The 143,752-nt window shown below is 56.1% G+C and overlaps 3 protein-coding genes across 3 annotated transcripts in view; all 3 read right to left on the bottom strand.

Moving 5' to 3' along the window:
• LOC119090928 (eukaryotic elongation factor 2 kinase) overlaps positions 1-4,568 on the bottom strand; it is a gene marked incomplete at its 3' end in the record, with an annotated part of 26,626 nt that extends 22,058 nt beyond the window's left edge. Inside the window, 3 exon segments of the mRNA XM_037213659.1 lie at positions 1,068-1,182; positions 2,027-2,178; positions 4,352-4,568. Of these exon segments, the coding sequence (XP_037069554.1) occupies positions 1,068-1,182; positions 2,027-2,157 (246 nt within the window).
• Positions 4,569-29,251: 24,683 nt separating this feature from the next.
• LOC119090969 (protein winged eye) lies at positions 29,252-35,599 on the bottom strand. Its single transcript, XM_037213694.1, has 7 exons — positions 35,538-35,599; positions 34,729-34,919; positions 34,041-34,257; positions 32,286-33,136; positions 31,792-31,944; positions 31,239-31,406; positions 29,252-30,748 (listed from the first exon to the last, which is right to left on the bottom strand). The coding sequence occupies exons 3-7, from the start codon at positions 34,126-34,128 to the stop codon at positions 30,557-30,559; spliced, it is 1,452 nt and encodes a 483-aa protein (XP_037069589.1). The 5' UTR covers positions 34,129-34,257; positions 34,729-34,919; positions 35,538-35,599; the 3' UTR covers positions 29,252-30,556.
• A 2,536-nt stretch (positions 35,600-38,135) lies between these two features.
• On the bottom strand, positions 38,136-138,422 carry LOC119091005 (leucine-rich repeat extensin-like protein 5). Its single transcript, XM_037213727.1, has 15 exons — positions 138,410-138,422; positions 137,028-137,138; positions 135,549-135,638; positions 125,033-125,536; positions 92,448-92,492; positions 71,829-72,003; positions 68,766-68,962; positions 61,627-61,737; positions 47,173-47,316; positions 40,908-40,997; positions 40,397-40,557; positions 39,842-39,970; positions 39,428-39,586; positions 38,810-38,856; positions 38,136-38,142 (listed from the first exon to the last, which is right to left on the bottom strand). Exons 1-15 carry the CDS (start codon positions 138,420-138,422, stop codon positions 38,136-38,138), a joined length of 1,983 nt encoding a protein of 660 aa, XP_037069622.1.
• Positions 138,423-143,752: the final 5,330 nt, after the last annotated feature.

The raw sequence follows: 143,752 nt of genomic DNA, 5'->3' as shown, positions 1-143,752 counted from the left end.
CCCCCCCCCCCCTCCCCACGACCGCCGCCACCGGACGTCTCCCCTCCCCGTCGTCACAGAGTAGTGTCCGCAATACAGAGTCGCCGAGTAACGTCCGCAGTATACAGGACGCCGCCGATGATCGGCCGCTCGCCGACGCACCTACGGTTTTGGAAGGTTTGTAATGCCCACGTCGGAGGGCGACACGCGCTGCGAACCGGCTTGTTGCACAGGCGGACCGTCGTCGCGAATGTTTCAGGAGATGTGATGCGCTAGAGGTAAGAAGTACGGTGGACACAGCACGGCGTGCCGAATAGCCCGGGCAGACGTGTCGGTCAGTTCAAAGTGCAGCGGAATAACCATACTAACGCAAGACTCTGCTGCACGACGGCAGCGTTGCATATTGCCATGCGTCGTCGTACAAGCCACATTGGAAGCCTTCGAGCTCCATGCAAATAGGTAGCCCGAGCGAAGTAACTACAGTCGATCCCAATGTTCGGGCCCATAACCAACTTCACGAGGCTCGGCAGCGGAGAGCCTGGCCGCTAGCAGTGTGTGATGTTCGGAGAAACTTTTTCTAACAATATCTATAAGTTTAGCAAACGAACTTGAAGTTCTTTACTACTGAAAGCAGAAATTGCCTCTAAGAGACACATATACCACATGTATCAATGCACGACGTAAAACTTCCCAATAATGAGTTACGCTGTCCAGGTCTCCATAGTGTCATGGCCACAGTGCTGCCAGATTTGAGAGAGCATCATCAGAAATGATGTGATGTTTGACGGTGTCACTGCTTTTCCATCGAGGTCCGTCTGCAGGCCTAATCTTCGAAGGGTTCGCGCGGCGTAAGCATCAAAAGCGCAACAAAAAGAACACGAATATCAGAAATCATGCTAAAATGAAGCAACTGCGACTGCTTTCCGTTGCAGAAAATCGCTAAACGCGAGCTTTTCTTCTCACGGACTTCCACTCCCGCCCACTACACTCCCAGAGCCCGGGGCTGAAAGCGGCTCCTCCTCCCCGCCCCCCCCCCCCCCCCCTCACCCCGCCCTGCACCAGCGTCTCCGTCGGCGAGCCGCACTGACCTTGGACAGCGCCCTGTTCCACAGATTGTGGTCTGAGCGGAGCTTGGTAACTCTCTTGCGCTTGCCGAACGCCGCCGACAGGAAGTGGTTCCGCTTCTTCCACTCGACGATCTCACTGGAGGGGCAGGGGCGGAACGGGTGAGCGACAGAGGCCCTGGCCAGCCGAGCCGGGCGGGCCGAGCTCGCCGCCGAGCAGCGCAGCAGGGCGCGGTGAGCGGCGCCCAGCCGGCGCGCGCAACTGACCACAGCGGCTGACACCACGCCTGGCCGCGGCCGAACAGGCCTTCATCACATGCATCAGTACTCGGCGAGCCGTGGCAGTGGCGAACCACCGTCATACACGGGATGCCCCGCTATTGTTGACCTCAAAGATGCCAGGCGGTACTGGTTAGCCTCCTTTTCAGCTAGCTATCTTGACAAAGTTGAAGAATGTTGTGAGCATTGCACAGCCCCTCGTTTTAAAAACGTGCGCTTCTGTAGTCTTAAGTTACGTGCATGTTCCCCATTTCCTGGGGTCTTGGAACATTCACATTTGACAACGTCTAGATCGCCAATCCCATGGGCAAAGACAAGTAAACCACCAGACAGTTGAGAATTCCAAGATGTCAGCCCTCTGACATCTGCAACTTAGTGGTCATAAACCAAGCCTGGTCAATGTCATAGAGCAACCCAATACTCTCATGCACTATCACTGGGGCCCTATGCCGAAGCAGTCAAAGCCGATCAATACCTTTTTGTGGTGCGAGTACATGCTTTGACGCCGTATTCCAAGTGGGGTGACCTCCTGCGCGCTCAAACAAGAACTTTATACAATTCCTGTTGGCCGCGCCTAACATTATAGACACCTTCCAGAATGGGGATCGTGTGCTGCTTACAAGCACTCGTGGTTCAAACACACCACACTAGCACGAGCAGCTGCGTTTGGCAACACCCAAAGCGTACGGTGCGAGTCAACCGACCTGTCGTCCAGCTGTTTCCTGTCCGGGTCCACCCTGATGTCATCCAGGGTGATGGGACGCAGGTCCAGCTGGTCCAGCTCCCCTTCTGCGTGGCCGTTTCTGCTGTCGGGCAGGTCCTGGGATTCAGGCATGGCGGCACTTCGTCTCGCTACCTGAAACAACGGCCCAGTGCAGCTTCATCTACAGCATGCCATGGTCAGGGGCTCGCGAGTTTGTAGGAAATCTCATGTTCAGGCAAACCCTTAACCAATTTCCTTGTCAACTTCGCCGCCGTTTTAGACCCGTGATCACAGAGGTACGGTGCGTTGCTAGCTGGCAGGCGCAAGATGGCGCCGGTAATCCACACAGACCGTCCCCGCACTGTGTAAAAGACTAGTCTTCAAAACATGAGTGCTCCAGAAGCAGCGGAATTCATCTGGAGTGGTAGAAAAGAAGAGCAAAGATGCTAATGCTGCCAGCCAGCAGAAGACCATCCTCGGCTTAGAAAATCATCATTCAGCTGCAACATGCCCACTGAGATATTTTGAGGCATGTCAACATCCTGACACTCCCCAGTCTTTTTCTCCCCCACCCCACTCTATACACACCTTCTCCCTTGGATCCCTCAATTATAAGCTGACTTCCTGCATTAGTTTCCCTTCAATGACAGTTCCAAGTTTTGAAAGCCTGATGTCTATAGCTTGGACAACACAGGTTGCCTCTGCTCACAAATGCAGTTGCCAGCAGAGGTAAGCTGAGCACCAAACTGGTGAGCACAACATCCGGGCAATCCCCAGCAAAACAGCAGAGGCAAGTATGAGCAACAAAAAGTGAGTACAACATCCTGGCAATCCCCAGCAAAACAGCAGAGGCAAGCATGAGCAACAAACAGTGAGTACAACATCCTGGCAATCCCCAGCAAAACAGCAGAGGCAAGTATGAGCAACAAACAGTGAGTACAACATCCTGGCAATCCCCAGCAAAACAGCAGAGGCAAGTATGAGCAACAAACAGTGAGCACAACATCCTGGCAATCCCCAGCAAAACAGCACAGGCAAGTATGAGCAACAAACAGTGAGTACAACATCCTGGCAATCCCCAGCAAAACAGCACAGGCAAGTATGAGCAACAAACTGGTGAGCACAACATCCTGGCAATCCCCAGCAAAACAGCACAGGCAAGTATGAGCAACAAACTGGTGAGTGCAACATCCTGGCAATCCCCAGCAAAACAGCACAGGCAAGTATGAGCAACAAACTGGTGAGCACAACATCCTGGCAATCCCCAGCAAAACAGCACAGGCAAGTATGAGCAACAAACTGGTGAGTGCAACATCCTGGCAAACCCCAGCAAAACAGAGTAATCATAGTGCAGTGCATGGTTGTTTCTGTCAATTTATGCTATTGGTTAGCTTCTTACAGAACATCTGTGAAACATGGTGTGCCCTCCCCGACAAAAAGGTGCACTTTTATATCAATTTTCACTGACTGATCATGAAGAGATGTTGTTGCAGCTTCACTTTCCAAGCACTTTTTTGTTCATACAGCTTGTTCTTAGCTTTGAGAGCTCTGCTCCCAGAAATTCATCAATCCAAAATGTTTTGATTGTGTTTTAAACACCTGAAAACACTACACCATTTAGATCTGAGCACTGGGCAGTCATGGAGCATGTCAATTATTAATATATCGTTTGATGTTTGAAGAGTATTGTGAATGTTCCTATACTATGTTTGAAAAGTTTCTGACCTGGGAGGTATTTGGTGATAAAAACAACAATGTGCAATTTTGCTGCAAATGGTGTATTCTAAGATATACATCATATGTTATTAGACAATAGTTATTTTCCAAATGTCGTCCAAACTAAAACAATTTTTTCTTCTTAACATACACAAGTCTTAAATTAAAGCTTACCAATTCATAATATTGTCATGCACCCCATCAGCAAATTATGATAGGCTACAAAAAGGGCCTGCTGATGAAATGGCAGAGCATAAGTATTAGGCATTCCCATTCATGCTGGTGTCGATGGCAATGCCAGTGGCCGGGACTTCCAGTTAGTGCGCTGTCTGCCCCCACATATCATAAGAACATACCAATATTGTGACACACAAAGCGTCAGCTTTGTTGAAAACTAGCCACGCAGATAACTGTGTGGATAAAATACCTTACCCTACACAGAATGTACGGATCACAAAAGCAAGCAACAATAAAAAACAAACAACATGCCTTGAAATGAGAGGTCATTCTTAAACTACATATACAAGAGCTCCGTTTACGAGGATAACTACAATGTTACGGTCTGCACTCTGTTGTGCTCGCCATGAAACGCCTCAAAACAACATCTCACCTCTCCTCCGTAATGCTGTCTGTTGTTGATCCGCGAATATCGCACAACTCGTTACTGCCTAGAACACAACGCAAAAGCAAATCGCAAAGTACTTCCCAGAGGATCTGCTCACTGACCACTGCACCCTCCAAGCGCCCCACGCACCGGGACAATGACCGCACCACTCCGCACGACCCGGCCCGCAAGCGCGCCTTACAGCCCTCGTGCTCGCTAAAAAGATGGTTCTCCCGCAGACATGTAGATTTTAACAAACAGGAGCCAGCTTTTGCCCGTAAATAAACGACCACTGTCATCTGACTTCTGAAATGGATACCAAATCTCTCAAATCACGTTTTGGCACATTATCTACAAGTTGACTCGAAATGCAGGCCATTTTTAATCAGCTGGGGAGTTTTATCCCGATTCACCATCGGTGTTCCACCGGAACTCCAACAGCTGTCTAAACCTGCAGCTCTATTTTGCCGTCTCAACTGATCATGCTATGGCCGCCGCCCCCAATGATATCAAGGTCATGCAGAAGGTAAATATTGTATATAGCGCCATCTCTTGACAGAAGTTAATACTAAAGCATGAATTCAGCACCATAGGGTTTCATGCCGATCAATGATCATCCGGGGCGCGAATCTCGAATGGTCAAACCGGATCTTGACGGCGACGGCAACGTCCAGCATTCCAGAAATAAATGGGACTTTCATGTTGAAATGGTTTCAGGGTTCAGGTGCATCGCTGTGCGCAGCAGATAATGAAGCCGTTCATATTCACCGACAAAATTTGGAAAGCCTGAATTGTCACCTGGACCCATATCTATAAGAAACCGTCGCAATATCACTACAAACGCGATAAACCACACAAAACAAAGATGGGTGAAATGCAATGAGTCATGAACATCATCAACTATCTCGTTTTGGAAGATTTATTTGTACTTAAATATAATTTCCTGGCCATGCCAAAGCTCCGGCGGTTATGGCGTGTTATAGTGGGTGACCCGCTGGGGTAAAGGGCCTGAGGCTGGTGAGCATATCGGTTCGGTTCAAACCTAATACTTTGCATGAACGGGGAAAGATGAGAACTTGTTTGGTCATCGGCCGCATCACAGGCAGAAATGGCACGTAACAAACCCCGTGCACCACCTCACGTTACACTGGGGTAATACCGGTGTTGAAGAATGAGCTCTTACGGGCTCAAATCCATCCATACAAATTACTCTCCACAGTTTTGCTATCAGCTGTACACTCTTTTTGATGTTACACAGTGCGTTACCTTCGGAATGTTCATCACGTTCAGAATTGTTATGTCGTTTCATATACAGCTATGGCCCGTGCCTCTAACTGCAGTGTCTGAAATCAAATTTCATAGTTATCCACAATATCCAAACTTCAAATATCTATAATTAACTATCCGTCACAAAGTTTTGCAGCTGACCCGAAATTTGACGGCTGGATGGTGGAGTCAGTGCCCACACTCAGCACTGCCGCTCATCTTCAACATTCTTGCAGTCAAAAGGATCGATCCAAATTTTAAATAAAGGTTTTGGCCGACCCTCCAATAGCGCATCACGATGGTACAGACAATGACTACTTAGAAAGTAGTCCTCATATCACAAATGCGAAAGACGGTATATGTATCGTTCGATCCCTGGTCATGCGCACGTAGTGGTCCTAAGAAGCCCCTCCTTCCTGTAAAAACATGTACCAGGAACACTGAAAGAGGTCTCCTGATTGTGTTGTGAGTGCTCGGTTTAACAATACACAAACAGGTTCGTAAAGAAAGGGTAAAAAGGCGAAACAAACGGGCTGTGTGAAATTACCGCTTATTCAGTGTGCATGCTGATCTCTCTCTAGATAAAAGTTAGCCCATGTTCTACTCAACGACGCATTTTTGTGCATTTTCTCACAATCAGGAATGCAGTGGCATTCTAATGGCCATACAATGGCGAAACAGGATAAAAAAAAACGACGGTAGTCATCAGTGATATCACATTCGCCAAATCGTGACTTTTACAGCAGGTGCTTCTTTGAGAACGAAACAGGATCCTGTCAATACCACCTCAGAATGTTACATCGCTACGGCTCTGATATCCTTCTGACCTGACCTGGGGTGATTTGACGGGGCCGGGCGGGACGGGGAGCGGCCCCAGCAGGATGGCGCGATACCGCACATGCATGGTGTGCCGTGTCACTCGATCGTGTTTTCTGGATTACTTGATGACCTTTTCCCTGGCATGTGCAGCAGCTTAAGTCTGCCGGAAAGTGGCCTCCCACACGTCCGACCTGTCGTCCCTGAGCTGTCGCCCCCGACCACAAGAGCCGCGTCCACATGGACAACCCAGCTGACCGTTAAGACCTCCAGGCCGCCTTTAGGCTTGAAATGGGGGGGGGGGGGCATCAACGTCGACAAGAGTGACCGGACAATCGACCGCCTGCAGCGGGTTCAGATGGTGTGCACCTTGGACCGGGTGGGGGGGGGGCCGCGTGAGGCACTTTTTGTGGTCACTATTTAAAGGATGTGGAATCTCTGATGACCACCACTGCTGCCGTACGTGTGTTGCTGTTGAAGTTGCGGTTGTTGTTGACGCCTTGCAGCGTCAGTGTAACGTCTGGCATCGCCTCTGCCATGCGGACCATCCGACCCCTATGGCAGGTTCGGCCGAGAGTGTGCTCGGGCTTCGCGCTCGCCGTGGCTGGCATCCATTTCTATCTGTCGATGCCGGACAATATAACCCGCATCTCGGCAGTAGTCGAATGCTACCACATTCACGACTGCGCGAGCTTTCCACTGATCAGGAAAACACTCGTTAACTTTTATCTGGGCCACCCAGCATTTTAAAAAGCTGGCGTACATTGCTGCCCGATCCACCTGCGTTATGTGGTGAAAACCTTCCAGCATTAGCACACTGGCCAAGTGTATACTGGAGTGGCGTGGCAAAAACATGGCAAACTGGCCTAACAAGCCGACGCGCTACGTGATGCTGATCAATGACAAAACATGAAGCACCTACAGGATACTATCGGGTACAAAATTAACATGATGCTATTAGCTTGAATTTTCAGCTTAAATTAACGTGATTAACGTGATGCATGTTGCGCGGCAGACTGATCGCGTTCGCTGCAAGGAGTTGGCGCCAGGGACGATTCTTACTAATAGCGATAAGCCTAGTTATTTTTGCATTTTATACTGCTTAGTATGTGAAGTGAATTTTGGCTGGAAACATATGTGAAAAGCCTTGATCTGAGGATAGTTGGAAGAGCACTGTGTCGCCACTGATCTTTGACGTCAGCCCTGGCATGGCATTGCTTGTAATATATTTCTTGCAAACTCCAAAGGCTCTAACCTGATTTCTTGAAAACTTTCCTGATTAACGCTACTGTTTGGCATCAGTTTGTTGCTCAACCTGCCCATACAGTGAAACGTCGATGCTTCCATGTGTGCTCTACATAAGCCTACGCTGCAAACTTTGGCAAGTAAAAAAACAACACTATGTAAGCTTTGAGTGTGGTCTAACCGGGATGACCACTGTAATTTGTTACCATTTTCGGAAATTTGTCACCACATATCTCATAGAAGCTTCCACTTCTGCCACCGATCACATTCAGAAGTTCGGTAGCACTCACCTCTGAAACCACGTAATATTGTGCCATATTATACATTCCAACAGTACTTATTTTGTAGGCTGGCCACTTAGCACTTTTTTATGCTGATCAGGAGCTAGCCCACATGAAATCAACATGGCTTCCATAATATCGTGCATCCATCTAACGGAATTTGACCGCACCTCATGTAGCGAAACAGCCATTTAATGATAAGCATGCATGTGGCAATCCCAGGCGCGCAGCTAAAGCATTGCCAGGGTGGGGACACAGGTTGACAGAGGGCCCCTGAGAGTAAAAGGGCCCCTAAAAGATTGCTGGATTAGGCACATTTTTAACTGGGGGCATGCTTTTCTTTGACGTTTTTATCCCTTTTGGCCTTCTTTTTGCTGCAGTAAATGCTAGACGTTACCGTGAGATCGATTCTGCCTGAATTTTGAAATCAATAAACTGAAGAAATCATGCGTTAAGCGACTGCAAGACATAAATTGCCGTAGCTCTTCATCCACGATGATCAAAGGAATTCCTTGTTAAACCGATAGAGCTCAGAAGTTTTGTCAGAATTTGTATATGTGTTGTTCAGAGATGCTAATTCTGGACCCGCGAATGTAGACTGCGGATCGGAATGAGTCAACAACATGTATCATCAAAGCCAAGTATGCTGCCTTGGAAATGTTCAACATTCAGTCAGAATCGATAAATGATACACATCATGTAATGTAGTTTTAAGCGTGCGCGCTCGCAGATTTTAGCAACAAAAAACAAGACGCCAGGCGTTGCAGTCTCCGCAAACCGTGCGGTCCACTTCGGTGTCACGGCGTCAAGCCCGCGGTTAATACTAAGCCGTGGCTAACGGGGGGACAAAATGGTGACGCATCTGGAAAGTGTCTCTCAGCGTTTTATGATATCAAATCGTACATTTAGAAGGCATACAGGGCGTATATTTCAACTGTGCGATTTTTTATTGATGATAAGAACGGATTGGCCTTTACAGCACCGCGAAGTGGTGCTGGAATCTGTTGGCGGAGCTAGTAGAGTAAAGAAAGAACATTTATTTTCGCGCTGCTGTGGCTGTTAATCTGTCCTGAGTATAAGCTCGAAGTTGTAAAAATGACACGCCCTGTACCTACTTTGAACGGTGCAGATTATTTTGAAAGACATTTGGAGCCATCATTTCATAGCCATCGTTCTTTCGCGCATGGCGCCTGTCGCCTGGTGCTTCATGTAGCAGCGCTCCTCGGTTTTACGGAAACTGCAACGCAGGGCATCGCTCCCATTGCTCGCGTGATTGCATGCGGGTGGGCTCAAACTTGTTGATATTATTTGTTTCGGGAGTCGGTTCTGCGAAGGAATGGACACTTTCAGGCAAACAGGGGATGGTCCTGTTTATGTTTATCCTAGAACTCATGTCTACTCACTACATTCAACACTAGTGATATCCCCTATTTCTTTCCGAGGAAGTAGCCCCTCTGGGTAGACCATCATGGGACACATTATCCTTTTCGGTCAGGGACTGAAGGTGCCATTCGGTCCCATCGCAGGATGTCTTCCGTCTGTCATTCTAGAGACGGGGGGGCGGGAACCCCTGCTGAATCCGGAGGCCCTTAGACGAATACGTCATATCGCATTTATCTCCTCGCTGACGCGGGAGGCCTTCTGACCCGCGCAGTTGATCCCGGATCGACGCAGGGACCCTTATTGACACAACAGCATCCCTGATCGCCGCAGGTGATCCAATAATCGGCACATAGACTCCAGTTGGGCTTAACGTGCCATTTTGAAACTAGCACAGGATCCTTCCGGTGCCTCAGTGTAAATACTCACCATAAGTTGTAATGTTTCTTTTTCATTGCCATAGAGCCCCAACCAACACCAGAGGTCCTCTGTCATCCGGACTCCCGTTCTCGTCCCTGTTGAGCAAACGTTTCCCTGACCGACTCGAGCACCCTTCTGATACCGAACACCCTGTTAGGCACTATCGGCTCCTGAACGATACAGGAGCTCGCATTGTTGCAGGGGCTCCGACCAATGTAAATCGCGGTCCTGGCTTTGTCCCTGCTTAGGGAAATGGGTCCCGGTGGTTCAGGCTGACACGGAGTCGACTATTCGGTGTTGGTGATCTCTAGGCAAAATAGAGGAACACTCTGTCTTAGGGGTCTCCAATCAGTGGAAGAGGCCCTTTAACTGACATTTGAGGTCACGGCCCTACGGGCGGCGGTCCTTCATGGACAGTGCCGACACAGTGGCCCCCTGTCGGCACTGTAGGTCCCTGACCTACACAGGGGTCCCATCCACCGTTTCAGGAGCCCGGACCAGAAGCCCGTTTCAGGAGCCCGTTTCAGGAGCCCGTTTCAGGAGCCCGTTTCAGGAGCCCGTTTCAGGAGCCCGTCTCAGGAGCCCGTTTCAGGAGCCCGTTTCAGGAGCCAATCAGGACCAATGGCAATGGTGACGCCCGGCCCTGTACGTGCTGGAGAAATGGGCGCTCAGGGTTCAGATTCACACCGAGCCAACTGTTCGGCAGCTCGTGGCCTCTGGCCGACTTAGACATCCGCATTGTCTCAGGGGTCCTCAAGAGATGCAAGAGAGCCTCTGACTGACAGTCACGACCCTACACGCCGCGACTCGTTATGTGACCTACAGATGGTCCTTCGGGTCGCTATGCCCTCCAACCGGACTTTTGATCGTCAGTTCCGGTGGACCGCCCGGGGCCCTCTTCAAGTCTCATCAAACAATGTCCGTGGTCGGCTCGGGGGCCCTTGCGAGCAAAGGATCTTCTGTTAGACAATGCGGACCTCCGACAGATACAGTGGACCGGCCAGTGTAAATCACTGACCCCGGCTTTGCAGCTGTTTGAAAAATGGATCCTCGGGCCCATACCGACACAAAGCCGCCTATATGGTACTGACGGGCCTGCCCGAAATACAGCCCCATATAGAGTCAGCGACTCCCGATCGGCAGCCGCAGGCAGGGCCCCTGAAAAAGACTCCGGCCAGCCTTTCGTGTCCTTAAACCCTCCAATAGGCCCCTTGATTGTCGTACTCAGTGGACCCTCCAGGCTCTTCGAAACTCTTCAAACACTGCACCTGGCCGAATCGGCCCCCTTGCCAAAAGAGGCCCCCTGTAAGCGTTGTATGGCTCTGACAGACGCTGGCTCCCCGACCAATGTAAATCGGCGGCTCCAACTTTATCCCTGCTTGGGAAATGAACTCTCAGGCCCATGCCGCCACGGAGCCGACTGTGCGGTGCTGGTGGTGCCTGAGGCCCTTGTCGACTCAGGAGGTCCCTGATCAGTACGCAGGGGTCTCTGACTGCCATTGGAGTGACCGGCCCTGCTGGCTGGGGCTCCTTAATGCAGCCCCAGCCGGTCTCTCTGGCCCGTAAGCTCCGAGGAGTCCGAAGGGCCCCTCGAAACCTGAGGCGGGGGGGACACTTGTGCCCTGTATCGCCTGCCTGCGCTACTGGCACGGTCCTTTTGAGAGTGCATGCACGTCCTAAGCCAGTACTGCAACAAACTCATCCTCACCGTCGTGTTTACAGCGCATGTTTTATATATCCCATTGAAGCAGTTTGCTTTTATCCCCAGGCACACATATTTATTGGTTGATGTACGTTGCTTGTTATGAGTTGTTGAACACCGTTGAGTATTGCTGAACATTGTCGTTTACGGTTATGCTGTTGATTACAACTGTTCATGCCTTAACACAATTGAATTGAAAAATGCGGTACGACGCCAAATTCAGACACGAACCTACCCGTTACGGTTCCATGGCATTACTACTACAGCAAAAACTTTGACCGATAAGAGTGCTACGGCATTGCCTCTACAGTCAATATTTGTACACAACGTGAGTGCTATGCGACAAAACTTATGCTTCAAAAACTTAAACCTGACATCACTGCTACTGCACACACTTAAAGAGGCATTTCTTACACATGTTGTTTCTTCTACGGCAAATTATTTTGCGTGGCATTTGTGCTACACGGCAAAAAAGACGCTTTAAAGTTGCTATCATGTTTTTTGGTTCAAACATTACAGCCTCGTTACTTGTGTTTTAGTATTTGTTCTGCCCCGCTGCACATACTTATGTGCAACGTTGGCGGCACACGACAAACTTAACGCTTTGCAAGTTATACGTGTTATTTCTTCTGTTACAAAAACTTATACACCCCAAAGTCGTGTCACTCATGCATGACATTTATCCTACTCTAAAGACTTGGCTCATGTCTGCATAGTTAGTGATTAAGTTATCGATCTATTTAGCGGCAAGTCCCGATTTCCCTGAAAACACCTCACATGTTCAATTATGCCACGATAGCACAAGGTCTCACATCATTTGCAATATCTGCACGTGGTCTCAAAGATCAAATTAAAGGTCAAAGAACAGGAAGCGTGATATCACACAACAGCTATCGGCCGATTTTATATTTTTAAGCATCATTGTAATCAGCAGCGCATGAACCAACTTCCGTCAAATAGTCTTAAACTCTTAAGGTCACCCACCATGGTCAAATGACGCGAAATTTACACAATCTACAGGTAGCCTGCAGATTTAGATGTTTAAGCACCAGAATCGTCAACACCACATAAGATAACGTATGTCGAGAGTTCCTGAACTTCTAAGGTCGTCCTTCATGGGCAAGTTTATGCTCAAATGAAGTGGAACTCCATAACGCACGAACTTTATGTACATATTTCAAATAGTCAAGAATCAGAACATTCGTTAGCGCATGAATTAGCGTCCGGCAAATAGCCACGGCTTCTCACGATCATTATTGAAGATCAAATTCGAGCCCATAGGACAGGAAACATCCATACCACCCACATATTACAACCAATTTTAGGCACTATAATGATTATCAGCGCATGAACTAGCAACCATCAAAGAGTCCTGAGATCTTGAGGTCAGCTTTTTAGGTTTTTAGGTCAGGGTTAATCCACCAGCGATTATTTTGATTTTTTATTTAGGTCGGGTGGTAACTTTTGGTTGATATGGAGTTCCCGTCCCTTCGTCTTTGAACTTTAATTTCTCCTTGATGAAGGACAATGAGGGGACAGGACTTTTTAGAGGTCGCTAATTACTGTGCTATTGAAATTTTGATGGTTGAAAGTTTGAAATCGACAGATTGCTTTTGGATGTTTTTTGGTTCCGTCGGACACTAGTTCTTTCCCTGGTGAGTATCCTTATGCATAAAAATATGAAGTCGGCCGCTTATTTTTGAGAGATATGGAGTCATTCGAGCCATGACTTTGAATTTGACCTTGATGTTGAGGTGATGTTGAAAACTAGGCGTTTTCTAACTAGAACTAGATTTCTTAACTTAAAACTAGATTTCGTGTTCCCGAGCCATAACTGGCCATCAAACGCGTTTTCAGCGAAATTGGAACGCGTCTCTAAAAAATCGTGATACTAATCGCGAGGGGTCACGGCGGCACCGATTAAACAAGAATGAGGAGTGTTGAGAGGGGGACTGTGGGATCGCGGGTGGTGGTAGCGAGCGGGTGGGACGAGAAGTTGGAGCTCATGCACCAGCAGAGTCCGTAGTTCCTGAAGTGGGAAGTTTGTGCCGTCTACCCGTTACCGGTGCTGGAACCCGAGGGGGTGCTATCGGTCTACAACGGCCGAAGCCGGTGACCCTGCCTGGGAAAGCAGTCAGTAACACACGCATTGCAAAATGATTATTCATGGTGACGGTTGAAAAAACACTATTTTGTTGAAAATTTATAACTGCGTGGACGCCAGTGCCGGTGTGATAGCACGCAGAGACAGATCACAGTGCTAGCAAATGTTAACGCCTCACTTTCATCGGTTCGCTGACAAGTGCGTGCCACTGCACATTTACATCATATAATCGGTGTGTACAGTCACGCTTACCATACTATGACTCCATGTCAACTGTTTCAACATTTCAACTGCTGATGTGACTGTCTGCCACATCTATGACTGCAGTTCAAATCTGAGTGAGACACATGAGAGATCTGGATTAATCAAAGCACAAAAATTGTTTTCCCTAGGATGTGCGACTGTAAACAGGAAACGTGCTGGAAATACATAATTTAAGCATCGTTCATGTTTTGAAGGGAGGCCCATCGTTTAGACTTTGTTCTTTTGCACGTGAACAACATGTATTGCCTTGCCTGCTTCCCTTTAGTTTACAACTTCTGCCAGCCAGATCAGGGCCATTTGAGGTACGAGGATCACAAAGGCAATAAGTCCCAGTTTACTACGTATATATGCCCGGATCTTCCAGCGGCATGGTCGACCCCTTGAGGTGACCCTAATGTGGTGTCTATGGTACATTCAGGTTTGCTTGAAAGACGCAAGAATGAAAGAGCATGCGCTATGAAAACTATGCTTCCTGGTCATTGCAATTTGGTCCAGATCTCTGACAGACAAGGCTCTAGTACACCGATTAATTCCATTTCTCTGAGATGTTTGAGGTGTCCGGTTCCTCTAATTTCGGCGTTAGTATCACCTGCATCATGATAGTTGATAACATCCACGTCTGTTACCTGCTGTCTGTTACGTCTGCTACCACGCTGCTTCTCCAAAATCGTACGAGCACGTCACGCAAGGTATCTGACAAGGCATCTGGTGCTACAACTTAGACTTGCAAGTCACTTAGGCTACGTTTGTAGTGTACCACTGAGAACATTTAAATGCTATATAGAATATTGTCAAAGAGAAATTCGACAACCCTTGGATTTTACAATAATGTCAAACCCACGTCGTCATACGACGTGTCACTGGCGCCCGACGTTAGCCCTTCCCCAAAGCTCGAGCCTCCCCCCCCCCTCCCCCCCCCCCCCGCTCGGCTCTCGGCGGACCCGGTGTGTCACCGAGCCAGCCATCGATTGAGTGGTGCTGGAGCGGCCGTCCGCGGCGTCCCGGCCGGCCGGTCAGTCGGTGGGGCAGGGCCGGCCTGGTGGGTTCTGACCGTCACCAGTGGTCTGCTCTGGTCTCAGCTGGTCAGGTCTGGTCTGGTCTGGTCCGGTCTGGTGTGGCATGCTCTGATCTGGTCTGGTATAGACTGATTTGGTCTGCACTGGTCTCAACTGGTTTGACCCGGTCTGGTTTAGTCTGGTCTCGTTTGGTCTGGTCTGATCTAGTCTGACGACACACGACAGGAGACGACAGGAGACTGGTGTCGGGAGTCCGCCTGACCGTTTCCGATCACACGCGAGGCTGAGCGTGGAGCGTCGGTTCTCCTGGCTCAGTCTGACGCCGCCATGCGACAAACCAGTCGCGTCCCTGGCCGACTCTGGCTCGGCGCCCGGCTGCCGGTGCGGCTCTGGCTCTGCGCCGCGCTCCTCTGCCGCGGCGAGAGCTGCATGGAGACGGGTTGGTCAAACGGTCAGCTGTCCGGCACTGACGTACTGCTGCGGACCGTCACGCTAAGGCAGGGCGGCTCGTGCGCGTGCTGCGCCCTCTGCCACACCCTGCCGGCCTGCAGCAGCCTGGCCTTCTCCTCAGCCAACCGCAGCTGCCAGCTGTACTCGGCCGTGGCCGGTTACGGCACACTGCGGCCGGACAGCGAGTGGCGCTACCTGGTGATGCCAGGCCGCTCGAAGCGCGGCCAGTTCTGTCGCGTCGACACCGACTGCGTGACGCCGGGCGACGCGTGCCGCGGCCGCGTCTGCACCGACCTGCCGGCCGTCACTTGCCACGTCATCTACGAGCAGTTCGGAGCCGGCTCCCGCTACGGAGACTATGTGCGGAGCATGTTCGGCTGGCTGGACGGTGCGCCGCTGCCGCTCTCCTGTCTGATGAGGGACGCGCGCAGCGGCTACACACTGCTGCTGCTGACCTCGGGTCAGGTGAGGTTTACACGCGACACCCTGCTGACGCTGGTCCCAGATGACCTGAGCTCCGGCTGGCACGACCGCTCGATCCTGGGCCGCGCCGATCAGCTGGCTGCCGCCGGCAGCGGCCCCACCTTCTCCGCCTGTCTGTTCAGCAACAATTGGAACCAGGCCATGATCTTCGAGGTCGAACGTGGCACAAGCCTGTTAAGCCCCGAGCCGCGCACGTCTGGGTTCCGGCTGCAACGGAGCGTGGGCCTGGAGGGCGACTGGACGCCGGTGCTGCCCTGGCTGCCGCCCGCCGGGGACGTGCTGCTCACGGCCAACAACGACGCAGCCGGAGCCGACGGGCGCATCGTCGGCAACAACACGCTGTGGACGTCAGGGATCACCAGATTTTTCTACTTCATCAGGGAGTAGCGGCAAACGCTTTCGATAAATGCTTTCAGTGGTTCTTGAAGCAATAGGCACCTGCGATTGAAATACAGGTCTGCTGCGCACTGAGGCGGTGTGAGCCTGCGGTCGACAGGCTCTTCAACTATACCCTGCTACACTACAACGAGCCGCTGCGCCACCGCCCCAGAGCTGGACAACTAACTTTTCACTCTCCTGGGAGGCAAGCGAACCGCTCTCCATGGATACCTGAATGGTTTGGCAAGAGGATCATGACTGTCCTGCATCCGTGGGATATGTGCTATGACCTGATGCTTTAGACCATCTGGCGGTGTTCATCGATACTACTCACATCAACCCTGCTGGACGCCATCTCACATGTGCGACCCCTCACACATATGAAGCGGGGTACACAGTGTAGAGTTGGTTCCGACTCTGACCAAGATCGCGACCTGAATGAACCGCATTGTTCAAGAGTCCGGCTCTGACATGCACGGATTAACGACGTTGTCCAAGGAACTGGGATTGCTCGCAGTGGAAGCAGCCGAGAATGCTACCCCAAACGCCACATCGCGTGTGCTTGTGCGCGTGTCTGTCGGGCTGGCTGCCGGGTATGTCTGCTGGTCCGGGGTGTGGAACTCAGCCGTCTGAGTTGAAACGTCGCACTGTGGGACGCCGACCCTAATGCAATTCTCCTAAAGGATATGCAGTTTTGATTTGTGACGACTAACGATGCGCTAAACAAATCCGGTCTTTGCTCACGTCATGTTGGCTTCAAAATAACGTAAGTTGTTAAGTACACCTGCGAGGAGCATTACGCACATGGATAAGACAGTAATAATAGCCTTATTCCTCGGAGAAAAAAAAACAAGAGGATGGAGATATAGATGCGTTGATACTTCGGCAACATGTCTTTATCGAAACGTACAGCAGAGGTGAATTCAAAATTGCGCCTTTTGGCAATTGCGAGTTGGAATCGGAAGAAACTGGCAAGTTTGCATTTACGTCTGCCATCCGTTTGTATGAAGGCATGTTGCCGAAATATTAACGCATCTATATGTCCATTTTCCTGGATTTTCTCCGAGGGATAAGGTTATTACCACCGTCTTATTTTAGCCTCATCCCAAAGTGCGCTCTACGCACTCAGCCGTTAGACATCTGAGAACTCATCGACATTGGGACAATGAGAGGTGGTTGCACAAACGACACCCCACGTTTGGAGGAAACTGTTCAAGATGGAGTGCCATCGCTGATTTCGAAGTTGACTGGTTCACTCACAAATTTTCGTTACGCTAGTCCGATATCGATTGCAAAAGAGTTTTCTCAAAGATGGCTGTCGGAGGGCTTGCGTTTTCAGTTTGAAGTCACCTTTGTTTTAGAAATTCATCGTCGGACTCCGTGTTCGTTGTGATAAGAAGTGCGTGTCCAACAAGACTCGTGTTGGTTTTGTCTAGCTGCAGCGGTATTGGCCTTTTCCACCCCGCACTTTTCCAGTAGCGGTTGATAGCTTATAGGATATGTCATCAGAATGAGCAGTGAGGGTTTACAAAATCATCAGAGTGAGCAGTGAGGGGTTACAAGATCATCAGAATGAGCAGTGAGGCGTTACAAAATCATCAGAGTGAGCAGTGAGGGGTTACAAGATCATCAGAGTAAGAAGTGGAGGGGGTACAAGACCATCAGATTGAGCAGTGAGGGATTACAAGATCATCAGAGTGAGCAGTGCCATCACTGCTCACTCTGATGATGACACTTGCAAGATCATCAGAGTGAGCAGTGAGGGGTTACAAGATCATCAGAGTGAGCACTGAGGGATAACAAGATCATCAGAGTGAGCAGTGATGGATTACAAGATCATCAGAGTGAGCAGTGAGGAGTTACAAGATCATCAGAGCGAGCAGTGAGGGGTTACAAGATCATCATATTGAGCAGCGAGGGATTACAAGATCTTATCCCCGTCAAGAATGCCTCGTCCCTGATCGTCGCGATCGTCGCGTCACGTCGCCCCCTGACGATCGTCCCTGATCGTCCCGATGATTCCTGTGTATCGTCATAGTGCATTCACTTTTCCTTTCAATAACAAAGACACCCTGTACCGCTGCCTCAGATGGACTGAAAGCAAAGCAGCCTTTATCAACAGGTGATTGGGAGAGAGGACGAGGGGCAAACTATTTGCTACCTGCTTTGGAAACACCGCCTTCGACTACCACTTTGCCTCCATCTGTCGACAGGTTCATTCTCTTGTTCCAAAACACAAACGTTAGGCCGTGTGCCTTGGCTTTAAGACCGTGCTGGTGATGTGCTACTATAGGTCCAGATGCACGTACTTTTGCATGCTAATATTGTCCCCGTGTAATTGTATTTTGCGTTTGTTGGTATTTGTCCATGGGTTTGACACTTGCCTTTTGTTTCAAATTATCACATTTTTAGGACTTCCGTTTTGACTTCGTGTGTATTTTGTTACTTGACGTCAAGGTGTTGTGAAATATGACGACCTGCAAAAGCCACCCGTGGATGAGCTTCGTACAAATACCAACTGTAAACGTCTTGGTGTAACGTTTCATTTCATTTTAGGGCGACGCGCTGCTCCCCCGACGCGCTCTTCTGTCTGGGCGGCGGCGCCCGGACAGCCCGGCCTCGCCGAACTACCTCCCACCCCCGTCTGCCGCCCGGACAGCCCGGCCTCGCCGAACTACCTCCCACCCCCGTCTGCCGCCCGGACAGCCCGGCCTCGCCGAGCTACCTCCCCCCCCCCCCCCCGTCTGTCGCCCGGACAGCCCGGCCTCGCCGAACTACCTCCCACCCCGTCTGCCGCCCGGACAGCCCGGCCTCGCCGAACTACCTCCCACCCCCGTCTGCCGCCCGGACAGCCCGGCCTCGCCGAGCTACCTCCCCCCCCCCCGTCTGTCGCCCGGACAGCCCGGCCTCGCCGAACTACCTCCCCCCCCCCCGCCCGCCGCCTCTGCAGGGCTGCCACAGATGGACTCTGTTCAGACCGTATCCGGGATATCAGCTGACCGGTCACGGACTACACCTTCTGCACCGGCCAATGGCGGGGCGCCACGTCACGAGGGGCGGCCCTGATGCCGCAGCCCACTGCACCTTCACCGCGGTACCAGCTGCGTGCCTGATACTAATGGACGCAACACATCGAAGCAAACACCAAACAAAAAACATCAGCAGCCGTGACATACGTCACGAACTTACCAACTAACGAGTGGTAGCCGACCTACGAGGTCCTGGTACGGGACCCTTGGGTGGTAACCGACCTATGAGGTCCTGGTACGGGACCCTTGGGTGGTAACCGACCTATGAGGTCCTGGTATGGGACCCTTGGGTGGTAACCGACCCACGAGGTCCCGGTACGGGACCCTTGGATGGTAACCGACCTGTGAGGTCCTGGTATGGGACCCTTGGGTGGTAACCGACCTATGAAGTCCTGGTACGGGACGCTGCCGCAGATTTTAGCGGCTTTCATCCTCGGTCAAAGAGGGGTCCTCCACCCGAAGGCGTACAGACACCGAATCAGCAGCGGACGGCATCGTAAGAGTGCGTGGCACAATCACTGATGCAGCATCAAACAAGTCATGGTTGGCCGCTGCCCTTGCGCCGTACCATGCCGAGCGGGGCCCACGCGCCGCTGCATCGCCTGTCCGTCCTCCAACAGCACAGGCGCTTTGAAGCCATCTATCTCTGATACCACACCTGATAGCCCTGCTTCTCTTTTGCTCCCTGCGGCCAGTTCGGCACCACTTTTGAGACCGCCGTCGGTTGTATACATAGTGTTTCAAGTCTGGCCGCAGCCTATTTAAGGGCAGGCGGTGAGGAAGGCAGCACGGCCTCTCTCGGCTGTCCCCGGCGAGGATGGGGGTCAGCGCCCGGTCCTCTTGCACACTCGAGAAGTCAGGCGACTTCAGCAGCGCCACATATTGCACAGCGGTCATCTGAGGAGCGGCGGTGGGAGGTCAGAGACGAGCCTCGGCTTTTTCGGAATAGGATGTTCGAGGTTTCGAGGTTTGTTCTCTTGTTGAGTGCTCTAGTCGCAAGGAATGCCATACTGAGAAAAGTTTTCATTGAGATGATTTATTTATTTTTCTTCTGAGTTGGGTAGTAACACGTACCGCGGCACACCGAACAGGAGCTGCCATGAGTCGAGAACCTCCAGAGGCGTCGGCCTGCAGCGTGTACGGCTTCAGACCGCCGGCCCCGGTGTCTCCTTTGCGTTCTCCGCGATGGTGACCAAGTCGCCCGCATCCACGGAGACGGCGTGGACTGGGTGGCTCCAGAAACCAGCGACGACGTTGTCCAACGGACGCCGGTACTCCGCGGCGCCGATGTACTTACCACGTACCAGTGTCGTTACTGCCGGTCGGATGTCGCCAGGCTTGTGTGGGGCTTGGGAAGGCGGTGGTAAGCGGTCCGCGGTCCGTGAACAGGGTGGCGTGACGTCCTTGCACCAGATGTCCCAGAGGAGCGCTGCTAGAATTTTGGGATTTAATTCCAATTTTTCTAATGGATGGATTTCTGGGATCGGAGCCCACGTTAAGCAGTGTTTGTTGTGCGAGCTCTCACGTCTATAATCCGATCGCGAAATTCTGGGTCAAAGGCAAAATTTGGTGGCGAAAGCTTAACGCACCGCAGTGCTTGGCATGGTCAGTCCTGGCCTCTGACGCCACCTGACCTTTTAGCGCAGCCACTGATACTTGCCGCAGGCCACATTTTTCCAGGACAAATAGCGAGCATCTAAAGCGACTTGAGCCCACCCCGCCACGGGTGGGCGGATCGAAAGGCAGACGCTCTAACCAACCGAGTCATCGGAACGGACACGTTGGCTGCCAACATCTCTCGGTCATATGTAGAGCTCTTCTTTCGCTGTTTGCTGAACGTCTTGGATCAGGACGTCACGATTACAGGTAGTCCGTCGACCGTCTGTTGGGGGGCGGTACCGGCAGTCACTTGTGAGTAGTCGGCGACCAGCTGGTAGTTGGGTCATTGGTGGTAGTCGCAGTTGGGGAACTGATCACGGATGACAGAGGCATCATGCAGTGCCGCCCTCATGAACGCGAATGGAGACAGCTCTGTTTCTGTCCACGAGAGGTCGCTGCTCTTCGGTGTGTCCGGATTCGCTGTGCCAACGAGCCCACGACCATAGTGAAGTGCGAGATCGTTCTCCGGTGGAACCCGACCATCCTGAGGAAGCAGCGGAGACACGCAGAGTCCGGCGGAGGCGGCAGGTCTGCGATCTCGCTGATCTTGGTATCCGGAAGGCGGAGACCCTCGGCGGAGATGGCGTTCCCAAATCTCCTCGCTGAAGAATCGGAACTTCTCGAGGGAGACTCTGAGGCGGTGTTTGTTTATTATTTATTTATGTAGGACATAAACAATCCGCAGGCTGAAGCCCAATTACGGAAGCAGTCCGGTTAAAAAAAACAATAGATATACGATGCGCACACACACACACACACACACACACACACACACACACACACACACACACACACACACACACACACACACACACACACACACACACACACACACACACACACACACGCACACACACACACACACACACACGCACACACACGCACACACACACACACACACACACACACACACACACACACACACACACACACACACACACACACACACACACACACACACACACACACACACACACACACACACACACACACACACACACACACACACACACACACACACACACACACACACACACATACATACACACATTACACACTCAGACACAGCGGTCATAAAGAGAATGTTTCACGTGTACCAGCGAACCTAAACAATTCACATCGGGATGGTTTTGTTGGGTGGAGAGTCAGCTGAGGGAGAATGCTGCAAAAAGATGATTGCAGATGACAAGTAGTCGTGCGACAAATCCATATTTAACAGTGTTGACCCCTGCAAATGGCTCGTGGAAAAGGCCGGTATGCCGAGAACGCCGGACGGGTGAAGTGATGTCAGGTGAGCGCAGTCAAGCCTGTTATGATATCCGTTGTATAGAAATAAGATGTCAGACCGAGTAAAGCGTGCTTTGATAGATGCCGTTTTGAAGCAAGCGAGAAGATGCTCATAATCCAGTGGAGGACACCGGGACTGGCTACTCGAAGACAGCCACATGAGAAACCGGTGTTGTAGTCTTTCGAACCGGGCGAGATGGGAGACGGCAGCACCGCTCCAAATAACGCTAACGTGCTCTATGAATGATCTTACAAGACAATGGTCTCACATGAGCGTGAAAGGCACAAGCACAAGCACTGAGCAAAACCTTGTGATTGAACCGCGATTGTCGAGGGCACGACGGCATTTGCACGCTTTGCATGGCAAGGCCCAGTATCCTGTTTGCTTTTGAGACAGTTGAAACTATATGATGATTAAAGGTGAGTTTGGTGTCCAGAAAGACGCCAAGATCGCGAATCTGCTGGCAGCTATCCAAACGGTGGCCGTCGTGTGCGTGTGAGTAGTGAACAGGTGACGTGCGGAGGGTCAATGAGATGGCATTGCACTTTTTATTCACTTTATTCACACACTTTTATTTCATTGCTGGCTTAAATTTCAGTCCCAGTTTTTGGACCACTCACAGAGGCGATCCAAATCCGCCTGAAATCTGAGACAATCTGCTACATTGTCGATTCCGGGATAAATGTTCACATCATCAGCGTACATAACGCACCCACTTTCAGTTTGGATAGGAACATCAGCCAAAAAGCAGGCGAGCAGCAACGGTCCTAGGATGCTGCCTTCTGGGACACCAGATCGCACTGGAATCAAGTCAGACTGCTTGCTGTTCAGCACTACGCGTTGTGAATGATTGCTCAAGTACGACTCCAGCCAGCTGTACACGCGGCCAGTGACGCCAAAACAATAGAGAAGCTTGTGTAGCAAAAGAAGGTGATGCACGCTGGTGAATGCTGAAGAGTAATCGGAATAAATTGCTTTTATTTGTTTACTTTTTGAGATAGATGATCAGCAGTGTTCGAAAAAATGTGAAAGGTTTGCGACGCAAGAGCCCTTTGGAAGGAATCCGTGCTGGGGTGAGAAAAGGGCGGGCAGACAAACCTGTAATAGACTTTCGCCCACAATTTTCTTCAAGATTTTTGAGCAGATAGGAAGCCAAGACATAGGCCTGTAATTTTCAGGTAGCCTTTTGGACCCCTTCTTCTGCACTGGTATCACATTCGCTTGCCTCCCCATGGCAGGGAAGACGCCAGAGTTTAGAGAAAGCCTGCACATTATTTCTAACGGAACGACGAACTCCTCGGCACACTCCCTGAGAATCCGGGCGCTGAGCCCGTCGAGACCACAGACCTGGTGTGCACTGAGATCGCGTAACAGGTGGGCTATACGGCCATGTGGTACGACAAGTCTTCAGAATCCGGTTGCCTCGAGCAAACGTGGGTCAGGCAGTATACGAACGTTCGGGTTGCAGAACTTCTGAGCAAAACACATGTTTAGACTGTTGGCACGCACATCATCACCCTTGTACACATTGTCATCACGCTCAAGAACGGGAATATGTGCGCTGATGACTTCAAGTACTTAAGAAATGACCAATAATGTTTGGGGTTGTCCTTAAAGTATCCCACCGGACCCAACAAACACTCGGAATACTTAGCATCAGGTGCTGTTCTGAAGTCGGGTCTAAAAGTACGGAGCCTAGCCATATTTTCGGCGGTCAGAAGCGCTTTCTTACGTCTGTGAGCCATCTCCTTGTCACACACCAAGTCTCGAACAGACCGGTCAGACTATGGACGAAATTTCTTTCGGAGCTTAACAACAGGTATGAAGTCTACAGTGGCAGCGAACACTCTAGATCTCCTAGATCATAGCGCAGGCGGACAGCATTATTAACATTTAAATCACTTAGAATACGCCAAGAGGTCTGCGTGCTTGTAACTGTAAGCCGTGGATCGGGAAGCGCGGGGGGCTGACCCACATTTTACAGAAAACTGAGTCATCACCATGCGTTGGTCTGAGTTGAAAACACCGTCGCTGACCTCAGATGCAGCGGCTCCGCCATAGGAGATGGCGACGTCCAGAGTCTTCTCCCCGCGCGTTGGTGCCGTCACAGATTGCAGCACTGCTTCACACTCAGCGATAGAGGCTACGAATCTGACCGCTCTGACGGTGAGCCTGAGTAGCGTAGCCTCATCACCATTACCCCGCCACCAAATCTCAGGCAAGTTAAAGTCGCCTACGATGAGAACCGGTAGATTGGCGGAGTGGATGCTCTGGAAGGAGGCAGCGATCGAGCAGGAGCTGGAGGACGGTCTCCAAGTCCCGGTGGTGCTGGCCTTTGTCTGCGGAGAGATGAGATGTCGGTGAAATAGGCGAAGACACAGCTGTCCTACCGGAAGATGCTGTCCACAAGCGGCTGAAATACGGCACCACTGTTTTGCATACCTAACGGCACGGAGAGGAGTTTGCAGGGCCCAGGGAGTGGTGACGGCAATCTTCTCAGAGCCCTGGAGGTTCATCGGGATCTGATGGTATGTGCGAAGCAGGGCCCAGAAAGTGGTGACGGCAATCTTCTCGGAGCCCTGGGAGTTCATCGGGATCTGATGCTATGTGCGAAGCGGGGCCCAGGGAGTGGTGACGGCAATCTTCTCGGACCCCTGGGGGTTCATCGGGATATCATGGCATGTGCGAAGCAGGTCAATCCTGCTGAAGGCTGCCCTCCCATGCAGCCTGATAGAGAGGCTCTGAATGTTGAGCAGAGTGTGCCGGTCTGGCTTGGTGGTGGCGCTCAGCGCGCAGCGGTCGTCGTTTACCGACAGCAGTTCAGTGGCAGCAGTTCAGTGGCAGCAGTTCAGTGGCAGCACTTAAGCGGCCCGCCACTCACCTGGTTTCTTCTTTAGCATCACGTGCAGAGGTGAGGCCCAAGGTGAACTTGACGGACAGACCACACCATCCTCCAGGAGAACATGGAAGGACTCCTCTTGTCTCGTGGCGGGCGTGTGGAACTCGTCAGCGTTGGTGGCAATCTGTCAGTGTCCACGCTGCGGACGCCTGGGATTGGGGACATGCAGAGGCATCTCCTGATTGATAAGGCTTTGGGACAGAAAGGTGCTGGCGCAGGAAACCCGGACCTTAAGAGTTTGATCCAGGGCCTTGTTGACCACAAAGTCTCCTGGGACGAGTCAAGGGGACGGTTGGGGCCTGAGATCCACAGGTCATAAGATGGTGCTGCAACAGGGAATCATTGCCAGGAAGGGGGATAACATCAGCGACAACGGAGGTCCATGGGAAAGAGCGTCGGAGCGCCAGGAAAGTCACGGACAAGAAAGCTCGCCACAGGTATGGTGGGGCACACCAATGGCAGCGAAGCAGCAGCAGGTGGCAGCAATGCACTGGAGTGTCAAGCCGTTGGTGATGCCACGAGAGAGAAGAGATAACCGTGCACCTGTGTTAACAACGAGCCTTAGCTTCTGGACTTCGACCGGGCTGCGACTTCACGAAGTGTCAGAACATGTCAAAGAAACATGCACCTGCCCTTCTTGCTTCCCGCTGAGGATGGTTCCTTAGATGTAGTTTGATATTGGCATCCTTGGGCTGGTCTGGTGGTCAAAGCGCCGGCTGAGCTCTGCACACCAGTGACCTCTGACCCCCATGGAACGGCTAGAGCCCTTACGGTTCTGACCTGCACTGCTGGCCTGCGCTGTTACTCGTCGGACATAAACTCTTCTGCTCTCACTGCAGGCTTGCTGCTGCTGGACTGCAGCGACCGCGCAGATGGTCTGTATGCGAGGAACCAGCTCAGCTGCCAGCTCGTGCGGGGTTATATCACGCGGGGCGACGAGCACAGCACCCACGGGGGCGGACAGGGACTGGGTAAGCTTGTGCCTGACGAGTAACGTCCCACTCCGACTTCGTTGGCTACGTCCTGCAGTTTTTTTGACAGATATGCAGTGGCAGCCAATCAGCTTCGCTTCAAAACACTTGATTTTTGCATCAACTGACAGTGAGACAAACGTAGTGTATCAGGATGGCAAACAACTAAAAGGATCGCTGCAAGCAGGTTACAGAGCTGCTGATGCGGCACCACAGTTCCTCCGCCCTTCGGGGGTCGGGTGTTTTTTCGTCAGCTGATGCCTTGCAAGCTGGTTAGATCTTGGCGCCGTCGCTCCCACCACCTCGGAGCCCGGGACGGCTCAGCACTGCCCAGAAATGTGGTCGCCGCTGGGGCTACCCCAGTGCTGAAGGGGGGGGGGGGCCTTTCTTCCACACGGCCAGGTGTAACCGGGAACCCCTCCTCGTCCCGACCGTGCTTCAGCGCCGCTGCCCCTTGAGCCCCTTGGGCCGCCGCGCGCGGCCAGGCGCCCCTGGCGGAGATCCATAGGCGGTGCCCGGACACAGGGCGGGCGGCAGGCCCGCTGGACCTGTGTGGGATCCCACGGGTCCCCGGGCCCCCAGAAATCCTGGCACAGAGGTGGAGTATTGAGGCCTCCCCCCTCCCCTCAGCCACCAGGAGCGATCCACCCGAGGCCGCGGGCGAGGCGGCACGGCGACGATAGCGCGAGGACGAGGAGTGTTGGCAGGGCGCGCGCGATGCGGTAGTGCGGGCGATGGGAGCGGGTGGGACAGCGAGCTGGAGCTCACGCACCGCAGAGTCACTAAGATTTGAAGTGGACAGCTCGCGCCGTCCACCCGTTACCGGAGCTGGGATCCGAGGGGGCGCTAGTTCCCTACCTCGGCCGAGGTCGGCGCCCCCTGCGGGGACGGCTGTGCTCCTACGTGTGCTTGCGGCCGTTGCTTCAGCGACATACCAAACAACCTATCCATGAGGGCCTCCAATTCACGTCACGTCCTCGCCCTCCAAGCTGTATCTTTTCACGGAGGTGAATAGCTTCTTCTAATGCTCCATGAACTACCACGCGAATGAAGTGGCATCGATCAGAAATGGCGCGCGCGTCCATCCTGTGCGAGTAACGGCCCAGTGATTGCCTCGGCTGACGGTTCAGCGTCCATTGAGCGCCTTACATTCAACACCGCTCAAAGGCATCCCCCCCCCCCCCTTGTACGCAGCAATCCGCCGCCTCAGCCGGGTGCGCGTGGTGCCGCGCTTACCGCCAAGCGAACACACAAGGGACGAATACCTGGGGCCTGTGACGGTCACGGGCCAAGCATGGGGCCTGTGACCTAGGCTTCGGCGATCGCACGGCCGCCAGCTTGGTTACAGAGAAATAGCCATATGGGCTTTTGCACTTCCATTTGGTGGCATTCGTGATGTGGGATTGATGTGCGTCGTTTTCTATTCAGCGCAGGAAAAAGCACCACATTGTAGACCTCAGTTTTTCATCGCTCGTGTGGTGGTTTCCCAATCCCCTCCATCAGCGGTAGCGCGGGATTCACGTCCACGTGTTTTGTGGTTTCCCAAACCCTTCCATCCGCGGTAGGGTGGGATTCCCGTCCACGCGTTTTGTGCTTCCCTAATCTCCTCTATCGGCGGTGGGGCGGGATTCACGTCCACGTGTTTTGTGGTTTTCCGATCTCCTCCACCAGCGGTAGGGCGGGATTCACGTCCATGTGTTTTGTGGTTTTCCGATCTCCTCCACCAGCGGTAGGGCGGGAATCGCGTCCACGTGTTTTGTGGTTTTCCGGTCTCCTCCACCAGCGTAGGGCGAAATTCACGTCCACGTGTTTTGTGGTTTTCCGATCTTCTCCACCAGCGTAGGGCGGGATTCACGTCCACGTGTTTTGTGGTTTTCCTATCTCTTCCACCAGCGGTAGGGCGGGATTCACGTCCACGTGTTTTGTGGTTTTCCCATCTCCTCCGCCAGCGTAGGGCGGGATTCACGTCCACGCGTTCTGTGGTTTTCCGATCTCCTCCACCAGCGTAGGGCGGGATTCATGTCCACGCGTTTTGTGGTTTTCCGATCTCTTCCACCAGCGTAGGGCGGGATTCACGTCCACGCGTTTTGTGGTTTCCCAATTCCCTTTTCCAGCGTAGGGCGGGATTCACGTCTACGCGCTAACGGAAGAGCTATGCGCGCTCATTGCTTATGGGATCAATCACTGCCCTGGCTATGGACGTTGCATGGCCAACACCAAACGTGTCGTGCACGGAGGGCCGACCGTGTCGAATTCTGCTGCGGTCCCGTAAACGTTCTCCGGGACACACGGCCTACTTGCGTTGGTTGTTGTTCATTGGAGTTTTCGGGCGCGTCGACTGCAGTGGTCATTTTGCGCCCATTGCGTTGGCGTATCCCTGCAAAAGTGCTTTCGTGATTGCTGAGTAGGTGTAGCAAGCATTGTAGAGATGTTGTTTTATGTTTAGTCTATAGGCAATTTATTTTCTAAGAAACCCTTATGCCTTGGAATGTGCAGCAAATTCACTGATCGTTTCGCTCGTAAGCCTGCGCTGCTGAGTTCCAGTTCTGTCAAATTTAAGCGAAAAGTTGGAACAGACTGGGATGGGTTGCATTATATCTAACTTATATCACAGCAATTTAACCTACACATATACCGGAATGGCATTCTTGACTCACTCAGCTGAAGGGAGACAGAATCATCACTGATGACGTAGGCGTTTACGGGTGACGGGATCGGTACCAACGACGAGAAGACATTTAGGGTGAGGAAGATCGGCGTTAACGACGGAAAGGAACTCATGGGCGACAGGATCGTCGCGGACGCCGAGACAACACCAACTCGTCTGTAGTGTCGAGTGGGTCGCTAACTGGGCACGCACCAGCTCGGCTGTGGTGTCGAGCGCGTCTTTAACTGCGTAGGCACCAGCTCGGCTGTGGTGTCAAGCGCGTCTTTAACTGCGCAGGCACCAGCTCGGCTGTGGTGTCGAGCGCGTCTTTAACTGCGTAGGCACCAGCTCGGCTGTGGTGTCAATCGCGTCTTTAACTGCGCAGGCACGAGGTCGGCTGTGGTGTCGAGCGCGTCTTTAACTGCGCAGACACCAGCTCGGCTGTGGCGTCGAGCGCGTCTTTAACTGCGTAGGCACCAGCTCGGCTGTGGCGTCAAAATACAATTCAGTAGGGTCAGTGGCTCTGCGCGGCGGCGTTCGTGACACCCACGAGTGATGCGACTCTAGCTGGTCACGCGGATCACTCCAACCATCAATCCACTGCGAAAGACGTTCAGAGATAAATTTATTACAAATCTAGGCATAGCGTGTAGCATATAGTCACAATAACAAAAGCGCACATATGTACAGGGTCAACTCTGAAATGAAGGCCGGGATATGGGCTGGACGATGTCTATAAAACGAGCGAGCAAATCGAGCACGGCCAACGGCAGACTCTGCCACGTCGCCAGCATCGGCTCCTTCCCAGGCACTGCAGTGGGAGCTGCTTTTGATGACGTCACTCGGCCATTTGAGAACGAGCCACCATCAATAACGTGGCAGTGCACAAACACACGTGCACAGAAGCCCGTCCCGTGGGAGACGGACTAGTCAGGTACTTACACGCGGCCCGCACATGAGCCACTGCTCCGGACCCATTTCACCAACCCCTTCCGCCCGGTCCTCCCCGCACCACTGGTTCCAAATGACAAGCAAAATTCCGTCAAACGAAACGAGTAAAGACAATAGCAGAGAATTCCGAACTGAAGAGTTCCGCGTCAATATTTACCAGTTAATTACAAGCATGATGCAAAGACCGCAGCACGTCGTCGGTCAGTGGTTCAGACACGATCTTAGAAAAAGGGGAAAAATAACACTTTCCTCCGCACAGCCTTCTTACCCTCAAAGATCCTTCTCCAACGCTCTCCATCGGCGCCGGGCACCGCTCCTGGGCCGCTGGCACATGCCTGGCTTTAGTCTGAGACCGCTCCCGCTAGCTGACGCCTCTGGCGACACCCGAAAACATCCCACGCTCGTGCCGTCGCCCGCGCTCGCCACGCGCCAGCCACGCCGCCACCGACACCACCACAGTAAATGCATCGTCTCCTGCAACGTCGTGCATCGCGCACCTCGGCGACCTGTCACGTGACTAGAGGGGTGGGGTCACACACAGAGCCGGCGCGGCGCAGGCCTCCGAGCCGGGCCCACATCGCTCTCTCGCTCTCTCGCTCTCTCCTCCGAACGCGGCGGCCTGGCGCGGCGGGCGCCACAAACCGCGCGCGACAAACGCCCACAAGGCGGCGCGTCAGTCGCTCAAAATACCGACTCGGGTTAACAAAATAGCCAAGCCGAGCTGCCCCCGCGGAGGCCCGGCACCTGAAACACCACCTGATATTTGTCTTCGGCTACGTCCGCCCGCAGCCGGCCGGCCGCCGCCTGCGGCCGCGGCAGCGTCACAAAAATACTACGGCACTCCGACTCGCGTCACAAAAATACTACGGCGCTGCGTCACGCGTCACAAAAATACGATTCTGGCGCGTGCGGCGAGCGCTGAGCAGGCACGTGTCGGCGGCGCGCGCGGGCGCCAGCGCCGCTCAGTCCACCACCTGCGGCTCGAACGTCAGCTTCTGGCTGCGTGGCTCGTAGAAGCCGGCCTGGTAGAACGTCTCGTTGTCGGCGGCGGCGTGCGCCAGCCGTCGGTAATCGGCCAGGCTCACCACCCGGCACCGGTGGCTGATTGTCTGTACGTCGTTCTCGTCCATGTGCGGCGATTCGAAGAGGCCGCCCTGCGCAGAGGGGGGCGCGCCGTCAGGGGCGATCGCGATGGCGGCGGGAGAGCGAGGCCGTGCGGCGGTCGGCACCGGTGGCCGGCGGAAAGCGGGGCGTGACAGGCGTCATCGTCACGTCACGTCACGAACCAGGGCCTCGTGTGTTCCACGGCCGCAGTAGGCGACACATCAGATGTACGGGGCTCAAGCCGCGGTACTGGCCAATCTTTTAATGGAATTTGTGGCACTGGATGGGGCTGAGAGGGAAGCAGAGCCGCGCGGGGCCCGCACGAACCACTGCCCACATCCGCGGTCTTAGGTCAGTGCTGCTCCCAGACTGAGCACTGACAGTGGCAGTTTCTACACAAGCACGCACACAGTCACTGACCAGTGAAGAGGATTAAGCGAGTCCCGTTCACCTTCTCATTGCTCGCATCCGCGCGCAGCCCCACAAAGGGTGACGCCAGAGCACCTCCCCTCCTCCCCTCCTTCCCTCCTCCTCCGCTACCTTGGGCTCGTTGAGAGGCCGGTCCAGACCGCACGTCTCCTCCGGGTGGTAGAACCAGGCGACCTGGACCAGCATCTGGCCAGAGGTGGCCTCCCAGAGCGCGTGGATGCGGCCCACGTACGGCCGGTCCGGCAGGCCGGCCGACAGGAACACGGCACAGTCGCCCACCTGTTGGCCAGACCGTAAACTTATGTATCGTGCGGCTTTCGTCTGGCGGCCGCCAAAGGCACATCGTCCACCGCAAAGCGCTCTCAGGACCAGGCGGCATCTGACGACGGCTGGAGACAGACCTGGTCGACGCTTGCGAGCAAAAGTTCACAGCAGACGTAGGTAACGCGTCCATAATTCAGTCAGTCAGAAAATCAGCCAAAATAATTCCCATCTGTACCAAACACTTATATGTACAAGACTGTGAATGACTGGGACTTCACGTTACCCCGGGCACGTGACATGCGTGTTTCACTTGATGCAACAGGCACCAGCTATCTAAAACAATACAGAACACCAGCTGAGCAGTCGATGTCCGAGGTCCGACCGCGCTCGCCAAACTTACGCTGATCTCCTCCGGGCCTCGGGCGATGCCCTTGTACACCTCGCGCTTAGCCTTGCCCTTGCTGGCCGGCCGCTTCACGCCCTTGCCGGACCAGTGCCAGAGCTGACGCTCGGGCAGGAAGGCTGCCATGCCGGACGGGTGCCGCTGACGCCCCTACGGGTAGGTCGCTGTCAGCCAGCCGCCGGCTCTGCCCTGCCGTCAGTGGGCGGTAGCTCGGGCGTCATCGGAAGATCGCGGGTTCAAGCCTCTTCGCCGGCTGTTTTCCAATTTCGGAGGGTGGAGTGGCGATGACTGACCAAAGCAGGACCATGCATCCCAACGCAGCCCTGTTTCAAAATAAGATAGCTTTAACGCTTAGCACACGAACAAGAAAGATAACAGCTCGGACTACCAACGGCCCAACAATGGCGCAAAGAAGCTAGGCAGAACGCTCTGCAGAGCCCACTACCTTCACCAGCCTGCTCTGCGCCGCCGCGGGCCACCGGTCGTCTTACCTCGGACTTTTTCCTTTTCTTGGCGTCGGCGGCCGGCTGTCGCTTGAGCTGCGCATCCTCGCTCTGGCGTCGACCGGGACTCGGTGACTTGATACGGATCTTCAGCTCCGACTCCTGCTCCACCACGTAGCTCTCTCCGGCCGAGAGGCGCCGCTTGGCCGACTTCTTCTTCTCCGCTCGCCGCTCCCCACGGGCGTCTGACCCGACCTCGCGCTCGTGTCCCACGCCGTTGGAGGCGGGCTCCGGAGGTTCTTTGCTTCGCTTTTGCTTGCGCTGCTTTGCCGGTTTGGTTGCACTCGTATTGAGCCCTTCTGACTTGCCATTCTCCGCCGGGTGCTGGCTTGTTTTGGAGCGCGCAGTTTGTTTGGATTGCTCTTTCTTCTGCGACTTGGTGGGTTCCGTCCTTGCCTGCTTCGCCTGCGCCGTCTTCTTCTGCTTAGGCGCTTCTTTTCGCTTTTGCCCATGCTCCTCAAGTCGTCGCTTTTTCGAACTGTCGGCTCGTTTTTGTTTCGTCCCACCCTTCTGCTCCGACTCCTCCCTGCGTCTGTGCAGCGGCTCGTCTTTCTTCTCCACTTCGCACTCCGCTTTCGCCCGCTTCTTGGACTCGTCCCGCCAGACGGCGTCGGCGTCCTCCCCCCTGGCGGGCGTGGACTCGTCCGTTCGGGGCGGCTTGGACGAGTCCATGTGGCGCGGCCTGGCCAGCTCGGCGCCGGCCAGCGGCGGCGGCGGCTCCCAGCGTTCGTCACTGACGCTCAGCCGGCTGGCAGCCCGCTGACTGGAGGTGGCCGACGTGCCCGACGATGCTCGCCGCCGACGCCTGCTCAGCGTGTCCAGCGGGTCCTGGTCGTGCTCTGAGGGGGGGGGGGGGGTCGCCGCGTCAGACGGCCGGCCCGCTGGCACACACGCGCCGCTCCCGACACAGGCGCGTACATCAAGGACCTGCTCCAACCTGCCCCTGCCCCGTGGGGGGAGGTCACGTGCGGAACACGGCGTTTAGTGCCCCCTCCCCCCCCCCCCCCTCCTGTCCGACCGTGGCTCACACGCTGTATCAATGAGATATGGACAAAGGGCAGCATACTGGTCAGCACCCAAAGTCGGTGTAGGAAACTCTCCCTCAGCCTGCGTGTGTTCGGTGTCGCAGCTATGCTTTAACAGCAAGTATAGCTACATTATCAGTGCGCCGTTTTCACTGTTATGCAGTGATAGCACAGTATTTATTTCGACACTGGACCTATCCACATGCATGGAAACGCCAATATTTCAACAAAATAGCAACAAACCAAGCAAAAACCAGCCAATCAGCCAACCAACTACCCAACCAACCAACCAACCAACTAACCGATCCCCCACTAAGCCAACAAGCGGTGGTTACAAGCCTGAGGTCCCAGGGGCAACGGAGCCGCGGGGACTGGGTTCCTATCCCAAACCAGCTTATTTCTGAGAATGGACTTCTTTCTTTTCTAGTTTTAGTTCTAGTTATATTTTTACACTCCTCCTTGGGAACAACATAACCACAAATGCCGTGGGTGCCGGTAGTGTAGTGGCTAGGGCGTCTGCGTTAACCACTGCGCGTCTGGGAAACCAGAGGTACGGGGTTCGATTCCCCGCGGTGTCCGCCCTTCCTGCCAGGGTGAGAGGCAGGCGACGCCATAAAGCCTCAGCGGGCTGAGTGCGTTGTAAAGCCCCAATGACACCTACAACCACAACTGACACTGGACCCGTCCACCCACCCAGCACATGCGCTCACGAACTGACCGACAGGCGGGTAGTCCTTCGGCAGCATACGGATGCCCTCCAGCCTCATGTAGCCGCTGTCGCCGTCGTCGAACTCGACGTACATCATGCCCGGCTCTGGCGAGGCGCCCTCCGTCACCGTCCCCGGGAACAGGCCACGCAGCTTCGGCGACCAGTTGGCCAGCACGCGCGTGCCCGGCCGCAGCGACGAGAACGAGACGGGCCGCACCTCGCGCACCTGCCGACCCCGGCCGCCCGGTCAGCAGGGGGGGGGGGGGGGGGGGGGCACGTCTGGGAGGGCGGCGGAGGGGCGGAAGGCAGCTGGTTTGCTGAGTGGTGACCTGGAAACACATCGGGCTTCGAAGACCATAATCCGTGGTCTGCGTTATCATTCCGCCAATAATGGCGGCTGACGTCTGACAGGCAACAGCTTTTGCTGAGCCCGGGAGCCCTACAAACAAGCAGGCACTGTAGCAGCGGCAGCCATGTGGCATACGACCGCACCGTGGAAAAGGTGCACGCTAAAATGACCACCTGGGTTTTGGCACTGCTCATGTACAGCTAACTTCGAAACGTCCCGTTGTGATCATTTTGCGCCAACAGGTAATCTAATGACCATTTCGCTGCCAGCAAAAAGTATGCTGTCGGCCCCCTCGTTCTGCGGCGCCGCCCGGGCGTCACAGCTGGGCCGTCGCTGTGGCCGCCGTACCGCCTGGTTGAGCAGGTCCTCCTGGGTGTAGATGGTGGGCCGGTGGCAGCGCTCGCCCTCCACCGTGACGCCGTACAGGTCCGGCGGCTGGATGGGCCGCACTTGGCTCCGGTAGAAGAGGCCGTCGATCAGCACCAGCAGGCGGGCTTCCTCGGCCAGGTCGGCGGCGGTCAGCGCCGGCTCCAGGCGAGCTGAGCAGAGACACGGGCACCGTCAGCGACACCGACAGCGGCGGCGGCGGCGCACGCCGCAGCGTCACCTCCGAGGCCGGCACGGCCACTGGGACCGCACACGTCACGAGCTGTGACGTCGTCACGCGTCATGACGTCGGTGTGACGTCGGTGGGCCTCTCGAGAAGAGCCGGCGCCTTCACAAGAGTTCGGGCACCAGTTGCCGAGTGATTGGGTCAGTCGTCCCATGACCCGGCCTGACCTGGTACGGCAGCTGTAGGGGCGCTGCGGGGCGCGGGACACTGTACCTCCCCGGGAACTACCGTAGCAGGCGACCACCATCAGTAGGGCTTCAGACGGACCGTGAGTGTGACTGCACGCCTCGAATGCCATCGGCAACCACGACCACCGATGCCGGTGAAGACCAAACCGGAAACGTCCAACCGCACATCGGTCCTCAAGTTGGGACATCAGGTCACAATCAAGGTCACATAGTCAGCCACGAAGTCAGCCAAAAGCCGCATGCAATCAGCCAGCCTTAACTGGCAAATAAGTGTCAATGCAGCAGGTAGACGGGCCTCACAGGTCGCCTCCCACTGCCTAAGAGCTCGAGTCTGACCTGCCCGGCCTGTGACCTACCGGTCTGTGCCTCGCCGTTAGTGGGGGCGGCGGCCGGCTCCGGCTGGGCGGCGCTCGACGTGGCTGCCGACGCCGCCGGCGCCGCCGGGTCGCCGGCGGCCGGGTCCGCCGGCTCCGCCGTCTTTTCGGCGGCGCCGGCGGCGTCAGCGCTGCTGCTGCGCCGCTGCGGAGGCGCCGGCGCCTCCCGGCTGGCGGAGCGCCGCCGGATGACGGCCGGAGGCGCCGCTGGCGCCGGCGGAGGCGGCGCCGGCGTCAGCTCCTCACTGTCGCTCAGCCGGTCCTTGAGGATCACCTCCGCCTTCAGCTTGGGCTTCAGCTTGGGCTTGAGCAGCGGGAAACACTTCTTCTTGGCCACGATGGTCTCGGTGTCGTCGGGCGAGAAGGAGTGCTTCTTGGGCGGGCACAGCTTGCGCTTCTTGCGGCTGGACACGAGCTCCGGATCAGAGGCGGCTGTGTCCGGGTCGGCCGTCTGAGGCACCTTGCGCTTCTTGCACTCAGCCAGCGCCTGCAGACAGCAGCAGGCATCGTCAGAGGGATTCACGGCACACCCACCACGTGGGCCGGTGTGTGGAGCGCACCGGTTGTGCCCAGCGGAGCAACAGGGAAGCTCAGCACTCCATACTACAACAGCCATCAAGTGAACGGTAAGTGCACAGAGCACACTGGTAGCCGAAAAACAATCAATGGTTAGATTCTGAAAGCATGGAAACAGAGTTTACCAACAAACAGACATCAATGGGAGTAATTTCTTATCGTGGCCTATCACATCCACTGTTGAGCTGAGTGCGCCAAGTAAGCCATGCCGCGTGGGGGACCCGTATCCGCGTATCCCGCCTCGAGGCCTAGTGCACTGCAGATCGCCGAAGAACTAATATTCTGATTACAACTGGCCGCGTAGAGCAGATAGCACACCTTCTCACCCCAGCGGCATGATTCGCTGCCGAAATACACCTCGGGCGAAGCCCTGTCACCCCTGCACCAACCAACCAAAACCGAGCTGGCCCATCGTTCCCAAGTCCCCGCCGCCCGCCGGCCGGGCCGTACGCACCCGAATGCCGTTGGTGTATTTATCGTGCTGTCGGCTGGAGAACGAGTAGCTGACGGTGTCGGCGCACGCCGTGTCCTCCCAGACGAAAAGGCGGCCGCCGTCCTCGCTCTCCGTGTCCGACCCGCCGGCCGACACGGCGGCAGCGGCTCCGGCGGCGGCGGCGGCGGCTCCGGCGGCGGCGGCGGCGGCGGCGGCGGCGGTGGAAGCAGTAGCGGGAGCCGTCACAGGGGTCGCGGCGGTGGCGGCCGCGTTGGCGGCGGCGGCGGTGGCGGCCGCGTTGGCGGCGGCGGCGGCGGCGTTGGCGGTGGCGGTGGCGGCGGCAGCAGCGGCGGCAGCGGCGGTGGCGGCGGCGGCGGTAGGCACGGACGCGCTGGGCGGCCCTGCGGCCGGCGAGGCGGCGCGCGGCGGCGTGCGCGCCGAGTCGGAGCGGCGCCGGCCGGCCAGCGAGCGGCGCGCGCCGCGGCCGGCCGCGCGCCGCTTGCTCGGCGAGTCGGCGCTCTTGCGCGGCGAGAGTCGCTGCCGCTTCAGCGCCGCCTTGTACAGCCGCTGGATGTCGGCCAGCTGGGTGCGAATCTGCCGGATACGTGGCGAGTCCTCCCAAAACGGCTCGATGGTGAACTGCACCTGGCGGAGAGGGGCGGCGTCACCGGACCGCCCGCAGGGGAGCGCAAAACGGCGCCTCGCCCGGCGGGAACGGCGGCACGCCCCACTGGCGGACGGGCACTCGGTGGTGCTCTGTCCGAGGCGGACACCGCACCGGCGGATCTGTCACTCGTGAGGCCCGTCACGGGGGCAACTGGCGCCGACCAAACTGCAGATACACATTCATTCAAACTTGCACGAACAATACCCACAACCAGCAGTCAGCAAAAGTCCATCATACCACGCTTCAGAAGCAACGCTTATCACGCCTCTTTTGCTAACGACTAACATAAATTCGGGACAACCACAGCCTGGTGTGGTGGGTCGACACAGGAGACGGGGCGGCACCACCGTCCCGTACCTGCATATCGTCGGCGGTTGTGGCCGGGCCGGCGGCGCGCCGCCTCAGCCAGTGTCGAGCGCGCTCGCCGCTCTCCCGCGAGAGGTACTCGCGCCGGCCGGCAGGGTCCACCGCCGGCCGCGCCGCCATCTGCCAGCGGGGAGGCACGTAGAAGCGACGCTGGCCGGCGCGCGCCAGCTCGGCGTCCGCCACGGCGCAAAGGGCGGCCAGCGCCTGGCTGGGCGGTGGCGGCGGTGGCGGCGGCGACGGCGCCAGCAGCTCAGCAGCGGCCAGCAGCGCCGACCAGCCGCCGGCCGCCAGCCGCTCGTGCACCACGACGCCCTCGCACAGCAGGTGCAGACCGCTAGCAGCGGACGACTGCAGCGGCGGCGGGGGAGGGGGACGGGCAGGAGGCGGCGGTGGCAGAGGCGGCAGATCCGCCGCGCAGACGGCCAGCAGCTGCAAAAGCTCGGATGGACTCTGGGTCTGGCTCTGGCTCTGGCTCTGGCCCGTCGGCTCCGGACTGCCCTCGTTGATGACGAGCGCCGGCGAGCCGCACGAGTCGCTGTCAGAGCCTGCCAGCGGAGAGAGCTCCGCCTCGCTCGGCGGCCGCGACGGCACTGCCGGCTCCGGCGAGCTGGCCGACACAGGCTCCGCCCCCGGCTCCGCTGATTGGTCGGCATCCGGCGCCGGTTGGGTCTCGTCTGGAGATGATTGCTCGGCGTCCGGTGATGATTGGCAGACCTCGGGTGTGATGGCATGAATGTGCGACGCTGATTGGTCGACGTCTGATGCCGACTGGTCCGTGGGCGACGGTTGAGAAGGCGAAGACTGGTCGTCCTCTGCACCTCCACGAGGCGTGTAGCACCCGTCATCGTGGTTTACTGGGGAGGTGCCCTATGAACAGAAGGACAAAAGGACGCATTAATATTTAGCGCTTACTGAATCAAAAGAAGCATGCCAGCCTCCAACAAACTCATATAGTTCGAAATGACATTACTATATTGCCATAGCGCCGATGCCTTGGCACGCATAAGCGGGCTGTTCGACTGTTTCAGTGATGATATGCCTGGACATAAATAAGCCAATGCACTCTTCGGGCCTGTTCGCCGGCTCCGGCGGCCTCGACCGACAGCCGGGCGCGCTGACCTGGACTATGACCTGGTGCTGACCTGTGACCTGGTGCTGACCTCCCTGGCGGCGGGACACGGCTCGGCGGCGGCCGCCATCTCGGCAGGCGGCGGCGCCGGCGGCGGCTCCGGCGCCACCAGCGGCACGTGCGGTAGGATCTGCGCCACAGCCGACACGCTCAGCCTCAGACTACAGACAACAGCGCACGGACGCCGCGACAGGAAGCAGCTAATCGGACGAAGCGAGTGCAGGACAAGCACGCGGAGCTCCAGCGGCATGGTGGAAGTGTCTATTTTTGGTGGCGTCCGTGGTGACGCATAGTCATGTTACATGGGATATTCTCTGGCCTGTTTGAAACTTTTACTCTCGTCTCACTTTACCCTCACTTGCCGGTGACATCTCACTTTACTCTTTTCACCCCCGTCCTGATGGGGAGGGCGGTCCATGCGACCCCTCCCCCCCCGCCGGATTTCGGTACGATTCTACTGGCAAGATGGAGCTGACCCTGTAGGTGCTCTATTGACGCAGTATGAACACATGTCTAGTGTGTATGCAGACACCGTGTACGTACAGATCGCAGCAATCGCTGTAATGTTCGCAACACCAGCGTGGCTACATGCCAGTTAGTTACACTGCAGTGTTACCATTCCTTGCATTGCAATTACACCACCAGCAAAACCTGCACTGCACCACCAGCGCACCCTATACCACCTTGCTACCGCCACCTACCGGCAGCTGTCCGACGGTGGCCATGGTGTGCACGCCGGGCGCGGACGGCACGGCGGCGTGTAGGCTCGGCGCCAGCTGCTGCGGTGACGGCTGCGGCGGCGCCGGCGCCGGCTGCAGGATGAAGGGAGCGGGCGGCTCGGCGTGCGTGTAGTACACCGACTGGGGACGGCGAGGCGCAGGCGACGTCAGAGGCGATCACGTCACTGGCGACTGGACGACAAAAACTGGCCTTCACCGCTGGCCCACGTGAGGCGGCGCGGCGAACTCATTGCACTCGCAAACTGTCAGCGGAGCTCCCCTCCCCGAGACGCGCACCTGCGGCATAACCGCCGCCAGCGGGCACTAGCCACGTCACGGCCCCGTTGTCACACGAGCGCCGGCCCGGCTGGGGGTGTGGGTCACGCAGCCTCTGACCTGGAGCGGCGCCGCCGGGATTATGTACTGGACGGGCAGGGGCGGCGCACTGCTCGGCGACGCCGGCACGTGGGCCGGCGCCGGCTGAATGGGCTTCAGGCGGCTCGTTGGGTCCTCCTTCTTCAGGCTCTGCAGCGCGGAGAGAAGGCGCCCGTCAGGCACGGGACATGCGAGTAGAGAGGGATATTAAGTGCGATGAACAAATGTGAGGCGGGTGGAAATTAGGTGGGACGTAAAACACGTCAGCTAAGAATAAAAGAAACAGCAACACGACAAGCGTCAAACTTATACCAATAAACACGCATCTTGCCTTTCAGGTGCCGCTTGATTGCTTATATGGGCCTGACCTTACCGTGTTTAGCTGGCGAACACTACAGAGAAGCCAAAACAACGTCATCCTGACAGCACTGCGCTGTGAGTTATGGGGATGCGCAGGTCGGTTGCTGGCCATCGGAAGCGTAACAAAACAGTGAGCACGGGTCGAGACGCACGTAATGCATCGAGGCAAGGCCAGAACTCCACCCATCTGGCGGAGATGCCAACAACTCCACTTACATGGTTGCCGGTAGATGTCAGCAGCGGCGCCTGCTCCGTGGGCGACTGCTGGATGTATAGCTGCGGCGGCTGGGATGGCAGGACCGTCAGCTGCTGGGACTGTAGTGGCGGCATACACTGATACGGAGACCACAGCACGGCCGGCCGCGGCGCCGGCTCTGCTGCAACACGTCAGGTCAGCACAGGTCAGGGCAGGTCAGGTCAAGACAGCACGGACACAGCCGGCCAGCTCAAATGTTGTGGTAGTGGTCAGGGCGACACGGGTGACACGATATCAGCAAGTGTCTGGTCAGGGATTACGCATCATGTGAGACCGGCACAGGTCACGTCAGGTCAGCACAGGGTCAGGTCAGCGCGCAGTCAGATCAGAATGACCTCACCTCAGGCCTGGCAGGGCCATACCTCCACGGGGTCAGGTCACCACGGTTACTTGCTCGGTGAAGTCTGGTGGGAAGGCTTTTTTCCCCGTACCGAGCGCGGGCCAGCTGGGTCGGGTCAAGAGGCCACTCACCAACAGTGCGAGGCACCAGCATCCAGTGGCCGGTGGTGGGGTCGCTGTGCAGCTGGTAGCTCTGCGGATAGCCGGTGAACAGCGGCGTCGCTGCGAACCGAACACGCCGTCGGTGACGCACGCCGCACAGAGCCGGGTCGGCGGCGCTCCGACGGCCCGCCGCTGGGCCGCTGACAGGCCGTCGTGACATGGCCACATGGCCACATGGCCACATGGCGCATATGGTGATATGGCAGCACGGTAACTGGTGCCATGGTAACTGGTGCCATGTTGGCATGGCGACACGACGACAAGGTGACGAGGTGGCATGGCGGAATGGTGACATGGCAACATGGCGACATGGTGATATGGAGGCATGGTGAGCAGACAGACCCCGCGGACCCGTTACAAAGCCGGGGCAACAAAGCACGTTTCTCCAGCCGCCACAGTTCGTTTAATTCAGTTGGCCCATCCTCAACAACGCCAAACGACATGTGTGTAGCCAGTAAACAGCGTTATACAGTGAAGTGAGAACACACCCAGCTAACATTTACAACATCAAGGCACGGGCCAGGGACTGCTCAAACAACCTGTCACACTTGGGGACTTGTGATGCAACACGAGATAATTAAATTACTTGAAATCGTACGAACACTCCTTCCCTCATCGGCACCAACCGAATCGGCGCCAGGCGAACTGGCGCCAGCCCAGCCGGCGCCAGCCCAACCGGCGCCAGCCCAACCGGCCGGCGCCAGCCCAACCGGCGCCAGCCCAACCGGCGCCAGCCCAACCGGCCGGCGCCAGCCCAACCGGCGCCAGCCGAACGCGTGCCGTCCACGGAATCGGACACATCTGGCGCCGAAGCCCTGCCCCCCGAGCTCGTGGCGCTCGACACACCCTACTCCGGCCGGGCCGCTCTTCGAACGCAAAGCCGGGAGCCCGAGACGGCGGCGCGTGCACGCGCGTGTGTGACCTTGGCGGTGACCTTGGCTCGGGCCGTCGCTCACAATCGATGCCGGAGGCCTGACCCGGCCGCGTCGAGCCCTCAGGCGCCGTGGCGACGTTCGACCCGGCGTCCGGCGATGTGACGTCACGCCCGGTGCGTGACACGCGAACGACGCCGGACTACACCCCCCCCCCCCTCCCCTCCCCTCCCGAACCGACGGTGGACGGAAGCGCCAACGGACGACGCGCGCCCGGGCCCGACTGATAAGCGGACCAGAGGGCTAGAAACTTGGCCGACTGTACGTGCTTCATGTTCAAAGTGAGGGTGAACCGGCTACGCAGAGTTGGGGTATGTGCCACAACGATAAAGAAAACCACATCCCTGGATCGTGATTGCGTGGAAACATGGCATGACATGGTGCACTGGCTATCCAATACCGGCGTGGTAAAGCACCATGCCTCCATTCTTCCGACGCGATCATGATGTAATTATAATCATGATATTACATGATATCACTACCCGTCAAGTACTGGCTCGCGTCGCACACGCGCCTAGGTTAGGCTGCAGCTCCAGAGCTTAAGAGTGGGTCTGGGGTGTCGGGCCCGAAATAACTCACGGGTGGGTCTGGAATGCGGTCCGGAGTGGACTCCAAAGTGGGTCTGGAGTGCCGGACCCGGAGTGACTCAAGAGTGGGTCTGGAGTGCCGGACTTGGAGTGGTTCAAGAGTGCGTCTGGAGTGCCGGACCCAGAGTGATTCAAGAGTGGGTCTGGATTACCGGACCCGGAGTGATTCAAGAGTGGATCTGGAGTGCCGGATCTAGAGTGACTCATGAGTGGATCTGGAGTGCCGGGTCTAGAGTGACTCATGAGTGGGTCTGGAGTGCCCGATCTAGAGTGACTCATGAGTGGGTCTGGAGCGCCGGATCTAGAGTGACTCTGGAGTGGGTCTGGAGTGCCCGATCTAGAGTGACTCATGAGTGGGTTTGCAGTGGCGCGTCCGGTTTCCGTTGTTCATGTTTTGTTTTGTTTTGTTGTTGTTTTTTGCTTTGCTCACGTGTTCATCAAGCAAGCCGTGCTGCACTGATGTTGCTGATTTCATCGCCATGATTCATAACACACAGCAAAGATCGCCTACACCATCTCTTGCAATTTAAAAATGGCATGGCTCTGTTGAGAAAAATGTTTTCGTGTTGTGAATATTCCAGTCCTCCCCTTTTTTCATGAGTAAACTAAATCCCAGCATAGCTGTAATCGTCTCTAGCAGCATGACGTTGAAAAATTGATCGTCTTCTGACGAGCGTAGTAGTAACAGGCTTTTTAACGATTTTAAATGGCAGGACCAGGGGGTGTGAAACTACACCCCTATTACGAGCTTCAAAGCAGCCTCCATTATCCGCCATCCGTCTCGAATATTGTCAGCTTACAGAAAAACAGACGGCGACAGTTACAACTGATCAGCCATCTTGGAACATACGCATATCCTCCTTCCCCGAACAGCTGCCCTATTCCCTCCCATCCAGGATGCAACGAAAGATGGCCTCCTCCTGTCTGACGCCACGCGCACTCGCCGTCCGCCAGACCGGCGTCTGTGTCCGCCAGACCGGGTCTGTGTCCGCCAGACCGGGTCTGTGTTCGCCAGACCGGGTTTGTGTCCGCCAGACCGGGTCTGTGTCCGCCAGACCGGGTCTGTGTCCGCCAGACCGGGTCTGTGTTCGCCAGACCGGGTCTGTGTCCGCCAGACCGGGTCTGTGTCCGCCAGACCGGGTCTGTGTCCGCCAGACCGGGTCTGTGTCCGCCAGACCGGGTCTGTGTCGCCAGACCGGGTCTGTGTCCGCCCGCCTCATTCAGGCGCGGCTGAGGCCTGTGACCTGGGCCGAGATCCCTCCGGCAAACGGTCAGCGGCCGCCGCAGTTCCCTGTATGTCATCCTGTTTGGGACGGCGAGACGGCGGCATCCGGCACAGCTCTATGAAAGAAGGGAAACTGAGTACGCTTCATGCGTAATTTGGGCTCGCAGACGCATTGCAGCCAAGGGACTAAGGCGAGCAAAAATGACATAGCTGACCAATGAGCCTCCATACGAGCAAATAAGCCATTTATGGACCCGCGAAAAGACAGCCAGTTTCACATCGAAATGGGCGCTCGACCATAACACTGTGGAGTGATCAATTATTGACGCGATTCATAGAAGGGACCAGCGACGAGGCTGAGACTCGACCGCAGCGAGTGCACGCCATTTTGAAGCAGGAGATGATGATGCCTCGGGTCTAGGTTGCTTCAGAGCACGCAACATGCACTGCCACACGGACGCCGAGACTGCACATTTGACCACGGACCACGTTTGAAATCGACCCAGACTAAAGCTCAAGGAAAAAAACATCGACGGGTTTTCCGTCGTAATGGAGCTTTGGTCTCACGAGAATGTCCGGCTTTTGAACCGAGGGTCGCCATCCTTCCAAACGGACCGCCTCCAACGGCACGTGCAGCGCTCGCCAGCATGGCTACGTCCCTGCCTCTGCCCGCCCACACCAGCCCCGGCCCGACTCCAGTGCCGGCGGGCGCGCGCGCCCCTGCGCCTGGCGGCGGCCCGCAGGTCCCGGTCGGGCTCCGTCTAGCCGACGTAGCGCGCGCCCCTGCGCCTGGCGGCGGCCCGCAGGTCCCGGTCAGGCTCCGTCTAGCCGACGTAGCGCGCGCCCCTGCGCCTGGCGACGGCCCGCGGGCCCCGGTCGGGCTCCGTCTAGCCGACGTAGCGCGCGCCCCTGCGCCTGGCGGCGGCCCGCAGGCCCCGGTCGGGCTCCGTCTAGCCGACATAGCGCGCGCCCCTGCGCCTGGCGGCGGCCCGCGGGTCCCGGTCGGGCTCCCTGTAGCCGGTGTAGGGCGCGCCCCTGAGGCTGGCAGCTCTATAGCTGACGGTCAAGCGACGGCGGCGGCTATGTCACCGCCGTCCCTTGGCGTCGCGAGCTGTCGCCTGCACGCCTCGGCGCTGGCGAGACGCACGGGCCCCGTGACGGTGCTGGTAATTCGGCTGTTTATCTGTGGTAAGCACACAGCATGGATTTGGGCGTAATGGCGCCGGTGGGGCCCGCAATTTCTTCTGTACACCGGTGAACAGCGCCAGCTGACTGTCGACAGCTGACGGGACGCAAAGTTGCCCGGTCGAAGTGATCCGAAGCTGCCTCCGGTGCGGCCGCCACCCACCGTCACCCAAAACCCGACACTGGAACCGGAGCCGCACCGGCCGCCGTCTTCTCCCCGTCAGCCCCGCGGGCGGGGGCGCGCGCTCCGGGCCGAGTTGAGCCGGGCCGGGCGGGGCGGACCGGCGGCGCTGCCGCCCCGCCTCGTCCGGCCGCCTCCCGGCCGGTGGCGCCGCCACACGGCCAGCGCGCGCAACTAGCGGCCCGGCCGGCCGGTCGGTCGTCACCGCTGCCGCCGCCGCCGCCGGCGTCGACCGCACGGCAGAAACGGGCCGCACGGGGGCCGCCGCCGAGCTGGGACCGGTCCGAGGTGGGGATTCGAGCGCGACTCTCTGGGGTTGCCAGCTGGCGCTGTGGCAGCCGATGACTGACGCCGGCAGGGACAGTCGCTCACGCGCGGCGGACGTGCGACAGTGGATACAACTCGCCCGCTCCACAGCACCGGCCCGATATCTCACGTGACAAGTATTCGGCAATGAACCATTTAACGCCACTACATGGCTTCATCGTACTGGCCTAATGAAAAATAGGTGATTGTTCTTGTACTACACCTGGTCAAAAATTATCACTTCAAAAGAAAAAGGAGAAACAGGGGGAAAAATCAACCCCGGCAAACCTTCGAGGCCTGGAGGGGTGGTCGCTATCAGTGCCCGTGCTTAGACCAAATATGTTGCAGAATTACTACCACGCGAGGGAAACTGACGCATATAAAAAATAATGTCACCGCATAAATCAACGGGGGCCCCGCAGCATATTTCAGCATGAGACCCTTTTTCAGGCGGGCCCAATCCCTTAAAGAGCATCTGCTCACACATCGGCGGTAGAGCCGACGCCGTACGTGCTGCGCTGTATTCCCCCCGCGCGCGGCGCGTGAGGCGGCGTTCGTTTCGCCGTCGCGTCCAGCGCTGATCAGGAGCTGCATCAGGACCTGCTCCGACCGACCGCATCGGACGTGTCCGACAGCGCTTTCCAGAGCCAGGCTCCAAGTGCCGCTTTGGGTTGTCAGGCTTGGAAATAGTAGAACCGTGAAAACAGCTTACAAGCAGATAGGGTCGCCACTTTATGGGTTCCATTCTGAGCGCCTGCGCCCCTCTCCTTTCAACACTAACTTGAGCCCTCACCCCCACCTCAACCCACCCCAATGCTCCTCCGAGGACCCGCCCAATGCTTCTGAGCAGAGCGAATGCTGGGCTAAATAAATACAGAAAACGATTTAAACTATTGGTGTGGTAGGTACCTAGACACATCACTATCAATACCATGTTAACTGTGTAACAAATATGCATTCTTTAGGTATTAAATATTGTTGTCATGACAACTCCTTCATACGTCAGGCGAGCCTGCAGCTGTCTGACAAGTTTTTCACATGATAACACCTGGATTGGGATAAAGAACAGCTGACTGTAACGTGCAGCACCTCTTTAAGTACAGGACAGCCCGGATAAAAGCTCGCCCATCTTTCCCAAAACAGTGGCGAGTGAAATTGTTGAACAATCGTTGGTGTGATGTTTACTTGACTGGCGGTTGAATGGCCTCCAATACCGTCAATATACTGCAATACTGCAATAGCGCGGGCCACCAGGGATTCCTAAGACTTGCTAAGATGCTGTGTTGTGAATTGCACTCCATTCTAATCTTCTCACAAAAAGGCGGCTTCACATCGCCTTGACAGTGGGCGGACATTCCTCAAAGTCACGCAATATGGAATCTACAGCATATTTTTGAAGAGTTCTTTTCTATTCTAGCACCGGATACGCAAATTAAAATGGCAGCAAATCATGGAAGAAATCATGTTTTAGGGTAGGTTAGGCCAATAGTATTGGCTTGCCCCCCCCCCCCCCCCGGCCAACCAGTTTAAGAAAATGGCGCTCCTGCAAGCAGTTGCCTCGGCTGATTAGTTCGTCGAAGCTAATAAATTATGCTGATTGTCTGTGCCAATAAAATTGCAAAGCGATAAACGCAGATGCGCCCATCATTTCACAGTAAAAAAAAATGTAGAAGACACGTGGCAAGCATGGGTGCATTAAAATAAATGTTGGAAAAGACCGATCTTTTAGGAGAAACCTTTCTGTCCTACGGTGTCTTGGCACGTAGCCAACAGCTCGACCTCCTCCCCCCCCCCCCCCCATAGTGACATGTGATCTCACCTGCGTAGGGCGTGGTCTGGCCCAGCCAGACGGAGGGAGGCGGCGGCAGGTGGGCGGGGCCAGGCGCCGTCGGACCGCCCATGCTCCAGCCGGCCACGCCCATGTCCCGACCGGCGCCCGCCCACACACTGGGAGCTGTGAACCCTGCCGGACGGAGGACAAGCACGGTCACCGGCGCGACACAGCACGTCAGGGCCGGGCTTCAGCGGGCCGAGCGGGCCGCTCCACTCAGCCACCAGGCCGGTGAGCACCCCTGCAGGTGGCGGACCGCTCCACCGGGCCGGCCGCTCCGCCGAGCCGGCCGCTCCACTCAGCCACCAGGCCGGTGAGCACCCCTGCAGGTGGCGGACCGCTCCGCCGGGCGCGACGCCAGTGGTCGGGTCAGCCGGACCCGGCCGGCGGCCACCGCCAGGGCGGGGCCCGCGCGCGCCAGATTGCTCCCCGCGTGCTCCGTCTGCCGCTTATCGCGGACGGCAGGCTTGATTTCGCCACGCATCCCAAGAGCGCAGTCCATGCAGCAGTGAGCCAGACTCTGGATGCTGGCAGCGACCGTTCGAGTCCATCGGGTGAGAGTGCAGCACGCCTGCCCCTCTCCCAGCACACGTGAAGCGCCCCCGGAGCCCGCAGCTCTTCCCAAGTCCAAGCCTCGGGCCCAGCGGCGCTGCGTCCGAAGAACCGCCCTCGATCCCAATGTGCACCTCTCCAGAGACTTCAGAAAGGCTTCGCCCCTGACGCCTGCACCACCGCCACCAGCTGAGGGTTGAACTCCGAGTCGCACACTGGACAGGTCCAGTAAGCCGGCGTACAGCGACTACCGAGCCGTCACGAGCCCAGGCTGACTGGCGTGCCGGCCCGCAGACCAGCGGGTCCGCGCTCACCAGCGCTTTAAATCGCTCGCGCCCCGACGGCCGGTGCGCGCGCCGCCACGCCAGCCCCTCCCGGCACCGCCGGCACTGCGGGGGAGGGGGGAGGGGCGGAACGGACCCTCTGTTGACGGGCGCCGCGGCCGGCCAGTCCCGGGCGGAGCCGGGGGGCCGGACCGGGCCACAAAAACATCTCCCTGGACCCGGACCCCCACCCCTCCCCACAACTCCCTCGGCCTCGGGCGAATGCTTCGCGTCGGTGCCGCCGCCGCCGCCGCCGCCGCCGCCGACCGGGCGGCCCGGGACAGCTGTGCTCACAGAGGCGCCGGCCGGCCGCCGCCGCGCCGCCGCGCCGCCGCGCAGCGCAAGGCGGCGACTGGCGGGAGGTTGGCACCTCCTGCACAGCGACACTGACGGCGCCCCGTCATCAGTCCCGGCTCTGCTTGACTCAACAGATGGAGTCGGTGTTGGGTCCGGAAAAAGTTCAATTGTTGAGAAGTTGAGATTGGATCGTTTCTATTTGGAATTTTGGGGAATCGGAAACAGGGTTCAGACAAACCCATCAATTGGAGCGGTTTTGCTGTTATCTTCGCTCAAATTGAAGGGCACGTAACAGCAAAACCGCTTATTTTGGCAGCTGCTTTAGGTATGGCAAACACAATAAAACAGTTTGTGAAACGCGGAATGTTTTGAGGCGCATTATCCAATCAGACGTCAAACACAACGCTTTTTGGCGTTAAAATATTTTCATCGTTGACTGTTTTCATCGCAATGAACTTCATCGAAACCGAATTCGGAATTAGGCCAGACCGCCTTGAGTCGCGGTCGGAGTGGATTAAAATTTGGGCAGTGCTTCCCGGAGGCAGCATAAGAGCGCAATGAGCCGGATCCCAGAGTCGGAACTCGCAGTCGATTGCCCCAGAGCTCGGAGTCGATTACCCCAGAGCTTGACGACGATTCCCCCAGAGCTCGGAGTCGATTATCCCAGAGCTTGACGACGATTACCCCAGAGCTCGGAGTCGATTACCCCAGAGCTTGACGACGATTACCCCAGAGCTCGGAGTCGATTATCCCAGAGCTTGGAGTCGACTACCCCAGCGACGGAAGTCGATTACCCCAGAGCTTGGAGTCGATTACCCCAGAGCTCGGAGTCAATTGCCCCAGGGTCCTGAGTCGATTACACCAGCGCCCGGAGTCGAGCAGAACTCTGGCGTGCGGTCGTCCCCGCACGCATCGGTCTCATTGCAGCCACGTCTGCTGATTGATGGTGCTCGCGTGCTTCGACATCGCGCAGCATGCGCCGCCCCCTCCTGTCCAGCCGTTGGGAGTGTGGGGGCGGGAGGGGGGGGGGGGGCGTTGGTCAAGCTCGACTTTAATGGCTGGCGGACTTTGTCCTCCAACCCTGAGCAGGAGCTGGCTTCGGTCCGGCGCCGCACAGCGAAACACGGGTCACCGGTGGAGTGGGGCATTAGGGGAAGAGTAATGAGCTTTTTGCTTTAGTTCGGCTGGAATCAGAGCCAGTTCGGCCACCCTCGGTCATTTAAGGGTTGCCGGATGGAGCGGAGAGCCAGCGGTTGGGCAGTGCTGCGGCCGCCGTGAGAGCTCTCGGGTGTTACCCCGGGAAGGTTCTCCGGCTCTGTCTGTCTCCGCTGAGAACGATATGCGCACAGGGTGCTGCAGAGTGCGCGGGGGCAGAATCGGGTGCGGCGGGTGTGGCAGCAGCCGCGTCACGCATCACTGAAGCAGTGATGATTTCCCCCTTCCCCATTGAAGGATGCCGCTAGAACGGCTTCAGTCAGTCGGGTTTTCTCGGTAGCGTCCATTGCTGAGAAGGACGAGCTGTACATAAGGTAGCCGATCCTTCCTCCTCCGCTCCCACTCCCAGTCCCACTCCCACTCCCACTCTCAGTCCTAGTCCCAGTCCCAGTCCCAGTCCCAGTCCCACTCCCACTCCCAGTCCCAGTCCCAGTCCCAGTCCCAGTCCCAGTCTCAGCCTCAGCCCCAGCCCCAGTCCCAGTCCCAGTCTCAGCCCCAGTCCCAGCCCCAGTCCCAGTCCCAGTCTCAGCCCCAGCCCCAGTCCCAGTCCCAGTCCCAGTCCCAGTCCCAGTCCCAGTCTCAGCCCCAGTCCCAGTGCCAGTCTCAGCCCCAGTCCCAGTCCCAGCTCCAGTCCCAGTCCCAGTCCCAGTCTCAGCCCCAGTCCTAGCCCCACTCCACCCCCAGACCCAGCCTTCCTCCCCACACAGGGAAACACCAGTCGCTATACTGGCGGCGCGGACTCTGTTTGGAATACGATAAGCAGAGGTGTGGCTTCAATGAACAAACAGCAGTTGGCACATAGCACACGATCCCTCATCGACCACACGGCAACTTTGACCCGAGCTGTTCCTCTTCTTACGGAAGTGTTTTAGATTGTCGTCGCCTCGAGGCAGTCAGCGAATGGCCGCTAAACAATAGCACGCTGATCGAACTGCTGCATTCATCAAGACTTCAAGCTGTAACTAAGATCCGTTGCACAGCGCGCGACACCACTACCACAGCGGAAGAGGGGGGGGGGGGGGGCGGGGTGTGAAGCCCGGTTGCGCCATGGCTCCTGAACGCTGATTTTGCCCCTGCATTCGCTGGCGCTCCACAAAAGGGTGCGCGACGACGTGCGTTGCGTTCCCTTTTTAAAATGTTGCATGCCCGCAGCGTACATCTAACTTTTAACTACACCGCTTGGCGCAGTGCATGAGCACTTTCACCAGAGCAGCTGTACTCGATTTCGGCTGTTTCGCCGCCTTCCGCGGATTGTGAGGCCTGTACGCTCTGCTGCAGACCCCAACCCAGATGAGCTCGGGCAAAACTTCAAAAACAGCGCCCGAGAAGAGTCCACAAGGCTCACTCGGGTCGTCTGGGGCACGTCCTGCGGTCTCATCTCGTCTTATATTTCCGTGAGGATCGGATCCACTGAACCAAAATCTCGTTGTTGCCCTCTCAGAGCACTTTGAGGTAAGTTCCTCCGTGGTGCCTTGTCATACGGACAGCTGGTCCAAGCCAGAGCATGACGCCACCTGTATTAAGGGGTAACAAGAGATTGCTTATGACCAGCCAATGGCCCAACATGACCTTGGTCTCACCTTGCTCCACGCCTACGATTGTTATCAAGGGTGTAACTACGTATCTGAGACGGTAGGGGTCAAGCTGAAGTATCAGCCGTAACAAGCCAGCCTGAAACTGGCATTTTGCAAGGGAAAACATGAAAAAAGAGTACTCTTTGGCAGGAACTGGGGGAGACAACATAACATTTAATGACAATTGGCGAAGTCATGTTCCCCGCTCCAGCTCGTGATTTGGGCCCCAGCCCATGATTGTCATACGCGACGATAATGTTGGCGAGCTGCGGATGTTCTGCTTACTATCCGCTCCTCGGAAGATTTTCGACATTGGACAACACGCCAACTCGATATTTAATGTCCCACAGGTTGAATATCCCACAGAGTAGTCGTTTCAATTCAGACCATTAGCAGAGATCGCACATGAGCCAATCCTTTGCCAGTTTCAGCACTTGTCCCCCCCCCCCCCCCACCCCTCCGACCTTGGACTCGAGTTACCATGGTGAGGGTCACAGGCGCGGATGAAGTTTATTAGATCAGTCCCTTCAAAGATACTTGACAGTCCGATGCAGGTGGCAAGATGCATTACTGATGGCGGATCAGCACGTTTCGTTCAAGCAGAACATTGAGAACAAGGCTGTACCTTGTTGACTTCAACGGCGAGAACAAAAGACGTTGCCGCCAGATGTACAAGGATTTGAGCTCTTCTGGTCCGAATCTCATTGTAATCCAGCAAGCCACTTGCACTAAGCATGCAAAAATGGTGGGAGTGCACTCCCTATTCTGGCGAAGGCTGGGCAACGAACGGCACAACTTCCGACATGCACGTGATGAACACTGGGCAGTAACCACAATGCCCACAGGGAACCCAGCAGTGCTGAAATTCCCACAGAGAACACAAGAGTGTCAAATTTTCACAGAGAACACAGCAGTGCTTAATGCCTACAGAGAATGCAGCAGTGCCCTAATGCCCACAGAGAACACTGCAGTGCCCTGATGACCGGCATTTTCATATGACGCACGGAACCCCCTATAGAACACACAGACAATGTGTGTGCCCGTGTATGTCACTGATATGAAATGGCTGTCAAAGGAAACCAACGGACCGAGCCCGCGGCTGGAGGGAAGACGGCTGGCGCCAAATGGGGCCGGGGGAGCCGAAGCAGGCAACAGCCCGGCCATACTTGGGACGTCCCAGACGCCGCCCGCCCCGAGGGACACCACACCCCGCGCCCGGACGGCAGGGCATGGCCATCAGCCCCTGTCGCCCCTCCCCATCTGGTCCCCCGCGCCCATTCAATAAAACCACCCCGGTGGAAACCACGCACAATCGGGCCGTCCGTACGGCTCGGCGCCCGCCGGCAAGAGTTGGAGATTCGACCTTACGGCCGGACGGGTCGCCTCTCCTGCCCGGGTCCCAGTTCTGGCGGGAGAAGCCAGGCGGAGGTGACTTTCACCTCTCCGCCGCCACCACGGCCACAGCCCAGCTTTAAACCGGGCTGGTCTCCGAGTTTTTGTCGCGATACAGTTGGATAAACTGATAGCGATAGGCTGGTGCGGACAGGTGGCGTTTGTAGCGGAAGGGAACACCAGGCCATGCCATGACACAGAAAGATGTCCCCTAATAAAACTGTTACGATAAGAGCGCCTGTGATGGTAAACACGATTTTGGGCAGCTGAGAGTTACCAAGCGTGTGATGCTGGTCGCAGCACTCGGGCATCCATGCACGGCTGGCGACGGTAGGCAGACCTGCCGCTCGCAGCACTCGGGCATCCATGCACGGCTGGCGACGGTAGGCAGACCTGGCGCGTTGGTTGCGTTGCATCATGGTTCTACAGCGAGCACTGATCTCTTCAATCTCAGTGTTTCAACCACGCGCCTGACGTTTCGAAGGGCGATCAGCTTCGCAAACCAGAAAAGTACTCGTCTGGCTCCCGTGTGTGGAAGCGGAATTTAATCTGGATGACGGCCAAGTATGCGGCGCACCTCCGGCAGACGGATTTCTCAGCAGCTTTTTCACTGCAAGACGACCGCGGCTGACACTACGATGGCCCATCGCGATGTCCTGCTGTCGCTCGTTTCAGCCTCAAGCTCTGACGCCTGTCGCTCATCCCCTGAGATCATGTGAAGGCCTCGTGGCCGCATCGTGCCTGCGTCTCGCGGCCCTGCTCGCTTCGGCTTCGCGCCTGCACAAGTTCCGAAATCTGGTGTCTGGCCGCACAGCAGCATCGTCAGCCGGCGGCTCTTCAGCAGCCGCACACGTGGCCGCCAGCCTGCACAGCACCGCGGACTTCTCTCCGCACACGTGACCGCCAGCCGCACAGCGCCGCCGACTCCTCCCCGCACACGTGACCGCCAGCCGCACAGCGCCGCCGACTCCTCCCCGCACACGTGACCACTAGCCTGCACAGCGCCGCCAGATTCCTCCCCGCACACGTGACCCACTAGCCTGCACAGCGGCCGCCGACCCCCCTCCCCCGCACACGTGACCGCCAGCCTGCACAGCGCCGCCGACTCCTCCCCGCACACGTGACCACTAGCCTGCACAGCGCCGCCGACTCCTCCCCGCACACGTGACCACTAGCCTGCACAGCGCCGCCGACTCCTCCCCGCACACGTGACCACTAGCCTGCACAGCGCCGCCGACTCCTCCCCGCACACGTACCGCCAGCCTGTACAGCGCCGCCGACTCCTCCCCGCACACGTGACCCCAGCCTGCACAGCGCCGCCGACTCCTCCCCGCACACGTGACCGTCAGCCTGCACAGCGCCGCCGACTCCTCCCCGCACACGTGACCACTAGCCTGCACAGCGCCGCCGACTCCTCCCCGCACACGTGACCACTAGCCTGCACAGCGCCGCCGACTCCTCCCCGCACACGTGACCGTCAGCCTGTACAGCGCCGCCGACTCCTCCCCGCACCCGTGACCTCTAGCCTGCACAGCGCCGCCGACTCCTCCCCGCACACGTGACCACTAGCCTGCACTACCGCCTGACCACTAGCCTGCACAGCGCCGCCGACTCCTCCCCGCACACGTGACCACTAGCCTGCACAGCGCCGCGACATTCGCCGTCGGTGTTCTGGCGGGTTTGGCAGCAGAGGAGAGACGCAGCAGCCGGTTCGCTCTCAACACCAGGGGCCACAACATCCACAGCCTGCTGCCGCCCACCATCGGTGCAGTCGCTCTCAACACCAGGGGCCACAACATCCACAGCCTGCTGCCGCCCACCACTGGTGCAGTCGGCCTCAACACCAAGGGCCACCAGACCCACAGCCTGCAGCCGCCCACCATCGCTGCAGTCGCTCCGCTGCGACGCAGTAGGCGCCCCTAATCTAGCGCAATAGTGAAGGCTGGCATTTGGGGCGCTGCATGACCAGTTGCAGTCGACGCGTCCTAAAACTCCAAGCCACCACAAGATTCAGTACACGGGCACATTAGGCTCTGGCCTCGCCTCGCATGGCGCAGTCGTTAGTAAAGCTCCGGGATACCGCTCAGGAGCCCTTAAGCACAGGCGCCCGGCCTGCACACCCCTCCTACCGCTGAGTCCTGCTCTACATAGCTCTCCAGTCTGCCCCAGCAGGCCGCGCGGTGTTCGGAACAGGACGCCTGAGGTACGCAGCTGTGCGTTAACGAGTCGCGAATGAAGTCCACAGAGTCTATTGTGAGCTCCAAAGGCAGCGGCTCACGGCCCAACACTGTACAGAATCGGCCACGCACGGGGTCATCCTGTCTGCAGACCGCGCACGCCGAACAGACCGGCGTCGCGCACGGGGTCATCCTGTCTACAGACCGAGTGCGCACGCCGAACAGACCGGTGTCGCGCACGCAGAACCAGGTGCTGCCCCAGTCGGTGGCAACTGGCGGGGGAGCGGGGCGGGCAGACGGTCAGAAGGGACGGGGGGCTTGGCCCGGACCGGGGAGAGAGGGCCTGGCCTGGACCAGAGGGAGCCTGACCTGAACCAGAGGGCCGATGACGGACAACCCGGCCGATCAGCTGGAGCCACCGCCATGAATTATTCGCAGCTGCGAGGCGACGGGGCGTGCTAGGAGCCTGCACCAGGTGGTCGATATACCCCCTCCCCCCGCCCCTCCCCAGCACCAACTTCACTACCGTCACCAGCTGGAATAACGTAGCCGGTGCCAGTGCCTGAGCCAGAATCAGTACAGACAACATTGCTTTAAGTAAGTACCGCGGCCGTTGGCAGTGTGCCAAGTCTGGTGGGGAGAACAAGGGGATTAGAACAACATTTCGAAATATGTTGATAACTGCGATATGGATCGCAAGTTTCAGTGCCATTTCAGCCGTCAACATTTTGCATTTCAATTTATATAAAAATCTGATCATTGCTACGTGTACGATACAACGCGCACAATTAAACCTGAGGAAAACATACTCATTGTTAAGAAAGAACCAAGTTATACCATCTTTTTAATTTCTTTCCCTGCGCACGAACATTTTAAGTCCTGTTTGTCAACTCGCTACAAAATGGCACTGCCAAGAAAACGCGAATCCAGGGCACTGGATCGGAGGCGGCGTCACCTTTCAGCTGATCCAAGTCTGAAGCCGGGGTCACGGGGCTGGCGACAGAGGTGATCGCCCACGTGAATTCGCTCATTCTGAGTGGACGCTCAGTGACGTTGCGGTAGATTTATACAGGTACATACAGGTATGGGTCAGAGACAGGCCCGCCCCTGACCCCACGAGCCTCTCTGGCCGTGAGTTGCGCACGTCTCGTGACCCCGGACCGCCGACGCCCGGCGCTGGCTCCGTTGGGGCTGGCCACGGGTCTGCCAGTAGGCCACAATTGCTTCCGTTGGGGCCTGCCTCTGGGGCAGCTGGGACTGGCCACGGGTCTGCCAGTAGGCCACAATTGCTTCCGTTGGGGCCTGCCTCTGGGGCAGCTGGGACTGGCCACGGGTCTGCTGGTAGGCCACAATTGCGTCGGTTGGGGCCTGCCTCTGGGGCAGTTGGGGCTGGCCACGGGTCTGCTAGTAGGCCACAATTGCTTCCGTTGGGGCCTGCCTCTGGGGCAGCTGGGACTGGCCACGGGTCTGCCAGTAGGCCACAATTACGTCCGTTGGAGCCTGCCTCTGGGGCAGCTGGGACTGGCCACGGGTCTGCTAGTAGGCCACAATTACGTCTGTTGGGGCCTGCCTCTGGGGCAGCTGGGACTGGCCACGGGTCTGCCAGTAGGCCACAATTACGTCCGTTGGGGCCTGCCTCTGGGGCAGATGGGACTGGCCACGGGTCTGCTAGTAGGCCACAATTACGTCCGCCAGGGCCTGCCTCTGGGGCAGCTGGGGATGGCCACGGGTCTGCTAGTAGGCCACAATTACGTCCGCTAGGGCATGCCTCTGGGGCAGCTGGGACTGGCTGACTCTCAGTGCAGGAGCTCACTCCCCGTTCACCCGATTCACAGTTGGTCGTTTCTGCATATGAGCCGATGGGCTGTGACTCTGCGAGTCAACGAAGATAAGCTACAGCCACGCAAAGCTTTCTGAGCCAGTGGGGCTGAGCCGGAGTCAGTTAGACCTGTCCACTAGTCCATATGGCCTCACTTCGTCAGTGAGGTGACGGTGACAGTGCGACAAATGTGCCCGGCTGCATCCGTCGTGTTTGAGTCAATAATGTCCGTCTTGGTGTCAATGGAACCTGGTCGAGTCCCCGAGACCTGACTCTGGGTCAAGTAGGTCTGACTCTGAGTCAATGAGTAAGAGTTTAAGTCACGCCTGGCTATGAGCCCGCCGTTCTAACGCCTGAGTAGGTGTAGCCTGACTCTCAGCCCGCCGTTCTGGCTCCTGAGTCAGCACGGCCTGACTCTGAGTCCACCGACCTGACTCCGAGTCAGCACGGCCTGACTCTAAGTTCACCGACCTGACTCTGAGTCGGCTGGCTGGCGGTCGCGCGCATGCCCGGCCCTCCGCGCCGCCGGCGGCCTCCACAGGTGGTGAGCCAGACCCGACCCGAGCCGCCACGGCAGCCGTGCCGCACCGGCCAGGGGCGGTGTCTGACGCCTAGCAGCGCTCCACTGAACAGGCACGGCTCGACCCCCGGCAGCGCTCCACCGGACAGGCCCGGCTCGACCCCGGCAGCGCTCCACCGAACAGGCCAGGCTCGACCCCCGGCAGCGCTCCACCGGACAGGCCAGGCTCGACCCCCGGCAGCGCTCCATCGGACGGGCCCGGCTCGACCCCCGACAGCGCTCCATCGGACAGGCACGGCTCGACCCCCGGCAGCGCTCCACCGGACAGGCACGGCTCGACCCCCGGCAGCGCTCCACCGGACAGGCCAGGCTCGACCCCCGGCAGTGCTCCACCGGATAGGCACGGCCTCAGACGCCCGGCAGCGCCCCACCGAACAGGCACGACTCGATCCCCGGCAGCGCTCCATCGAACAGGCACGGCTCGACCCCCGGCAGCGCTCCACCGAACAGGCACGGCTCGACCCCCGGCAGCGCTCCATCGGACAGGCACGGTGTCCGACGCCCGGCACGCAGACGGCAGATGAATATTTTTTACAGCATCCGGGACGTTTCCGATTTGTTAATAACGACGTCCAGACCCATGCACGTATCGGAAAAATTATTATCGCAAATTATCGTTCAGCAAAATGAAGCCATGCATGACCAATGAGGCCTTGGCGGGGAGGGTCGGGAAAATGACAGTGTTGGCTGAGTCGGGAAAATGCTAGTGAACGGATGGGTGCTCGCCGAGTATATGCACCATGCCGCATGCTTTTATGGGAGAAATGTCCCGAGATACGCTGGTTCTCATCAATACCGATCACGTTAAGAAATGCCCAAGTCGTCTTTTTCGTGGCATTGGAAACGTCATGCAAGCACACAAATATCTCATTAGACAGCGCTTGCATTGCTGAGTGGGGTTTAAAGGCGCCCAGACAGCTGGAGTTATTCAGCGTGGGATCCTGACAACGCAGGAGGAGTGGGGAGGGAGGCGGCAGCGTGCCCGGAAGAGGAGCCCGCGCTTCGTTCTGGGGCCTTGGACCGCACCGGGTACGGGCTCGTTGGGCTCGCTCTCGAAACGAGAAGCACAAACGTCAACCCTCAGCTGCATGACCATGGCTACCCGCCACAGGTGCACTGCAATATACCACTTTACATACGACGACTAGGCCTCCACTGTTTTCATCATCATCATCATCATCAGCAGCAGCAGCAGCAGCAGCAGCAGCAGCAACAGCAGCAGCAGCATCCTCGTCGTCGTTACCATCATCATCACCATCGTTATCGTCATCATCATCAGCAGCAGCACGACATGCCGCACAATCATACCGTTTCCCCGAGCGACCACTCCCAGAAAGATACAGTGAACCGTTCTGTCTCGAGCGTAGTTCGCAATGGCGGCGATTAAATCGCGCGGAATACCGCCGGCAATGCCTGAGTGGACCTCAATCCCTAAATCAGCGACATTGTTACAGCCCGACGGCAAATCGTGCGCGCTGTGGGAAGGAACACCCCTTCTGCGGCGCGGCCACGTCCGCGGCGCGGCGTGTCAAAGACGGCGGGGCGTGGCCGCGCCGCAGTGTCCCAGCTTCCGTGGCTGGACAGGAGCGACGGCGACCGAGACGTGGCAGGCAGAGCGCTTATACGGAGACACGTACCAGTATGACTAGTTTGCAGGCACTGGATCAAACGCCGTGGTTAAATTGCCTGCATTCTGTCAGGCTTGCCCCAGCGCTCCATATCAAAAGAATCAGGGCCTTGAAGAACACTGTTATTGTCTAAGGCACAACAATGAGACGGTCTCAAATAAGAAAGAAGTATTATTCTGCACTTCCAGGTAGCTGTCTGCCTTCCTTAACTACATTTTCTGTATCGTGCCTGGTTCATTGCTATTCTCATTTTGAAGAGGCGCGGCAAAGTTTGGTTCATTTAAATTCATGACCATCTCCTTTAAGGTCATCGATGCGTGTCTGCTGTATATGAAGCAAGCCCACGCCAAATCGGCATCGGCCCGAGATTGATGCGCTACCACTAGAGCTGCAAGATTTGCGTACCACTTTCGTCGGAACCACATTTTCATCTTCAATGAAACCAACGAACTCCGGCAGCAGTGTCGAAACCAACCAGACGTAGTCAGGATTAAGCCTGCACTGGTACATGAATGCTGGTGCTGGAGTGGAACCAGCACCATTTTTCGGGATTTTTCGCATCGCTTATTCCCCGAGTGCAGGATGTACGCGCCCTGTACACTTCGGATCCAAAACGCAACAACCTTCAGGTGGGCCGCGAGCAAACGCCCCCCCCCCCCCCCCGTCCCTGCCGGGCTACGAGATGCCGAGAGGGCCCCACAGAGCCACGCTCAGAGCACGTCTCCCCTCCCTGGCTGTTCTCCACCCTTCCTGCCTGCTCCGACACACCCCGCCGCCGACGTAGGGACCCGGCTAGGGGATGATGCAGGGTCGGAGAGGGGAGGTGTTCCTCCCGGTACTTTTCAGACGATAGACGGAGGGAATGGACTTATGATACCCCGCACCCCAAAATCGGCAGCCGGTATGACGCCCCTGAGCTAAAAGTGATCGTGATGAGAGGGGTCGGCGCAAAATGCGGATCAGATGGTCAGAAGAGCGGTCGAAGGGGTGGAATATCCCGACTCATTCGCTCGTTATTAATATATCTGCTACAGCTGCTATTATTCATATATTAGTATATAAGAATATATTAGAATAGTTACTCGACTGCGTCCATTCAGAAACGGCGCCTCGACAAGGAGCCGCACAGCCTTTGTGTGCCTTTGCGCCGATTTGGGCTTATAATTTATCCGAGGGGAGCGAGATGCTGCCAGAGCATAGGGCCTCAGCGCCGCCCGTGTGCGGCTCCGCGCTTCGGCCGCGGGCGGTGGACCGGAGTTTTCCACCCGATTCAACTCGACTGCACCCCCGGCCGAGCTCCCACCAACACAAACCCGCCGCAAACTTGAGCAGAAACTTCCCCGAAACTTGGAGCAGACAGCCGTGCTCGCTTTGTGAAGCGCACAACGGCGCATGGCAGGAGCGTCTTCCCGGCTCTCTGAAGGTCAGCCAAGGTCATCAGGCGCACAGACGGACAGCTGGCGGCTGGTAGGAGAGGCTGTTTGTTACGTGACGTCACGCTGGCGTTCAGACCTCTTCGCCGTCACCACCGGTTGGAATGTGCGCTCCCCACCCAGAACTCCCCCACCACCGGAAAGGGGGGACCCCCCTCCCCCACGCGCACCGCCTCCTTGTAACCGTGATGCGGTGATTCTCTGACCCAAACAGGCCCGTGGGATGCATTATGAGACGCCCGGGACCACTCGATGAGTTGCCGGCCCGTAGTCTATGGTGCACGTCAGGCCAATCCAGCCATGCAATACGACGGCGTAAATCGAATGCGACGAGCAATGACACAAATGATATCGTGGTAGCGGCCATAATGTTCTCGTGATTGATGCACTATTGTAATAGTATCAAAATACCGCAATGTCATGCCATGAAAGCCTCGTACATCCTTTGTCCCCTGATCAGGCGCCTGTATGGGTTAGGCTTGGAGCCCTGTCGGTCAGCAATGACCTTGCAGGGTTATGGGATGAAGGCTGGTGGATACCGGTAGAACAAAACTCCATGCACCTGGGGTCCACCTGCCCATACCTTGCCCAAGCAGGAGCCACTATACGGACTGTGTCCGGCGCTCCGACAGCCCCCCCCCCCCCCCCCGCCCACCTTCAGGGGCACTTAAGGGAGTGCTTTACATTTACATGGGATTTTGAGCTGAAATAGCCCTCTTGAAGACCATTCGGCGCAGTTCACATTCCTGTCCTTCTCAGTCTCTTCTTTCTAAGCTACATGCCCGTGAAGGATGCGCAGACTATTTTGGGGTCTATTTCAAGGTTACCCTGGCATTCACGACGCCATAAAACGCCATTCAAACCCTGCGATTACATTAGTTATGTGGCGATCAAGGCCAAGAAAAATATGATTGTCGAGTCGTTCATATCTGGCGTTTGTAAGCACTGATTTCCAGATATTACGGGCATCAGTTGGCTCTTAATCAATGTTGTGCAAGGTACGATGACGTAATCGAAGAGTGGCATATTGGGGAGCACATTTACTAAACAGAACAATTATGTTGTCTAGTGCAGCCTTTCTTAAAAGTATACCAATAGTTTTAAGTGAGCTTATTTCATACTTGGTGCTTGTTTCAATATTTGCACATGCGTAGCATCCCGTTTAATTGCTAATGGCTGCTGCATGTACCAATGGTCCTCGGGCATACATCCTCGGACATACGGGACGTCCGAGGATGCAGGGGTAAGGCTAGAATGGGGAAAGAGAGGCGGACGTTGCATTACATCCGAGCCACGCTGTACAGGCACGTACATGGCCTCGGCGCAAACTTGACGCGACGAACACTTTGCCTCGGAACACAGAAAACATGACAAATCTGTGTCGAGACACAGCAGCCGTCTGGTTACTAAGCGGAATGGTCGACTCGCGCACCATCTCCCGGCGCTACTTACCTGGCAGGTTGAGGCGGCCGGCGATAGATGTCAGCACGGTCGCTTGGCTGGTGCAGGGTTCGGGCTCGCGCTGCCTGGCCTTGGCGATGCCCACAAGCTTTCCACTGGGCGCTGGGGAAAAACAAAAACACGGACAGCTCAGCTGCGGCTAACTTAGCTACGGGTACGCTCCGTCGATCCGATGAGCAATATCACACCATCCATCGTCCCACATATAGACCCCACCAGCACACCATCCACCATCCACCGTCTGTATAGGCTCCATCACATCACACTACCGCAGGCGTAAGAAGCCGGCGGTGCGTGGAAGTGTCTTTTGCGAAGATTTGACCTTAGTCCATATGGCGATGCATGAAAAACATGCACTGCAAAATCGGTTGTGGGCAGTGCTTTGTACTGAATTGTCTCTTCCCCTTGATACTTAAGCTCAGCGTGCTGTTTCCACATACTAACATCAAACTGATCCGTACATCGGCACATAGCTGTCTCCATTCATTTGGTTGGCAAACGTCGTTCGACTGCGATTACATATGTATGGTCTTCATGCAATTCACCGCTTTACATGAGGACCACTGGGTCCGGAGTGACCGCCAGCTTTTCAGCTGTTGGCTGTGCCACAAACCCACCACCCCAGAACGGCAGTCAGGTCTTTCTTTTTATTTTATTTTACGCGCGCTTAACTCCAGTGGTCGCTTTGCGCCAGTCACTGTGTCAAGCGATAGCTATACGTCTAGCCATCTGTGGTTCACGCCCTCAGCGCGCGGCTTTATCATGTCGGAGGTAGGCTCCACATAGTGTTAACTGTGTCAAATGATAGTTACACGTCTAGCCATCTGTGGTTCACGCCCTCAGCGCGCGGCTTTATCATGCCGGAGGTAGGCTCCACATAGTGCAAATAACACAGGGTCAAGAACTATTAAACAGGTGAGCATGTGACTCTAAAACCGACGTCATCCATAAACGTTTCAACAGCCTTGACGCCTACGATAAGTTTCTCACCAATGGGGAAACGCGGCGACAACCTGGACCGTGAGCTGCAGCTAAAGTACGACGCTAAAGTACGTGAGCTGCAGCTAAAGTACTGTTGACGCTCAACAGCAAACTGGAGACGCTGAACCAGCGCGTGGGTAACTGACGGTGGGTGGTAGCAACGCGAACACGCGGGGGCGTGACCTCCTGATGGGAGAAAACTGTGTGTTTCGTACGTATGGCCGACACGAAGACGACAGAGAAGGACCTCTCCTCGTCCGCTGCCCCGGCGAGAAGTCGCCCACTCGCCCACCTTCTCTTTGACGGCACGGAGTTTATTTGATGGTGTGACACAGCGAGACGCCCCGGTCGAGCTGATCGCTGCGCGGCATTGGTTGACACCAGCCAAAAGCATTGTATCACCGCGACCATTAAACGAACCTAACGCGGCGATATCCGCAGACGTATGGAGCATTTGCATGTTTATCTCACCCGCGTTAGTTAATTCTAGGGTCGATTCCATCCACCTGCAGCGTGTAACCACGCTGACGTCACACGGTGTTTTATACAGCAATCGATAGCCCGTATAACAACTATTAGCTCGTCTTCATCGGTACCAGAGATGACTTTCATTGAAGGTTTTAGCTCTCCTGTATCGGTTTGGTTTTTCCCTCAAGGAAGCCTCCTCAATGTCAAAAAAGAACTGCGTTATGTTCATCGTTAACTTGCACTCAAAGTCCTCAAAACCCGCTTGTCCACACACCACGCCCACACCACCACTCAAATTGTGAACGAAATTAAACAACTGATAAAGCTTATCACACGACTGAATGCGCGTCGACCCTCCAGCCGGCTACACAGGAGGCGGTCCTCTGTCCGAAGACGCTCATCCCACTGTTGTGCTCCGAGAACGCTCATCCCACTGTTGTCGCGCTCCAATCACCCGCCATCGGCGGTCTGCGTCAGGGAGACGCGCTACGAGCACGCGGCTAGGTCGCAGGCCCGGAGCCAGGACTTCACACACCACGAGACCAAACCATCGGCCGGAGACCACGACCCATTCACAGCCCGCGCGACAAAACACCAGCACTCTGTGTCCTCCGCCGGTTCTTCCGCCACCAGGGGAACACTCGCCCCCCTCCCCCTCCCAAACCGCGGGGCTGCGCGCGCCCGTGCCAGGCGTCTGACCCCGGCGCGCGCGCGCGCTCCGGTAGGAGGTGCGTCCGGTGCGCGGTGGTGCGCCGCCGCCGGTCCGTGTGGCCCAGTGAGCCGCCATGGCCCCGGCCGTGACTCAGCAGCGGATTCAAACAGCGGCCGTCCGGCCGTCCGGCCGTCCAGCCGGCCGCCGCCGCCGCCGCCGCCTGCACCCCGGCAGGCTGCAGCGTCGCGACATCGGTGCTACGGCAAACCACCGGCAGCAGTGCTACCAAATCAGTTAAACGCGACATTACCCCTCGTGCAAAAACATTAAACAGGCTTTACTTATGCGCGATGTTTACTCCAACTGCAAGTTTACTTCGCCATGACTATCACGCAACAAAATATATGCTTCAAAAACTGATACGCGTCATGACATCGACTGCAAACACTTGCAGTCTTTTTTATACGCAACATTACTTCTGTTTATCTTATGCACGAAATGAGCGCCAGCGATAAAAATTCCACTGCAAAACCTTATGCTTCTCATTACCTAAACAGCAAAGACTTATGCAGTCTTCACATGTGGTTGACCTTATTTCAAATTAGAAGTGCGTTTTGTGAGTCTCATGAGTTTTCGCAATAATGCAAAAACGTATACACATCAGTACTACACGACAAAATTATACTGCAAAAACATATACCAGTCATTATTTATTCGGCAAAGACTTGACCACAAGTCGTTGCTGTAGGACTAAAATCGTGTATAAGCCTTTGCAAAAGAAGTAATACAGTGCATAAGCGATGGTTGTAAAAGTGTTTGTAGACGAGATTATGACTGATATAAGTTTCTGAAGCATAGCCTGTGTCGTGGAACATTACTGCCGTGTCAAAGTCTTTGCAGTGGAATTGAGTCGTGTTTAAGTAATGACTGTATCTTGGAATCTATCTCGGTGTCTGTCTCGGGGTCTGTCTCGGTGTCTATCTCGGGGTCTGTCTCATGGTCTGTGTCGGGGTCTGTCTCAGGGTCTGTCTCGAGGTCTGTCTCAGGGTCTGCGTTGGGGTCTACCTCGGCGTCTGTCCCCGGGTCTGTCTCGGGATCTGTGTCGGGGTCCGTCTCGGAAGCTGCATCGGGGTCTGTCTCGGGGTCTGCGCTGGGGTCTGTCTCGAAGTCTGTCTCGGCGTCCTGCATCGAGATCTATGTCGGGGTAGGTGTCGGCGTATGTGTGGGAGGTCTGTGTCATGACCTCTGACAGGTCTCAGTCGGGGTTCGTCGGCGTTTCTTGCCGGGTTTTGTCGGGGCCGGTGTCAGACTGCGTTGGGAACTGTGTCGAAGTCCGCACCACGGTTTTCCCGTGGCCTGTGTCGGCGCCCGTGTCCGGCATGTGTCAGACTTAGTCCGATCCGTGTCGGGCTCTTGTCGATGCTTGTGTTGGGGTCTGCTTCAGTGATGGATCTGAGACAAGGTCCGTGTCTGCCGGGATCTGCTCGGCCTTGCTTCGGTGTTCATCTCTGCCTGGGGGCCATGCACGGGTCTGTGCCTGTTGGTGGGTTCCGTGTTCGGGTCTGCCCAGAGCCTGTGCCAGAGGTCGTGTATCGAGTCTGTAGTTCAGCATCGTGACCGAGGCGGGCGTTGGTGTCAGGGCGTTTTTGTGTCAGGGTCTACGTCAGGGATCTCATGCTATGTCCCGAGTCCGATCTAGATCACAGCCAGCATCAAAACCTTCTTCAAATGTCTGTGCCTGCCGTGCGCATGTCACGCTCGACTCATGACCTGTGTCCGTGTCACGCTCGACTCATGACCTGTGTCCGTGTCACGCTCGACCCATGACCTGTGTCCGTGTCAGCGCCTATGTTGGGGTCAGCGCTGGGATCCGTTCGGTTAGCACTGGGCTAGGATCTGTTCCCGTCGGCCCCAGTCCCGCCGCCACCGCCGACATGGCACCGCCGAGCCTCTGTCTGCGCAGTGCTGCCGCGCTCTTCCAGTCCTGCCACCCTCCCACAGCGCTGGAGCTGCCCTGCACTGTGCGGCCCCAGCTTCCGCAGTCGCGTTGACGCACCGCGTGCAGTCGGCTGGATAAACTGCGTGCCCAAACGCGCCGCTATGGGCGCGGGGGTCCGCTATGGGTCCGGGGGCCCGCTAAGCGAGCTGACAGAGCGGCGACTCACAAGAGTCGCCAGAGTCACCCACGCAAGTCACCCCGGTCACTCGCATGGGCCACCCAGGTCACTCAAAAACGCCACTCAAGTTGCCAATACAAGTCGCGCACGTTAATCACGTAGGTCACCCACAGAGATCAGCCGAGTTACCCGTACAAGTCACCCAGATCACTCACGCAATCACTCCAGTCACTCACAAAGGTCACCCGAGTCACTAAAAAAGTACCTTGAGTAACTAAAAAAGTCCCTCGAGTCACTCCCAAAAGAACCCCGCTCGCCGCCATCATCTGCTGACGCCCTGCGCACGTCGCTGCCGCCCAAATCTCGGTCAGCACTAGCGCCTCACCAGCTGGCCGCGGAGGTGGACGTGACGCCGGCCAATACTACTGAAAACGTGAGCGGCGGCTCGTGGGGCGCGCCTGTAATCGGCTCGGCATGCGGCGCTCTGCAGACGCCGTCCATGACTTGGGCTGCACAGCACCCGACCGCCAGCAGGGCGTCACCTCCGCGTGCTGACCCGGCCGCCAGCAGGGCGTCACCCCCGCGTGCTGACCCGACCGCCAGCAGGGCGTCACCCCCGCATGCTGACCCGGCCGCCAGCAGGGCGTCACCCCCGCGTGCTGACCCGGCCGCCAGCAGGGCGTCACCCCCGCGTGCTGACCCGGCCGTTAGCGGGCGCGGCGCGCTTCCCCGAACACTGCGCTTCCCGTTGAGCGGCGCTCGTCTTCCGTATGTGCCGGCCGGCGGCGGGGTGGGCAGACTCCCATCGCCGGTGGGCCAAGGCGGCGCAGTCGGAGCGGGGGGCAGTGGCGTGCGCCGGGCGATGCATCCCAGTAGCAGCGATCCCTGAACGTTCACTTGCTGATGTTATGAGCTGTTCAGTGCCCCGGCTTCCCGCAAACATTCTGCTGCAGTATCCACCTGCGGCCTACAGCGCCTGCTCACCACCTGCAGTATCCACCTGCGGCCTACAGCGCCTGCTCACCACCTGCAGTATCCACCTGCGGCCTACAGTGCCTGCTCACTACCTGCAGTATCCACCTGCGGCCTACAGTGCCCGCTCACCACCATGCAGTTGAGTGTCAATCCTGCGATGTCAGCTTTGTGACTAGATCTCATCCCACCGCATCATCATCGCATAGCCGAGCCATCGAAACTCGTCAAATACAAATGTTGTGAATTCAGGGTTTTTAAAATGTTACAGTTAAAGTTAAAATGAGATTCTGGTTCTATGGGTGTCATGCATTCAACATCTCCCACTGTATGACCTCACTGCGCATTCGATATCCTGCTGACATAGCGTATGTCAGCCTAGCAGTATCTGTCGTAGCGGCACCAACTGCGGTTGGTGCGCATCAGCCACAACATCGCACAGCAGATTCTCCCAACAGATGGCAGCACAACATTGTAGGGCAGATACTCCCGGCAGATGGCGCTGATAACGGGCCTCGACCCGGGTATACTGCAAGCGGCATGCGTGCGCGCCCGTATACAGTGTACACTGCACGCATTCGGCACGCCTGAAGCGTCCGCCGTGGGTCGTCAGAAGCCATCAGGTGATCGTGGTGTAGCGTCCCCACCCGGCCGGGCAACGCACGGTGCTCAACGTGGTTTTTGTGTTGACGCATGGTTTTTGCCCGTGTAATTTGTCTGATTGATGAGCAAATGATGATGACGATGGGGCAACCTCGTGGAGATGATTACATATCGCCCGCTTCGTTGTTAATTTTGGTTGCGTCAACTTTGGGAACTGGAGTTTCAATGATTATATGAATATCGTCACGTTCGACGATTCCCCGAGTGTCTATGCCGCTATGCCTCACTTGTCTCCGTTTCCAGAGAGCTTGACGGTCCCTTGCCAGTCTCCATGAGCGGGCTACACTGGTTCTCATGTGTCCTTTCATATTTGACCTCCTATATTATACTATGATTGTTCAAAGCTGTCGTGTGGAATTTATTTTGTGTTGTTACGTGATGTATTCACTTAGGGCGAGCAAACACCAAGAGCTAATATAATAAAACTTAATGAGATAACATCATATAAGAGCAAAAAGCATATAAGTTTGTTCGTGAATAAGGAATACGACATTGCGGTGATTGTGACGCACTTGAAGCCGAGTCTGCGCCCATCCACAGCGGAGCAAACTGAGCAGACTTCACATGACTTGAAACATCCAATATCTTTCACTCTGTCGGTGCGAAGCCTTCAGTTCACAGCTTTGAAAGTTTGTTTGATCTTTTCAGGAGTTCTTGGGAAAAAAAATAAGCAAATCGGAAACTCATCACACTATGGGAAGATGGCCAGCAGTTTACTGAGATAAGATGGAAAGATGATTCCTGGTCCATTTTGGTGAGATCCTGTTTAAAATAGTATGCTGTTCCTCCTCGTTTCAAGTTTGAAACTGAATCACAGCACCTAATACTTTCTTTGATACAATACAAATTTCACGGTCCTGGTACTTTTGTTATTGCTGTCTTACCAACATCATTGGCGCTAGCTAACCAATACTGTGCATTAGATGAAACTGACGTAATATCTAAGCACACGTTATATGCATGTCTAAAATTGAGGCAAAACTGACAAAATACAAATTGTAATTCACCTAGTACTTGCGGGCTGCTGTCAGTCAGCATTGTAGCACAGCGGGCTTTTGCAGGTTGGATTCCAAGCCAGCCGAGGCGGGCTCGGCTGCCGGCTGACATTTTAGAAAAAGTTAGGCTGCTAGTGGAAACCAAAGGGCACGTTTTCGAGAAGAAAAAACTTCAAGTCTTTGCTGTTCTGATCCCTTTCATGAAACCCTGTGGGTGGAAAGGAGCTGTACAGTGGTGCAGCAGCGCCAGCCCAGCAGCCCCGAGGCTGGAACTCAGCTCACCTGTGGCGGGCAGCACGGCGCGGGAGCCGGCCTGAGCCGCCCCGGGCCGGCCCGGCTCGGCCGGCGCCGGCTCGCCGCCGGCCGGCGCCGCCGCGAACGGGCTCAGTCCGCTGATGGAGATCATCCGCTCCGGCGTGACGTCACGGTCGGCCGGCTGGGTGACGTCACTGGAGGGGCACGGCCGCCGCCGCCGCCGCCTGCAAGTGGGGCGGGTCAGCACGGGACGGGAGGGGGCGGGGCGTCCCCGCACCTGATAGAACATTGGCAGCTGCCTTCCCACGGCAAAGCGCGAAAAGAACTGGTTTTGAAATATGTGGTCAATTCGCATACGTTTATGCCTTAATGGCGCGCTATCGATGAGGGAGGAACAGAAACAACCCGCAGCGATTGGGCTTGGTTATTTGAAAGAAATTGCGCTGTCAGTGTACAGAAATTATCCGCAGGCGCCTCGTTCCGTAAGTCCAAACTGCCGCATCGTCGGCGATTTATGCTTATAAACTGAACGCCGGAGGCAGGTACAGGACATTATAGGCAATAACACGTTCGCCTCACTCCGGCTTGTCAATGCAGGCCAGGTCACATCAGGACGAAAGGAAAACGGCACACGCGCCTAACACCCGACCATCTGGGCACTGCGGCGTAAGAAATCGCTTAGCTCCTCCCGCCTTTGTACGCAGAACGGCGCCAGCTCGATGCTGTGCGGCCGTCATCTGTCAGCCGACGCCATACGAAAGCGGCACTTCTGCTCCGGAAATTTCGGCCCAACCCGACCCGTGTAGGTTAAGCGTCACGTTTGACTGCAAGTACTTTCAGAGAGCGCCAAAGACCAGTCTAGCCTGGATCGAACCCAGAGATAATGCGCACTGAACGTGGTGCGATAAAATGACGCGCATGACATCATTTCTTCCGCAAAGTGGTGTGGCCTTACAAGTCATAGCCTGAGTGATGCACGGTTCGCACCTTGAAATAAAGGAGAAATATATATCTAAACGAGGGGAAGTCCCTGATATTTCGCAACGGCCATCGCTATAGCATCAAACGAATACCAACAGGGTTCCCCGACCTTACCTATAATGTCCAGATCGGTAAGAACCTGAAGAGCTCTACCGAGCAACGTCAAACGGCCAAGTCGAAGAACGCTGAGGTAACTACAAGCCACGAGCTCAGAAGAACGCTGAAATGACTACAACCACGAGCTCAGAAGAACGCTGAAATGACTACAACCACGAGCTCAGAAGCGCCTCTCCCAATGGATTTAAACGTGCAGCAGCAAAAGGGCATTCTGCGGAGGGCTGGGCCCGCCCGCGGTACCAGCGCTGATGCCGGCGCCGATCCCGGGCGGTGGGCGGTTTTGTTACAGGCATGCCTGGCGCCCGCAAATATAAGCACTGGTCACTCAGATAACGGCCAATCAAGGGCTCACCGGAAATACCGCAAATGATAGCGTGGCACGATCACAAGTGTCTGGCATGGGTGCGAGTTAATCCTGCATTGTTTGCGGACGGCCTGGCGTGTGTAACGATCCGGGGCCGTCCGAACGAGGCAAGATGGAGCCGTCCGAGCCGCCCAACCCTGCACCTTCGTGGATCGACTGCTATGAACCGTCTAGCCCATCGCTCCGCAGCGTCAGACTGGGGGCCTGCCCAAAAGGTTTGTGGACAGACTTCTGAAATCGATTCCGAAGAGCAGCCATACTCTGAATGAGCCGAATGTGTTAACAATGGCTGTGGGGTACCGGGTCCCATCCCATTATGAAGACGTCCTCGACTTAAGATAGCCGCGTGAAGAACCACCCTCCCGCTAGGACCATCGCAGGCATGTTGGAGCGCTAACAGCGTAAAACAATAGACAAAATAAACATCTGTATGCTTTGGTATCCATCCCGAACAAAAACTTCCCACTGGATTTTGGTTCATCCGACCCACTTAGCTTATCGCCGGACCTACCCATCCATGTCAGGATGTTTTGAACTTCTGGATAGCACCATGCGTGCAATTTAAGTGGAAATCAAATGCTGAAACAAAATGTGCAACCATTTCTTCCTCGCGAATGCAGAAAATATACGCAATTTTACGCCCGTATTAAGTTCAGTCTCTTTGCATTACAAAAATAGGCAGAGCGACAGCGGAGGTAATGCACCCATTTGCTTTGCAACCATGCAAAGATAAGATAGAGAGGACAGCAGTAAAAAAAAATAAAAAAAGGTCATGCCACTCACTGGCTAAAAGCCACTAATGCGTCCAGTCGAGGTGCGCTCTTGCAAAGAATGCGAGAACAATGGGATTAGCTCCTACAATGACGACAAACGAAAAAATACAAGTGAATCAAAGTTCCTTTTGAACAACACTTCGCCAATTTTCCATTCCCTCATGCAACATGTTTTTGTGTTGCTGAAAAAGACAGAGCCTGTGGCTTCACCAGGGCTGCCGGAGTACAAACCATATGAGCACAGGACCCAAGTCCTTTGAAGTTGTCCTAGCTTCAACATAATACCAGAATAATCACACCAAATCAATGAGATAGTCATAGTGTCATAGTATGCAACATCTATGGCATAAGTGTCGTGAATACGCAACAGCGTTGACACATTCCTATGAAGCAAATAATCGACGCAGTACTGAGAGAACATTTAATAAAGACGAAGGCACAGCATTGGCGGAAACCAAAATACAAGGGGCCTAGTTTCTTGATGCTAAAAAGGCATTAATCAAGTAGTGCTGAAAAACGTAAGCACACACGAACGCAGCACGTTTATTTGTGTCTGATGCTTATTCCAACCAATCAATTAACCATTCATAACCAAGACATTTCGCTTCGTATTTAAAAAATATATTGCTCCCCTGGATTTTCACAACAGCGGGCTGTTGGCAATAAGTTCACTTTTCATTTGATCGATGGCAAGCATTCCGAATGGTTGGCGTTCGAAACGCACAAAGCTCGGTGACGGCATTCACCCGAACCCAGCCTAGAACACCGCTCGACGGTTCCGACCGCTTAGACGCTTGTCGCGCGCCGCGTAAACGCCGGGCGCGTCGCACCTCCGCCGACAGAGCCGTCACTAACCTGTACCACTCCTGGCACCGGCCCCATGTCTGGTTCAGCGGCCGCGTTCGGCAGCAGCCCGCTGGTTCAACAGTCGCTCCACAGATGTCACTGTACCCAGCAGGTTCGGAAACGTCTCCAGAGATGTCACCGCCCGTCGACCGCTCCTCACTCAGGCGGTCGCTGCAGACTGAATCTGTGAGAGAGAATCGGACTCCGTGAGCCATGCATCATCGAGCTTGAAATGTTGAACTTGATGCGCCGGGGCGATGAAACGGATTCGGCTTGATGGCCATGCAGTCCCGAATAGGGATACGATGGGCCAAACCATACAGAACACGTCTACACAGCTAAACATTAAACCCACGTTAACTATTTAATGAAAAAAAAACGAGAGGGAAAAACTGTTGATGGCAAAAATGCCAGCTGCCGGGAAGTTCCCGCACTTGAGGCGTAGGTTCACGCGGTGGAAACTACAGCGAGCTCAACCACCGGCGAGCTCCTAACCCGGGGTCCGACCGCAGAGGCCTCTGGCCGTCGAAGATGGATAGCCACTGGGTATTGTCCAAGGAGCAGCACCCAGCGTCGAACGAAGAGGACACAGAAAGATCCAGAGAAGAGAGAGAGAGTGAGAGAGAGAGAGAGGGAGGGAGAGAGAGAGAGAGAGAGAGAGAGAGAGGAGAGAGAGAGAGAGAGAGAGAGAGAGAGAGAGAGAGAGAGAGAGAGAGAGAGAGAGAGAGAGAGAGAGAGAGAGAGAGAGAGAGAGAGAGAGGAGAGAGAGAGAGAGAGAGAGAGAGATAGAAGAGAGAGAGAGAGAGAGAGAGAGAGATAGAGAGAGAGAGAGAGAGAGAGAGAGTAGAGAGAGAGAAGAGAGGAGAGAGAGAGAGAGAGAGAGAGAGAGACGAGAGAAGAGGAGAGGAGAGAGATGAGAGAGGAGAGAGAGAGAGAGAGAGAGAGAGAGAGGAGAGAGACCACCAGTTGCCCCCTTGTGCTGACGTTGATAACTGTGTCCATAGTACGGGCGCTCTCTCTATCCTTTTCTCCCTCCCTCAAATAATCGGTTTAATACTTAATACTTAATGTTTTAACTTTTCAACTCTAATGCCTAATGTTTTGACAGGATGCAGAACTATGCTGCTAATAAAGACCCACCCTGACGCGATCTCCTGGCTCCACGTGCGGGACACGCAAGGAGCGAGCAGTGAGTGAGCGGCACTCTCATCCCTGACGCGATCTCCTGGCTCCACGCGACGGGACACGTAAGGAGCGAGCAGTGAGAGGCACTCCCAACCCTGACGCGATCTTCTGGCTCCACGTGCGGGATACGTAAGGACCGAGCAGTGAGTGAGCGGCACTCCCTATGACAGAAATTTTTGCGGCGCCTCACCAACGGAACAGTGTTAAACTTTAACGGGTGTTGGCTGGGCCACAGTCGAGTCTGTGCTGGCCCCCCCCCCCCCCCCCAGTCCTGCTCCTCCAATGGCAGGCGTCAGGCCCCGCGTGACGCCAGCCGACAAGGAGGCGAAGTCAGGCTGGGTGCAGCGTCGGCGGAATCATCCAAATGTGTTAAGAATAATCTCTCGATCATTAGCATTTCACACGACGTATGTCAAGAGCGAAAGTTCAAGCTAAGGACGCAACCTTCCAGCCGGAAGCCCGCCACATCTGACTCGGAAGGAGCCCGCGGGCCTTTGCCCGGGCCGTGGGCAGGCATTGGCGGGCTTTGGTGGGTTAAAATCTGAATAAGGAAAATTATGCATTTTTTAGTACCAATGTTATTAAAAATCACACTAATAGTTAACCTTCCAAAAATCAGGGTGCACTGCCACACATTGACTGTGAATCTTATTATGACACTAACGCAGCTTTATTTTTTAGCAAGAGGCCAAGTAAAAAAAAAACACGTGATAGGCGTGACACACCAGTAAGCCTGGTGGAAAGAATGATCAATGTCATGCAAACATGTCACTGAAAAAGTCAAGAACAAATACCCAAATTTTAAAAGCTCGGCCTGATTTCACTGCGCAGTAGTCAGGTGGGTCATTTGTATGACTGCATCCGCATGTTGCGCTTGGCCCTTGCTGTGGGGGCGGGGTGCCCTCGATTTGTCTCGTGTCATACACAGGCCATAACTCGGGATCAATATCAATCATTAATGAAATAACCGGAAAACTGCGTGACTTTGATTGTCCCAGTCACGTGCACTGACCAATATCACCCACAGCTACAGTTGCATTGCGTGCGCAATAGTTGCCGAAATATGAACACTGGGAATAAGATCCCATCAATGCCTGTACTTTTTTCTTACATACAAGAGTAGACAAGTTACGACCGCGATACCGGGGGCTCTAACGTGCGATGCGTTTCCCCCTGGTTGCGATCGTCATCAATTTTCGACGAATTTGTCTCAGACAGGCGTTTGCTCTGCTTCTTGTGCCATCTCTTCCGATACCTATGCACAGGGCCGCGTAAAACATTCCAGTCGAGCCATTACGATGTCATTCAAGCGTTCGATATAGGTTCAAGAGTCACTCCACGGGTCATATCTCGCAACATTGATGTGACATTGCTCAAAGTCATTCATGCGTCATTTGCTGTAACTTGGGAGCACAGACATCATTCTTGGACAAAATTGATTGTTGTCTTTGCGCACAGCATCGCAAACGGCACGCTGCCTCCGGTTTTGAAAGAAAACATGGATAATAGTGGTAAGAGGGAATGTGGAGCACGGTCGGGTTGTCGCGCAGCATAGAGAACGCCTTGTTGCATGTTGCGCCTACTTAAGGGCAGCATACACCATTTACATCCTGAATTTCCTTCTTGAATCCGGGTTATGGCATTGCGGACATTGTGACACATTCGCCTGTTGTGAAGCAGGCAGAATGAGAATGTCGAATTTAGTGTTGCATTAAGGATGCCTCCACTTTTCCAGGACCACAAATGATTCGCGTTCGTGTACATTACAATGAGCTGAGGAGACTTTCCACGACATCAAATATCCAGGATTTTTTTTACTTCTTGTCAGTGCAAAATCGCAAGCTGATGCACGCAATGTGAGAAGTCATAGCCTATGGTATAACCTGAGATGAGGTGCAAAGGTGAAATTTCGGGCACATTTTGGTGAGAGCTCATTTTCAATTCTGCTGTTTTCCTTCTCATGTTTAGGTTGTAATTAACATTCCAGTGTTTCAGATGCAATCTGAGCTTATAGAAATGCTATAGTCCAGGTGATTTTATTGCTCCTGTCTCAGTTCCACCATTGATACTAGGCAAATCATAGCGTGCATTAGATGGCACTGATATGACATGGTTCATGCGCATGTTGTGTCAAGTTCTAAAATTAAGACCATATTACCAAACACAGGTTGCATTTAATTGGATGTGTGCAGGTTAATGCTTGGTCTGCATGGCAGCACAGCGGGCTTTTGCGGGCTAGATCCCAAACATCAAAACACTACTCAAATGGGCGTCACAACAATAATCAGCAGGCGGGCTACGTGTGGGACAGTCACTCGAACCCACTCGAGCATGGCGTTCAGATCAGCACCAGGTCAGCGACTACATGGCGTTCAGATCAGCACCAGGTCAGCGACAGTCGGCTTGAAGAACAGCATGCATGCTTCGCAGCTGTTGGCACGGCGCGTACGGATCGGCTGAACCCTGGAGTCGTTGCACACGCGCGACTCTCTAAGAAGACGTGTTTACAGTAGGACGTCTAGTGACTCGGAGTGAACGAACCCTAGCTGCACGGGGCGGGGCGGGCTGCCGGCAGACGCTTCAGAAGAGTCGCGTCACTCGGTTACACCCTTGGTCATCTGGTGCCTGGCGCACTATGCACGAGCGCAAAATGCTATTGGTATGTATGCATGGGCGCATTTCCGACCGGAGGGCACAGTTCAAACAGTATCACCAACGGCCGACTTTAGTGCACCACAATCGGGCGTAGTTCCTTCCAGTGTCGTAAAACAACATCACATGTTCCCGATCTTCCCGTCTCCCGATGTTTAACCATGTGCATGTTAAATGATGTAATACATTTGGTAAGGGGTACGTGGCCCCGGGGGCTAGTATGTGGGCACGCCACTACAACTATACCTGCTCCTAAGCAAAGCATGAGTGTTTTAGTTACCATATTTTCAAACGTTACGCTATTTGATGTTTTCGACGCTGTTTGTTATATCCTAGCGTTACACGTGAGTGAAACCACGATCAGACACGCTCGACGCCGGCCAGGGCACTACTGTCCGGCGTGAGGGAATGCTTGTGGCCGCGGGCATCCCATCTTCTCAGCTCCTTCAGCTTCCTCTCCTCTCCCACCTCGTTATCTCCCTTTTCCGCTTTATCAGCTCCGGTGCGCATGGGCAACGGCGTTCACCGAGCAGCGTCGTCACTAGAACTCGTGGTTCCCCCTACCCCTTACAGTGACCTGTCCTCCTGTCCCCGCCCCTATTGACAGCGACCCCGTCCGGCCCCGTCCTGTTCGTGCCTGACTGCGCCTGACGCTCCAGCACTATCAGTCCGGAAGTGTCGGCCGCGCGACGCGCGCCGAACCCTGCGGCGGAAATGCCGCGTGCCGGCGCTCCCGGCGCGGCTCGGCAGACTCTCGGCGAGGCTCGGCGGACTCCCGTCGCGGCTCGGCCGACTCCCGACGCGGCTCGGCCGACTCCCGACGCGGCTCGGCCGACTCCCGGTGCGGCTCGGCGGACTCCCGGCTGGCGGCTCGGCGGACTCCCGGCTGGCGGCGCCGTCCAGTCCCAGCGGTGCTCAGATGACCAGGCGGATAGGCGGGCTCGTGTCCCGCCACAGGGCCACCCGAACGGCGTGGGCCTGAACAGCCGCCGACGGGAGCCGCATCACAGGCAGCATGTTCAAACAAGTATCGCTGTCCGTGTCGACTGGCCGACGGTGGAGTCCCGCACGTCCGACGCTCAAATCACTCAGACGCCACCGTCTCAAAGTAAAATGGCGTGCTTGACGTTAGTTCCACCTATAATCTATGATCTAATTAATATACTTAAAACAAATAAATGAAGTAAAATTAACGTACTATTGTTAAAAGCTCGTAATTTATACTCACTCGTCATCATGAATAGCCAAAAAAGCAGCTTCCCAACGGCAGTCAATGTTAATGATTATTTCCTACCGTTTACATTTGTTCTCAACTAGGTCATGTTTACGAGCTCAGGCCAATCATGTTAAGAGGCAAGGTCAGCAACGGCATTCATTTTATGCCAATGGCCTCTGGTCACTGGCCCCGTGGGAGGGAGGCAGACGTTAAGGTAAGATGGTTAGGCGGGAAAGAATATGGCCGCACCCATGCTTCCAAGAAGCGGACGTTTGAATGCAAGGTCACCGTGAGAAATTGGTCGTCAGAGCCAATTTGGCGCCACAGGGGTCGCGAACAGGCCTATAAAGTTGACTAACCAATTGGTTACGTAATCCAAACCACGGAACACTGAGCACATCGGCAGAGGAGCGAGGCGGACTTTTGCGTTTATTGCCAGTGATAGCATGATGCCGTGATACTGGTGATGTCTGATGGATGTGCCCGCCCTACTCTCCGGGCGCTTTTCAAATTAGCTTAACCACAATGCTCTGCAATGGCACGACACATGGCGACAATCTGGACCTGCTTTCCAAGGTACCTTTCCAGTGACCGTAAATAGAGTTAACGAAGCGGTGCGGTCTTCGAGTGGTGACGAGCACGCAGCGCTGCGCTCGGCCCGGCTACCCGCGCACCCCTGGAACAGCATCGCTCTCCAGACGACCTCGACCCCGCCAGCTCCAGGATCCGGTCACTGTACCAAAGGCCGACGGACTTCTGCCGCCTCCTCATGGCACTGACCTCTGCCCAATTGACCCCATTGACCTCTGCGCACGTCAAGGCGAGAAACGTTTCGCCCGAGTATTTGAAGGTGAAAGGCTTCACCTTCAAATGTCAACCTGATTTCTTGCAGACTAGACACCTGTCAAGACATGAAATGTTGCACACTGCATACACGGCACCGCGCGAGTACCACAAACTTTTCAGCCTTATTTTCAGAAAACGGACAAAACATTCTGATTCCAAAAAGGATGTTTTGAACTGCAACCGTTCTCAACACCTGAAAGATTGTCGGCCGTGTGCAATGTAACTATTGCCGAACTATTGACTATTTAGTTAATATATTAATTGTAACTATTTGAACTATAAATTGTAACTATTTAACTATTGTAACTCAATGTAACTATTGCCGGCGTTGAGCTTTCCCTACAGCTGCAGCACTATGGACCAAAGCCCTACGTTAATGAAAATGTAACTATTGTCGGCATTGAGCTTTCTCTACAGCTGCAGCACTATGGACCAAAACCCTACGTTAATGAAAATGTAACTATTGTCGGCGTTGAGCTTTCTCTACAGCTGCAGCACTATGGACCATAACCCTACGTTAATGAAAATGTAACTGTTGTCGGCATTGAGCTTTCTCTACAGCTGCAGCACTATGGACCAAAACCCTACGTTAATGAAAATGTAACTATTGTCGGCGTTGAGCTTTCTCTACAGCTGCAGCACTATGGACCAAAACGCTGCATTAATGAAAATGCAACTATTGTCGGCATTGAGCTTTCTCTACAGCTGCAGCACTATGGACCATAACCCTACGTTAATGAAAATGTAACTATTGTCGGCGTTGAGCTTTCCCTGCAGCTGCAGCATTTTGAACCAAAACCTTACGTTAATGAAAATCCAACTTCGTGGTTCTCAACTTCCGCATGATCAGTGTTAACGCCGAAACTTTCCAGAATTATTACAACGTAACGAGAAAACTTCTGACGGAAAGAAAACCGCCAAGAGAGTACGACGGCACAACTTTCTGCATATAAAAGACCAAAGGATGTTTTGGTAGGGGTTGGGCCCACCAAAACTTGATTACGTTCTAGGTATGGGCGGAACATATATTAAAACGACCCATCAGCCTACCCACAACATACAATACCCAGAAGCATGCATATGCACCTGAGCATGCCAACCATGAAGTGAAAGTTGCAAAGTCAATGTAGCAAACATCGGGGGTTGGGGGCCCGCTGTTGCCTGATCGCGAGCGTTAGAATTACGCTATATTCCCCGCTCTGTCCACGCCTCGGTGAAGGCAACAGGGCGCCGGCTGCAGCAGACGGTGTCTTTCAAGTTGTAGCCGCTTACAGCGCTGAGAAGCATCGGCAGCGTGAGCACTCAGCCCGCCCAGGTGAGCCGAGCCATAGAGGGCTTGAAGATATGTACAATTTTTGGATGCACTTACTTCAGCTACTTCTTCGTCTTAAAAGACCGCTTCAATTATTTTGCAGTTATCGCATTCATGGAAGGGAAGCAAAATATGGCCGTGAGTGAGTCCTGTGAGCCGAACAAACGACCTGCCCCCCCCCCCCCCCTGGCTCCATACCACTTTGTTGACGGTGGTGCTCCGGTGTCGTGCAGACCACGGCCTCACCAAGCCATCTCCGGGCTATTCTAAAGCCGGCTTGTCTGCCCGACTTACCCCGCCGTGAGCTTAGACTGGATCAACCGGCGCGGAGCGCGCGGGCTGCAGCGGGCAGCGGCGGATCCAGGGGCCGACCCAGGGGTGGCCCCCAGCCGATCCAGGACGGCCAGTCGGGACCGGTCCCGCCGCGCTCCGCGAGCACACCCTGACCGGCCGAACACGGACGTGACGCCGGCCGTCGACGGCGCTGCCGGCGCGGCTGGGGTCGCCCCTGCGCGACTGGTCATGGCCGGGTGGGTCTAACCGCGCCGCGCCGGGCCGTGCCGCGCCGGGCCGGGCTAGCGCAGGACGGCCCAGGAAGTGCCGGCCCGCTCGGCACTGGCGACGCGGCAGGCCGGCACGGCGCCGCACCCGGCCGCGCGCGGTCCGCGACAACAGCGGCGCGGCGGCGGCCAGCCCGCCAGCGAAGCGACGAGGCAAGAGAGGGTGAAGCGAGGGGCGAAGCAGCGAGCGGAGCGCGGGCGGCTCGGCCCACGCTTCGCGACAGCGATAGCGAACTTTAAATTTGAGAGCAAACTCGCCATCCTTCATGAATATTTACGCATCATTTGTTTTTATGCTCTGTTCTCGCCCCCACCCATCCTTGTGCTGCGGTCTGTTGAGCGCCTATCATAGCTGGCAACCCGACCGAAAAATAATTTCCTTAACCTTTCCCCTCCCCCCTATCCAGCCTTGGCTCCGTTCGATCTGTCGTCAGCATGTTTGTCAGCTGGAATGCGTGACTTCATGTGTGCTGAAGGTGCGTTCGATGTGAGGAGTGACGGGAGAGTTTTTAAACCTTACTTTCCCTTCTTCCTTTAATTTTTACTTCAAACCACATACTAACTCTGGCTTACCGCCGATACCGACACACAAACGTACGAAGCGGTGTTTGGAAGTGTGGGTTCTGCTCCAGTATTACCATTATCTATCCCATCCGTATGCTAGTGCTTCTTTCCATTTCCAATCTATTTCAATTTTTCCTTCTCACTTCAACTATTTACTTGTAGCGCTATTGACTTGCTGGGCAACGCAGCCACACCACACCAACCACTGTCACTCACCTTTTCATGGCTGCTTTTGGCATTTGTATTTCCTCCTTGTCTATCTCATGCCGCATTTCTCCCAAAATTAGAGAAGAGTGCCCCCGCCCCATCCAACGTACTCGCCAACGCAAGGACAACCAAATCAAGCCTCGCTTCCTTGCCAGAGTGAATTGTAATATCGTAGCGCTTTCTCTCCGTGCTGAAGGCCTAACAAAAATTGTAGGATCATTGTCAGCCGGCGCGTGACGTCGCAGGCCACCTGGCTTCGTGATCACGTGACATGATGTTGAGCGAATACTGGGCCGTGACTGGTGCAGACAAACGTGCTGACGACAGATCGAACGCGGCTCTTTCCATCCCCACATCCATCCTAGCAGCCCCCCACCCCCAATATGCCTTTCCTTTCCTTACGCTGCCTTTTGATCGCTTAATTTTGACCACCGCGACGAGCGTCGTAACATCGAACAGTGGGTGGGTGCACCAGCAAGCAATGCAATACAATACAAGGCTGGCACATAAACATGTCATACGAATCACGACGAGGTGTTTCGCGACAGGCATGGAACATATCGTGTGCGTATGTAAGAGCGAACAAACCGAGGTTTTTCCATGGTCCAAAACCCGCTCAAAAGCAAGCTCAGAATCATTGCTTATCAAAATCAGTCTCAGAATGGCACATCACACAAGCCACTACGCTTGTGTAAAAGCTGGCGGCGCTCATACTGGGAGCATAATAAACAACACACTTCTGGAACCACCCGCCATAAACCAGCATTCATATTTCCCTCGAAATTCAGAGCTAACAAAACGAGGAAGTGGCCAAGCGTGCAACATAATGAGGAACTACGTCACTCTGGACATCCCAGCCGCCCGATCTGAGCGTCATCCGGCCATGCGAGTAGTCGGCGTATTTTCTAACAGTGCCAAACATTGATAACCAAAGCGCGCGCGCTGCTCAACGCCGCAGATTCGTTTACGACGCCCATCAATTTGGAATCCAGAGAACAGTGCCATAGCCGTATTCCCGCTCCAAGCGGTGTTCTGCAGGCCATCACGCTGCCAGCAGCAGCCCAGCGCGCAGCTCGAGCACGCAGCGGCACGTCTAGCGGACGATAGAGGCACCGGGACTGATGGGCCGGCACACGACGAAAGTCTCTTGGATTGTTTGTTGTCGTGTGCAACTGCTGCGGTGATCAGTTTGTCGTAAGTAGCCATCTCGGCTGGCGCCAAAGCACTAGCGAAATATTTTTGCAGTTGGCGGGATTCGAACTCGGTCCCTGGGAGCCGAAGTCCTCCGCGCGGCCGATGGCGTTCAATACGGCCCTCGCGGGCATGTGAGCGGCGCGCCGCGGGGCTCCTCAGCGTGACGGAGGAATGTCTCGACGACGTGGCCAGAGGCCGAGCGGGCCCGGTCTGCCCAAACGGCCCGGCGGGCCCCAGCTGTCGCCACAGGACGCTGAAGGGACCACGGCCAGTGAGGATCGCGCAGGATGGGGAAAGACTCGTGTGGAGGTCACGGGTAGCGTCCAGACCAGAAGGCGCTTGGGTGAGTACAGGACAGAGGGGAGATCACGATATGGAGGAGATATCAGGTAGGAACAGAGAGGAGACCGCGGAAGAGAGGAAAGGACACCGCGACAGACACACGGAGGAGAAAGGGAGGAGTGGGGAGGCGACGGAACGGATGAAACACCACGGAAGGATAGAGAAAGACTGTGCGGAGGCGACAATTGACTTCTTGCGAGGTCAGTGAAGTCTTGCGGAGACTTCCCCACATACTGATGTTAAGTCCCATGAGGTTCGGTTCTGGGGGCCGTGTGGTCCGGAGCGATCCGGCGAACGGTAGGGAGGCCCAGCGGGCGGTGGACCAGGGTGGATCAGCCGAAGGCATTTCAGAGCGGTCCATGGCAGTCCACAGCGGTCCAGCCGCCGGTCCAGCCGCCGGTCCAGACCGTCCAGCGGGCGAAGATTACCCGAGCCAGGGTCCACCGTCCCCCTCCCCTCGTCGGCGGGCAGTCTCCATTCAAAAGCAATATTACAAACCCTATTTAATAGTCGCCGCCGGCCGCCCCCTACAGATAAGCTACAATTAGCCATCGTCACTCGCTAATCCAGCGCTGCCCAGGACGGGCCGCGGCGCGCCAGCCGGTGCGTCGCCTGTTTACCGCTCGATAAACGGGGCACGCCGTCGCCAGGTACTCTCAAAATGTCAGTCGGGCCGGGCACCAGGCTCTCATTACGGGCGGCCGGGCGGCCGAGGGCCACGGAGCGCGTGCGCGTCGGCACGACCGCGCCGCCACGTGTCGCCGCCCGACCGACTCACACCCGGCGAGCGCGCGTCAACTCCGGCTGACGCGCATCCTCGTTGGGTCAGGTCAGGCCACTGCGTGACGTCATCAGGTGATGGGTCCCGTCTCGGGTCGGATCCCGGCCAGCAGCGCTGCGCCTCGGTGCCACGTCGTCAGCGGCGTCCGGGCGTCCCGCGATACCCGTGCAGCCTCGGCGCGACGCCTCGGTCCGCGCTGCCGTGCGCTGCCGCCCGGCGCGCAGCACGGGCCACACGCCGCGCACGTGGTGCACGTGGCGGTCATGAGCGGGCACCCGCGGGATCAGTGGCGGAGGCAGGGTGGTGGCGACGAAGGCGAGGGGATCGGCCCGGGTCCGCGGGGAGTGGTGGCGAGCGAGAGAAGAGATCGATGCGGGAGGAAGCGGCTGGTCGCTGCAAGAGGGCGAGGCGTCGCCGCACGGACCACTGGTCGATACGGCGATGAAAAGCCACTGCTGGGGGGGGGGGGGGCAGAGTGGCCCCAGTAATCGGTGCACCGTAAGACTCCGGCGTTTGCTGGCAGTGGGTCGTTCTATTTCAGTACTCGTGAACGCACAAGACGCACTCTCTTCAGTCAAGGCTCAGGCCGCAGGCAAGCAGAGGACGAACGAAGTTGGTGAATCCAACACAAGGTTGGGACCTCGCTGGCCGCGCCTCAGGAGACATGGAGACATGGAGACATGGAGACATGGAGACATCGCAGATTCCGTACTCCTGTCCGGATCGCACTAATGACCATCGCCAGGCACGCCGACGCAGCCCAGCAAACCGATGGCATAGACCTGCTCCATCCAGTCACATATTTATGGATGGCTAGCGACCCCATGCCGTGCGCGTCCGTGAAGAAAAAAAACACGATCTTCCTTCGACACTGTCATTTGAGGAGCTACTGCGACAATGGGACTTTGACACATCCAAGCTTTGATCCTGGATGCGCCTTTGTGCAGTCTCGAATGCGAGACAACGATTAGCCGACACCGACCGCCGTGCTATTGCAATAGCTTTCTTGCCAGAACGGTGTAGTAAACGTAGCCCACTGCAGTATCCGCAAAGGCTTGCCTTGCCTGCCCTCCACACCAGACAGCAGGGCCCTGCAGAGGCGGCCAATTCGCCAGGTGCCCGGGAACTGGCGGCGGGAGGACTCCCCCTCGCCCCGCCCCCCGGGACATTTAATCACTGCGTAACACGGGCAGCTGCGATCCTCGCGCCGCAGCAAACCACGAGCCACGCAGAGCCTGGCAAGCCCGGGGCGGCATCGCGCCAGCACCAGCCTCAATGCATCTTTTGAGTTCGTTGATGCATCGCTGACACATAGCCGATATAATCTAAGGAGCGCACGACTTCTGGACGGATGACAGACCATGTCACTTCATGTCCTATGTTGGCTGATATCTGTTAAGGGGAGCGTTCCACGTTTCTATGAGGTTTTGGACTGAAATAGCCATCGTGAAGATCATGCAGTGCGGTTCACAGCCCTGCCGCTCATAAGACCTAAACCCCTCTAGTTTCTGAGCTAAACGCTCGCGAAATCAGTGGATTTTTTGATGGGGGGGAGAATATTTCAATGCTACCTTGATATTCATAAAATTATAAAAACGTTATTCAAATCCTGTCATTTCATAAGACTTGCAGCGATCAAGGACAATAAAATTACGACTGTCGAGACGTTCATATCTGGCGTTAGTCAGCACGATTTCCAGATACAACGGCCGTCAACTGGCCCTCAACCAATTTTGTGCAAGGTGTGATGACGTTATTCAGCAATGACGTATTGATGACCATATTTGTTTAACAGAGAAATTGTGTTGTCTACAGCAGTCTTTTCCACTTTAAGTATGACAGTAGTTATAAGTGAGCATGTTTCATCCTATATGATGTTTCCTTCAATATCTTCAGATGTGAAACGTTCCTTCAACATGATTTCATGGAATCAGTGACTTTCGACCCTAAATGGCTAATGGCAAACTACATGGCGACAGCACGCTTCAGTCAATAGATACGGCGGCTCAGCGGACCACGAGCGCCAATCTCCCTCTGGTTGAATGTTTGTAGGTACGCAGTTACACCTGATCCATCCCGCCCGATAGAACCACACACTACAGCTGAAACGAAACCTGAGCAGTCAGAAACTGGAAGCGCTCGGGGCGTAGGGTTCGTTCGGGCGTGTAATCAATATACGCTTGATAATTCGCCAGTCGCTATTTTTTTCAGCTGGCTCAACACGTCGGCATCCACGCATGAATCACGTGTGGAAGCACACGTTTACGTGGAGGACGGACCACGCCGTGCACCCTACAGCGACCACGGCGACGGACCACGCCGTGCACTCTACAGCGACCACGGCGACGGACCATGTCGTGCACTCTACAGCGACCACGGCGACGGACCACGCTGTGCACTCTACAGCGACCACGGCGACGGACCATGTCGTGCACTCTACAGCGACCACGGCGACGGACCACGTCGTGCACTCTACAGCGATTTCGTCACGCGCGCCGCAAATGGCACATCGTAGGCATTCGCGAGATAACTTGGACTATGGCTGGCAAAAGGAGTCCGGCATCTGCACCCCTCCCCATCTAGCATACCAACACAGAGACCGACTCGGTCACGACTTCGCCAACGATCCGGGAGTCCATGGAAAATTATCTATTTTTTGACATCGATCTGAATATTTCCCCGAATTGCCTATCAGCACCGACAACTTTCTGCAATAACTTTTCGTGTCAGCAAAACCAAACGTGATTGTCGATAATTGGCCAGGATTCCTGCTAATCATCCCACATTAGCACGCGACCGAACGCGCCCCGAGCCACAAACTGCATGCCAAGGCAGACATTCGAGATACCATATCAAACGACCAGCCCTGCATGGACTCGCCGCCGACAGATGAAGAACATAAGGCATTTTTCACATTTCTGTCAGTTTAATGCAAGATCACAGAGCCCTGTTTGTTCACCTCCGCAAGGAATTCCAAAGTCTAGCCCACAGATTCAAGGCCAAAAACAGCTGTGCAGAATCGTTCCATGCCCCAGTCCACGCCGCCCTTTGCGATAAAAACCGGGCAAGGGGCATCACCAGGCGGCCAACGCCGGGACGGAGGGAAATAACACCGCTGTGACATCGGCACCAAACTAGGAGAACGGTGGAGACACACCACAATCTGGACATTCCGTACGGCATCAAAGGGCTCAGCTGAAACAATCAAGGTCGCACGCCCTCCGTCAGGGACGTCGTTTTGTGCAAATGGGGGAGCCGAGGGCCCGATCACCCGAACCCACACTGACAAAGGCAGTGATGGAAAATACTGACCGAACCACGGAGATTTGCGCATTACATGCACCGTTCTAATCTTGCCACCACTCAAGGAACTATTAATAGCACGTGCCCCAGGTGAGCCCTTTTGGGAAGAGGCAGATCTGCACGCCTGTCACCTCGCCGATAACCCTTGCGCGCGCCTCGCGTCTGATTTTGCGCGCCACCTGGCCAATGGCATTCGGTGGCACCCGATGGCCGATGGCACCCGATGGCACCCAATGGCCGATGGCACCTGATGGCACACGATGGCCGATGACACTTTTCAGGTCACCGAGGCTCCAAAATCTCGCCGTGTCGACTCGGGATTTCAGGGGGCCCTTAGATGACAATCCAGAGGCATCAGATCCAGAGAATCGTGGAGCTTTCCGACGCACTCAGCTGCTGAGGCTACATGACGACGGCTGCCTTTCGCCCTGGCAGGAAGAGCGGGCCCCGCGGGCAATCGAGCCCCACACCTCTGGTCTCCCTGACGTGCAGTGGTTAACGCAGACCTATGGACATCCTGAGCCGGAGAGTGAGGCGGTTACGGGTGTCCGTCCTGTGGCTGATGGTGCGCTCCACGAAGATGTGCTCCAGCCAGGTCAGGGCCACCCTCGGCACGTGGGCAGTGGCCCGGCATGCTGGGACCACGTGTCCTCGTCGCCGCCATCAGGCTCCTGCTCCAGCTGCCTCCAGGAACACTTCGGCTCGCTGACGGGCCACTCGTGCGCTGTCGCCGTTGGATTGTGTGCACTTATGGAAAAAGATGGTTCCTGGGGCCGCTGGACCTCACGGAACACCACTCTGGCACCTCTTGGGTCGTGCAGTCGACCCTCCAATACGGCGTCGGACAACCCTGAGGCCCGAGGCAGCCTCGGATCTTGCCCCATTCAAGGAAACGACTTATTCAGGCGTAAGTCGCGGCCCGATCGCTGGACCAGATGCAGTTCAGACGCCCAGGACCAGATGCAGTTCAGACACCCAGGACCAGATGCAGTTCAGACACCCAGGACCAGATGCAGTTCAGACACCCAGGACCAGATGCAGTTCAGGCGCCTAGGACCAGATACAGTTCAGACACCCAGGATCAGTTTCAGCCTTCGTCGTCACCCAGGGGGGCAAATGTCGTCCGCTGTTGTTTAATCGGTCTGTCATTTTCTGACGGGTGGCCACTTTCCATGAAAATACATCGAGGTCGTTTTTTGCAAATATACCTTATGATGATGTAATTGGTACCGATACCCTGTACCATCTTTTGGTGGGATCTTGATAGGGTCCTCAGCGATAACACGGCTGAATTTTGTGATACCATGTGATGCTTCTTGTTTTATCTTATCCTCATTTTTCATCTTTTGTTCATGTTCAGCACAGAACCGTCTGTCAGAAGCTTCTCCTGCATGCGAAAATTGTTTTCTCGCAAAGGGCGCACCGGTGGTGCAGTGAACTCTGATCCGCCTTCGCGGTGGTGAAGTGAACGCTGATCTGCCTTCGCGCTGCGCCGACAGGTGTCGGTAGCCGAGACAAATGAACAGCCGTTCCTTTGCCTCCATACCCAACGGACGTGGGCCCTGCGTGACGATTGTTTTTTTCCCCAGCACTGGGCAGGCCGAATCAGCAATACAGGCAGACGCCTCGCAAAATAACACAGATCGACAGCGCCCCCAGCTGGCGGCGGCGCCCTGGGGCACTGAAAAGTGTCTCACGTCGAGTGATTAAAGCGGGCACTTCCCACTCACTTAACCCTGGTACAAGTGGATACTTATCAACCAGTTAGCCCGGTACAAGCGTACGTTCCCCAGCGCCGCTCCTCCTCCCAAAGATATCTCGCCATCCGCGCTGAATGGCAAGAGTGCATCACGACACCTCTCCGCGCCACGCTTCGCGCCAATGGCTCCTCCGTTCAGACGATGGCCAGCACAAGCGACACCAACTGGGCCGGCAGCCGGGTGTGACGAAAATGGCGGCCGTGTGTTTGAACAGGGTCCTGGCCGTGCCGCACCGCCGCGGCAAGCTTATGAGCCGAGTGCATTGATGTCGGACAAGCTACACGGCGGCCCGCGCCGTGATAAGCACGTCTAATGACTGGTAATACACGGGTGCATGGCGCACCGACCGTATGGCTTCGGCCCTCCGCAACGTCCGACGGTCGACCGAAATGTATGGGCACAGTCGGACCGTTAGCTCCTTTATTTCACGACACTGTTACTGCGATGTTTGCGCAAAGGCAGTGGCAACAGTTTCACGGCATTGCCAAGTGCGCGCGGGCGCCCCTAAGCGCAAGCCACACAGGGCAGACTGAGCGCTTCCCAGCGTCCAAAACGGCCCGTCACTTGATTCAACACCGACAAACTGCCGCTGCAAAGTCCTCAAAGCGATACAAGTGGACGCACTCCTTTCGGCCGCACGCCGACAAACATCGCCTGCAGTTCGTGCTCTGTTCGGAGGCCCGAGGGCGTGAAGGGGAGGGAGAAGGGGGGGAGGGAGGGGGGGGGGGCATGTGATACCATCTAGCGCCATTATGCACCGCGAAGGAATTCGGGCTAAATGAGCACGCCGGCGGACGGCACACGGGCCAGGCGCGTGCGCCTTTTAATTGGTTAAACAGCCGGCCAAGGCCACGGGGCGTGCTGGACCGTGCCGTCACCGCCGGCCGGGCGACCGGCACGACAGAGGTCATGTCAGCCCGACGCTCCGGTGGGCAACACTCGGTCAAAGGGGCATGCTGCTGTGGGCAACACCATGTCACCTCAGGCAGCTGCAGTGGGCACGCATTGGCTGACACCAGCAAGCCATGCCAGCTCAACGCCCATGTGGAAAACGGCGCGACGCGGCCGTGTCCGGAGTTTGAAACGTCCGTCCGTTGCTACACTGGCCGGAGTGGTTAAATACACATGCCATATCTGCGTGTTTAAAGCATCGGCAGTAGGTGATGGCCTAACGGTACCGCGTTTGCGGGGAGGCGACATATTCAGCTGAGGCCAGTCTCGGCACACCAGTCGGTCTCGGCACACCAATCGGTGCCGGCCACCCACTAAACAGTCCCAGGCACTCAAATGCACCCGCTTCGCCACGTTCCCTTTGATGACATCCGTGCCGGGGAACAAGGCACGCACCGCGACGCACCGCTCCCAAAATGTGCGTCATTAGACTAGCCAAGGACGAAGGCGTCGCCCATTTTCAAAAGTCGAACGTGCGGAGACCGCGAGCGTGGATATCCGACGTGCAGAGCTCTCCAAAAAACCTCGCCGACGTGTGTCCGCGGGCACGATCAAATGCGTGTGATCTTGAGGCGTGGCACAGCGTAATACACCCGGATAGGCGCCGTAACCCGCCGGGCACGACCCAGGGCCTTATCAGGAGCGATTGCGTGCAGAACGCGCTGTTTGTCTGCCGGGTCCAGCTCAACGGGCTGCATCGTTCGCGTCTGACGGCATGCTGTACGATCGGTCTTTCACTAGCTTCAGCCCCGAGCTGAATTAAACGCATAAAACGGGGCGCGCATCGGCGGGGCGACAATGGCGATCTCTGAGACTGACTTCCACAAATGACCGACAGCTCGGTGGCTTCAGAGAGGTGGCTTCAGTCTCCACGGCCTCTACAGGCAGGGCCCATAGTGGTACAAACTCAATGGCTTCTCAATGGCTACAAACGCAATGGCACACTGCGCGCTTGTCAACTGACACTCAGGGGCTTACGAAGAACATAAGACGTCTGGCATCAGTGGCTGCCTTTGAAAAGCACGAGCTACATTCACCTCACTCTCTTCGCACTCACCCGCTCTTTCTCTCACTCCCTATGAACGGCATGCGAATGCGAAGCAGCAACACAGCACGCACCACCTGGCTGGCTGGTCCCGCATGAGGTGCAAACGAATCCAGCGCAAATTAGCCTAACTTGGATCGCACCTCTCCCCACACGTGCAGCCATTGGCGGGCCGCTGCCACCTGGCGGCGGGGCTGGCTCCGGCCCCAGCGAGCCGTCCCGGGCCGTGTGACGGAGGCGCCGAGAGCTGGCACCACAGCGGGGATTGAAATGGCGGGCGGGTGTTCGGCGCAGGGCGGCAGGCGGCGGTACGGCACAGCAACCCGGCCGGGCCACACGCCACCCGCCGGTACCCCTGCGCCCTTGCGTCCCTGTAGCTCTGTGCCTCTGCGCCCCTGCGCCCTCTTAACCCCCACCCCTCATCCCCCCCCCAACTCACCCCCTCAAACCCTCATTCCCTGCCCCCCGGTCCCTGCCCCCTGCCCCCCGGCCCCTGGCCCCCTGGCATCTGGCCCCTTGACCACTCGCCTCTCGCCTTTCGGCCCTCTGGCTCTCGCCCCCCTCGCCCCTCGCCCCTCACCCCTCGCCCCCTCCACCTCTCACCCCTCGCCCCCGCCGCCGGCCACCTGTGCCGCAACGCCGATCATTGGACAGCCGCGCACGCGCACATGCGCACACCTCCACCCACACCTGGACACACTGTGCGCACGCTAGCACACACGCCCACGTCCGGAGTGACAAAAAGCAGGCCGGACCAGGCGGCACCACCTCTGACGTGATCAGGTGGTGCAGCCAAGGGGTGGCGGCTGGCATAGGGATTTTAGCCCATGCCTAGATTTTAGATATTTTAGAAAAACGGATTTTTTCATTGACGTTCACTAAAGGAGGGCCAGTTACCACTAGCCTTACTCTGGCATGTCCTAAGGGGTTCTCCTAATGGATCCAGCTTCGAATTTCAGAGCCGTTCCGGAAAAAAATATCTTGCATGAAAACGGAGAAAACGCAAAATGTATGAGTTTTTGGCGACTTAGGTCGGTGATCATCTCATTGGTTCTCTTCGGATCTACCACCCTGTACAAAGGCGAGATGGCGACCCCCCCCCCCCCCCCCCCCCAACGGAGCCATGAACGCGTGCAACCAAAAGAGACGCCTGTGTTCTCCACTTCGTTCCACTTGGGCCTGGCTTAGCCGCCATCCAAATGGCCCCAGATACCTGGGGGCCTGGCGACCACAAATAATCGACGAGCGAGAACTCAACATAATTCCGGCTCCAAAATTTTCCGCTAGATTTCATGCATTTTGAGAGTTCCACCGTCGAGCTGTTCGAATTACTACGAGCACTACTTTTGTGGTGTTGATTACCAGAAATAATCACAACGCACGTGACTTTAAAGCTCTTGTTCTCCCCAGGTTTGCCGGTTTTATCATCGCCTTCACCAGTTCCTCCCTACCTGGAATCCCGGCCTTAGAGATCCTTGATCCGGACAGAACCCTGTCTTGTCCGGACAGAACCCTGTCTTGTCCGGACAAAAGCCCGACACACCACACGTCTCGATAAGTCCTCAAAAGTCCGCCCGGAGGCCCACAGCGGTCGGCGGTTCCGTGAGTTGATGCGAACCCCGCACCGTCTCTCCCCCGCCCCCCCGCCCCCCGTCCCCCGCCCCCGTCCCCCGTCCCCCGCCCTCCGCCCTCTACCCGCCCCGGCGGCTGTGCATATGATTGCATTGCACGGTCATTTGCGGCGTTATGCCTTCAGACCACCGTTCACAAAATGGCGGCCCGCCGGGCGGCCGGCTCTGATCTCCATAATAGCGCAGCGCGCGAAATTCGCGCACCCTGGTCACGCGGATGCCAAGTGTGCGTCGGCTTGTTTGAGCGCAGCCGAGTCAAACGGGCGGCGCGTGAAGGCGTCAGCTAGCCAGCCCCTCCACGGTTCAGCTCTGCGCCATTTCACCACATGCGGCAAGAGCTCGCGTGACATGTCCGTGGACAATGGACGTCCTGCCATGTGGGGCTGCTATCTTACCAGCTCTTCCTTGCACTCGCCATTATCTCGACTGATATGAGCCGAGACCCATAATGGCACACGGAAAGTGAATCGGCTCACGCTCGATTCATGCAAACGCACACGTGCGCGATCCCAGCTCGTGAGTCGTGCCAGCCGGACATGAGGAACGGAATGAGAAAAACCAAGAGGTCATTCCTCATTTTCAACTGAATGGTTCCTGTGCAACACACTAGGGTTAAAGCTTTAAGCTTCACAGAGAGCGGGGATCGTTGCTCCTCTCACCCCCCCCCCCCCCCCCCCCCCTGTATCTAGATTTCCGATTTGCCATGCCATCGACGATAACCATGCCGGTTTTAGAAACACAAACAGTATTGTAACTGTCGAGCTTGGTGCAGTTCAATACAGCGCAGCCAGGTTAAACTATCCTTAAAGAAGAATAGGTACATCTGTTCATCCGGGAAAGTGTCCACTAATCGTACTTGGAAGGCTTGTCCCAAAGTCCGTTATCGTCTTCATTCGCTAATCCCCTACATTGGAGACAGGCGTAAGGGACACAAATGAAGACATTCAGAAATGTCCCGGAAGCTGCTCCCAGTGGGAGCCTGTTCCCGGGACGCGTGCCGTTCGTCAGCCCCGCAGCACTGAGCGCTGCGTCCCCGACCAGTACGGGACGGGACGGGAAAACTGCCGGAGGCCACTGACCTGCTCTGATCGGAGGTCGCGCTCCCTCGCCAGCAGCGCTCCGTCCTGAAACACAGACAGACGTCACAAGCTGCCACCAGCTTTACACGGATCTGCATCTGGCACCCCAGTGGAGCGCGCGCAGCCATAGACCGCGGAGAATGCTGACAACAAATGACAGACTCGCCAACAAGTGACAGACTCGCCTAAACGGGCCCTTTTCCATGATGTATTGTTGAAGGCATTGCAATTGCAATGGAACGCGTCGAAGCCACTGACACAGCTGCAGCCCACTTCATCAACCAATGCAGCAATATTTTGATACAACTGAATAGCTCTGATCGAGACAGCGGCGTGAGCGCATAGTAGCTTTCCGGGGTTCGTATCCCACCCCCACCCCCCTTAACAAATGCATGGAAGGTTTAGACATGTATGTGACTAAAGGGTGACAGTCTGAAATTTCAGGTAGACACGTAAAAATAGCATATCGCGAGCAAGTCATATTGTTTTACGACACCCCAGAAATTACGCGCGCCTACGTCGCGCCAAATTCGCTTTTTATTTTGATTAGTTGTGCCCGATCTCCGGGACGAATCCTGTGCACACCCCTGCCGAGCGGTGCCCGCCTCAGGTGACCAGGAAGCTCGACCACTTTCGCGAGTAACATAGACGTGTAGCACATCAGGTCACAACTGTGCCGGGACGACCCCTCCGCCACTCCAAAGCGCAGCCGCACCGCCTCGGCCAGCTGATCACGGAGCACTGCACGACGTGCGGTGTCGTGTGTGCACTGTGCGATGTCCATTGTCCATTGTGCACCGCTATCTGGGGCTGGCCAACGACGTCATCACACGTTTTCCGCGTACCTATAACCATGCCGGACATGCATTCCCCATTATCATATATGAAGCCTGCACATGCCTGCGAAAGGCTACTGCATGCGGCAAGTACGGCATTCAATATTTAGGGTCGTCCTTGGACCAGGTCTGCGCCAGAACGCGATTGGTTAATGTCATGTGAGGTGAGCGCAAGTCATTTTCTGTCCCTCTGCGCCTGGTCCTCCGTCAGCCAGCGCTCTCACTCCGTCGCCCAGTGCACTCACTCCGTCAGCCAGCGTTCTCACTAGATCGGCCAGTGTTCTCACTCCATCAGCCAGCGTTCTCACTCGACCGGTCAGTGTTCTCACTCCGTCGGCCAGTGTTCTAACTCCGTTTCCCAGTGCCCACACTCGATCGGCCATCGTTCTCACTCCGTCAGCCAGTGTTCTCACTCTGTCGGCCAGTCTATAATCGCACACAAAGATGCAAAGACGACCTGGTTCTCGCCTTGGCTCCGCCGCTGTTATGCTGTCTGGCCCGGCCAGCGCCGCCAGCTCAGCGCCGCCAGCACAGCGCCGGCAGCACGTCAGCCATGTCAGCGGTGTGGGCTTGGTGCAGTCCGCCAGCAGTGCGGCCTCACTGCACTGCGTGAGCGCTGAGAGTTCCGCGGACTTCACAACCCCCGTGAAATCCGCGAACTCTGTGGGGTTTGCGTGAGCGGGCGTAGGACCGTCCGCAAAGTAGGCGGCCGAAGTCCTTTCCGAGTTCATGTTTGTATGCATCGGCATGGCAAAGGAAGGAAGTACCGTGGGGCGCGACGGGAAGAGGGCAGGCACCATGCTGGGGAAGAGGGCAGCTTCGTCTAACCTCTATCTTGCTGCGTCCTTTCCTGTGCGACATACAATTAGCCTGCCTCGGATGACGTGCGGTGGTAGATCCCCGGCATCTGCCGCCGCCGACGCGTAGATCCCAGCAGCAGCCGACGCGCCGGCGGTGGATCGGCGCCGGTGACGGATCCAGTGTCGGCGCCGACGCTGGATCCCAGCGCCCGTCGCTGTCGACGGCCGCCGGAGCGTGAGCCGCAGGCGTCCGGGCGCCGGACGAGGCTCGGAGCTCAGAGACGCGCCCCCGGCCGGAGAGCGCGGGCAGCGCTGACGCCTCAGGCGACAAGCCAGCTCGACACCACGGCGCCCCGCGTGCTGATACGGGCCCGGGCAAGGGCGAGGCCAGGCCGGTTACATGGGGATGTCCGCAGGGGCGAGGCTAGGCCTTGAAACTACGCCGGCGAGGAAAGGTAGACGACGCCGGTCGCGTGAGCGGCCGCAGCCGGCGGGCTGGCGGCCTCCCCAGACAGCCGGCTGGCTCCGCCCTTGCAGGGCCGCCCCGGGCGTCTGCCTGGGCGCGCCGCCGCACCGCCGCCCATTGTTCCCCTGCGCGCGTCGCCGGCCGACTTCAGATCCAATCACTCGCCCATAATACTCGGTAATTGCAACAGAGCCCGGCGCCGCCGAGTCCGCTTCAGAGCAAGCCGCGCCGGCCGTCGACAGCGCCTGTCCGATTACCGAGTGACACCGGCGCCGTCGGCCGGCGCGCTGGCGGCGGGAGGGAGAATCCGAGCGCGGGCGAACCACCCAGCGGCGGCGCGTCCGTGTCCGATTAGCGAGTGACGCCGGTACAATCAGCGGCGCAGGGGCCGGCGGCAGGGGGAGGCAGAAGGTGGATAAACAAGCAGGGGTCGGCGGGGCTAGCCGGAGCGTCGGCCCAAGGTGTCGACCCAGGCGTGGCGGAGGTGCGCTCCCAGCCGGCAGCGCCATGCCGTGACGCCGGGGCATGGCGCGGTCGCTGTTCATTGGTGTTTTCGTCAACTACAATGGTCTACTCGTGCCCTAACATGGCGCGGTGCCACGTGCTTCTGGTAGGAGACGGCAACGTGGCCACAGTGGCGGCACCTGGTCCCCGGGCCATCCACGTCAACAGAGACCAAGAGGCCGTGTGGACCGCCCATCTACAGCGAGTGGAACGTCAGACCATCCTTGTGCACAGATCAGTCGTAGTGAGCGAGGAAGGGACCTCTGCACCGGGAAGCGATGGCCAGCCATGTCACGGGCAGCGGCGCCATGTCACGAGCAGAGGGAGCCATAGCGCCCTTCCCCCTCTGTTCGTGAAGGTTTAAAATCACGTGCAAAATGCGGTGGCACATGGAAATGCTGGCTTCTAAATGCGGCTTGCGCCCCCCTCCCCCCCCCCCCCCACGCCTTTGACGCAGCCTCAACTCTCGGAGACTAAGTCCCAATCAGTGAAACCAGGGAAGATGCTGACACCATGCCAAATGGCAACAGCCGCAAACAAGCCGTCTCATCATTTCGAGGGAGACGCCATGTCATGGGCCACGGCTCCCACAGCCGGAAGGCGCGGTGCAACGATCTTCCAACCTTCGGAACCGGGCCTACGCCTGTTGTTTTCAGCCTCAAAGGTCCCCAATCGATCCATCACAGGGAGAGCCGCGTCTGGGGAGCGTCTTGTCCCCGACAGCCGACAAGAAACCTCCTGGCCGTGACAATGCGGTACGCGCTCCTCCGCGTCTCCCCTCTCGGCCAGCCCATCACCAATGGCCGCCACGTGTTCAGCTGCCCTTTTTAAGCCAGGCTACCGCACATCGGAATGGACCCATACTGTTCGCGACCGCAGCCGCGCTCCAGGCACAGGAGGCTGGCAACATGGACCCATACTGTTCGCGACCGCAGCCGCGCTCCAGGCACAGGAGGCTGGCAACATGGACCCATACTGTTCGCGACGGCAGCCGCGCTCCAGGCACAGGAGGCTGGCAACATGGACCCATACTGTTCGTGACCGCAGCCGCGCTCCAAGCACAGGAGGCTGGCAACATGGACCCATACTGTTCGCGACAGGAGCCGCGCTCCAGGCACAGGAGGCTGGCAACATGGACCCATACTGTTCGCGACTGCAGCCGCGCTCTAGGCACAGGAGGCTGGCAAAATGCACCCGTTCTTGTCTCCTCCTCTTTGTCCTGCACCCCGTCTTTTCACGCGACCTACTATCTGCACCGCTCTTGCGCGTACAGGAACTGTATCCGCCGAAATCTAACTTCTGGGCTAAACACAGGCAAAGCCGCGGCATTTCTTGACTCCTTTCGTCTGCTTAATCCTTTGTCCCGCAAAGCGCTCCCTCTCCAAACTCGATTCATTCCGCCAGGCGTCAGCTTTGATATACGTCCAACAACAGACGAGTGCGCCACTAGAACTACGTTACGGCAGCGTTACGCAGCGTTATGGCCGCATCGTTACAACAGCGGCGACTCAGCGTCACGACAGGGTCATCTATAAAAAAAACACAAAATCGGCATCATGCCGTTGTTCTGTGATTTTGGTGTTGCAAAGGCTGCTAATAACCTTCGTCCTTGAACGCTCTCGTTCTGTCAGGACGTGTCTTCGTCCTTGAACGTTCTGTCAGGACGTGTCTTCGCCATTGAACGTTCTGTCAGGACGTGTCTTCGTCCACGTCCCATGGCGGCTTTAGCCGCCGAAAATAGGTCGTATTCTTGTGGTTTTAAACTGATAGCTAGCTGGCCACACCACTTCAAACCTGCCTCCGCCAAAAAACGAATTAACAAGCGTTGGAAAATGTCATTGGACATCGAGGTGCGGTATTCATCACAAGGCACAAGTTGTGTCTGAAAAATCACATGGAAGGGATGAACAGGGTACTATATGTCTCGGAGAGACACTTAAGTGAAATAAGAATACGACCCTCCTCGGGAGTCATGTCTTGAAGGGAGCACAGCTGTGACCTCAGTCTGGATGTGAACGTGCTCATGCGCACTGCGAAGGAATAAAGAGGGGAGGGTTCATGTCCGCGCAGAGGATCTGGTGCTGAGCTGTTAGTGCTAGCATCCTGAAGCCTGCGACTCCATCGCCCCCCCCCCCCCCCCGGGCATGAACTGCGTGCGTTCCCGCCAGCTACGCAGCACAAATGTCATGACAAAAGGTACACACCAGACGCTGGAAGCTTCGCCCCCACGGCACATACTCAGCCGTACTCACGAGGCGCCCGACGACACGCACGCTGCTACATCGGCGACGCACGCGCGCACGCACTGCGGGCCGGTGGCGGGGACACCTCACCCTCAGCGTGAATTATTGGTGCCGGTCGACTAGGCGCCTGCCGCGTGCAGGAAGCCGTGGGCGCCGACCCATCGGCCATAGATCTTGCCCGGGCCGCCGCACTCGTACGAACCACGCGTCGCAAGCACGCACGCACGCACGCACGCGCACGGAGCTCGATATGTGCTGCTGGGTTCCGCCGCACAAAAATGAAAGGGGGCATGCCACTTCTTTGTGCTCTAAATGTTAGGGAATATGCAGGTTAGGCGGGATAGAGTCCAACCATAGTGAGTTTGTTACCACGCGGGACCCCGTAGACCCAATAACGTAATCACACGGAGTCCTGTAGAGCCAGTAACGTAACCTTACCCGTCTGTAGAATGTTCTTCTTCAGTTGGGGTGGAATGCTGATGCTACTGCACTTCCGCATCGTGAAAGCACGACTGCCAGTGTTGGGCGACATACGTCTGAGCAGATGCATTGCCGGGCTCATCCAACGTGTCGGAGTTGATAATCTTTCTTTAATTTTCCAAAGGAATCGGAACCCATTAAGAAAGGAGTTGTGGCCGACTCAGTGCACCTTCCTTCAATCGTTCGCAAAAACATTGTTTGCTTTCGGCGTGGGCGCGGACTCCACCTAGTTCACGCCCGCGTGTGGCGCGTGAGAGGTAGTCACGCCCAGGAGGAAAGGCGCCAGCACATCGCCCGCCCGTCCTCACGCCGCACGCCCGCGTGTGGCGCGTGAGAGGTAGTCACGCCCAGGGGGAAAGGCGCCAGCACATCGCCCGCCCGTCCTCACGCCGCACGCCCCGTGTTTGTTCTACGGCAGCAGCCATCCGAGGGCCGCCGCCCATCAACTCCAGGTGCTAGTAGCCAAGGAGTGAAACAAACAAGCGTGCACGCAATGGCTGCACGGGCCTTATCGCTAACGAATGACAGGGCAGCACAGGGTGTCATGGCGGCTCGCTTTCCCGGCAGCCAATCCGAGGGTTTGATGCATCAAGCATCGGTCGGAACCGTGAGCGAGATGCGCGCATAATTAAACCACAAAACCAGCACTCGCCCGTTGGCGTCTGACGCGAGGTTAACCAAAAGACCGGTCCGGCTGCTACAGATGTGTTCTGTAACGAGAGGATGCACGCTTTACAGGGAGGAAAATTGTCAGTAGAGCCAAAAATAGCAACTAAGGCTTTCAGGAAACCGACGTGCGGCCATGCAGCGCAGACTGCGAACTGCACCGCAACTCTCCAAGCAGGGCTCCGATTACAGGCCTGCGCCACAGCCCACCACAAACAAGGATACTAACCGAAAAACGAGGCCGCGTAGCCGGCAGCCAAATCGCGTCTCTGCACGGCACGTATTCGCGGTATAACGCGGGCTGGCTGCGCGCGGACACCGCGCAGGCTGCTGGGAAGTTCTGGGGAGGTGTCGCGCGGAGTCCGAGAGTCGCTCGAGTAGTCGGAATATCGCCACGGCGGCTCCCAGCTGGAGTCTGACTCGAACTCCAGCAGGAGGGAACACAGCAAAGGCTGAGGAGATGCGTCGGCGTGAGGGCCGTCGAGGAACGAAAATGTCGTCAACAAGACAGACAGAGGTCGCCGCGGGGCACACCAGAAATCGCAGCAGACCATTAGAAGGCGTCACCGCCGCGCGGCCACGCCGAGACCCACAGCGGAGCTGTATGGCACCGGATGACTTCACCGGCCTCGGCAAATGACACAGCCCCCCACGCCGGGGAGCGGGTGAGCGTGGGGTGCAAGAGCTTCGGTGATCGGGTCAACCAGCAGGCAGAGTCAACCAATCGGTGTTGGCCGCGTTGAATATTTCGGTCAGGTCTCGGTAGCCAGACCATATGTGAAATTAGCGCCAGTGACCGCGCGCGATCACGCCGAAAAAGCCCGCCTTGATTGCACGCATCTGGCTCTTGGGGTGTGCAGCAGAACGCGCCACGACGCCGACCCACGACACCACGACGTCTAAAGGGAACTCCCAAAACGCCACCAGCGCCGTCCCGGCGACCCTGAGCTCCACCAGCGCCGTCCTCGGCGACCCTGAGCTCCACCAGCGCCGTCCTCGGTTACCCTGAGCTCTACCAGTGCCGTCCTCGGCGACCGTAAGCTCCACCAGCTCCGTCCTCGGCGACCGTAAGCTCCACCAGTGCCGTCCTCAGCTACCCTGAGCTCCACCAGCTCCGTCCTCGGCGACCGTAAGCTCCACGAGCGCCGTCTCGGTGGCCCTGAGCTCCACCACCGCCGTCCTCGGCGACCGTAAGCTCCACCAGCGCCGTCCTCGGTGGCCCTGAGCTCCACCAGCGCCGTCCTCGGTGGCCCTGAGCTCCACCACCGCCGTCCTCGGTGGCCCTGAGCTCCACCACCGCCGTCCCCGGCGACCGTAAGCTCCACCAGCGCCGTCCTCGGTGGCCCTGAGCTCCACCGTCGCCGTCCTCGGCGACCGTAAGCTCCACCAGCGCCGTCCTCGGTGGCCCTGAGCTCCACCAGCGTCGTCCTCGGCTACCCTGAGCTCCACCAGCGCCGTCCTCGGTGGCCCTGAGCTCCACCAGCGCCGTCCTCGGCGACCGTGAGGGGCCGGGGCAGGTCAGCCGTCGGCGCTGTCGTCACGTCCGCGCGTCGCTAGCCGCTCGGCACCTGGCTTCCGCGAACCGGCCGGCGAGCCGGGTCACGTCTTCACCAATCAGCGGCGGCGGCGGCGGCGGCGCGCCACCGAACTGGCGCCAAACACGAACGGCGCGGCGCCGGCCACCGGCAAAAATCGCGCGTGCCGGCCAGGCGCCAGGAGGCGACCCTGGACGAACCCACGCGCGGGCCGCGGCGGCGCGCTGTTCGAGCGAACGACCCGTGGAGGGGTGCGTCTAGGGCGTGCCCATGCGGCGCGGAACACTGAGGACAGGTCGGCTACTTGGCGAGTCAGCATCGCCTGGTGGCTAGTCAGAGCTCACGGCCGAAAACAAAAACGGAGGAGTCAAAAACGACAGTTCCATCACGCTGGGGAGAGGTCCCTTGCATCCTTGTGCTAGCTGCACCGGTGTGCCGCGGCTATCATTGCCGACGGGTCGCACTTACATCGACGAACGGGCGTCGAGCCCGGGGGGCCGTCACCGTACGTCGCCGGCGTCGCGTCTCAGGTGGTGTCTGGTGAAGCGCCGCCGCGGCGACACGCGCTCGGTGACGCGCCTCTACCGACAGACTGCGCTCAGTCTGTAAGACACGACCTGTACACAATACACACGCCACCCACGAGCATGACCCGCAGGCGAGTCCTTCGACATTTCCCGCAGACACCACGCGCGAACACAGCCGTGCAGACACACTGGTGCAGACACGGCCCGCAGACACAACACCTGCGGCCGCTACGCGCCCTCGCAACGCGCAGACATTCAAGACATTCAACTGTCTGCGATAAGTAAGGGAACCATCACGGTATGACATCTTTACATGCTTGAGAGTGCATAAAAGCATCATTCGCATGGATGCATAGCACAGCAGACTGAGGAGCCTCGGCATTGAACGTGGTTGATTTCCCACAGCATGCACGACGCCGATGTCGTTCGCGCCGAAAACTGGCATTGTCCGCGCCTGGTGCGTCGCAAACGTCCACAAGCTCCAAGCGCGACGTACAGTCGTTACAATTTGTCAGCGGGTGCGCAGGGACGCTGCCGTGCGGGCGCCGGCACCGGCGCGCTTCACTGAGCGACGCCTCACCTCTCCTGAGCCGGCTCGACGGACGGCCCTCACACGGCAGGACAGATCGATCGGCAACCGCGAATCAATGGAGACCAGAATCCAGAGGGGGAGGAGCGGGGGCACGACGAAGCCGGCTCAGTGGGTTGCTGCGGCAGCACGACCTCCGACGTAACATCATGCCGTTCTGAGGGGCACGCTCGCGCGCATCAGGAGCGGGCCGCACGTGCAGGCAGCGGTGTGGTTGCTGCCGGGTGCCAAGTTAGAGGGGCGAGGGTTCACTGTAGAGCAGGGTTGACGCGGCTGTGCACCCGCACGAGACGTGGGCCAACAACGAGACGAGCGAACGAGCGCCGGCCTCTTCCACAGTCATCGCCCAGGTGTTCCGGCACCCGGGCTCCGGCACACAGAGCCCCGATCTCCCGGGCTCCGGCACACAGAGCCCCGATCTCCCAGGCTCCGGCACACAGAGACCCGATCTCCCGGGCTCCGGCACGCAGAGACCCGACCTCTCGGGCTCCGGCACGCAGAGACCCGACCTCCCGGGCTCCGGCACATAGAGCACCGACCTCCCGGGCTCCGGCACACAGAGCTCCGACCTCCCGGGGTCCGGCACACAGAGCCCCGACCTCCCGGCGTCTGGCGCCCAGTGCCCTCCTCTGACCTGCCCCGCCGCTGCTGACCTTCGCAGGCTGGGCGGGCGGCGCTCAGCGGAGACCAGCAGGATGGGCCCGCCCCCAAGCGGCGGAGAATTCAGTCTGGATGGCGGCGAGGAAAGAAGAGCGCCTTGCGCCATGCGGCAAGCAGCATAGCATGTTTGCGACGATGTGCCTGTGTAGTGTACCATCCAGATGTGCCTTTGTCGTGTGCCATCCATAGGTGCAAGAATAGGGGGAGCGGTCGTTGGGATTAATCCCGCGCACTTGCTGCAAAGATTAACAATCGGCGGTTGGTAATGTAATTGGCCGACTGACTTGCGAAAAAAACTTCGTCCTCCACTTTTTAGGGATGTTCATGAGGTTGAGATGTTTTTTTTCGAGCGCAGAGGTTTCTTATGCCCATGTCTGCTTACAGCTGCCACCAGCCAAGCGTTCAGCTGAACATTAGACTGCCTTCTGAGAGCTGCAGTGCGTGACGCTCGAGAACGTGGTCTAGCACTGCAACCACCACTACCCCGGCCGTAGCACCATCACACACTGGAACACCCTGGCGGTAGCACCATCACACACTGGAAACATGTCACATGTTTTGCTTTTTTGCAAAAAAAGGAACACGGTGCACTTCGTCCTGCCCTTTTGTGGAACACCAGCCACTGCTTGGCCATATTAGCGCTCAGGGCCCATGGTGCAACTGAGATTCGAACCCGGGCCCCAACGTGGGAGTCAGACGCGCTAACTACTTGGTCATTACACCGCCTCCACACATTCCGCTAACAACACCACAAGACAGGTTTGAAACTTTCTGAAAATAAGAGTGGGAGTAGTATTACAGCAAAGTCGGCTGCTTGCAGCCAGCACACACACATGTTTCACGGCCATAGCAGGTCTCGTATCAAAGTCGAGGACCCACGAGCACGAGCACGAGCCCCAAGCCTCTGACAGTACGAAAAGTCGAGGACCCACGAGCACGAGCACGAGCCCCAAGCCTCTGACAGTACGAAAAGTTGCACCGTTGACGGAAAGGGGGTCCAACATCAGGCCTCCGCAGTACAGCACCAAAGCACCGTCAGGAGCGCGTCGGCCGGCCGTCAGGCCCTCCCACATGGCCAAGAAGAGGGCTCGCGCGCCGCGGCGGGCGGCCGAGGTTCGATTACGCCCGTCCCGATGGGGCCCACATTGCCACCTCCTCCATCAGCCGGGCCGACCCGCTAGAGCACCGCCGCCAGTCGGCAGAACCATCCCGCCTCCGGCCGCCGGTGCAGCCGCAATGAATGGGAACCATTACAACGATGAAATACTGCTCGGTAATTAACGCCAGCAGGCCCATACATTGTACGGGCCCGGGTAGGTTCCATGTGGAGGCGGCGCCGAGGATCTACTGCGGCCTGGCGGGCTGCAGAGGTCTGCCGTCTCTCTGCCCCTGCCTCTGTGTCAGCCTCAGCCTCAGCCTCAGCCTCTGCCTCTGGTCAGCCTCAGCCTCAGCCTCAGCCTCAGTGTCAGCCTCAGCCTCAGCCTCAGCCTCAGCCTCAGTGTCAGCCTCAGCCTCAGCCTGACTCAGTGCAGCCTCTGCCTCTGCCTCTGCCCCTGCTTCCGCCTCTGCCTTTGCCTTTGCCTTTGCCTTTGCCTTTGCCTTTGCCTTTGCCTTTGCCTTTGCCTTTGCCTTTGCCTCCGCCCCTGCCTCCGCCTCTGCCGGCGTTCTGCCGTTTGAGTGTCTAAGAAGGGTTGTCAGCTTCTCTTTGTCGCATTACGTGGAAACGAAGAAATCCGTCAGACTGCCAATGCGCCAGAGGAGACTACAGTTTCTGTTCGTTACTGGAAGGGTTCATATCAACTCGACCACCGACATATTCAGGTTCGTCTTGGGTCTCAGCGAGATTGAAACTCGTCCAAGACGGGGGTAGGGGTTGTTCTAGGGTTGAGAGGGCGAAATGTTTTATCAGATTAGCGACATCACCCAATGGACAATGACGCAATGACGGACAATGACAATGACGCCAAGCTCGTGGGCACACCTCAGCCACACCAGATCGATGTGAAACAGCCGTTAGCACGTGGCGTCATGTTTGCGGAGAAAGAGCGAAAGACAGCCAATGCACGCCAAACTGGCGTCTCGACGTGTCCGGCGACGGCCACGCAGGTCAAGGTCGCGCGGAGACCTTGATCCTGGCGACCCCGCCTGACCCGGCCGGTTCCAGTCGTCGCCCGCGTGACGGAGTGAAGCGCCGCCGCCGCTGCCGCCGCAGCTCCGGACCATCGCCTGACGTACAGCCGTCTGGAGCGCTCTCGTTCCCCGAAACCGAAACACCGGCCGGGTTCTGGGTAGCCGGGGACGGACACAGCGGGGCAGATGGGGAGGGGCGGGCGACCGGCTACCCGAGAGCTCGATTTCAGACGGCTCCTGGGCGCTGATGGTGCGGCGGTCAGCCGGGCCGTTGCCTTCCATTCCACGAGCCCTGCATCCGCCTCTGGCTGGCGCCGACGCGTCCGGTCGGCCGGAACCATGGCAACGCAGGCTTTTCACGGAAAAGCTGGGTCGTGAGGCGCACCGGAACGCAAAATAATACTTCGGATGCACTCCTTGGAGGGTCTATTGACCTCTGGCAAGCGAGCAGCCGACATGACTCAGTCACCGATGGCTTTTCTTGGGCTCAAGAACTACATACAGCGTCTGCATTGGGACTGGAGAATGGCCGGGACCGGTAACGATCCCCCTCCCGCGGTGGAGCAGACGAGGGAGACCAGGACATGTCAGTGACATTGTCACCTATGATACATGCGTTCACACGTCCGTCGTAAATATGTCTCATCATGCCTTTAGGGGCACCATAGCGAAGAAAGGAAATGAACTACGAAGTGGCAGACATTCAACAGCTTGTGTTTTCTTCAACACAAACGTATGTGTAATAATCTTGCTGTTGTTGGTAAAAGCTGTTGGTAAATCGTGCACTTGTTCCACGCCCATCCACACGCACAGGTGATTCACTTATGAGGTCGTATATTGCATCAGCAGCGCAAGTGTTCCGCACATGTTCATTCAACCGCTCCTGGGGGAAATAAAGCGAACGCCACACAATGAACATGGCGGCTCACAAACAGCCTTAAATGGGATGTCCCACATATGTATTGGGGTTTTGAACTGAAATTGTCATCTTGAAGATCATTTGGTGTAGTTCACAGCCCTGCCCTTTTTGAAACCTAAAACCTCCTGGTGTCTGAGCTATACGCCCTCGAATATGTGCGGACTAGTTCGGGGAGACCCTTTCAAGGCCACCCAGGCATCCATGACGTCATAATAACGTTATTCAAATCCCGGCATTCCGTTGGTCACACAGCGATCAAGGCCAGTAAAAATACAGTTGGCCAGACATTCCTATCTGGCGTTCACGAGCACGATTTCCGGACATAACGACCGTCAACTTGCTCTCAAGTTATGATGTACGCGGTACGATACGATGACGTACGATGACGTACGCAAATAATGACGCATTAAGCGGCATAGTTACTGAAAAGAACAGCTAAATTGTGTTGTCTAGAGCAGCTTTTTCCACTTAAAAGTATGCTTTTAATTATAAGTGGGTTTATTGCATCATATCTGATGCTTGCTTAGCTATCTCCGAATGTGGGAGATCCCCTTCAAGTGGTAAATGTGCTGTCCACGGTACGTGTCCTTGCCATCAACAGTGAAAACGCAGCGTAACTAATGCGCAGCATAACTAATACGCAGCCAGCGTAGCTAATGCGCGGCGCACTATGACAGCGTGCGCAGGATACTAACTCCGTCCCGAGCCGACTTTTTCAGATCACATTTTAAACGCCAGCCTGTAGCCTATCGCCATCTAAACGCGACGCCCGAACCACACGTGAAATGTTTGCCGCAGAAGACCGGCGTCCAACTGAATAGGTCGGACCCGCGGCTCCCCCGCCATGTCCGTCCGATGGCCATCAGGGGACCGGCGACCAGGGCAGGCAGCGGGGGAGGCCGCACCGGGGAGTCAGCGGCGGGGGAGGCAGTAATCTTATCCGCGCGTCCGCCGGCGTTTCGCCGGCTGCGCGGGGGAGGCCATATGACGGCGGGGGAGGCCACTCTACGTCCGCGCTTCAACGAACGGCAGACGGGCGAGTCCATTCGCAGCCGCCGGCGGGACCCGGCTGGACGTGTCCATTGTCGGCAGAAGCGCATGGCAAATGCCCGCGCGAGCGACAAAGCGCTCTGACGCCAGAGCCGGCCGCGCGTGCCTTGTGCGCGCCGCGTGTGTCGCCCGGGAGACGCCCGCCCGGGGCCACGGGGTCAAGTGCCGTTCGCGCCGGCTTGGCAGGTGCGTTGCACTTCCGCTCTCGGGACGAGAGCTGACTGCTTAATAATGCAACCATGAATACCACACATCTTCTGCTTGGGTAGGCTGTTCACGGCTCTTGAACATCGCACATCAGCATCGTGAAATTCATGCAATCTCGTAATGTCTGGTCGTATGGGGCTTACTCCGCCCCAGGGGTGAGAGCCATTGCAGTGTGAACCCCTGGAACTGGACGGCTTACGCGGCGCAGCTAGAAGAGCTGTACCCGTACAAGACGACCTCGATGTCTAGCCTCGCCAACAGACCCACTCGCGTTGCTTCGGTGTCCGTTAAATCAGCCAGCCTCGCCAGCCACTCCTGCTGGTGCCCACCCCTCACGACAGGGTGGGAGGCAGACGACCTTATATAGCCTCAGCAGCGAGTGCGTCGTATAGCCTCAACGACTCAAACGCAACATCAGCAGACTACACGGAATGACAAGCAAACATTATCAGGGCATGCTCTTGCTACTCCATAGACCCCCCCCCCCCCCCTTCTACGCCCAGGGGTGTCCTTGTTACACTTGAGGGGCCGCGCTCTAAATATCAGATTTGAACATTAGACCTCTGACGATGCTCCATAAAAGAATGGCTTCAAAATTTTCAAACTACTGTTGGAACCTCAAACGATTATTGCGAGTGCCGCCTCTGTTCCTGTCGGGGCGCCATGAGTTCGGGGTCAATGCCCTTTAAAATCCAGCGCGCGAGCCTGTGCGCTCCTATCTAGCTGCATCGCGTACTGCTCATACATGTGGGGCTGGTTTCAACTATTCGCAACGCAAATGCCTCGTTCCATTAGTCCGCTGGTGGGGTCGAGATGCTATGTTAATTCTTCGACAGACTACCGTCAAAGTGTTTTGGTTAGATATCAGCTTCCGACAGTCAAATCAAAACAGTGGCGCGCCAAGGGGAGGGGCTCAAAAGACCTAAGCCCTAAGGGGGGGGGACGTCGGGTTTGAGCGTAGTTTTTCACCACAACACTGCCGAAAGTAATTCCGGAAGCCGGCAGTCAACAACCATTCTGGTTTTGGCCGCAAGGAAAAGGAAATTGGCCTCGGCCAGAAGTAAACCCACAAATGGACTCAGGAATGGTTAGGACTTGAGATGGACCCGAGAACGTCGGGACGTCGCAGACCACGAGACGCCACGGACGCCGAAATACTACCGAAATAACACGAGATCCTCATCTGCATCTGCACCCGCTTCTGCGCCTGCGTCTGGGTCTGCACGCCACATACGGCGCGATTCCCCAGACATCTCAGAAGACGGGGCATCAGCCGATGGCGTACCGGGCGCTGACATACCTTGGACGCCATGGCACGGCAGTAGCTGGCACACCGCAGACGCCATGGTACGGCAGTAGCTGGCATACCGCAGACGCCATGGTACGGCAGTAGTTGGCATACCTTGGACGCCATGGCACGGCAGAAGTTGCATACCTTGGACGCCATAGTACAGTAGGGGCTGGCACACCGCAGGCGCCATGGCATGGCAGTAGCTGGCACTCACTCCGACATGGTTACCGCAGACGCTGTGGCATCACGAATGGCAGCATCTTCCGGGTAAACAGACATCGAGGATGCTGGGATATCGGGGAATCCCAGGCCTCGCAGAACTGCTGCTATAGCACGCACAAGCGATGCCACCGATGTCACATTACGTGATGTCACGGATACTGTGACGCACTGCATGTTGAAATGTCACGGTGCAATGTCACATGATGCCGCGCGCGCTGTGGTATATTGGACGCTGAAATGTCACTGGTATGGTGACATGACAATGCCTATGGTGTCACATGTTCGACGCCATGGTCACTAACCCTGCGGCGCCCCGAATACATGGCGTCACGGCAGCGGAGAATCGCTCGACGCGGAAATATCACTTATGCTGTGAAATCGCGCACGCCGGGATATCACGCGCGCCGTGATAGCACGACAGTCGTGATATCACGCGCGCCGTGACATCTGACGCCCGCGGCACACGGACAAGACGTGCAATATTTCGCGCCACGACGGCACCGCACCGGCAACCAACACTGAATCAATGCTGAGAGCTGTGGAGCACGCCCGCCCCGCCGGGTCATGTCAGGACCTCTCTGGCGGGCTGAACGGGCGCCGATGTTGGGCGATGTGCCGATTCGTGGGAGGCGTGGGACCTATGGAAACGAGGATTAAGACGGACCTACGGGATCTGCGGACATACGGACAAACGGATCGGACGGGACCTACGGGACCTACGGACAAACGGATCGGACGGGACCTACGGACAAATGGATCGGACGGGATCAACGTGACCTACGGGACCTACGGACAAACGGATCGGACGGGACCTACGGGACCTACGGACAAATGGATCGTAACGGGACCTACGGGACCTATGGACACATGGATCAAGACGAGACCCATGGGACCGAGCGGAGAAGCGCCGCCGCCGCCACCAAGCTGGACAACAGGCAACAGGCGCTTCGACGTGATGGTCAGCAAGGGCAGGCAGGCTTGGCGGCGCGACTTCGGCCTGGCCAGCGAGGCGCGGTTGATGTCACGGGTTGCAGCGCCCACCACTGACCTGATACAGTCGACTCTGGGACCTGACCTGTCTCGATCCAGAGACCTGACCTGACCCGATCCCGGGAGCTGACCTGAACCGATGCCGGGACCTGGCCTGATTCGGTCCAGAGACCTGACCCAAGGCGTGCCCGAGACCTGACCCGACCTGAACCGGCCCTGAGACCTGATCAGATCCTGCCCCGGGACCAGACCTGGAATGGTCCTGGGACATGGTCTGCCCCGACCAGACCGCAACACATCGCGCTTGTCAATCGCTGCTGAAATTCACGTCTGTATCTATCCCTGCATGTCTATCACATGGCCGGTTCAGGTATATTACCGACTGACCTACTGAGCACCGAAAAATACAGACTGAACGGACATCACCGAAGAATACGGATCAGACTGAGGTCACCGAAGAATACGGACTGAACCGAGGTCACCGAAGAATACAGGCTGCACAGAGACCACCGAAGAACAAGGACTGACCTTATGACCGCATTTGTCGCACAAATGTGCATGGCACACAGCACATAAAATCCTGGTGCACCAGTGCAACGGAGCTTCAAATAATGGTGCCGGAAGGGCAAGAGAAGAGTGGAGACGACACCAGGACTGCTGCCAAAGCGCGACCCTGCTCTGAGGTCAACACTGCAAGGTGAAATAACGCCCCCGACGGGGCAATCTTCTGCCCTCCAAAATCGCTCGGTATCATAGACAACTGATCAGACAAGCATAACTCAGAAACCAATGCTTGGCCCATACGCGCGGCCTCGCACTGAGAGCTGACACAGATGGGACTGTTCTCGGCCGGATGTGGGCGCTGGTCAATCATCCCATAGTCTCCTTATTCCCCGGCCCACTGCTGATGATTAATCATTAAGTAACTGGCTATGATCGGCCTGACATGACAGAAGACGGCAGCTCGCTGAGTCACTGCTCAAATAAAAACAGAAAACTCAAAAAGCAGGAGCGTGTGGTCGATTTGTACTCATCTAGATTAGCCTGTTCTTCTTACGTCGCCTTAGTTCTCCTTATATGGTGCCTCCAATGTCTACCGTCTGATCCCTTCACCCAAATACGCTCCGAGTGACGTGATCCCGCTGCAGCTCTGCAGAACTGCAGCCGCAAGGGTTAACCACCACTCAAAAATCAAATTTCCAACTACTGAGGGAAGTCATCTCGGTCGGCCTGCCCACCGCAGATCACATACATGACCTGGCGCGCTCACGTCCTCCCCAACCCCGCGCGGTCCCAACTACCACTCCTCCGTCGTCACGACAGCAGCGGCGGCGCCGCGGCGGCGGCGGCGGCGGCAGTGGCATCGGCGGCATCGGCGGCGGCGGCGGCGGTGGCGGCAGTGGCATCGGCGGCAGAGGCGGCGGCGGCAGTGGTATCGGCGGCAGTGGTATCGGCGGTGGCGGCGGCAGCAGCAGCAGCGGCACCGACGGCGGCGGCGGGTGGCGGCGGCGGCGGCGGCGCCGCGCGTTCGGCGCCAGCCGTGCAGCGGCGGGCGGGGGGGGGGGGGGGGTGAAAGCGTGCCGGTCGCCGGGCCGGCAACAGGGGCGGGGCGGGGCGGCCGGCGGGGGGCGGAGTCCGCCTGCAGCGGTGCACGCGGCGCTCGCAGCCGCGCCGGCCGGCCGGCGAAGTCGCGTCGCCGCGCGGCGGCCACCACGTTCCCACGCCGCTCCGCCGTGAGTGATCTTCCATCGATCCGCGCGCCCGCCGTCCGCTCGTGGATGGCGGCTTGGAGCGCGCCCGGCGGAGTGCGCCGCGGTCCCGGCCGCCCCCGCCGTCCGGCTGAGTTTGGCGACGCTTACGTCTCCGATGTGTTTCTTTCCGCCGCACGCCCGCAGCCGGATGTAAAATTTTCTAGGTCGATGGGTAGGGTGTGTGTGTGGGGGGGGGGGGCTGCTGCTCACGCCCAGTGAAGGAGCATGTGAACGGTCCGGTGCCAGAGCCCCCCCCCCCCCCCCTCCGCTCCCTCTCAGGCAGCGAGGTCAGGAGATCGCCGAGATGCGCAGTGCTTCGGTTGGGCCTGAGGCGGGGTGAAATGGTGGTTTTATCAGTAAGCCGGTGTTGGTCACCCGCCGGGCTCTCCCGCTCGGTGCTCCGACTGCGCCGACTACACCGACTGCAGCACTGCACGGAGGATGCAGCCAGTTGCAGCCTAAATGGCGGTCTCGGAGTATTATCCCGAGTCTCGACAAACCGTCCGGCGCCCACAAACTTAACGTAAAGCTCGACGGCACCCCGCTGCTGGTAACGCCGACCTGGGCCGTGAGATACACCAATCCTGTTCCAGCTCCTGTTTGGTGCAACGTCCAGTACTCGCTGAGAGCACGCGGCTGTTATATAACTGTTAAACACGTCCCGATTGTGAACAAAACATTGTATTCTCGTACGAGCCAGCCAATCCAGCCTAGCTTATCACTCCACTCATTCCATACTCTACAGCGAGCCATGGCGGCACATACAATCAAAACATTGGAAGCGTGCTGTCGTGGGCGACACTGCGTCCGCAGAACTAGGCTACTGAAGGCCATGATTTAACAGAAAAAGACAACGTCACGGGGTTTGGATACCGTCCGAGGTCACGGGGTTTGGATACCGCCCGAGGTCTTGGGGTTCGGATACCGTCCAAGGTCACGGGGTCTGGATACCGTCCGAGGTCACGGGGTTTGGATACCGTCCGAGGTCACGGGGTTTGGACACCGTCCGAGGTCACGGGGTTTGGATACCGTCCGAGGTCACGGGGTTTGGATACCGTCCGAGGTCACGGGGTTTGGATGCCGTCCGAGGTCACGGGGTTTGGATACCGTCCGAGGCGTAAATATTGGGTTCTGAGCATGGTTCAGAGGACAATGACGAAGTGGCCCGCCGAACCATACAGCTAGACAAACGTCATTTCGTGCATATTGCAGATGTTTGCAGTGGATAACCACTCTCTCGACAGCGGTATTGTATACTTTGTTGCAGTACGGTATACGTTGCAGCGATGCGGTGTACACTGCCGCGGCGGTATGGTGCACGTTGCAGCGATATGGCGTACATTGCAGCGATGTGGCGCACGTCGCAACAAAATTTGCTGATGAAAATATTTGGCTTTGAGAAAACTATGATGTCCTCAAACGTGCGAAATATCTTTCTTCATCAGATCCACGTGTGATCATGACATCATCAGACCCACGCAGTGCCAGAAACTATGCGACCCACACGAGACCACGAGATCATCAAATCGCGTTGAAAATATATTTCTACCACCATTCACGGGCACGACACATGACTTTCTTAGAATACTGTGCCCTCTTATAACAGAACTAAGTCTGGCGCAAGCAGGACGACGCGCGCATGAGGGGTAGGAGTGACATAATGTACCCCTGAACTGCGCGGGCCAGCCGCTCAACGGCCCCACCTGGCCTGAGGAGGGCAGTGATGCTGCAGCGGGCTGCGCATCACGCCTACAAGAGACCATTTGTCGGTGGACGCCGGCAGGGTTTCGAGAACGGCGGCTCTGGGGCTCCAGGGTATCATCGACAGGGCTTCGTCCTCCTTAACAATGCCACCATGTACGCCATGGATTCAGCCTCGGATACTGACGGAGTCTGACGGACTGACGGAGTTCTTTTTGTTCCGTTCGGGGGGGGGGGGGGGATGCAGTGTGCACTCAGAACGGCCTTAACTATTCACGTCCGGATATTATCTCATTTTCACGATACTCTTCAGACAGCTTAGGGCCTATCGGGCACGGTGACGTCATTTGTCAGCGACTGGCGTGACGTGAGCGCCTGTGCGGAAGGAGCCTGAACGTCTTCTGGACGACTGACAGCTCCAACACACTCCAGCCGGGTATATATGGGTGGCGAAATAAAGAGAATCCACATGCCGCCAGCTTTTACGTCACTGGTGCTGTGCTGGCCGGACAGAACACTCCCAACAGGCCGAAAACGAAATGGTGCTCTGCGATGTTGTGTAACCGCTGATCAACACCTTGGATTCCAAGGCACAAAATCTGCATGCTGGGTTTCACACACAGGCGTATGAGCGGGGGGTTACGGGGACCATGCACACACCCCCATCCACCCCCCAAACGTTTGAGGACGTGTTGAATTAACCCCATGACGATGCATGGAACGATTCGACTTTAAAATCGACATCAGCCCACTCCGCCAACTCACACATATACGCCTGACACGTCCCAACGCCCTTGGTTTTAGGAACTAGAACTGAACAGCCCCGTCGGCACCCAAGACCCCACTCGGGAATTTCAAGCACTTTGTTGCTCATCTTGTCTGAACAACGTCCATACTGTGCTCTCGGCGAAAAGACAAACAGGACACCCACCTGTCAAACAACAGTCAGCAAGATATCGCGTTGGGACGGCTCAAGCATAGCAGACTCCGCACAACGATCTGATCTTTCAGGAGCGCTTGGCTTGGCCGCGCGCAGAAGAAGTCCCAAGCTGGCGCATCGCACATAACTCGCGCGCCTCACGGCATGCCTCGCCCTGGCTGGCGGTGTTATCGCCGGCCACGCCTCCGCCGGCGGAGAAACGACCAAGCGTGCCGCACCAGGTGCAACGCACGAGGAAGGCGGCGCCAGACACAACAGCAATCATTCGCGCAGAGCTGCCGGCCGACCGCCATCAAGACTTGGAGCCACTCGTGCTCTGCAGGAGTGAACCGGCCAACAGGAGTGTTATGTGACACCGCGCTGCCCGCGCCGGGCCCGCCAGGAGTGCCGAGTGGTGCCGAATGGAGTGCCGGCTCCAGCTCTTGCCAGCCGGGGCTCCGCCACGCCGGTGCGGAGCCACGCAGCATCGGCCAAACCGCTGGACCGCGGGTGCAGCCGGGAACAGAAGCGACGTGGGAAGTTCTGTCGATCACCGCGGCCTCTCCGTACCGCGTTCGAGCCTCGACAACGGCAGGAATTTGCTCGCCCTGCACGGCGGGTCGCGAGAACTTGATGTTGTGGAGCATTCGGCTTTGTTCTTCCAGTGATGCGCTAGAAAACCAGTACGAAACTGCGCTCCGTCCTCCCCTCGCCTCCCCTCCTCCCCCCCCCCCCCCCCCCCGTCGGCACCTGGGCTTTTCTCTCGCGGCGGAGGGCGGGACACACACACGCGAAGTCCCCGCCGCCACACGGCTAGCTCCAGAATAGCACCGCCGACGGTCTCACGCCACGTGCCCGGCAGTTTGCTGAGGGAGCAGCGACGCCACCGCCGTCCACTCCCGCAGACGACCGGCCGCGTCACTGGCCACGACGGAGCGACGGGTCACTGTAGGCCCTCCGACACCGCCACTCTGAGCAGTCAAACGGGCCGCACCGACGCCAGAACTCGGCCGACCGCTCACCGACAATGGAGAACGACCGCGACACCTGCGATGACGGCGGTCTCTGCCGTCGGCACACTCCGAACAGACGGTGCGAAGTCCAAACTGATACGCTCGCGTTCGGTCCGGCGCGAGGGCAGGACGACCCCGGGCTGCGTGGCTCACCGTCGCGCTGGGGCCTTTTGCGCGTACCTCGTGAGACGAGGGAGGGGGAGGGGGTCCGGCCGGTCCATATATTGACGGGCGCGGCGCATGTCGCCGAGCATGCGTCCACCGCACCTGCGATGGCCGCAGTGACGCGCCGTCCCCAGCCGAGGCGGCGGATCGGGCTCGGGCTTCAACGTTGAGCAAACCCAACGTGCTGTGACGCCGCCGTGATTATCTGAGCTCAGACACATGTCCGTGGCTCCAACAGCAACCACGCTCGGAACGCAGACACTCATCCAAACCCATCACTGCACATTCGGATAATCCTCGGACATTTAGCCATCCTCATCAATAAATGCCACATGACATGCTAAAATTCATGGCATCCGGACAAATGAGTTCGATGCAGGACTGTGGCGGCCATGAAATAATTGCGATCTGACTTAATGCCAACATCCAAAAGTGCATCTTAATCACAGTGCATATAGGTTTGTATCGTTATATCAGGTTATTTGTTGTTATACAGCTAGTTGCTACAAAAGCACAGTTATTGGACGCTTGGCATTCCATCGCAATTGAAAAGTACAACACGAACTATCCCCTTGCCACCGCGCTGAACTTAAGCGCGCTGTTAAACCCCAAATCGTATGTGATTTTCATCACAGCAAGCTGTCTGATTTATTACGTCAGAGAACTCCAGGTTCAAAAATGTCATGCTGTCCGCTTCCCTCGCTGCCACCGATGGCAGCGAGGGGAGTGAACAAGTCAGTAGCAGACCAGCGCGGGGAGCGCCGCCCTGTTCTGCGCCCCACTGCACGCCTCCCACTTCAGACTCTGTCTCAGCTCTGCTGCTGCCGACAGCGTTCTTGAGGTGTCGGCACTGGCGCGGGCTCTTGGATCGCGTCAGGCGTTATTCGCCCGCCATCACAGAGGGGATGACACGGAGCTCCAGACGACAGCGCCACGTACGGAGCGGAGCGCGCTCGGGTCAGGCTCCCAGCGCAGTTCGTGCAAGAGCATGCAAGGCCAGATTCCGACCGACAGGCCGGCTTGGTGCAAGTTAGCACGGAAACAGGCAATGCCAAAACGAAAACGCGTCGAGTGAAACGAATTCCGCAGATTCCAGTCTGTGCGCAGAAAAACAGTGGCGATTCTCCGTAAAACCAACGTTGTGTTTTTGCCTCGTCTAGTACAACACAGACCCCTCAGGCACGCGAGCGCGCGGCCGGTCCTCGCCAGAAGCACGTCGCCTGGGGCATCATCAGTCGTAACCCTGATCGAAACTGCCCGCCGCCCCGGCCGACGAACAATTCTCGCCGCGGACGGCACAAACAGCCGCACGAGACGCACGCCGCGTCCAGCGCCACAGCGGAGACAACGGGACAGAGCGCGCTCACCTGCGTGCCGATCAGAGCTACAGGTGATCCCCCTCAGCGCGGGGGACCCGGCGTGTTATCGGCGCCCAGATTACCTGGAGTATGACATGGAGCTGATGCTTTTTCATGTGAGGAGGGTCCGGGTAAAAACCCCTCCCGCAGAATCTCCAACTCCGGCACCACACACCGTTTGCATACGCGACGGCTGCAGCCCTGTCACCTTCTGATGACGTCACTGTTCCACCAGCCACGGTTTTTCCTGAGCACCGTGCACAGGCGCCGACGCTTTGTTGATCCACTGTATCGGTCCACTGTATCTGATTCTGTATCTGGGCTGGCGCCGGCGTCGACGTGAGTTGGGGAGAGGGGGGGGGGGGGGGGGGCAGGCACAGTTTTTTTCAGCGACTTGGACACCGTGCCGCGATACAGCTGCAGTTCCACGTGTGGGCAGCTCTACCAACGAGTGCTTGCTGCAGCTGTCCCACATGGCTATGTCCGGAGAAAACGAAGTATTTAGCCACCTAGGCGCAGCCAAGCCCTCCACCTACAATTCCACCTTTACCCTGCATTCAGGTGCGCCCGCGCCAACGCCACGCGCACTGAAGCACGCGCGCCAAAGCAGAGGTAGAATTCTCGGGCAATGCTCTTGATAAGCCAACAGAAGATAACGCTAACTGAAAAGACAAAAATTTTAGCGGCTGTTAAAATGATGACCTTTTCTCACAACGCTATCAACAGACAAAACTTAGCGGTGAGCACTTTTGGCCGTGGACTATTTTTGGTACGAAACAAATGAAAGAACAGTCATTTCCAAGAACTTTCAACGTGGTGCCAGACGCGAATATTCGTTCAATTTATTTTGTAGTGAAGATGGTCCATGACTGAAAATGATGATGACTAAGCTGACTGTATGCACACTTTTCCCTCGTGACGACCGCTTCAAATCTTATTTTGAAAGGTGATGTGCAGACCTAGTTGTAAAAATTAGGACAACTAAGGAATCCTCTTTAAGACAGAAGCCCAGCGGACTCACGTGTTCCCAGAAAGTCAAGATCCGGGATAGAACAAATACACGCTCCAGGTTTGGGACCGATGTCCGGCTGGGACCCAAGGATGCTGATCGGGGAATTAACAGCCTCGTTTCAAAGTTGCACTTTGAGAGCCTTTGAAAGCCTTTGAAAGCCAGCCTCGTTTTAAAGTTGCAGAAAGGTCCAGTCTTGGACCTTGCTTCCCTCGCTGCCAGAGGTGGCACCACCGTCGAGACCGCGCAGTGTGGGGGGGGGGGAGATTTTCGCGGCGCTGTTCCCTTGCGCGCAGCACGTTGTCCTCCGCATGCCCCGCCTCAGGTCAGGTAGGAGACCGTGCCTGACGGAAATTGGGGTAGGCATGGCGCTGCATTTCTCGAAAATTTTGGTGTTGACTCCGTGATGATGCGTGGCAATCTTGATTTGATTTCAAAACAGGTTCCTCCTAAAAAAACAAAAACAGGAAAACAGGGCCCCGGCTGTTATCACCACGGGTGTGAGAACGTCTAAAAATCCGTAAGTGCAGAGACCCCACTCTCAGGGCGACTTTTGCGATGCATTACAATCGTGTCAACGTTACACTTCCACGAAGAGTGGGAAGAGCATGGCCCCACGCCCTCCCCCCCCCCCCCCTTCGCCGTTCCTACGCCAAGGATTGCACGGACCGGAGCGACTGATGGCCCTCGCCTGCCGTGAATCACTCCCGCCCTTCGCCGACGGCTGGCGCGCGCCTGGCCTGCTCTGGAACATCACAAATGATGCGACTGCAGCACTACGTGACCTACAAACCGGCCGGCAACAGCCGATTGTGGAGTCGCCCCCCCCCCCCCACCCCCCCCCCCCCCCCCCCCCCCTTCATCCGGAACGCTTGCGAAGAGCATGTGCGCATGTTCGGCGGGGGCATGCGGGCGGAGGGTGGGCGGGGGACGGCGGGCAGGGGGCGGCGGGCAGCGGGTGGTGGGCAGCAGGTAGACGACTGGAGGGGAGCCAACGGGCAGCACGTGTCGCGAGGACGGCGCGGTGACGCGGAGTAGCTTCGCGTAGTAGTAGCGGAGTTGGAGGAGCGTGACAAACGTAAGGGTCACTCGTCTGGGAGAACACTCATAGTCCGAGAGTGAAGCCAGTCCAATGTCGGGTGACCCGGGCAGCTCCAAACGCCAGCCACAAACGCATTCACTCCACATTCCACATTAACACCACTGAGGTGAAAATCTTAGCAGAGGCCACCTCAGACGGCGGCTTCCACAGCCCCCCCCCCCCAAAGGCCAGTCCACAGCCCTTCCACACGACGGTGGAGGGGCTCCAGCATTTCTTAACGGGTACGCAGACGACGCGCGGGGGGGGGGAAGCAGCAGAGCCGACATCACGCAGGAGTGCAGCCAGGGCATGGAAAGTGGAGGCCGGTAGGGACGTAGCCAGGACATTGGTAATAGAGGTTGACAGAAGCCAGGGCGTGGGGAATGGAGGCCGGCAGGGGCGAAGCCAGGGTGTGGGGAATTGACACCAGCAGGGGCGCAGCCAAGATGTGGGAAATGGAGACCGGCAGGGGCGACGCCACCGGGGCGGAGGGGGCTGTCCCGGCCATATTTGCAAACACAATTCATATTGCCCGTAGCGCTGCAATGGCAACTCATGAAAACGCTTTCCTGTTTCTCATTTTCTACCGATTATCACGCTACTGAACACCAGCTTCCAGACCTATGCACCGCTGTGTGCCCACTGTTGGTGCAGCAGCAGCGGTGACGAAGGTCGATGGCTCCCCACGCTGATCCGCCACCTCGGCGCTGAAGCCCGGAAGTAACGGCGCTCAATCTGCCATCAGTTCTCGCGAACTCAACTTCCATCCGATGCGTTGGCAAATGCGCGGAGCCCTACGGTGTCGGCAGTTACGTGAGTTAGACCACTTCTGACCGCACCTCGGACTGAAAGGTTAGCGGCTAGCCCGAACTTGTGCGTGCGTGCGTGCGTGCGTGCGTGCGTGCGTGCGTGCGTGCGTGCGTGCGTGCGCGCGCGCGTGTGCGTGCGTGCGTGCGCGCGTGTGTGTAGTTCCGCTTCAGGGAACTCGATTCCGACTGGGCTCCCGCGCGGGAGCTGATTCCGGTCCCGACTCCAGAGGCCACAGCGCAGCTGTAAGCTCGATTCCCCACCGTATCCCAGCGGGGTCGACTCCGGACACCGTGGCTTAAGATATAACCGGCCGCACGGGGTGAGAGACCGTACATGTGTGATACGTGGGATATTTACACATAAGGCAAGACAGGAACGTAAAGTGCCGCACTTGGTACACCTCTCAGCTCATGGATACTGCACTGCATTTGTTACTTATCAGGAAAACATCAACTGTTGGTCAGCTTTTTCAATCTGAGGTGTTATTCAAGACCGTCGTTTTATATGCTTTTGGTCCACGCCCTCACCGCTACCTCATCACCCTCTCCCCTGGCTCTTCGGCAGCGCACAATGCAATTGAGCAAAAAGAGAATGCTAGACCGAGAAAATAAATACCAATTATCTCACCACTGCTACACCAAAAAACCTAGACGTATTACTATCAGCATCGTGTTCATTTTGTACCAAAAACATCCTGTAGGTTGCATGCTTCCGTCATGCCAACTCTTTTATATATTAGGCCTGTCTACAAAGGTTGGCAGGTTTTCACATGGTGATACCTGGACTGGGAAAAAGAGCAATTGGCTGCAAGATGCAGCAATTTCAAAAGTATACTGTGGCCAAGATAAAAGTAAACCCATATTTCACCAAAAGTGTCAAGTGTATTTGTCGCACAACCGTGACGGCGGTGTTGTTCGACCGCCACCTGAGTGACAAAACACGATCAGCGTTATTGGGCGTCATCAGCGATCAGCGTCATCGGGCGTCATCAGCGATTCCAAGCCCACCTAATTGTGAGAGCAAAAGATATCACTTCTAACAACCAAGGAAGCACCAGTTTTTGTTTGCTAAAAAGATGCATTTTAGCAGTGTACTCGAAAACTTTCCAAAGCATTTCGCCCGCACGCGTCAGGCCAATCCATTGTACATAAAACCGTCGTTTTGTGCCCGGGCAAAAAAGCCGTCGTTTTGTGCCCAGGCAGCGTTCAATAAACGTGAACGTTACAGTTTGCCGGCAATCACAAGGGCTTAAACGAACAGCTTGTTTTTTCTGTGAATTTCATCCCATTCCATGCTTTTCACAGAAAGGCAGGTTCCAACTGTGTTGAAATACTCATGCTTACCGCAATAAAAGCAAAATTGCAGCCAACGAAATATATATCTTTTACACCTGGGACGCAAATTTAAGCCGCCGAAATCCGAGGAGAAATCCGGTTTTAAGGGCCGGTTAGGTAAACCTTATCGGTTCAGCCCCTCTCTCGACCAGTTTTAAAAGGTGACAACCCTGGTGCTACATAACGATTATTGCAACGAACACGTCTGGATTAAATTCCTGCTCCCACGTACTCGGTTTCATTTCTTCAAAGGCAGTTATACAACTTGAATCAACGAAGCTCGGTTCAATACAGATATGACCCAAAGCCCAGTCACTATCACCGAAGGCCTGGGTAGCATGCCCTGTATGGAATGTGCAAAACACCCTGCTTTGGCACGAGTCCAACCGATGGCATGCACGCGTGCGAGCCGGCACTTCCAAGTCGGCTGGCGAGATGTCTCCCAGAACGGACCGCGACGACGCGCCGACCGAAACACCGCCGCACGACCTGGCACGCGCGCTACTCCGCTGAGGATCCCCGGTCAGCCTGGATTATGTGGAGACCTTTCCAGAGCAGTGAGCGATGGCTGCGACAAAGCCCAGTCAGCGCCGGTCAGGATCTGCATCCGCAAGAAATCTACATCGGGCCGCAGCAACGCGACGTCGTCGTCGAGGGACATCTACCCGGAACGGAAGTTCTGCATTCCGAGATCTCTCTGGACGCGAGGTCCCATCGCTTCAGCTCGATGGCGTCAGCCCAATGATCTCCGCCTCAGCTCAGGCCTCAGCGCAGGCCTCAGCGATGTCCTCAGCCTCAGCGCAGGCCTCAGCGATGGCCTCAGCCGCAGCTCAGGCCTCAGCGATGGTCTCAGCTGCAGCTCAGGCCTCAGCGCAGGCCTCAGCGCAGGCCTCAGCGATGTCCTCAGCCTCAGCGATGCTCTCGGCTCGACGCACACGTCGATGTCTGTCACAGTACAACGCTTTCGTAAAAAGGAAGGGGGCAATGCAATTGTGCGCACACACTACATTGTGCGCATGCGTTAACATATTCTGGGGCAGCATCGTGAGTTTGGTGCCCCTCACTGAGATTCCTGCGTAAGCCGAAGGTTTGAGACTCGCACCGCGCTTGAACACAGGCGCTGCACTGATGCACCGACGACGCGTGGCTTTAAACGCGCGACAACGCCACACGAAAACCACAAGCAAGGCTGATCCGCGCGCGCCAATAATTCTCAAGTGCGCACTTCATTGAGCAAACCCGAGCCTGCGTCGCTGGCCTCGCAATGCAATCAAACACATGTGGAAAGCGATCTGCGCAAAATCGCATTTCGATTTCTGCTTTCGTTTTTAAGGGAACACGGCGCCCATCGTCAGACGCCTTGCATGAAACGCCGGCGACTGCCAATGGCCGTGGAGTTTTAGGGCGCGTCGACTGGTCGTGGAGCTGCAGCGACTAGATTAGCGCTCAGGGGCCACGGCACAACCAGTATTTGAGCCCCCCCCCCCCCCCCCACCCACCCCACCCCCACGTGGGAACACAAGGTGCTACTAACCACTTAGCCATTATGCCTCTTTGCCGCCCTCTTCGAATGCCGTAAGTGGCTTAACTATACCGCAGCAATGTCGCAGCTCTGGCGCACCAGGCCCCTGCAAATGTCACTGCAACCCAGATGTCCGTGCACAGGTCGACCACGGGTCACGACCCGCTGGGAGACACACCTTCACTGTGACGCGTTTGAGCCGGCCGGCGCGGGGGCCGCTGTGGGGGAGGGGAGGGGGGCTTGGAGCAGGTCATCGCTCGCATCGCCAGTCCGATCGAGGTCACACAGGGTGCCGGAAAGGGGAAGCGCGGGAGGGACGCTTCCATTGTCCAAGGATAGCGGAATTTTCCCATCGCAGATCTCTCACTAAACGTGTCTTTGGATCATGAATCGCTTCCAGAATATGATGCAATATTCTCCAGCATCTGTTCCTTGGGCCGGCCCTGGAGCACAGCTCTGACAGTCGCCTGATCAGGTGACTGGCTTCTGTAAGGACGAAAGTCTACGTGATGCTCGGTCTGGAAGGACAAGGACTTTGAATTCCCTGCTTCGAAATTCCGGAGCCAAACCTCAACGCCACGCCACTGCGAGGATTGCGATCAGCATCATGACAGGTCAGGCTAGGTCAGGCTAGGTCAAGCTAGGTGGACATTGGCATTGGTGAGACAACAATCAATCATCACCAGTGATTCCTTTACCAATGTATATCACCGACCAAGCAGCTAGGCCCTGGATTGGTCCGTCCCAGGCCCGTAGGCTCCCTGACGGCGGACCGCACAGGCTGGGGTAAGAACGGGTCAGCCACCGCACCATCTTCACAGGTGTTGACCGGCCACAAAACTTCGTTCGCCACATGTGAATGCAGTGTACAGTGCGCTTCACCCATCCTCCCTGGCGCTCTTCCGGCACTCCAGAGCAGGGCTCCATTGTCCGGACAGCTACGGCGGCCCAGCAGAGCTTCAGCTAGATCAAGCGTCCAAACACGTTCACCCTGCCGCTGGTGGCCGCGCGCCACGGCGCACGCAGAACTACACGGGCTGAGAGTTGGGACAGAAAATCTGGTGCGGCGAACTAGAGGCCATCTCCGACCGTCGGCAAAACTTCACATTAACATCCTGCGGCGTCACATGACATGGCAGGAGCCGCGTGCGCCTCCTCTCGCGCTCCCGTACAGCAGAGGACGCGGTGGCAGTGCAGGAGGGCGCAGCGGGTCGGACTGCGCCGCCACGGGCTGGCGACCGGCCGGCGCCGTACCGCGCTGCCGTAAAAACCGGCAATCGCGCACCCTAATTGGGTATTGTTCAACTTCTCGAGGCGCCGACCGGGCGACCCAGATCGGCAGTTAGATCAAATAGAGCTCAGGTCTATGCCGAGGTGCTGGGCGCGGTCGGAGAGGCTCGCTGCGCAAGAGCAGGGCAGCTCTTCGAAAGACGCGGCGGGCTCCAGAAGCCAAAAACGGACACTGTCGTGAATTTGCCTCGGTCAAGCACGCCTCCGATCGCAGCAAAACCTGACAGACTTTTAAGGCTTCGGTAACTGCTTCAATCCTTGAACATACGCTAGTGAGACGAAAATTAGTGCCCAGGATGCTGTGAAACTTAGATGGGTATGCGCTGTTACAGAGCCAGACGCCCGTCATCAGGTCACGAGTGGCACAGTCGGTCAGGTGGCGGCCGTTCCCGGCGCGAGTCCCGCATGGGGTCACGTGAGCTCCACAGCCCCTTCGGCGTGCGCACACGGGAATGGAACGCACGTCGGACGTGGAAGGCCGAGAACGCATGCTGCTCAACACGCGCTCGCACGAACACGGTCCCGGGAGGCAACGAAACGCTGGCTCGTCACAGCATCCAAACAAGTTGGTCTCACAAACATGTCATTCTCTTCGCGTCCCTAAGCGCCGCTGAGATGTGCAGGATCTCTCAGATAAGAGCAGCATGCAGGCCATGCGCCATGCCGCCCGCAAGCGACAGTCCCACGCACGTGCACTCACGAGAGCTTCATCTGGTGCAGGTGTGAACTGTCAGCTCTGGAGACTGATCGAAAAAAACGAGCCCACTATGACGAAAGTTTTCCTGTCCATATGCCAGGCCAGAAACGAATCTCACACAAGTTGGCGGCTCAATTCAGTGAAAAATAAAAGGGATCATGGAGTGTTTCTACCCAACTGCCTTTCATGCACGTCTAATCTGAAAGCTACACCATGATGGCGGCTGTCTCGCGGCTGTCCCCCCTCCCCCCCCCCTCCATGTCGTCCGTCCTACGTCCCTCACAACATGGTGAAACAAACACCAGAGCCATCTTTCGTAATGATCAGCGGCACCCGGTGCTCTCGGATTTCTCTGCCGATTTTCCCATGCATTTCCACAAGCCTAGAGCCCCCTCCCCCCCCCCTCGACCCCAAAAAAGAATCCTCACGGGCCATCCCAACAGGCCCTAGCGGCCGGAGTCCTTGGGCAACTGCGGGCACTGACGAGCAAATCATGGACGTATTCACGCCTTACATACTACCGCGGTCCACGTCTATTTTGGTGACATTTCATGTGGCCGAAGCACAACAATGCTGCCAAACACTGCTGGTGTTCGGACCCTTCCGACCCCAGTGCTGTGCATGCTCACGAGGCAAGTCGCATTTGCGTTAAGAGCGGGGACGAAACTCGTCAACTTCGACCACTTGACTGGCGGCGGGGTGCGCCGGCGGCCCACCGGGCCGCCGCCACCCCGCAGGAGGTGGGTGGCGCCCGGCCCCGGCAGCCCGCTCCCCGCCGCCCGCCGCCCGCTCCTGAGGCCCGCCGCGCGTCGCTTTGTTCTCGCCGGCCGCCGCCGCCGCCGCCGCCGGTGGTAGGTCGGGCGCGGCGGCGGCGGCGGCGGCGGCGGCGGCGCGTGCTAGTGGCGGCCGCCGCCGGCGCGCGGCGGGGAGACGCACAGCCGGTGTCAATGACCCGGCGATAACGCCGACGGCGGCGGCGGCGGCGGCCGGCACGGGGGGTGAGCCCACGCATGAACACGTGATGCGTCTCGAAATTGTTTGAGGTTCCCACAGCGTTTTCGATGGTGATGGAGACAGCTTGTGAACGTTGTCATCAAACTAATACAGCTTTTTGCGGCGCATGGTATAGCAGTGTCATTTTATAGCCCATAGCAGTGCAATTGCGTCATATTTTGCAGGCGTACAAACGACGAGGGGGCATATGGGCCCTGCCCTCTTCCCCCATTTTCAAAGAATTCTGAACATTACCCCTAGGGTGACGACAGAAAAGAATCGACCTTAAAATTAGTTAGGCGCCTCCAATGAGCTGATCCTTCGCCGTGTCCTATTACGTGTTTCGGGAGTGCAGTTGTATATTCAGCTGGAGGAGTGCCACCTCATGCCCCGGCCCAAGCCTGCTGTCAATAGGACCAGCTTCGAAAGCTGCAGTCGTTCAGCAATTGGGTTTCGCCTAATAAAAAGATTGAGGTAATTGCACTGATCTGGACCAACCTCAGGCTGCACTAGTTTTGAGAATGACGGCTCTGAGGCTTTCCTATTTTTTCTAGTTGCACCACAATGCCTACAACTTTTCCTGCACCTGCTTGTACCAGTCACCTCGCAATAACTTTTTAAAAAAAAACGTTTCGAATGCTCTGCACCAGCAGCGTGGTGGGCTTGTTTTCTGCCTGCATCACAGCAGCACGACCACACACAGCAGACGAGGTGTCAGGGCCGGGCCTTCCAAGCCGGCTTTCCTCGTGCGATAGCGCTCCAGGACGCCCAGCTGAGGCGACGGGGGGGGGGGGGGAAGTGGGGGAGGGGCAGGGCGGTGCGCTTACCTTCCTCTGCTGTCGGCGGCGGCGAGTCTGGTCGCACTCGCAGACAGAGCGCAACACTGTTCTCGTTTGCGCGTTCGCGTTCGCGCTCGTCACCGCTCACCGGGCCCCGCGCGCGCACCAGGTTATCACTGTACGGGCGAAACAGCGGCGTCGGCCGCGCCCTCTTCAGCGCGTCGTCGCGCGCGAGCGACCGAACCTCACCGCCAGGAAAATTTCGCGCGCGGCAGGCGATCGCAGCCTCCGTCCACGGGCGCCGGTCAGCGGGCGCCAGTTGCACGAGGTCACGGCGAGTTTCGGTGTCGCTTTCGGCGCCTCCCTGCGCCGCCCCACCGGCTTTCTCGGCTTGCACTGCGGCGGCCGGCGCGGCGGCGGCCGCCGTCGCGTCGGCGGGCAGGCTCCGCCCCGCGCCGGCCGACTCGGGGGCTGATTGGCCGCCGCCCGCCGGGGGCGGGGCGTGCGGGCTGGCCGGCGGACTGGTGGTCGGCTCGGCAGACCGCCGGCACGCTGGAACGGGGAGGGATTGTAATCAGCCAGGGCGGTGTGAAATTATTCAACGCTGGACAGACACTTGGCAGAAAAAAACTTCATACGGACTCATGGCGGGTGCGGGTCGCCCGCTCTGCCCCGCCCACACCGAGCGGCGACTCGAGACCCGACCCGAGCTGGCAGCCGGGCCCCGGTCGTTACGGACGCGTGATAACGGGCGGCGCGAGGCTTACCGGCCGGATTGCATCGGCGAGCGACAGCAAAAACCCGCCCCCTGCCCGACTGGCGCCGGTACCAAGCCGCCGCTGCCCGCCTGCCCACCATGCTGCACTGATCAAGACTTGCGCTAACATGAGGGCTCGCAGTGACGCTCGGTTTGCATGAGGTAGCGTGCCTCAAGGGACATGCGCCGTAAAACACGCCTAACGTGGCCAATCCATATTACAGCATCAGCACGTCAAAACTGCTCGTCGATTTCCACTTGTTTACAATGGATGCATATTGCTGCTTGAGCCTCACCGTCACGTTTTTAAAGCTGATTGCATTGCAAATGATCTCTTGAGCCAATACTCAATAGCGTGCTCGGTACTAATGCTCATTCATTTGCTCAACATAAGTAACCTCCAAAATCATGCAGTCATTCATCAGGGCTGAGAAACTTTTCGAGTATTGCACAATGTTTCAAAGCACTGCAAATCAACAACCATTGCAGGACGGTCCGGCCCGGCGCGTGTGTTCTGTCTCAGAGGGTCCGGCTGCCTGCTGCGTCCAGAGCGGCTCACAACAGGCCCTCGTCTCTGGCACTCCTCCGTCCAGAGCGGCTCACAACAGGCCCTCGTCACTGGCACTCCTCCGTCCAGAGCGGCTCACAACAGGCCCTCGTCACTGGCACTCCTCCGTCCAGAGCGGCTCACAACAAACCCTCGTCACTGACACTCCTCCGTCCAGAGCGGCTCACAACAGGCCCTCGCCACTGGCACTCCTCCGCCCAGAGCGGTTCACAACAGACACTCGTCACTGGCACTCCTCCGCCCAAAGCGGCTCACAACAGGCCCGCGTCACTGGCACTCCGCCCAGAGCGGCTCACAGCATGCCCTCGTCACTGGCACTCCTCCGCCCAGAGCGGCTCACAACAGACACTCGTCACTGGCACTCCTCCGTCCAGAGCGGCTCACAACAGGCCCTCGTCTCTGGCACTCCTCCGTCCAGAGCGGCTCACAACAGGCCCTCGTCACTGGCACTCCTCCGTCCAGAGCGGTTCATAACAGGCCCTCGTCACTGGCACTCCTCCGTCCAGAGCGGCTCACAACAGGCCCTCGTCACTGGCACTCCTCCGTCCAGAGTGGCTCACAACAGACACTCGTCACTGGCACTCCTCCGTCCAGAGTGGCTCACAACAGACACTCGTCACTGGCACTCCTCCGCCCAGAGTGGCTCACAACAGGCCCTCGTCACTGGCACTCCTCCGTCCAGAGCGGCTCACAACAGACACTCGTCACTGGCACTCCTCCGTCCAGAGTGGCTCACAACAGACACTCGTCACTGGCACTCCTCCGCCCAGGCGGAGATGAGCCAGGTGAGAGACAGAGCAGGCGGGACTCGTGAGACCGTGTGAGACTCGACGGGGAGTGAGTGGGGGGGGGGGGGGGAGGATCAGTTATGTCATCGACATTTCGTAATGCATTCATTGAAGCCGATAAGCATCTTAATCTGGTTTGCTAAGTTCCAGTGGCGAGCACGCGCGCTCTTGCTCAGGATCGCCCTCCTCGCCCGGACGTATCACATCTGCTCACAACGTGTCCACTCGATTCCCGAAGAAGCCGCCGCATGCCCGCGCCCGTCAGTGGCGGAGCAATAACGGCATTTTCAGTTAGGCGAGTTTTGTCAGAAAGTGTTTGGATACTGTCCCACACGCTCTCACCACGGCAATCAGGGGCGGCGCTTAATCCTTCCTTTGGTAAAAAAAAACCCTCTGGTGAAAGAGAAAATTTTGAAGGAAACGCTCTGCGAGCTTTAGCATTTTTGTGAGCATTTTGATGGATTTTGTTTGACATTTTCGATCGTGAAAAGCGTGGGCAAGCGGGCGCAACAAACCGACCTCCGCACAGCCTCTAAATATGTACAGAGCTTTGACTATGATGCCAGCTAATGTCACTTTTTGAAGAAAAAAAACGAGAAGTTCTGGTTCCTCCGCATCCCCCCAGAAGAACATGGAACGGAAAACGATTAGATGCATAAGCTGCCGACTGTACAGTCCCATCAGATGAAGTTTGTGGAGAAGCATGATAAGCCGTCGCCGGTATTAACTGAAAGTACACATGAAACATCACTGACTCATTGGTTGAGGCCAACGAGCTGTCAGTCTGCAATTACAGTGCATCACAAGTAAGGCCTCTCCGCTATCGACCGATCGCAGACGTCATCAGGGTGTTCGGGAGGGCAACAAGGGCTTAGCGTGTCATTTTTGAGAGGTTTTGTACATTTCTTTCTACGCCTGCACTGGAGGGGAGATTGGCGCTTACTACTTGTAACGGATATTAATTATTATACTAATAATTGCTTCAAGGTGATGTCTTCAGGTTGTGCATAATGAGCCCTGGATGATGTCAGGTTGTGCGTGGTGAGCCCTGGATGACGTCAGGTTATGCATGGTGAGTCCTGGATGACGTCAGGCTGTGCGTGGTGAGCTCTGGATAACGTCAGATTATGCATGGTGAGCCCTGGATGACGTCAGATTATGCATGGTGAGCCCTGGATGACGTCAGATTATGCATGGTGAGCTCTGGATGACGTCAGAACGTCACGAGCAGGTCCAGGGCACAACAGGCGATCATGCGATTTTGGCTTTATGGCATTTGACAGGTAACATCTCGAATAACGGCCACATCTTTTCCACTAACTATGCATTCCCCTTTCCCATTCTCCTAACAAAACACAACGCGAGGACGAAAGTTCGAACAATTATTTCACCCATAATACTAACATGTCTCAATCATTTCGTAAAGCTGCACCTCTTTTGCCAGCGCCATGGAAAACTGCATGCAACAAAACAACTGAATTACTACAAAACTCACAAAATCTAGCATGCAATTGGACATCAGAAAAATGCCTCAGACCTGTTAGAACCTTCCATAAGGCAGACTGGTAGCACGCGGCCGGTCTGGATTTTTTACGGCAGCTGTTGCTACTGGAAGTAAATGGGCAGGAATCGAGTTGTAGTTTTTCTGGGGATTGTATGGGATTCGAAATATCTTATCCCCTTCCCCAGAGAGAGGACTGAGGAATCTGGCCTCCTTAGCACGGTGTGCGTTTTTCTGCATGCCACGGATGGAAAAATAAACACATGTTTATCGCTGAAATATTGACAGGCAATTTTCACCCACGAGAAGCAGAGAAAGGTCAGAAAAGGAAATAGGCCTGTCATCTAAATGTCCTTTATCGCCAACGGATGTACTCAAATGGAGTCAGCAATCCGTTGCGTTGGAAATAGAAGCGCATGCAGGATTTTCTTCACGAAGAGCCCCAGAGCTCGGTGAGAACGTACGTACTACGCCGGCTTTTACTTTTTGTCAGGACCCACCCACGGTGATATACGAAAAGTCCAGGCCTGACTTCAGGGTCCGGGCCCTCGGCTCCCTCTTTTGGCTGCGCCCCCGGCTGGTCAGCAAATACGGGACAAATGCCCAGGGGTGAAGAAATGTTCCTTTGTTATTACTGATTTTTAGTTGAGACAGCCGTATTTGTAGTCCACGGAGAAATATTCACATTTATTACTTTGCTCTGGCCCTCGCGCTTTAACTTCTCAGCTTAAAGGGAAATACTCCACCTGCTTTTTTCCAAATCGAGATGCTTAGAAGAAAAAAGGCCCGCTAACTAATCACGTTTTGGGCCCTTTTTTGATCATCATCACAGGCAAAGCACTCTCTTCATGTTAATTTTCACATGTTCTCGGCTCAAATCCTGAAGACGGTCACATCGCACTGTGGCAAGCCCGCGCCGCCAAACGTGACCTCATATTTCGCACGTGACAACAAATTGCGGCTTATGGTTGTTTCGAAACAGAAACATCGCGGTCTGGCAAATTCCGAGGTACCAAAAGGCGATGTAGACTTGTTTTCGGATGTGATCGTTTCTAAGCAATGCATTACCCGACGAGGTTGACGCGCGTGCGGGACGGCAGTGTTTGGCGTTCATAATTGGTAATGCCGTGAGCTGTGCCGTCAACTGCGTGGGGGAACTGGAGGATTTATGATGGTTGCCACTTGCAAGGCGTTTGAAAGTACAGTCACGCCGCATTGTGTCAGCCACGCCGTATAGCGTCTTGGATGGCTCCTAGTAAGTTGTATGTAGTAAAAGTAGGAAAAATATAGCAGGATGATTGGATCTAGCTTGGGAGCGAAAGGCGTGAACCATGCCGCAAAATGATGTTAAATGATTCAGGATGGTTTTTCTCAAAACCATTTTGCTGGTCCCCTGTCCCCATGCCACTTTTTCACGCCTCAAAGTCTGACGCGAAAAAAAAAACAATTCAAAGGAAGAAATAACCCAGACTTTTGGTTGCATTGAAATCCAATCGCGTAACTTTTTTAACTTTAAAAAAACCAAAAGGATATCCTAACGGATATCCTTTTCGGCATGCCGTTTGCTTCAGACACGATGAGTAGTGCGAAAGCAGTGCGAGCAACCACACTTTTAAGGAGAATGGCTCCTACGTCTTGGGTCGTGAGCGAAATGAGCAAATGACCAAGCTCGATCTGAGAGCGCGATGAGCAAATGACCAAGCTCAATCTGTGAACGTGATGAGCAAGTCACCAAGCTCGATCTGTGAGCGTGATGAGCAAATCACCAAGCTCGTTCTGTGAGCGTGATGAGCAAATCACCACGCTCGATCTGTGAGCGTGATGTGCAAATGACCAAGCTCAATCTGTGAGCGTGATGTGCAAATGACCAAGCTCGATCTGTGAGCGTGATGAGCAAATGACCGAGCTCGATCTGTGAACACTCGATTTACCCCACCGCAATGTGATCGTTTGGGGGCCGGTCACGTCAGGAACAACTCCGAACGAAGAGAGAGCTACATCACCATGCAGCACTTCATCAATTGTCAGAGCCTCCTGTGTGCGTTTTAAAACGGCCATGACCCAGCGCATACAAAACGTCGGGGTTTGACAATCACCGGGTTGCCACTGCGCGACGCGGCAACTTTAAATGGCCAGCGTCCGCTTTCGGGAGCAGAGCACGACATATGCAGCACCGCTGGGTCACCGCTTTCACGGGAAAGGAGGAATGTTAGCCCCTCGCCCCGCCCCGTCCATACGCTTATGCGAGAACCTGAGTTAGCGAGAACCTGAAGCCGTGGGCATAGGCCGAGTGCTCATGCATCCTGACCTTCGTCAGTATCTTCGATTGCCCCGTTTACCACCACAATCCCCCGGTCGGGTACAGATATGGCATTAACCCTGTTTACATGGGCAGCCGAGGGTAATTCGAATTAAGATCGGAACGGATCATGCGACGTTAAACCTCTCGCCGAGGTGTGTTAACATGGGCGAGACCGGCTTTACGTCTAATTAACGGTCGATAGTTCGATCCCGCTTAGTTCGAATTAAGGAACGGAGTATGGGCGAAAACTACGCTTTTGTGGCGAACTGAAAAAAAATGCAGGTACTCTGCGTATGGATGGCGAATGTCATGAGCCATGGTGGGCGCGAGACGGGTTTGAGGGCGAGGAGGAAGATGGACTCCGTTGGAAAAACGATCTGTGCGGGACTCATAGGTTTGATAGCCACAGCACCAGCCAAAAGATTTAAAACTCAAAAGTTGCGTGGTCCGCACTGCCCATGTAGTTAGCCTGCCAGCACTGCCCATGTAGTATCATATCTGCCCCATAGCTACTGTTACATGAAAATTGTACTAGTGGACCTAAGACATGTCAACATTGTGCATTACAAGGAGCACGATCACAGAAGTTTGCACAAAACAGGAAAAACTGATTTGCAGATATTCCAGCATATATTTCTGCTAGAAACAGTTTCTTTGATCACAGGTAGGCAATCAAGAATGACAAGGAACTGAGCTGGCAAATAAAACTATAAGCTGCTCATGGCAATGACAGAGATGATATTTAAGTAACATGTGTTAGACCATCCATACATGACAAGAACTCCAAAAAGTGCACGCAAGGCTACTGCGTCGCATTCCGCAATGTAGATCATGGCTTGCTGTTCTGGCTGACATTATTTAGGATGACATTTAAGATACACCTGGAGCCTGTGACACCTGAATATTTGCTGACATGCAAGGGCTAGTAGGAAATCAGCATTTTCTTGCATTGGCCAGTGGCACTCACAAACTTACCACATTCTGATCACATGGGTCACCCAGCATCATGTCATGTACTTTGCCCAGCCCCAAAAACATATTACCTACTCCCACACTAATGCATTTATGAGCAGCTCGCAACAATGGGCTACGCTACAAAATGACTGATGAATGTTACACCGCTAATGGCAAAAATTGTGCAATTATGTTGTCTTTCCCCATCCAATGCAGCATCAGAACCTGGGGGCAGCATTGCCATTCAGACTTGGCATGGACTGGCAAGTATGGACTGGACTGACACGGACTGGCAAGTATGGACTGGACTGACACGGACTGGAAAGTATGGACTGGACTGACACGGACTGGCAGCTATTTGCTTTCTTGACATACCAGGGTTGAAATACTTTGATATCCTTGCAGTCAACGGCATTGGAATGATATGGACTGATGGCTAGGTGAGACAAACAGCTGTGTTTGCACAGTCCAAAGGTCATAATATGTGAACCAGTCAGAGAGCTATGTCATGACGACAGCAGCCCTACCTCAAAATTCATAACAAATCATTCATTATGACAACAGTTGAGTTGCATACCTCATGCCTTGCACAGACACCTATCACAAAAAAGCACCAGAGTAACATATCTACTCACCAGTATAGAAAGAGGTAATTGTATGCACCACAGACATGGCCGCCGAGCAGCACGTGCCTTGGTGTCACGTGTTACTTAATTTATGCACTGTTTTCTTCCACATGAAGTATCAAGCCTACATTTAGCAGAGTACTGATAACAGCTATTTTCATCCAGCGTTCACATTTGCTTTCTTGATGTTTGAAACCATCAATGGGCAATTTTGGTTCTATCATTAAAAATAGTTCACATTCCGAGCTGACTGCTTTGATCTATATTTGTTGATCCTTCGTATCAGGCAGAATTTTTAAGTAACCTTCCTCACGCAAATTAAACTGACAAGCAACCAACATCCTAAATGGAGGAGCGTCTGCAAAAACGATCCTGGGGCCTTTAGGTATTCACTTAGTGAAAGAAACTTAGAGGCATTCTGCAACAATTTCGAGCGTAATCCAAAAATAAAAGTGAGAACAAGTCAAAGCTATATAAAATGACCGTGTTACCTCCATATGGTTTTTGGAAGCATGTAGCCTGCCCCAGATGTAAATTAATCTAACCTTGAGACGGACAGATAACACCAAGCACTGCTGACGCCTGCTGTCTGCATAGATCAAGCGCCCAACAAGGTTAAATTACGTGAGCATTTGTGTGCTGCTAGCCACTTAGGGCCCTGAATAATTAGAGTACTTTTGGCAGCATGGTGTCAACTTCACCTTCTTCCCCTTTTTATTTTCCATCTTGAACTTGGATCGTCTTGAGCAATAGCTAAAAACCCGTGGAAAGGCGGCAACACCAAACAAAGCCGAAGTGACCTTGAACAGAACTGCATGCGCCAGGCAGTTTTTTCGGGGAGGACAGCTGACCACCGATAATTCGAACGAAATCCCTTCCCGAACGGATGATCCTCTCACGGGAAGGGATTTCCGCCGGCGCACGATTCGAATCAGCGGAACAGCGCGTGAGTGTATACATGGGCCGGATAGTTCGGATCGAGGACGGGTCCCGGCTCAATTCGAATAACAGCTGCCCATGTAAACAGGGTAATTAACTGCATTGGGCATGCGCAGTTCGATCCGTACCACCGCCGAGCAGCCCGACACGGAGAGGCAGCAACTGGTGTGCGCCGGTGCAACGTGCACGACACGTGCTGGCAGCAAAGCGGCGACACGTGCGCTCTGCACGTGTAGACCACGCCGCGGGCCAAACAGCGCACGTCAGCCACGGGTCCCGGGCTATTCATAAGAGCGGCCCCTCACCTGATATTTAATGAAAGGATGCCGATTTGCATAATTGCCGGACAAAGCCTACTCGGTGTCGTGACGTTGGGGGGGGGGGGGAGGGGGCGGAGGAGAGAGAAGAGGAGTAGAGAGGGAGGACGTGGCGGGAAGAGGAGAGGACACCAGAGAAGGAGGGGAGCAGGACAGGCTAAGATTACGATGATGATGATTATAATAATTTGGGGCTTTGGGGCGCCTCGTCTGTTGTAGGTCATGCAGCGCCAATAACTTTCACTTTATTACAGAGCCGCAAACCAAACAAGTGTATCAATCATGTCACCCTTTAAAGCCTTCATGATGAAAGGATTACTGGGAAATCTACAGCACTAAGAAACTGGAAAGGAAAATTAGATATGTAATGAGAAGAATGAGGGGGAAAAGGGAGATGACACCCGATGAGGACACTGAGATACAGAATAAGAAGGATGAGGGGAAAAGGGAGATAACGTCGGATGAGGAAATTGAGATAAATTATAAAAAGAATGAGGGGAAAGGGAGTTGAGAGATGACGTCGGGTGAAAAAACACACGGAAAGAGGAAAAGAAAGGTGATAGAAATAGCAAGGCGAAAGGGAAAGGGAGATCAAAACGATTGAAAGGCAGATGATAGAGTAAAGGAGGACACAAAAGAGACCGGGATACAAGAACAGCCATAAATGAGAGGCTGATGAAATTTTGTGGCGCAACCAACAACCCCATAACAACCTAGACAAAAAACTTAACACCTTACAAACTTAAAAGCTTTTTTCGAAGCCCAACACAAGGCTCCGATATCGCCCAAGAGCGGCCATATTGACTGAAGACCCAATAACCAAATTTCACCCCACCCGACCACGCCACTGTCCAGAATTGTCCAAAGGCTCCGCACTGAAAGGGAATATGAAAATTCGTTCCTCAAAAAGTAAGTGCACGTGTTTGTTAAGCCTTTCGTCTCCAAAAGAAGTCACCATAGTAACCGTCGCACGCCACAGGTTTGTCCGCACACCGCCATGTATAACGCTATACGGTAAGGCGCCTCCTGGACTGGGGTCACGTGATTTATACAGCATTTCGCCACCTCAGGGAAGATCCCACGCCCTTAGCTACACCGCACCACCTACGCGTCCCTCTTGATGGCATCGTGAGACAAACGTGGACCAGATTCTCACTAACCACTGGGTTCATAACAAAGTTATTAAATGCCATCCCTGGCTGAAAGTGAAGTGGCTTGTGAAATAAGTTTGCAGGTACCATCTACATCCTTAAATCAACAACTCCAAAAAAAGGAAAAAACAAACCAAAAAACTACACGTCATCAAAATGTCCTTGTCACATAGAAACCTCATCAAATCACTATTAAACTGGCGGCAAACGCATGTTTCACACGTGCAGTATTCCTACAGGTAATAATTAGGCAAAGTGTGCTCTCTGTCTCCACAAGCAGGTAATGCCGTGACAGTAGTGATTGCCTATCCGACGGAGGCCGCAGGGGCGACAACGCAGCGAGCAAGTAGGGGCAGCAACGCAGCAACCAAGCAGAGGCAAAGCGAAGCAGCGACCAAGCAGGGGAAACGACGCAGCGAACAAGCAGGGGCGACGACGCGACGACCAAGTAGGGGCAACGACGCAGCGAACAAGCAGGGGCGACGACGCGGCGACCAAGTAGGGGCAACGACGCAGCGACCAGGCAGGGGCAACAACGCAGCGACCAAGCGGGGGCAACGACGCAGCGACCAAGCAGGGGCAACGACGCAGCAGCGAACACAAAGTGGAACAGCACCAAATCAAACGTGAAACACAACTAGGCGTTGGGGTCTCTGCTCACCTTTTGAGCGGCCATTGAGCCGGTTGGTCGACCTTTCTGGACTGATGGATGACGTCATCAGCGGTGACAGATGGCCCGAGTACGTGAACCCTGGCGGCGGAGCGTGGAAGCGACACTGTCAGGGACGGGCACGCGCTGAGATACGCAGGCTGAGGCGCGCATCACGCACGACACTTCTCCTTGTGCCGGTGCCGAAGATCTCCTCTAAGATCTCTGGTTTCAGCAGGGGAAGTTTTGGAGCAGCATGAATTCAAGCATGCGATAAGAACTTTGCTTTAAGGAGAGCATGCCACTTTTTGCACTTTTCACTTTTTGTTAAATCAGACGCGTCGCAGTTGATCGGCAATGCCAGTTTCGTCACAATCCCTTTCAGAAGCTCAAAATTTTGATTTGAAGTGGCCGCGGCAGTTTCTGCCGCTCATGCGGCAGAAATGTCTTTGGACCCTCTGCTCACCGCTATGAAAGTAATGCGATTCATTTGACTTGCTCTTTTCCAACGAGTATGCCATGCTACACATTAGTCTGTCAAAATGTTTGTGCAATAAATGCTAAAAGAGCTTGAATGACTTCGCTTAAACAAAAAATACGCGGACATTAGGCTGTTATCCCCCGAATTTAACGCGATGTTATACCATGACTCCGATTTCTGTCCCATGGCATTTACCACAGTGGCTCTTTTCGAGACTCACTTGGGCTTTTGGGAATGGGAGTACCACATGGTCGTTTTTGGTCCACAGACGCATTCATTCAAACTTCAACTAATGCACTTCTAGGTCCTAGGCCCTTGCCGTCCGCTGTTCCGATCACACACGTTTGCGCTGACATCATTCGCACCGACGGCGGTGATCATGACAACGGCGGTCGCGACAGCTGCAGCTGCCACGGAAGAAATGTAGCGCAGAGCTGTTACAAAGCATTGGCTGCGTAATTTGGACTCGGAAACGATTAAAATTTATAACCTTATCAACATCGATAGTGCGTTACTGCCATTTCCCCGTGCTATTATTTGACGTGACTAGTCATGAGTTTTCGCCAGAGAATGCTTTTGAAATATGCTTTAAAGGTGGGGCACACCCTATCAACAAATACATCCATCATACCACCGCATCATCATAAGTCTTGATATCCATGTTTACATTAGCGTGCCTGGTAATGTGAAACCCCGATACGTTGGATGGGGTAAGCTAAGCAAGTTTGTTTTTGGGAGTTTCTCAGAGTTTGACACGTTTGCCTTACAAACAGAGGGGCAAGTGTCCAAGCATAACCAACTGATATGCGGATGTCAAATATTGACACTGTATGCTTTTCAATAAATCAGAACTACCAAATCGCCGGTGTCGGCCTCCCACATGCACACCCATAATCCCAACAATGTAAATGCAACCACCCATACTGGCATTATTCCGAGCTCCACCGTCAGCACCAGCGCCAACACCAACCCATCAGCAGCTGGTGACGATGCGGCGGCGACGTGGTCACCTTGTGTGGCGTGCAGGAGGTGGGTCCAGCCGTGCGCCGGCGGTGGCTGACCGCAGGCAGAGGCCGGCCCCAGCAGCGGGGCCCCGGCCGCCGGCACGCCCACTGATAGCTCTGCAACGTAGGACGAGGCGGGTCAGGTCAGGTCAGGTCAGATCGGCCACTTCTACAGGTCGCTCCACAACAGATGCTCAGCTCAACAGAGGTTTAGCACGCTCGCTCTCTGCGACAGACAGGTTCGGTACACTCGCTCTCTGCGACAGACAGGTTCGGTACACTCGCTCTCTGCGACAGACAGGTTCGGTACACTCGCTCTCTGCGGCGGATGGGTTTGGTACACTCGCTCTCTGCGGCGGACAGGTTTGGTACACTCGCTCTCTGCGGCGGATGGGTTCGGTACACTCGCTCTCTGCGACAGACAGGCTTGGTACGCTCGCTCTCTGCGGCGGATGGGTTTGGTACACTCGCTCTCTACGACAGACATGTTTGGTACACTCGCTGTTCGCAACGGACAGGTCAGGGTAAAGAATGGGTCAAGGGAGCCAGGTTAGGTCAGGTCAGATACGGACATCAGCAGTCTGCACCGGGAGGATCAGACTGGGAGGGTCAGATCAGCCGCCCCGATGGGGAACTGCAACAGAACGACGCGGCATCAAAAACGACCAACAGGGGCATGGTATTCGGGGTACAAGTGCCCGTGAAATTTCAAGAAACTTACATCAGCGTAACATACAGACGGTTTAGGTCCGCAAAGAGCGATGGACGTCAAATGGAGCTATACGAAAAACCTCGGTGATAATCACAACCTTTCTTCGTGGTAGAGCTCCTGATCGGACTTACGGTCCAGGCAGGTCAAACAAGTCAGGTCAGGTCAGGTCAGGTCAGCCTGACAACTCCTCCCTCGCTCGCGCCCTCGCTCTCCGCCGATGATAGTTCCATCGCACCATCGTTAACGCCGGCCAAGTTATAAGAACGCCAGGCCGCGCGTCAGCCGACAAACATTTCCTGTTCATTACTTCGTCCCATGCTCCTGAATGATAAACTCGGCAGCTAATCCCACTGCAGGGTAACCGCGGACCTGGGATGATCGGGGCCATGCCCTTCTGGGGCCTGGCAAAGGCGGCCCACGGGGGCCATTCGGATCGTATGGTCAAGGGAAGAAAGCGGGCCAAAGCGGGGGAGAGACCTGTTTGTTCGTGTATTTAGCGGGTAGGTTGCGTCATTCTTCACCGCTAGCCCCCCCCCCTCCCCACACCTAGCCCATTTTGGGAAACTGCGCCCCTGTGTATGGCAGGTGGAAAATGTATCCAGTGCTTTTCTCTTACAAGTGGCATTAACCAGCTTGAATCCCACCATATCATCGGCATGAAAAGAATCGCCCATACCTTTCATGGGCATACGGACGCCGACAACCTGATGTTGTTTTTGATAGCATGAGAATAATGTTATTGGTTGACATAAGTAAGGACGTTGCTTCCTTCTCAAATTTATGGCATGGCCTGCGTAAACTCACATGGGTGCCGGGCAGTTTTTAAAAAAATTGTCTTCAATAAGGAACGTGTAAATCATGGTCCAAAATCAGTGGTAAACAATAATGCCTACCCTGAAATGACAATCCAATGAATGCTGATAAAACGTCCTGCCTTTTAAACATTATCCCAATACATTCTAAATCCGCATGCTTCGGAAACACCTTGTCTTTTTTCGATCCCAAATTCCTGGGTCGAGCCCCGCAAAAGCACAACGTGCATTTGCTTGCAAGGTGTAACGGCCAGCCCCCCCCCCCCCCTCGGCAGAAACTTTCTATTCCTTCGGCTCCATGCCAAAGCTAGACCCAGAGCGCGTGTACATGCGGGGGGGGGGGGGCGTGGTTCGGGTAACATGCAGACGTTCAATTAGAGAGGCGCATCGGACGATCATTACGGCTAATTAGCCCCGGACGCGGACACCGCGTGCTCGTGCACCCGAGGCGGGTATCAATACCGTTCAGCAGCAGCGCCCGCTCGCCGCCGGCGGCGGACCAGCAATCAGGCGGCAGGATTAGTAGTGACACCTACTGTCGGCTTCACGAAGCAGGAGGCTTGATCATAAATATCTGAACCTGTGCAATTTTCACACGCACGACAGAATGTGGATGCAACCAGGTCTCTGAGATTGGCGGGGACAAATTAGGATTGGAGCGCTCAAACTGGGACCCGGGGCAAATCCCGGCCTTGTGGTGACGTTTCGAATAGGAAAACGTGAAATAACGCACATTCTGGAAGCCAGTTAGTTGTTGGGTTTTAGAGCCGCGTCAGCCGTCATGGTTATTTGGGCCCAGATCCGTATCTTAATATTCAATGTTAGATTTTCAGTGCATAGACAGACCAGCAGAGGTTCCATACTGCCCCGAAACACTTAACGGTTACATACCAGAACAGTACGGTGTATAGCAAAACCAAATACATCCGGACAATGTGGGGTGTCTCTAGAGCTGCCAAAGTGGGTGGGAATAAGTTAGTCTGAAATCGATGTCTCTCAGAAAGGCAAAACTGCTCGAGGAGGATGGCTCGACGGCCGGTCGTCTAACAGACCGTTCAGAGGGAGTGCCACAGAGGCAAAATTCGAAAAAAATTAGGGGAAATGAGGAGACGCATCCTCTCACCCTACCAGTGTGAACACCAGTGATATTTACAGTCGGCTAAATCCGGTCGTGTGAGCGATGTTTACCGGTGGCGCGACACGACCACGGGAGCATGTTCAGCCACCGCCTGACCGCCAGCTCCCAGATCGACCAGCCTGGGCTCAGAGGCGCGTGTACCCACTGCGAGCGGGAGAGAGGGCGAGGACGCCCTCTTGCCGACTTCAGCTCACGCTTAACCATGCAACGCCGCAGGGCTGCTGCGACCTTTTCCAAAAGTTTTGGTCGGCAGATGCCTTTCTTTTCTTTTCCTTTCCTCCCCCCCCCCCCCCCGCCCCCCAAGCACCGTCCGCCGGTTACCGCGCCTCCTTTGACAGCACAGAAAGAGCTCGACACGGGGCTCAGCCCAGTATAAAGGTGCATCGCGTGCATTTTCTGGCCGGTCGGCCACGCCGCTGCAAACTTCCCTCACAACTCAACAGGACTACGTCATTAAGGCGGCTCAGCCTGTCGCGAAAGGTACATCAGTTGCTTTTCACACTTAGCTGCTGACGACATGCCACCAGTGGCCCAGCAAACCCGCCATAGAGCCTGCACAGAGCGTCAGCGGGGTGCCACCCAATGACCTGCCACCACCAGGATGTAATGTATTGGTTTTCCATGGCTGCACGTAATTAGGACGGTCATAAGCGTCGTGCCAATCGACGTCGATTCTCCGGCCAGACTTTTTTAGAATGTCATCGGTGACCGGGTCTAAGTACCTACGTGCTTAAATGCTTAGCGACAGAAGTGGGTCCAAAATTCACGATTCCGTAAATAGGTGAAAGTTGTAACAAATGGCCAAAACAAATGGAGGGGGCGCGATGACCGAGTGGATGCCTCATTTGGCTTGCACTTGGGAGGCCCTGGTTCGAATCCCGGTTGCTCCGTGACCCCTGAAAGCTCACATGACCACCGTAGTCACGGTGGGTAAGCAATGAGCAAGCAACTACAAAACGAGATAATTTTATAACACAACTGACACGTTTTAGAGCTCCTTCAATATATTCCCTGTAAACACGACAAACGGAAATTTGGCAACGGGGATGCCACCACCGCTGTTAAGAGCGGTGAAAAGTTATTAAAAGTAAGAAAAGTTAAAAGTTTGTTAAGAAAAGTTAAGCTATGAAAAGTTGAAGCGTGAGCTGCACAATCCCATTCCCACCGGCTAAGCCAGGCCAGACGAGTGGCTGGAGAGTCGTTGGCCCAGTGACAGGGTGGCGATTACCAGACCGGCAGGCCGTGAGTTCAAATCTGATGGCCGGCTGGGCTTCTCCTGCGAGGTTCCGGCTTAGCAAAAAATCGCTTTTAGTCGCATGCTAAGGAACATACCACATGAACTCCTGATTCACTTAGCATGTTTATTTTCATCAGCAACTTCCGTTCTACGGCATAATAATTCTGCGACGCTCCCGCTTTAACTATGCAATAGACCCAATGGGAGGAGAGCACGCGATTGTAGTATCTCCATTATTTGGTAGAGCTTCAAATGATGGCGCCACGGCCGAAGACAAAGTGCTTGATTGGTAGGCCAAGTTTGTTTAGACTTTGTCGGGGCTCAAAAGCCCCCTTGCGGACTCCACTTTCCTGCTTGTTTTAAGGAAAATGACAAGAGAGAACGTCTTTGGTACGACCAATCCCGTTACAGGCATTGCTTAAAAAATGTGGAAATGTGTGGAAAAAAGCTCAGACACCTATGTAGAATGTTACGGCATCTGCTCTCGCCAATACAGTACATTGCGCTCCATGCGCGTTGCTCAATTTTTCACGCTACAATATTGCTGCACAGTTTCGACCCTGGCACAGACCTCAGTAAAGCAAGAACCACTGCCGTGCGCCATTAATACAGTTGTGCGCTAGGGCAAGGTTTGAAGGCACCACAAGCCAAGGAGTGGTAATATTTCCATTAATCTGTGTGTCTTGGGGTTGAGAAGCTAATTATTAGGATCACAATTTTCGCCACACTCGGGAGAAGATAGGATCGAAACGTATTTTCCGTTGCTTCAGCAAACCTGTTTTATCTTCGTGGGTATTCAGCAATGCAACATATTACGACTAAACAGGGGACGTTGGGAAATATTCGTCCCTTGCTTTTCTTACACCGTGCAGGAAAGGTGGAAATGTTGAGAAATGACATATTGAGACCTTACTGCACCACAAAATCATTAAGATATACCGTTATACTGTCGTCATTCATTGAATAAATGTCTCCATGCTTCTACTTTCCACAGTTGATAAGCTATTATGGTTCAAATATCGTGAATGTAGCACATGCCCAATGCATCATTTTTGGAAACAAATGCAAACATTTACTCGGTGTCTATGACTTTTCAAACCCAGTTTTATCCATTGCCTTGACTGATGCAGCATTGTACTGATGTGCCAGTATTTTTGATGGCATGCTCAAAACAAGCCAAACGAGATAAGCCAAGGCCGGATCGGCCTACGTCACAGGGTGCCGATTCATGCAAGATGGTTTGTTTAGATCTTTCAGTAAACTCAAACCTGATTATCTCAGTTCAAATATCCACATCAGGGTGAATTATACCCTTCGACCGGTCGGTGGGTTTAAACTATCATGGCTGTAATGTCCGGCGAACAAAGATGGCGCCCATTTAGTCAGATGCGACGTAAGCTGGCGCACAATGTGTCATTTTCTGCAGACATCCTGGTTCAAGGGAATTGTGGCGTGGACCAAAGGTGCTGATGGATCTTATCATAAATCCTCTTGCTCGTGGCCTCCTAATCGCTATCGCTGCTGGCATGGGAACAATAAACTTGTTCCTGTTTGGTCCCTCGCTTTACCTCTTCCATTATCAGGCTTCTCAACTCCGTTCCGTCAGACTCGGCGCACGCCTCGGTTGACACAATAAAATGATCGCACTTCACATACAACACAGAAAAGAACATCTGGGGCCCCAGCTTATTCCCACCTATCTGAATCAGCAAAACATATCAACGATTGTTGAATGCAGTCGTAGCAATGATGGGCTGCCTAAGGAAATAACTGGGCGAAGTCCAGGGTGCCCAGATGGAGCGGCAGGGTTTGAGCCACAGCTCGAGCATTACATCAACCCGCCTTCCGAGCACGGGCAGATCCAAGATCGAACCCGGAAGACAACGCCGACTACTGTGTCAAGTGAATCTGCCGAAAACCGGACCTGATAATGCGAACATAGAGCCTTTTCCATCGTATTGAAGCGCATTGCCTGATCGCCCCCTTGGGTCCGACCGGCCCGTGCGTCTTAAGCCTCAGTCATCCACATTCCACGGCCGAGAGTCCACATCCGCCAGCCCCGCGCCATTCACACATCCCTGACGTCACCGCTGCAAAAACAGCTCTGCGCGCGTCTGATTGGCGCAGCCGTCCGCCTGACGTGACGTCACCTGCCTGACTCATGCCGTCGCACCATGGCGCGGAGGCGCCCCGCCGCGTGGACGGGGCGCGCTGAGGCGTCGGGCTCTGGGAGGTGGGTGCGTCTCAGAGGCAGTGGGTGGTCATTAAGTGCCCCCCCCCCCCATAGTGACGAGCCCCCCCCCCCCAAAACCGCCCCCTTGTTAAATCTATTTGATACAAAACCAGCATAATACTAATAGTCATGTATTTAAGTACATACTGCTTTTTAGCATACCAATAGTTGAAAAAGTGCTCCGTATTTAGGGGAGTTCAGCCCCCCCCCCCCTCCCCGACCATAAACAAAGTGACGCTCCTGCCCGGGTGGTCGGTTGAATAAGGCAGCTTGGGCGGGGAGGGGCCAATTTGACCTGTGATAGCCAAAAATAAGAGGGCTAGGGACATCCAATACAAGGATAGGTAGAACATATGTGAACTCATTTTTGCCCATTTATAAGTCATGACTTGCGAGTCAAATAAGACAAAGAGACCAACCCCAATGTCAGTACCTGAAGTACTATCAAGCTGCTCCCGCAACCAGCTTTAACGTAAAAACCTTTCTTGACAATAAAGTTATTGAGTGGTATATCAGGCCAGTGACCTTAGCTGCTTAGTATTTTTGTGCTTTTTCCTTTACAGGGTCAAAATGACCCCAAATAATCGACATCATTGTCA

Source organism: Pollicipes pollicipes, unplaced genomic scaffold, assembly GCF_011947565.3.
Source record: "Pollicipes pollicipes isolate AB1234 unplaced genomic scaffold, Ppol_2.1 Scaffold_3216;HRSCAF=3773_pilon_pilon_pilon, whole genome shotgun sequence".
NCBI lineage: Eukaryota > Metazoa > Arthropoda > Thecostraca > Pollicipedomorpha > Pollicipedidae > Pollicipes > Pollicipes pollicipes.
This window is presented reverse-complemented; position numbering and strand designations above follow the sequence as displayed.

Bases quoted from the DNA above. Each gene is read 5' to 3' on its own strand.
- LOC119090969 (XM_037213694.1), bottom strand. From the start codon at position 34,128: ATGATGTACGTCGAGTTCGACGACGGCGACAGCGGCTACATGAGGCTG. The intron at 33,137-34,040 runs GTCAGTTCGTGA...CCCCCCCCTCAG, and splicing joins GAAGGACTACCCGCCTGTCG to AGCACGACCAGGACCCGCTG. The intron at 30,749-31,238 runs GTAGCGGAGGAG...CCCTCTGCGCAG, and splicing joins GGCCTCTCAACGAGCCCAAG to GGCGGCCTCTTCGAATCGCC.
- LOC119091005 (XM_037213727.1), bottom strand. The intron at 92,493-125,032 runs GTAAGCGCACCG...TCTGTGTTTCAG, and splicing joins GCCGCCGACAGCAGAGGAAG to GACGGAGCGCTGCTGGCGAG. The intron at 40,998-47,172 runs GTGAGATCACAT...TTCGGTTCGCAG, and splicing joins CCAGACCACGCCCTACGCAG to CGACGCCGCTGTTCACCGGC.